This window comes from Corythoichthys intestinalis, chromosome 19, assembly GCF_030265065.1.
Source record: "Corythoichthys intestinalis isolate RoL2023-P3 chromosome 19, ASM3026506v1, whole genome shotgun sequence".
In the NCBI taxonomy this organism is placed as follows: domain Eukaryota; kingdom Metazoa; phylum Chordata; class Actinopteri; order Syngnathiformes; family Syngnathidae; genus Corythoichthys; species Corythoichthys intestinalis.
In genome coordinates this window covers 33901285-34037500 of record NC_080413.1, presented here as the reverse complement: position 1 = coordinate 34037500, position 136216 = coordinate 33901285, and the positions used below count along the sequence as shown (strand labels likewise).

Sequence of the window (136216 nt, the reverse complement as noted above, 5' to 3'; positions counted from 1 at the left end):
TTTATGTCTGAAATTTGGGGGGCTTGGAACAGATTAGCAGAGGTGGGTAGAGTAGCCAAAATTTTTATTCAAGTAAGAGTAGCGTTACTTTACAAATAATATTACTCAAGTAAGAGTAAAAGTAGTCACCCAAAAATGTACTCAAGTACAAGTAAAAAAGTATTTGGTGAAAAGTATACTCAGGTCATGAGTAACATTGTGAGTAACTCCTTACATTTTTTTTTCTTTTATAACAGCACAGTTATCTATGTGAACTGTTGTAATAATAATACTGTACAATTACCAATTACATAAAGAAATACAAATAAAAAAATTCTGCCTAGAGAAAAAAAATGACAGAAATGAAGAATTATTCATCCAAAGAGCATGAGCGGCCTCTAGTGGAGAAACTATTTCCTAGTTTGAATCATGAACAGTTACTATTATCAAAATTAAAAGGGTCATATTTCCCTCCAGTTTTCCGAGGTTTGAATCCACGCTTTCAAGACATGGTAAAGTCATGTGGAATAATTAATTAATATATGCTACTAATTAATTATTCATTCATTTAATATTTCATTAATATTTATTTTTTATTTATTACGGTGCTTTAAAGAAGCCACGTGATTGAACAGGCTGGCGTCAGTGGCGTGATCATAGAATGGCGAGCTTGCGCCTGATTGGTATAATGGAGTCGTGTGATTATTGTTGTGACGTCTCATTGGTGAAATTGGTAGAGCTAATGTAACGACTCTTGTGCAGCCCAAAGTAGCGGAATAAGAGTAGCGTTTTTTCTTCACAAATCTACTCAAGTAAAAGTAAAATCTACATTTTTCTCAAAAAGTTAGTGAAGTAAATGTAACAGAGTACATATAATTATCGTGTTAATACCCACCTCTGCGGATTAGGGCGTTTAAATGGTAAATGCGTCCCAACTTGCACAATTTTCTAGTTACAAAACCACTTCCATTACCAAGAAATTTTGTAAGTAAAGGTACCACTGTATTTAATTTTCAATCATGCTTCATTATGCTATGCTCATGTTTTTCAATTCATCACAGTAAAACTGTAAAGTACTGTACAGAGTATAAAAAAGAGCATATGGCTTCCCAATCAATAGAAATCCTGATTCCATGCACACAGCACGTTTTTTCAATTAAAAAATCATTTTAAATCTGTTTGTCCATCACCTGCATTGCTGGAAATTCCTACCTTGAAACAAAAATTGAAGACCTTATTCAGATAAATGATGTATGCTGCCAGAAGAAGAACAACGAATCTAACTGCCTTCAGTAATTTCATTTCCGCTGTGGAGAGAAATTGACACGCAATCTTAACACTGAAAACACTTTTTTTCCCCTTTTTTTTGTTTGTTTGCTGTTTTAGGTCTGACATTCATGTATGTTGTCAGCCTTGCCCCTTCAAATGGATTGCACGTTTAAATTTACAGAAAATTGACTGGACACCACACGATTGGATGTCTTGAATCCTCAGTGGCGCTTAAAAAGTTAAACTTCCAAAGTCAAAAAGAACAACAGCAGAAGGATAAAAGAGCCGCAGTTTACAGATCCGTGTGTTAGGGTCTTCAGTTAACATGCATGTTTTAAGGACCCTTATGCAAGTACTACTGGACTGTCTCAGGAAATTAGAATACACAATATTCTAATTTTTTGAGACAGTCCTGTGTACAGTATGTACGGTAAGTGCCAATTCAACACAAAAATACCTCATCAAAAGTTAGAATCCACAACCTCTTAACTCTGCTGTAAATGTGCATCATAAAAGAAGACAGCACCTCTAATGCTCTAAACATTTAATAATAACAAATAAAAAGTTTTCTATCTAATATAACACAATAGGTATTTCTAATATTCGACTGCATAATCACATCTACTGTACAGTATATCTTTCTTCCTTGTTTATTTTTTTTAAAGCACTCTTCTTTTCATACAAAAATTCTAAAACTAACAGGAAAGGTACTGTTTCTCCTAAAACATTCCAAGTAAAACAATTTGTAATTCAAAAAAGGAAGGGAAAATGTGTTTTACCTGTGGTCTCAATGAAGCACTTAATTTCGTGATTGTCTGACGATGTCTGAGTCAAATCGTCAAATATCAAGTTCATGTAGTAGTTTACACGGTGGTCAGACAGGTTTGGTTGCTTCTCAAAGATGGGTTTACAAAAGATAAAGCTAAGGAGTTGTTTGAATAGAATAGAATAGAATAGAATAGAATAGAATAGAATAGAATAGAATAGAATAGAATAGAATAGGGTTCCTGGCTGGATGTCGCCTGCTCCGGCGGGGGGGCACTGCCTTGCCCTGCCCTGGGCTTGGTGGGCCGTTGGGGGTCCCAGGGCGTGCCGTGCCGGTTGGGGGTCTGCGGCTGCGGCTCGTGGGCAGGCGGGGTTGGGCGTGGGTGGTGCATCCCATCTTCCCATCCCTGAAGGCAGGTTGATGTGGGCACGGGTGGCCCGGGGGACCACCCTGGATCCCTAAGGGCTGACGATGGCCCCTTTGCTGGGTTGCAGGAGAATGGATGGGCTGCGCAGACTCACATGTTAGATGAGACTCACGCATGACTAGGTGAAATTAGACACACTCAATTAGGAAACCTCGGTGTCAGGATTAGCGAAGAGACAGCATAGAATAGGATGCCAACATACTCACACTTGCAAGGGATTCACACAAATACTGGTACAGTTTGGTACACTTCACCCCTCCCAATCACTTATCTCTCAGACCCCCCCCCCCCCTTTCCTTGGTTATTAGGCCCCCCACATGGCTCAACCAGGAATACAACTAGCTTGCCATCCCTGAGGGCCGGTTGATTGGTGCGCCCTGGTTCCCGGGGGGGTGACAATGACTTCTTTGCTGAGCTGCGGGAGGAGGGATGGGCTGCGCGGAACAGCCCATAATCCCCCCCCCCGCGGGCTGGCTTGGTGGGAGCCGTGGCCCTGGGTTGGTGCCCGCGTGGCGTCTCTGCCCGTCTGCGTGGCTGTTGCGCGCCTGGTGGGGCTTGCGTGCGGCGGGATATGATAGGGCGCGCTCGGGTGGGGGGTCCCGGTGCCGGGATTGGCGATAGGGCAGGGTAGGGTCGGTCGCCAACGGGCTTACACTCACAAAGGATTCACACGATGACTGGGTTCTAGATCAAAGAACTGATTTGTGTACACTGTACCCCTTTCTATCACTTAGCTTATAGACGCCCCCACCCTAGTCCCCCTCTTTCACTGGTCAACAGGCCCCCACATGGTGTTAACCGGAATTACACCTAGCTGAAGATAGCACCAACACATTAGTAGCTAGTCTGGACGTTCAATGTATTTCTTGTTGTTGTGTTTCTTTTTTCTTCTCTAGTGTTTCTTTTCTTCTGTCCCCCCATAATCCCTTCCTGTTTGCTGCTTTGTCATAACAAACGAGGTATTTTGAATGATCACAATGGGAGTATGCAGAGGCGTAGCAAGGGTCCCCGGGGGCCCCAGGCAACATGGGGCCCTTCTGAGTCACGTGACACAGATACATACTCGCGCAGTATAATGAACACAAGGGTGGGGGGAGTGCGCGCTGTGTGGACGTACGGTCATCTTGGCCATAAAAGTGGCGAAAACTAAGCACTTTACACTGACTCATGTGGACATTCGTTCATGGACGCACACATTTTAACAGGTGGCCATCCTCTGCTTGAAATGCGGACCTTACGCCTATTCTCGCTCCCAGAATACGCAGCGCTTGTGACGTAGGATAATAACAGGACTGGTTGCTATGGGAACGTGCGCATACCCAAGGAACCTTGTTGAAAAGAATTATTAAAATTGCTAAATTAAATTATTTAGTATTATTTTAGATGCATATATGTTATACTTTTCTTATAGAGTATTCGACGAGGAATACGATAGACCCATTAATAGAGTTTTTTGGGAAAATTACCATTTCTTTAAGTAGTCACATGAATAATGAGGTGGCCTGTGAAAATAATCGTAAAACTTCTTGGCAAAGACTTTTCAGAGAATTTGGTGAGTCACACTTTACAAAATCATGTCTTATTAATAGCTGACTTGACTTTCTTAAACATCTATAATATACGTGACATGGTCAGTGCTGATTAGGATTGATAACAGAATTGTTAGATAATCTGCCAAATGATTCCATGGTATTGAAACACTCCCTACACTTGTCGCTGCGACAGTGCAGTAAAACTGCGAGTGCTAAATCTGTTGGCCCGCTCAGGGCCCCTGCTGGCTGGGGGCCCTACACTGAAAAAAGCGATTTTGGAGAGTGGTAAATATAATCTATCCAAACTGTATAAAATTTGCCTAATCTTCCATGTCACCCAAGGAATTATAAAATAATGGGTAAATTTTACACATACTACCTCTTCGTTAACAGTAACAACTATCACATGGAAAAATAGGGTAACATATACCCCAAACAACTATGGTCGATAGGTGTCAGGCGAAATGCAATGTCCAAAACCTTTTCAAATAGAAAAAAATAGCACAATTCCCAATTGTAACACCAGACGTATTTTTTTTTTAATGAAAACGATGTAAATCGTTTGTGCTACAATGGTTTTTTAGATAAAGTATTATGGTTTTTATTGAGATATTAGTTTCCTTAGCTTAGCTCTCGCGGCTAATGGAGCGTACCAACCCTCTCAATAACAGAGGCTGGTCTTAACAACTAGCACGATTAAAACACAAATTTGTGTCAGTTTTTTCAGTAAATTGGGGGCGTGGGGTTCAGATATTAATATCGAGTGATGACGTTCCTCTAAGCCCCTCATTTACTGCAAAATGGTTCTGAAGTGGTGCGTCCGTGCTAGTTTTTAGGACACCCCTCTGTTAATGAGAGGGTTGGTACGCTCCATTAGCCGTGAGAGCTAAGCTAAGGAAACTAATATCTCAATAAAAAACATAATACTGTATCTAAAAAACCGTTGTCGCACTAACGATGTACATTATTTTCATTTTTAAAAATGCGTCTGGAGTTGCAATTGCGATTCGTGCTTTTTTCTATTTGCCAAATGTTTGGACTTTGCATTTCGCCTGACACCTCTCAATCACTGTCCCAAAGCCATTTGTACTGTGCTCCAAACTGCGCATGCGTCAGACATTTGAGCGGGCGGGTGGAACAGGAAACTGCTGGACTGCGCATGCGTCAGACATTTGAGCGGGAGAAACGGGAAACTTCTGGTCTGCGTTTTCCTCTTGCTCCAGTTCGGAACATACAGAAAAGAATACTGGCAGAAGTGAAGGTAAGCTATTTTTACATATGGCGTTCAGTATTAAAACGTTCATTCTCATTTTTGGGTGCTATTTTTGTAACACAGACAAAATAGCTTGCCATTGTTGTTGACGTTGTAGGGCCGTTGTTCTGTCAAATTTTGCTCTCTTATAAAATTTTGCTCGCAAAGCTTTTGTGGCCGTTAAAACGTTGCCTGTCTCTGCCAGACTGTTCTCCCTGTATTTTTCAAACACTGAGAGTATAGTCTGGGAACCAGACCATTAACGGCCTCTCGAGCAGGTACAAAATAAATCGACATATCAGATTCGTTTATTTGCGTGACGTGTTCTTAACGAGCAACGTCACTCTTGCGCGTAGAAAGTCGTCTCCACAACAACAGAGATGGTGAACGGGAGATCTGAGAATATGTTCCAATCCACGGTAAAATCAGTTTTAAATTACCAAAAACACATTGACACGAGTCATTAACAACAGTCTGTCTCGCGCCAGCTATGTTGAATAAACTCCGCTCTCTTCGTATATTTACTTCCGCGCGCAAGTCCCTCGTCCTTCCGTGTTGCTCCGCCCTGGAAATAGTATCCGCGTGAATGGTGGCCAGACTCAATAGCTGGAACAGCGGTGAGTCTGGTGTACCAGGCAAGTTAAAACGCCCTCCTTTACATTCAGTTGGACTCTCAATGTTATCCAATGTTGTTTTTTTTTTTTTAATTTTTCACTTTTTTTAAATTCATTCATTCATTTTCCATGTCGCTTTTCCATAACAAGGGTAGACTGGATCTATTATGGTATACGTTCATTTGAGTTGTATTCACAAGACTCCTGATAATGGCTTCTAGCATCATAGTTTGTATATTGTGACTAAATATTGCGCTGAACGAGTTGTTAAAATGTTTAAATGTAGTTTGACCAAAGTCTTGAGTAAGTTTTATATGTATTTCGCACACCTATTTTGATTGGGAATGCAGGTTCTCTTTGCATTGTTGTGTTAACTGTAAGAATAGGGCTTCAGTAATACAGAATGAAGCACCTTTCTTCTTGGTGACATTTTTTTGAGAGGTATGGGTATTAGTTTTATAGTATTTTCACAATATGATACTTATGTTTGTTGTGAAAGAGTTGTCGAACGTTTGACAATAAACGGCGTGGTCCGCACTTCGAATCTGAATGCCTGTCTACTTTTTAAAAAAAATAATTTTGACAACAAGAAGCCACAACACAAACCAAAAAATAAAAGAAAATAAACACATATGCTAAGGGGGGGAGGGGTGTTCCAAATATTTCACATCAGGGAAAAAAAGAAAACAATAATACAATAAGCAAGTATTCACAAAAAAAGTTTTTTTTTTTCACAAACATGAATTATTCTTTCCGCTTTCAGATTCTTTGACTTCGCAGTGTGTCCATATGACGTCACCGCCTAGCGACGTCAACAACAATGGCAACCTACTTGTTAAAATTTTACAAATATTATTGAAACGAAAATATTAAGAGGGCTTTTAATATCAAATTATTATAAGTTGTGTTAACATTTATCTTTAAAGAACTACATGTCTTTCTATTCCTGGAGTCCTTTAAAAAAGGCAGCGACAGCAAACCTGGGTCAGATAGTACTTTAAGAGTTTTACAAAGTACCGTTACTCATGTCTTTTTTTCCTGTTTTTGTTTATTAGGTTGTTAACTGAATTATACATAATCCCTTATATATATTTCTTCCCACGTTCATGTCTGATCATTTCTCTTGTATAACAGTTGTTTGTCTTATTTCTGTTGCAGGCAGAGTCTGTGTATGTGGACCATCACTATTTGCCCTCTCTTCAGGTTTCCTTGTCTGTACTGCGTGACCACTCTCTTACCAGTTCTGGGGCAGACCCACCCACCCAACCAACTGCCCCACATGCCCCCTGGGTATCCTATTAATTGACAGCAGGTATATATGATATATATAAATTTTCTAAATAAAATAAATCACGTTGACCTTGCAGTTACCTTAAACAAAGTACCCAGTTACGGGAAAATAAACTGGAAATGCAAGTTGTGCAATTTCACAACATCAAGAAGATTAGACCTGATGAAACACAGCAGGCTAATACATGGGCATTTTGGTCGAGTCCACTCCATACCCTGCCTCTATCCAGATTGTCCTTGCACCTTCAAGTCATGGGGTGCATTAAGGACACATTTGTCAAGGCATCATTCTCACTCAACCCAGCCAGGCAACATCATCTCATTCACATGCATTGTCTGTAATTCATGCTCTTTTGACAACGAGAGAATTTTTTTTGAACATCTTGGTGGCCATCTAAAAAAGTTTGAAACTGTACCTTGTGTTTTTGAGGGTTGTGATTACAAGACCAACATATATACAACATTCCACAGCCACAAAAGTAGAAAACACAACCTAAATTTGTTGGAAAATTTCAAGACCACTGTTCTTCATCAACACAAAAACAATCAGGATGTAGAAAGTGTTTTCGTTGAGGATGTAGAAAACGACTGTGGCTCTGTCCTTGAGACAGATGAGGACTTGAACAAAATTATTACCAAGAGAGTGGGGTTGCTCCTCCTGAAAATGGAGAGCATTTTCAATGTATCCAATTCATGCATTGATGAGTTAGTAGAGGAACTTCATTTTCTTACAGCGTTTGCATCTGGCCCAGTCATTAAAGAGATAATTCTGAGGACTTTGAGAAAACATGGCTGTACGTTTGAAGACTCAGTAATATCAGAACTCGTCAAAGACCTTTGCAAAATAAGCCCTGTCTGTGCTGCTTTACGAGTGGACGGGCCCTTCAGCAGTCAGTTCAGAAGAGAGCAATTTAGGAAGGATCATCTTTCATCAACTGAACCAGTTGAATACGTACTTGACAGTACAGAGAACAAAACATTCCAGTATGTGCCGATCCTCCCTTTATTATCTCAACTTGTCGACAAGCGACACATTCAAAACACCATATGACAACACAAAAGGCCGTCTGAAGTCTCTTCAGTATACAGGTCATTTAATAATGGATCTTTACTAAGAGAGAACGCCTTTTTATATGAAGATGAACTTAAACTCCCACTCATCCTTAACATAGATGACTTTGAGGTGTGCAACCCTCTGGGAACATCCCGAAGAAACATAAAGTCACAGCAGTGTACTGGGTGTTTGCAGACATACCTGCCAAATTGAGATCTACACTGACTTCCATTTACTTAACCATTTTGTGCAAGGCAAATGATGTCAACCAGTTTGGCTACGCAAAGGTTTTGGACCCACTGCTCAAAGATTTGAAGTCCTTTGAAGATAATGGTATTTTTGTCCCAAGTCTGGGTAAAGTGGTCAAGGGCACTATACTTGCCGTAGTCGCTGACAATCTTGGTGCTCACTCAATAGGTGGGCTTGTTGAAAGCTTTTCAGCTTCACATTTCAGTCACTTTTGCATTGGAGAACGGTCACAGATCCAGGAGCATGAAGTAGGAGAAGGACTATCTCCTCTACGGACTAAGTCCAACTATGCCATGCATGTCAAAGCAGCACTGTCTGATCTTGCAGAAGCTCGTCAATGTGGAGTTAAAAGACAGTGTCCCATCTCAAACAGACTCAGTCACTTTCATGCTACATCTGGTTATCCCCCAGATGCTTTGCATGATTTGCTTGAAGGGATTGTACCTGTGGAAATATCACTCTGTCTTGATGTGTTAATCAGGAAGAAATACATCTTTCTTGAGGAGCTCAACCATTCCATCCGTAGCTTTCCTTACAAATGGAGTGACAAAACAAACTGTCCCCAACCCATTGCCTCAAATTTCACGTCACGAAAAACTGTAGGAGGTAACGCACATGAAAACTGGTGCTTGTTGAGAATCATACCACTCATGATTGGTGACAAAGTCCCAGAAGATGAGCCCGCGTGGGAGGTTTGGATGACCCTGAGAGATGTTGTTGAGCTTGTCATGGCTCCTCTCCACACAGATGAGACAATAGGATATATGCAAAGTAAGATCTCAGAACACCCTTATAGATATTTGAAAGTGTTCCCAGAGGAGAGAGTGAAACCAAAACATCACTTTCTTGAACATTATCCTTTGCTCGCAACTGTTTACGGGCCACTTGTACATTTCTGGACCATGAGATTTGAAGCCAAACATCGATTTTTTAAAAGAATTGTGAGACAGACTGGATGTTTCAGAAACATTCTCATGACAATGGCAAGAAAACACCAATCGATGATTGCGTATCATACCAACAATTGCAACAACCAAAGCCCAGTACTATCAGTGTCCCAGAAGACTCAAGTGGCAGTCGATGTTCTAAAATACAGCATTAAGAAGTCCTTTGCAAGGAAGTTCCCTGGGGAAGAGTTTGTGAACATGACAAATAAAGCAACCATTTTAGGCACAGACTATAATGTTGGAATGATGTTGCCATTTGGCTCAACAGGAGGCCTTCCTGACTTTGGAGAAATACAGCAAATAATCATTGTGCGGGACACGCCTGTCTTTGTTCTGAAGTTGCTTAGTGGCTGGTACTGTGAACACCTGAGAAGCTTCAAAGTAGAGCCGACAGGAGAGACAGAAATCGTTAAACATTGTGAATTGAAAGAAACATACCCCTTGACTGCGTACAATACAGCAGATGGCCGTATGGTGTGCCTTAAACACTTCATTTGCTCATCAGAGTAAGTGTAATCGGTTGATTATTTCTGTTATATCAAATGTATGTGCTCTTTTCAAGTACAGTTACTGGGAAAAAAACTATTCAGAGTTAAGTGCTGCCCATGCCAACTCTCAACTACTGTATGGCCAGGCATCATTAATTTATTTATTGTAATTTTTGTGATGATGCATACAACATTGCCACTGAAAATGTGATGCATACTTACTCTCCTCTGCTCGCCTCTTTCCTTCCTCATCTCCCTCTCAAAATAATAATGATTATTTATTCAAATTTCTATTGAACTAAATCTCCATTGCAGTTTTTCCATTGCAGAAAAACATTGAAGCAAACCTATGCAAGTAAGCTCATCCACTATCAAATTCTTGTCTTTCTGTCTCAACAGCTGTGAAAACACCCCAAACAAAGATGGCGGTCCAATTAAGAGTCATAATGGAAGACGACATTCAGAAGTTGACACTGCCAACAGGCATTCCTAATAGAGTGGAAGATCTTATTTCCATAGTGAGGGAAACTTTCCAATTGCCTGGGGAATTTAGACTGCATTACCTAGATAAAGACTTTGACAATCAGTTTTTTAGTGTCACCTCAACTGCAGTGTTGTACGACAAGGCCACTGTTAAGGTGATCCTAAAAGAGCCGATCATCACCCTTGACCTACAGCCAGTATGTGAATCCTCAACATTGAGCTCTTTGAGTTCAGTGAACAATTCAAGTCGTACTGAAACGGACATCTGCCCTACCGATGATGCATCCTCACAGGTGTCCGACTGTGCATCGTCAAGTTCCAAGGACACCATTATTCTCCCTGATTCATGTCGCCCTGCTGCATGGCCAGTGCCATTTCAAGTACCAGCATTTTCCCGAGACATAGAACTAATCCTCGCTGAGGCAAACAAATCATATCATGCCTCTGGAAGACACTTCATGGATGCCAGTGTTAAATCAGCAATAATGCAAGACCTTGCAAAAGTGATTTTTTTCCTACACTGCTTACCCATCCAGTCTGCAGATCTTATCAGTGGCTGAAGCCCTGGTTGCCAAGTTTCCATGTCTTAAGGAGCATGGCTCGTTTGCAGGGTTATATGGCTGGCAACAGCGTATAAAAAACAAGATGCACAATTACCGTGCCAAGCTAAAATCTCGAAAATATGCTTACCCAGAGATCGAAGTCAACACATTAAAGAGGAAGCATCCAGTTGACGCAGTCCCATCAAAAAATGTGAAAAAGCTGAAAAAAGCTGAGGTTAATTACCTCCCTCCTCACCCTATTGGTGAAAGCCAAGACACACTCGATAAAGAGCGGCTTGAATTACTCAACGAAGTAAAAAAGAAAAACAATGCAAAGATAATCACGGATAAAATGAGGAAAACCTTCTCAAGCCGAAGACTCGAAGTGGTGACCCTCAGCCCCTCTGTGAATGTGTTTAAAGAAAGGTGGCCAGCATTATTCAGTGAGGCTCAGGTGAGAATGTCTGATCATTCACCAAGAAACATTCATGTGATTACTTTGAGATCTGGTCTGTCATTTAAAATTTGCTTTTTTTGTCCTTTTACTTACTTGCTAGATCAAAGAAGAATTCAGACGTATCACTACAGTCTCCTTGGAGGAGACGTTCATGATGAAACTTGACCAGTACACACCAGGTCTTTTGAGTCTTATGCGTGCTAAGGGAGGAGCTGCTGGTTCCAAAATGCGCCCTCTGCTAGACACTGTAAATGACGTAAGTTATCTTACTTTTTCCCCCAAATATGTAATAATTGATTTGAGTGAATTAAAAGTGATAATATAATTTGTTAACAGTTGATTTGCTGTGCACAAAGTTGAGCTCCTTACTAGCTTAACAAACTACAATTTAACATCAATCTGAAATGTTAAAAAAAGAAAGTTTTAGATTTGAAGGAATTCGGTCTTATGTAAATCTCTGAGTTACACTAACTGTCTTTTCACTAAATTGTATCTCCCTACAGACACAGATCATCGAGAAGAAACGAGATGCAGTTGTCTGCTGCCTAATTGATTTCCTTGGTGAATAACGAGAGGATCTTTTCTATGACTGCCAGGTATGTCATATTGATAAGACATGATTGACTAACTCAAGGGATCCTCTCCTCTCGTCTCCTCAAAATAGGACACCTTTAAATTTTCACCACAACTTGAACAGTTATTTAATAATATACTGAAATAAATGTGTACGCTTTTTGTTTCTTCCTGTAACATTTAGGAATGTGAGGACTTCACAGATAAAACCATCCAGGTGATCGTGATAAACGGTAACATGGCTGAGGAGGATCCATCAGATGTGTCGATTGTGATTGAGGGGAACCCAGTGCTGGAAGGATGTGGAAGCAGAACAAAGGCATGTGTACTGCTGATATATGCCCTCAACCTGGAATATCCAAAAAGGCTGAAGAACACATTTGAAACTTTTCAAAAGCTTTTTTTGGAACTAGATGGAGATAACCTACTGAAGAAGGTACACAGTCTGGAAAAACAAGCTAATGCAATAGACAGACATACATTTCCAGTTCCAAGAGGATGACCTTCCTCAAGTTCAAGGTCTAGTTCAAGTTTATTGTCCTAAGGAGGGGAAAGTTATCTTCCTTTTCCCCTCTCCATTTGTTTTTTTTTTCTCATCCTATATCGGACAGTGAGAGCAAGCACAGACACTAAACAGTGTTGGTGTTCATCTATCTATTTCATTCATAGTTCATAGTTCATCTATCTATTTGTCAATTATTGAGAAACTGTATTTTAAGCAATAAGCTTATTGCGTTATCAAACGGGTTTATTTCTTTGAAATGTTGCGTTATTCTGTATTTTTTTGATCATTTGGTTGATCACTGCTGCATGTTAACAAGGTGGTTCAGTCATTTGTTGTATAAATGCACCTGGAGTGCATATTTTGTCAGTCACTTGTGTAAAGCTGAAGTGAGAGTTTAGCCTTATTGCGTTATCAAACGGGTTTATTTCTTTGAAATGTTGCGTTATTCTGTATTTTTTTGATCATTTGGTTGATCATTGCTGCATGTAAACAAGGTGGTTCAGACATTTGTTGTATAAATGCACCTGGACTGCATATTTTGTCAGTCACTTGTGTAAAGCTGAAGTGAGAGTTTAGCCTTATTGCGTTATCAAACGGGTTTATTTCTTTGAAATGTTGCGTTATTCTGTATTTTTTTTATCATTTGGTTGATCATTGCTGCATGTAAACAAGGTGGTTCAGACATTTGTTGTATAAATGCACCTGGACTGCATATTTTGTCAGTCACTTGTGTAAAGCTGAAGTGAGAGTTTAGCCTTATTGCGTTAAACGGGTTTATTTCTTTGAAATGTTGCGTTAATCTGTATTTTTTTTATCATTTGGTTGATCATTGCTGCATGTTAACATGGTGGTTCAGTCATTTGTTGTATAAATGCACCTGGACTGCATATTTTTATACAAGAAATCGCACTTTACTCTGATTTTATGATTAAATAATGTTGATGATAACCATCTGAAAGTCTTTTTTTTGGGGGGGGGGGGGGGGGTGATGTAAATCTTATGTGTATAATAAATGGTTATTAACGGATATTAATTTATATAGTAATGTTATAATTGTAAAATATTAACTATTAGTAATTATCAGGTATTACCTACTAGCAATGGAGATAAATTTTACCCAATTTCATTGAGTAAGTATCTGTTGAATATACACATAAATATTTGGTAATTTTACCCAATTTTATTGAGTAGGTATGTGTTGAATATATACATAAATGTTAGGTAAATTTTACCCAATTTCATTGAGTAAGTATCTGTTGAATATATACATACACATTAGGTAAATTTTACCCAATTTCTTTAAGTATTTCATAGCTTTTTATTTCAATTACTTTATACTCAGTATATGGAATTAAATCTACCCAAAAAAAGTAGATGCAAATTGTTACCTCAACTTTATTGGGTAAATTCTATAGGTTAATTTTTACAGTGTAGGGGATTGCCTGCTTTGCCTGTTGGGGCGCGATGCCTCTGGGAGTATGTCAGACTCTCAATGTGAAACATTAAAACTGTTCAGACTATCCGGGCACTTCTATTCTCTGTGTTAAACAGCTGAACAGGACAGATTAAAAAAAAAAAAAAAAAAAAACAACTAGCTAACGATAACGCCTACGTATTCATATTCCTGTCGCTGCTTTTTCCGAATGAACGAGGTACTTAAGAAAAAAAAAAAAAAAAGAATAGAATAGGGATGGCGTGGATCGTGAATGTGCCAAGCTTACAACACAGTGTTTGATGACACACGTCCCTGAGTGGATTCGAACCACCAACCTCTCGGTTAACAGCTTCAAAGACCAAGTCTTTCCTCTGGAGGCACTGCTGGGAGTCGAACCCAGGATCTCCTGTTTACTAGACAGGCGCTTTGACCAGCTAAGTCACAGCACCCTTTGTATCCTAGTCTTTTACCAATCTTCCTTTGACCTGGCTAAGATTAATGCTGGGTAACAATAACATCCTTATTTAATTGCTCAGTTGTAATCTCAATTTCAGCAAACCCATAGTGGGCCAATCAGCACTCGCCAGCTTCGTGTATGTGACACAACACAGACCAGAGATTGGTTAACTAGGTGGAACAGCTTTGTATGGCCAAGCTTAGAACACAGCATTTGAAGACACACGTCCCTAGGTGGATTTAGACCACCAGCCTCTCGGCTAACGATCGAGCACGCTGACCGATTGTGCCACAGAGACACCCAGGATCTAGACAGGCACTTTGACCAGTTAAGCCACAGCGCCCTTTGCATTCTAGTCTTAAACCAGTCTTCTTTCTTTTGACCTGGCTAAGATAAATACTGGGTAAAAATAACCTCCTCATTTAATTGCTCAGTTTTAATCTCAATTTCAGCAAACCCATAGTTGGCCGATGGGTGCTCGCCAGCTTCGTGTATGTGACTGAGGGACACAACACAGACCAGCGATTGGTTAACTAGGTGGAACAGCTTTGTATGACCAAGCTTAGAATACAGCATTTGAAGAAATACGTCCCTTGGTGGAATTTTTGATATAACACAACTTAAAATGACTATTAAAGTCTCAGATTTTACACTAGATGCACACAAATCACCAAATTCAGAGATACTCACCTATATTGTCAGGACCAATAGCAATATTTAACATATCATACAATTTTTTTACCAAAATAGCAACTTAATATTCTTTTATTTAATGCAAGTTTTCAACAGCTAATAAATCACTCAATTTAACATCAGAAACTTAATACTTGAGGAAAACGTGCAGAATCAATTATAAATAATATGTAAATCAATTAATAATAAATTCTATATACAATCACATCTTATTATAGAATAGAATTTCCCTTTATTATCATTATACACTATATACTGTTAGCGAATGAGGCTAGCGGCCACCTGACGTAAACAGAGCTTTTCTGGCAAAAGTTCTTCCGCAAATTCTTCATAGATATGGACTTAAAACAGTCGCGAGTCTTGATTAAAAGCAAAGAAACCATGCAGTTAGCGTTTATTTTACGAGTATATGTTGAAGTACAATGCTACTCTGTTAGTGAAAGAGGCTAGCGGCCGCCTGACTTAAACAAAGCTTTTCTAGCAAAAAATCTTGTGAATAAATGCTTAAATCCCTGAATTATTTATAGATATGGACGTAAAACAGTCTTGATTCTTGATTAAAAGCAATAAAAATGTGCAGATAGCATTTATTTCACGTATATTGCCAACTATGAGGCTACTCAGTTACGAAAATTAGCTGCCTCCATGTGTAAACGAAGAAGAAAATTCCTGCGAGTAAATGCTTCAATCACTGAGCTCTTTGTAGATGTGGACGTACAACTGTCTCGATTCTTTATTAAAAGATAAAAAAAACGGGGCAGTTATGTGTCTATTTTACGTATATATGTGGAAGAATGACACCAATGCCGTAGCGGTTTCCATTCTCCCATTGTTTTTTTTTTCACACTGTTTCAAAATGCATGCATGGTCCGAAAAAATTTAATATTTACCTTGAATCCTCGAACAAATCACTCCTGAGACAATCCTTCCTGCTTGTATGCGGTACAGCTTTCGTAGTTCTTAAAAAATCCAAGCTTCAATCCAACATAGACAAAAGCGTGTCCCGTCTTTGCCCGACTATACTAAATGAAGCTTGGCACCCTCTGATTAGGCGTGACGCAAAGATTGACAAAGTGTCACGTCAATAGGGAATGGAGTCTATGCCCAAATTTAATACTGAAAACGGTTTTGATACAAATCTGGCCCAGATTGGGTAACATGTGCCATATCTGGGCCATACATTAATGTAGCCTCTGCTACTTTGGACCAGTTCTGGCCCAAAACTTGCTGATGCAGCAAGTGACTCCATACTGAGTTTGGGCCATTGTTCAAAAAGACACTGTGGTGGATCCGTTTTACGAAGTTGGGCCAGAATTTGCAGTACATCTGGCCCATGTCAGTTCCAGTTATATTTTGCAATCTGGGTCTCTTTGTTTGAGTTTCTGATAGCTACGCGACTTCACACATAAGCACACTGGCTGAACGTTCTCAAAGGGGAATGAGCATAGCTGAACAACACATAGTCAAAGTGGGCTGAAAAGACTAAATTTTTCATTTCATTAAAAAAACAAATTTAGTGACATATTCAAAATTATGTTAGTCATCGTGAACCACCTCCGTAACAGTATATTTTTGGTAAACCACACGGTTCTAGTGTGTGTCGCCCCTAAGAGTGCCTTTAAAAATGTCTATGAATGTAATTTTTCTACATGTAATATTTTATATCACAAAACGTCTTTCTTTTAGATGTCAAAATGTGGTTACAATGATGAAGTAGGCCTGCAAGCAGGACTGAACGGGCCCTCGCACTTTGGCGCAACTCGGACGGCACGCAGGTCAGGGTGGTGGCAGATCGTCTCCCTCTCATCATCTCCTGGGAACCTAAGTTTCTCGGAAATTGCTCTTATTTTGGGATTGCAAATACATTCACACACCGAGGTGAAAAAGCCCCTATTGAAGACAGTCCTACAAAAAAGGAGGCGCTACTGAGCTGTGCAGCCACGCCCATATTCAAAACCAAAATGAATCTTCTAATTGGGCCAATTCGATCAAGTGTGCCAAATTTTGTGGGTCTATAAGCTGTCCCTGAAAAAATCTACTTCCTTTTAATGGTGAGCAAAGGGTCGTCACGGCAACAGACAGATACGTGTGGACATGGGCCTTAAATTGTAGTCTTACAAAAGGTCTTGAAACTACAGTGACCAACCTGGAAAGAACTGGACATGTATGAGTAAAATGAGTGACTTTCTTTTGCCACTAGTTGGCGCGGTAGGGTTGATATAAACGAACCCTACATGATTCTTTAGGGTACGAATCTCACCAAGCAGGGGAAGGTTGGCGCAGATATATTGTATGTCTGACTGTTCAGAATTTGTAGCGATACGAAATGGCAACGGTCATTTTCACTTTCCTATTGGACCCCTCTGCTTCACCGAAACCTCAACATTTTTCATCAGGCACTTCTTAAGGCTCCCCTGATGCAGGTTTGAAGTCAATTGATTTTTTTTCCCGAGAAGGAGGTGCCTTTCTCGTAACAAAAAAAAAAAAAAAAAGGATAATATTTCAATAAGGTCCTGTTCAGGCTGGGATACCTCACATGCCAGATATGAAAAAGATTGCACCTTGTATCAGGAAGTTATTAGTCATTTACTGAATTGGCGTGTTGTCAAAAGCCCGAATTCGGTACCCCGCCCAGGTCAGGCCTGGGAATGAAAACTCACCATTTTGATAAGCTAACATATCATATGTCTCATAAACAGTCTCACTAATTTTGAGGAGGATCCAATTTACTGCCTCGGCGCAATTGTCTCAAACATGCACCCTGGTTTTCGACTAAAATGGCACGTTTTTAAACATTCAATCCAAAATACCCGATTTGCTGTTGGGTTTGGAATATGGGTGCAAGAGATTTTTTGAAGCAGTTTTGGACAACGTATCGACTCCCCAAATTTCATCGCTCTACGTTGAAAAAACATCAAAGGAGAGGCCTTTTTTAAAAATGAAAGAGGGCACCACTGAGCCATTTTGTTACATTTTTTTTGCAATGTTGCTAAATTATTCAAATTTAGGCGAATCCGCATGTATGTCAAAATTTTGGTGCGTTTTAGGGCATGTTCAGGCCTTCAAATTGGCCATTTTCATGAAAAGAAGCCCATAAATAAATAAACAATTGCATTATAATTGGGCCTTCGCACGCTTAGTGCTCAGACCCTAATAATCAGTGTTGGGAGTAACGGCGTTATTTATAACGCGTTATTTTTTTCAGTAACGGGATAATTTAACCAATTACTTTTTCCGCCGTTACACCGGAGTTACTGTTACTGACGGTCAAAAGCGGTGCGTTACTTACTCTGAATAAATTGAAGAAACTACAAGCTGTCTCGAGTCGACTCTCTGCTCTGTTGATTTGTCACCCAAGACTTGGGGTGCGTTCAGGTTCGAGAATAGCGCACATACTTCTGACTCCAAGCTGTTTGTCCCTGCTCATTCAATTAGACAATGCTTTCCAAAGTTTGGTAATGTTTCTGTGTTTGCTACACCTGATGCTAGCCTGGTTCCCATCTCCCACTGTCAGCCAGCAATAATTCTGCTTCCATCTTGAGGACGGCAGACGCTTTGAAGGTGACGTGAATTGTCGGGAAACGAGACTACCTAAATGCAGCCCCCCGAGAGATGCGATGGAAGTGATTCTGATTGGCTAAGGGTTAGAGTCATGTGTTGTGGTAAGCCAATCAGAGCCGGTGATTTTACAAGCAAACCGGAACAGCGCGTGCGGCAAACACACACACGCAAAACAGATGCACAGAGTCGGGATGGCAGCGCATTCAGAAGAAAAATGGTCCTTTAGGAGGTGGCGATATAGCCACTATTTGAAGTTTGTCGAAATTAAAGGAAAGAACCTGCATGTAATGTGTAATTTTTGTCCCAGGGCAAAGCTTTTGTCAACATCTGTGGTAACAAGTTAACTACCTGTCTGTTCTTCTCTATTCCACTGACTCGAATACTGTTCAAAAAATTTCAAATTCTTTGACATACAACAAGTTCTTTTTAAAGTAGGGCTGTCAAACGATTAAAATTTTTAATCGAGTTAATTACAGCTTAAAAATTAATTAATCGCAATTAATCGCAATTCAAACCATCTATAAAATATGCCATATTTTTCTGTAAATTATTGTTGGAATGGAAAGATAAGATGGATATATACATTCAACATACGGTACATAAGGACTGTATTTGTTGATTATAACAATAAATCAACAAGATGGCATTAACATTATTAACATTCTGTTAAAGTGATCCATGGATAGAAAGACTTGTAGTTCTTAAAAGATGAATATTAGTACAAGTTATAGAAATGTTATATTAAAACGCCTCTTAATGTTTTCATTTCAATAAAATTTGTAAAATTTTCAATCAAAAAATAAACTAGTAGCCCTATTCTGTCCTCAATGTGTGTGAACACACATATTGACAGATAGCGAACATAAGTTCCAAAAAGAAATCAGACGGTGTGGCAAAGTTGCATGGGCTTTATTGAAGTCATCTCTTTTTGACAGGAGCACGTTTCTTGTATTTTTGTAAAACTGAAAATAACAAGGCAATGTGTCAATAACTTGCATAAATCACAAAATAACATAAAATGTACACACACGTGTCCATTTGAGCAGTAGCACTAGCCAATTAGCTCACAAGCATCTAACAATGTAACTGCATTTCACCATATATGTGAACAAATTCAAATACACATCATCAATAACTATCTAATGCTCATGAATATAAACAAAGGAGGAATATAACTCACAAGCGATGCATATATTAGACACAAACAGTGTGATGGGGCTATGAGAACTGCCACTGAATACTGGATGCGGACGTTAGCTGGTCTGAATAGCATTGTCTATTAGTGTGAGTTCGCGTCGTCATATAATCACGTCAGAAAAGCGCGCCGAAACCCAAATAATCAGCTGCACTGAATCGCCAGCAGAGGGCGACATTACGCCACATAACATATGCAAGTCACACCCAAGCGCCAGCAGAGGGCGGAAAAACTCCATAAAACACAATTAACAAGTTGGCCTTTCACTGTACTGACATTTAAATCTGTCTGAGCGGGCCTAGTGCGTGAATTGCGTCAAATATTTTAACGTGATTAATTAAAAAAATTAATTAACGCCCGTTAACGTGATAATTTTGACAGCCCTATTTTAAAGTAACGGAAATAGTTACTTTCCCTGGTAACTAGTTACTTTTACTACAGAGTAATTCAGTTACTAAGTTACTTTTTGGAAGAAGTAGTGAGTAATGTAACTAATTACTTTTTTAAAGTAACGTGCCCAACACTGCTAATAATAGAATGTTAAATGCTGATTTTGGAGAGGTTTTTGTTCTCGTTTTATTGGTGGTTTTCAGTTTGATAGTTGTTTGACAATCGGAAAGTGGAGGTTCCATTTTCTGCACGGCTTCAAAATTTAGACTAGTGCGGATTTGCGCAAAGTGAAGGGGCATTTCAGACCAAGTTATAGGAATTTCATGGATGAGCATGCATTCTGGAAAAATGACGGAACGAATAAACACCACCAGCTCTTTTTCATCAAGGAACTGTTTTATTTAAATTCCCTTTTAAACCGCCGTACATTTCTTGGCACACCCTTAGCTACTTGAAGGAGGAAGAAACTAATTTTCTCAGTGGAAGGTTGAGGCAGGTTTGTTAAGAGGAAGTACCAGCAGAGGATTTCATGAATTTGCCAAGTAGTAATGAAGAGTTGATCATGCACTTGGAGACCGCTTCCTACCCCTGTGACTGGTGACCATTTCAGGGTGTATTCCACATTTGGCTGGATGTCAAGTGGTTTAGGCTCCAGCACGCCCATGACACTCTCTTGAGGATATCATTTAACAAACCCCAACCCTATTATAACTGCACAAGCACAGCTACATGTGTGACAGAACTGGAAATCTTACATAAAAGAGCCCAACTGATTAATCGTCCAGACGATATAATCTAGTCAATAATCCCCACTCAAATTTAGGAATTTTACGCTATCATTTTATCATCAGATCATATCATGCACAAGACAAAAAAGATATGCTTAAAGTCACAATCCGATTGACTGCTTTTGTGATGTATCCTGAGTGGAAATTTAACTTTTCACATGCTGCAGTATCATAGAAATCCCTTTGATGTTGAATTCAGGAAGTTGTTTAACAAGCTTGTCTGGTATGTTGGCTAGGCTTGCCACCCGTCCCTTGAAATACGGAATCGTCCGTAATTGGGAATTATAAATTGCTTTCTGTATTGAACCAATACGGAACGCAGTTTATTCCGTATTTCACAATTGTCCCATGGGTCGACCCCGCGCGACCCGCAGATCCTGCGTGGCAAGCGGCGGTGCGCCCAGCCCATGCACGTCTGTCACACACAAACACACACCTGCGCTCATGAGTGACCACTGAGCCAACAATAATGAACAAAAAGGGCAGGAGATTTTAAAGACCGCAAGATAGTTATGTCTGTTACGAACGGCAAGCCGTTAATGTGGATCCAAAACACAGACCAGGAGATCAGAGAGCGAATTTAGTATTTAATGAGTACAACAAAGGGAGCACGCTAAGTAACGCGAGTAAGAAAATACAACTGAGAGAGCACGCTAAGTAACGCGGGTAAGAAAATACAACTGAGAGAGCACGCTAAAACGCGAGTAAGAAAATACAACTGAGAGAGCACGCTAAGTAACGCGGGTAAGAAAATACAACTGAGAGAGCACGCTAAAACGGCGTGAATACAACAGTACAAAATTACAATTACAAAATCCCAATAAAACACAAAAGTAAATGAGATCAAACCAGAACACGATCGAAGAATGTCGGGAAGCACCAAGGGTGACGATGAGCACACAGAAGTAAGCAAAGCCGTAACAAGCAAATGCAATAGTCCGACACTTGCAGACGGTGACAGGAGTCCTTAAATAATGAGCGCTCCTAATGCGCCACAGGTGTGCGGCCACGGCCCCGCCCATCCAGCTGAATCAGATGCTGGAAAGAGAAAACAACTGAGAAGGCATACAGATATGACAGAACCCTCCCCTCAACGGACGCCCCCTGGCGGACCACCTGGTTTCGAGGGATGAAGGGAGTGGAAATCCCGCAGAAGCGACGGATCGAGGATCCAGGAGCGGGGGACCCATTGGCGCTCCTCAGGGCCATAACCTTCCCAGTCGACCAGGTACTGCACCCCCCTACCCCTCCTCCTAGAATCAAGAATGGCACGCACCGTGTACACCGGCCCACCGTCGATCACGCGAGGAGCAGGAGGAGGCACTGATGGAGGGTTCAGGGGACAGGTGGAGACCGGCTTGAGCAGAGAGACGTGGAAAACTGGATGAACCTTCATCGAGCCGGGAAGCTTCAGCCTGACAGTCACAGGGTTCACCACCGCGTCAACCGCAAAAGGACCCACGAACCGAGGGCCCAGTTTTCTTGAAGTCCCAGCCAGGTGCAAATCCCGCGTCGAAAGCCAGACCATTTGGCCTGGGCGATAGACTGGAGCGGGCCGTCGGTGGCGATCAGCTATCCGCCGGTTGCGGGCCGCCGTTCGGACTAGTGCAGCCCTTGCGTCTCTCCAGACCCTATGCGCCCTCCGCAGGTGCACCTGTACAGACGGCACGACGACCTCGGCTTCTTTTCAAGGAAACAGTGGAGGCTGGAACCCGTATGCAGTCATGAATGGTGACCTCCCAGTGGCAGAGCAAACGAGGGTGTTATGTGCATACTCCACCCAAGGGAGGTGTGACGACCAGGAAGCCGAATGCAGTTCACAAACACAACGGAGGGCGGCCTCCAGCTCCTGGTTGGCCCGTTCCGTCTGTCCATTGGATTGTGGGTGGTAACCTGAAGACTTGCTTGACGTGGCCCCCAAAGCTTTGCAGAACACTCCCCAGACTCGTGAGACAAACTGGGGCCCTCTATCTGAGACAAGGTCACACGGGATGCCATGAGCACGAAATACATGGGTTACCAGCAGGTCGGCGGTTTCCAGGGCTGAAGGCAACTTGGGGAGTGCGATGAAATGTGCCATCTTGGAGAACCGGTCCACCACCGTCAAGATGACCGAATAACCCCTGGATCGTGGAAGACCAGTGACAAAATCGAGCGCCACATGTGACCAGGGGCGAGCTGGAACAGGCAATGGATGGAGTAAGCCCGCTGGAGCACGATGGACTGGCTTGCCCCGAGCGCAGATGGAACAAGCGGAGACATAGTCCATGACGTCCTTGCGCATGCCTGGCCACCAAAACCTCTGGGACACGAGGAAGAATGTGCGGGACACCCCCGGGTGGCAGGCAAACTTTGAGGAGTGGCCCCACTTCAGCACTCCTGCACGTTGAGCAACTGGGACGAATAACTTGCTGGCAGGGCAGCCCCCAGGCACCCTAACACCTCGTAGGGCTTCCTCCACAAGGCGTTCAACTTCCCATCGTAGGGCGCCAACGATCAGATTCCCAGGAACAACAGACTCCTCTGATGGCCCCTCCTCAACCAGCTCATGGATCCTTGACAGCGCATCGGGCTTCCCGTTCCTTGACCCTGGACGGTAAGTAATCAGGAAGTTGAAACGGGTCAGGAACAATGCCCAGCGGGCCTGGCGTGAGTTGAGGCGCTTGGCAGCACGAAGGTATTCCAAGTTCTTATGGTCTGTTAGTATCTGGAACGGTACCTCGGTGCCCTCCAACCAGTGCCTCCATTCCTGCAATGCCTGGACTATAGCGAGCAGCTCCCGGTTGCCGACATCATAATTTGCCTCGGCAGGGCTGAGGCGGCGGGAGTAGAAAGCACAGGGGTGCAGCCTCTGGTCGACTGTAGACCTCTGGGACAGGATGGCCCCCACTCCGGAACTCGACGCATCTACCTCGACAACAAAAGGAAGATCGGAGTCGGCATGAACAAGGACAGGTGAGCTCGTAAACGCTCGTTTAAGGCTTAAAAATGCGGCCTCTGCCGCCGAGGACCAAACAAATGGCCGCTTGTTAGAGGTTAACCTGGTGAGGGGCTCGGCCCTCATACTATAATTGCGGATAAAACGTCTGTAAAAGTTAGCAAACCCGAGGAAACGTTGTAAGTGCTTACGTGAAGTGGGGGTGGGCCACTCTGCCACCGCCTGAATTTTTGCCGGATCAGGCCTTAGCTGCCCTTTCTCCACGATAAAGCCAAGAAACTGCATTGACTCACAGTGAAACTCACATTTCTCGGCCTTAACGAACAACCGGTTTTCCAAAAGTCTTTGCAGAACTATGCGGACATGTTGGCGATGTTCCTGCAAGCTTCTGGAGAAAATTAAGATGTCGTCCAAATAAACAAAACAGAACACATTTAGCATGTCACGCAATACATCATTGATGAGGCTTTGGAACACTGCAGGTGCATTTGTTAGACCGAAAGGCATGACCAAGTATTCAAAATGCCCAAGCGGGGTTTTAAAAGCGGTTTTCCACTCGTCTCCTTCACGAATCCTGACCAAGTGGTAAGCGCTACGCAAGTCTAATTTGGTGAAAATGGTGGCTGATTTTAACGGCGCGAAAGCCGAATCCAACAACGGTAGCGGGTATTTATTTTTAACAGTAATATCGTTGAGACCCCGATAGTCGATGCACGGTCTAAGACCCCCATCCTTCTTGCCAATGAAGAAAAACCCCGCCCCCAAAGGAGAAGACGAAGGGCGAATGAGGCCTGAAGCCAAGGAAGAGGAGATGTATTCCCTCATAGCTTCCTGCTCCGGTTTAGAGACTTGGTATAAGCGCGAGCTGGGTAGTGGGGCATTGGGCAGCAATTCAATGGCACAGTCGTAAGGTCGGTGCGGTGGCAGGGTACTAGCATGCTCTTTACTAAATACACGCTGGAGGTCATGATACTCGACGGGAACATTCTTCAAATTAACTGGCTCGGTAGCCATTTTTGCTTCACCGGGAAGTAGACACGCCGAACGTAAACAATGTGCATAACAAAACGTACTCCAAGCAATTATTTGAGTCTTTGCCCAATCGATATTAGGATTATGCACTTTTAACCAAGAGATCCCCAGCACGACGGGAGCAGATTTGCACAGCATAACCAAAAAGCTACGGGCCTCAAAATGATTCCCGGACAACTTTATTTTGAGCGGGGGCGTAATAAATTTCACGTCCGCCAGGGGTCGCCCATCGAGATCTAAAACCCTTTTAGGTCTAGCAAGTCTTATTAATGGACATTTAAGAGCGTCAACAACACTCTGGTCCATAAAACAGTCATCTGCCCCCGAATCAATTAGAGCAGTAAACTTAACTTGAACCCCACCATGCGAAACTTCTCCCGGCAATTGCAGTCTCATTTCAGCTCGAGTTTGTTTTAGTTCATTCAACTCGCTGCGAGGCAATTCATTCGACTGATTGCCATTATGTACGAACCTGGTCCCCCCTCGGGCGAGGGGAACCCCAGGAGCCGAAGATCCAGGACGACGTGAAGGGATCGCGTCACAGGTTGCGACGTGGTGCCCCGGCAAGCCGCAGTAAAGACATAAGCCTGCCTTCATCCGTCTCCGTCGCTCCTCCGCAGAAAGACGACCGCCACAGAGTTGCATTGGCTCCTCCGCCGTCAGGACCGGGCTCCACGTCGGCGTAGAGGTAGATGGTGATCCGACGAAGCCATCCGCACGCAGCGCTGCTGGGCCGTTCCGCAACGACGACCCACGACGACCCCGCTGCTCCAAGGCTCGTTCCCGCTCGCGCTCCTTCAGTCGATTGTCCAATTTCACGGACAAAGAAATCAGTTCTTCCAAGCCCGAAGAATCCTCCCGGGCCGCCAGCTCGTCTTTCACCGCAGACGACAGCCCCCGTCGAAAAATTCCACACAGCGCAGCCTCGTCGTAACCGCACTCCGCGGCCAAAATTCGAAAACGAATGGAGTAGTCCGCCACGCTAAGATCGCCTTGAAAAAAATCCAGCAGGCGGCTGCCTGCCTCCTTGCCTCTAACCGGGTGATCAAAAACCCTCACAAACTCTGTTTTAAAAGTCTCGAATGACTGACGGATTGCGGGATTAGCGTTGCTTACCGCCATTGCCCAAGTTGCCGCTTTACCGGCGAGGAGACTCATAGTATACGCTACACGGGACCTGTCACTCGCGAATGTATACGGCTGTTGGTCAAATACAAGGGAACACTTGTGCAAAAATTGTTGGCAAGCGCCGGGTTCTCCCTCATAACGATCTGGGTGTGGCAACACCGGCTCCCGAAAAGAAGACGGTGGAACAACCGGAGGCGGGGCGGAGTGATCGGGCGCCGCGGCTGCGTTATCAACACCACCGGACTGAGCAGGTGGGACCATATTTTCGATTCTAGTGGTTAGCGCGGTGATCACGGTCAGTAATTCATTTAATGATTGTTCGTGCTTGCTGATCATATGGCCATGACCGGCAAGCGCATGGCGAATAGCCTCGGAGTCTGTGGGATCCATGGTCGGACTATTCTGTTACGAACGGCAAGCCGTTAATGTGGATCCAAAACACAGACCAGGAGATCAGAGAGCGAATTTAGTATTTAATGAGTACAACAAAGGGAGCACGCTAAGTAACGCGAGTAAGAAAATACAACTGAGAGAGCACGCTAAGTAACGCGGGTAAGAAAATACAACTGAGAGAGCACGCTAAGTAACGCGGGTAAGAAAATACAACTGAGAGAGCACGCTAAAACGCGAGTAAGAAAATACAACTGAGAGAGCACGCTAAGTAACGCGGGTAAGAAAATACAACTGAGAGAGCACGCTAAAACGGCGTGAATACAACAGTACAAAATTACAATTACAAAATCCCAATAAAACACAAAAGTAAATGAGATCAAACCAGAACACGATCGAAGAATTTCGGGAAGCACCAAGGGTGACGATGAGCACACAGAAGTAAGCAAAGCCGTAACAAGCAAATGCAATAGTCCGACACTCGCAGACGGTGACAGGAGTCCTTAAATAATGAGCGCTCCTAATGCGCCACAGGTGTGCGGCCACGGCCCCGCCCATCCAGCTGAATCAGATGCTGGAAAGAGAAAACAACTGAGAAGGCATACAGATATGACAATGTCTGCCCGCTGCTGTCTGCCCTGCACTGCGCTCCACTTCCGGGTTCGTTGCCTAGTTACCTCGCTCTCTCTGCTCAGTGCACCGCCCCGCGCGTTTTCAAAACTAACATGTCTCTTCAACATTAGAAGTTCAGGACACCCCACGTCATCCTCAAACTGGAGTGGAGTGGAGTGGCTCTGATAGAGTCACTGATGATGATTATAACGCGAACTGCAAGGCAGGCAGGAAAGTTTTTGCGGTGTCTCACGGAAGTGTAAAACAGCATGCTGCAGGGGACCTCCACAAACAGAATATAAGATCCCAGAAGAGCCTTCTTCACAATTCTTTGTACCTGAAACATCCCCTGCGCTTGATTTGGTATGCTATTATGCTCTTGTATATGTATAACAAATAAGCTATATTTATATTTACCTTCATACATCTTGCATTGATAGGAGCACAGCTAAGCTGTTTCAGTTGCTACTATGGTTGATCATTTTTAGGAATGTTGATTTTTTTTTTTTTTTTTTTTTTTTAAACATGCATTTATTATCAATCAATATGGAATGAATTTATGTACCCATAAAGAACATGTGATTTTGTTACGCTAACTAATGCTACTCATTTGGAATTATTCCTAATAGATTAACAGCAAATAAACACTGAATAAATAGTCATACTGCAAATATACGCTATGTATTGATTGATTAATAGTGAATTTGACATCATCCCACTCCTACCCTCTAAATTACTGCAGCTGAGGTGACACAGATATACCACACAGTAAAACGTAGCCAGCCAGAGCGACAATAATGCTGACTGTGGACACAGGCTCAATCAGAAGATTTTTATGTGATTCCAAAATGGTGAAGAAAATCACTTTGGGGAGAACAAGCAAGAGGCACTGTTGAAACAAGTCCTGGGTCCAAAGGCAGTGGGTGACGTGCTTAAGATCTTAACGTCACCCATCCCATTCTCCATACAGACCGATGCCTCGAATAAATTGAGCAGGAAGATGTTTCCCTTGTTGTCCAGTACTTCAGTTCAGAGTCTGGGCTCACCAACAAAATGCTGGACTTCATAGAGAATGCAGATGAGTCAGCTGCTGGAACTGTAGCTCTCTTGGAACATTCCCTTAAGAAATTTGGCTTGTCAATGCATCACGTGACCAGATTCAGTGCCGACATCACAAATGTTAATTACTATATTCACAACTTCGTTTTCCCTAACCTGCAGAAAAAAACAAAACAATCTGCTGCAAGGAAACTGCCATGCCCACAAAGTGCACAATACAGTTTTTTCATCTAAAAATACATAAATTTCTATGTATTTTAAGAGTTTTGGGGATGCCCCTTTTTTTCGCCCGTAGGCGTCCCTTATTTCTATTTCTGAAAGGTGGCAACCCTAATGTTGGCATGTTAGTCATCAATTTAACTTTCAGTTTCACTTTATTTTCAGTAGTCTTTATGCATGTGCACAAACTACCTTGTTACATTACATTATTAAATCATAATAATAATAATTATACACTATACTTGTAGAGCACTTTACAGATGCTCAAAGATGCTTCACAGTTAAAACAAAGAAACAAGTAAACATAAGCACAATAAAACAGTAGATTAGAAACAGAATTATGATTTAAAAGTCAGTTAAAGTAGTTTTTTTTTTTCAATGTATGTGTGAACCGGTGCTACTATTGACAAGAATTTAAACATTGCTATACTTTTTTGTATTTCATGTTCAGACTCATGAGCCTTTTTTTTGCAAACGTGTCATTCCCACGCCACAGCTAATTTGTATTTTTGATTGACCAGCTACTGTATATACAGTGGGGCAAATAAGTATTTAGTCAACCACTAATTGTGCAAGTTCTCCCACTTGAAAATATTAGAGGCCTGTAATTGTCAACATGGGTAAACCTCAACCATGAGAGACAGGATGTGGAAGAAAAAAAAAACAAAAAAGAAAATCATATTGTTTGATTTTTAAAGAATTTATTTGCAAATCATGGTGAAAAATAAGTATTTGGTCAATAACAAAAGTTCATCTCAATACTTTGTTATATACCCTTTGTTGGCAATAATGGAGGCCAAACGTTTTCTGTAACTCTTCACAAGCTTTTCACACACTGACCCAGCCACGTCTCATCTTCAATGCCCTCGCTGATGGAAGGACATTTTCACTCAAAATCTCCCGATACATGGCCCCATTCACTCTTTCCTTTACACAGATCAGTCGTCCTGGTCCCTTTGCAGAAAAACAGCCCCAAAGCATGATGTTTCCACCCCCATGCTTCACGGTGGGTATGGTGCAATTGAGTATTCTTTGTCCTCCAAACACGAGAACCTGTGTTTCCACCAAAAAGTTCTATTTTGGTTTCATCTGACCATAACACATTCTCCCAGTCCTCTTCTGGATTATCCAAATGCTCTCTAGCGAACCGCAGACTCCAGCAGGGGGGACACGTCTGGCTGTGCAGGATTTGAGGCCCTGGCGCCGCATTGTGTTACTGATAGTAGCCCTTGTTACTGTGGTCCCAGCTCTCTGTAGGTCATTCACTAGGTCCCCCCGTGTGGTTCTGGGATTTTGCTCACTGTTCTTGTTATCATTTTGACGCCACGGGGTGAGATCTTGCATGGAGCCCCAGATCGAGGGAGATTATCAGTGGTCTTGTATGTCTCCCATTTTCTCATAATTGCTCCCACAGTTGATTTATTTACACCAAGCGAAGAGTGAAGAGTTACAGAAAACGTGTGGCCTTCGTTATTGCCAACAAAGGTTGCCTGAGATCAGGCCCGGATCTAGGTTGACCCACCAGAGTGGGCACTAAGAAAACCTGAGGAGGCACCCACAATGCAGGCTTTTTTTTTTTTTTTTTACCCTCTGCATTTCTCTGGGTTTGGGACCGGCGCAAGTAGGACACTGGCTTGTGTCCCGTTGAGGCTGCATTTTTTTTTTTTTTTCTTCATCTATCTACTTATTTTCGCAGTCGGCATGATGTTATGATGATGTCATCTCGCATGGCAACGTGTCGCCATTTTGAGATGGAGGCACACACAGGTAAACAACCGTAGACAAACGCTGTCTAAAATTCATAATTTTCAGCTGTGTTTTGCGTCTTTTTTCATAAAAACGTCTTAAACATGACTTATTATTACCACGAGTCACTGCCGACAGACGCAAGGAGGCAATACTACTTAAAATTAGCGTGTATTGGCCTGCAAATCTGCCCATACAAAGTCGCAGCTGATAGCTGGATGAACAATCCAAAGGAATTGTCTACAGTGGAGTTCGGAAACATCTACAACTACCTCATAAAGAATTGTGGGATTGCCTGTGAAGACAGCTATGAGAGAGGATGTATCCGTTGGTCAGTGGAAATTAAACACGCCAAGTTTTGGCTAAAAGACAACTCATTCTCCGTCAATTCTTCCTATGAATGCAACGTTGAGCTGCAACCACCTCAACACAAAATATGCACAATATATGAAATCGCATATGTACTGCACTATCTGTAGCAAATTTTGCCGACCCTCTAACTCTGGGGTAATTAGCATATCACAAGTTTCATGTTAAGTGAATCTGTCTAACTTTTTTTGCACTGAAGTACACACAGTTCACATATTTACGTTTTTAAACACATTTAGACAATAAATACCGGCGATGCAACTTCAAATTCAAGGCAAAGTGGTCACAGAGACGGTGCGAACTGACTGCGGCCGTCGTCGTCTGATTCTCTACTGAACAACGTCCCTTCCGTGTTGCAGTTTCATTCAAATAAAGTGCGCATGAGATGCAGTAAATTAAAGCGTCCACTAGATGATGCTAATAGGATGTAAAAGAAACTCAGGTATTCAATCACAAAACCCATCAATCTTTTTATACATAACAGAACACCGTCATTTTGATTGGGTTGGCACGACTCACGTCTGGGTGGGCCGTGCCCACCCTGGCCCCCCCATACATCCGGCCCCGCCTGAGATGAACTTTTGGTATTGACCAAATACTTATTTTCCACCGTGATTTGCAAATAAATTCTTTAAAAATTAAACAATGTGATTTTCTGTTTTTTTCCCCCACATTCTGTCTCTCATACTTGAGGTTTACCCATGTTGAGAATTACAGGCCTCTCTAATCTTTTCAAGTCGGGGAACTTGCACAATGGCGTACCGCAAGCAACACGTCACTTCCGGTCATTAATATTCATGGCATTAGCTACTGTTGCTAGGCTGGGACAAAGCTAGGACAAGCCACCGTTTGTCCCTAATAGGAAATGAATGGAAATCGTGTACGAAGGAGATGTTTACAGCGCTAAATCTACCAATTCTCTCCGAAAATGATGTGCCTGGTGCCAAATTGACTGGCATAGATGTGGAAGAACATAAAAATGTTCAGTTAAAGAGATGGCTTTAGTGTCGAAGGCTGAAAAAGATGAAAAAAACGAGCCGACCTAAGCATAGCTTTAGCTTTTTTTTTATCGATGCGACTGACAATGACATTCTCCGGTTTCAACAAGCTATCCATTACCATCAGCCCTGTCTTTCTTATATATCCTCTGGTTGTCCTACGTCTCTTACCGTTCTTGGGGGTAATTTAGTTAGCTTTGTGTAGCTATCGCAAATGCTACTCAGTGATAGCCAACGAACACTTTTAATTTTTTCATTGATAACACATCTTAATCCTATAATTTACTTACACTTCCCCCTTACTAAAGTTGTTTTTATATATATATATAAAACAGAAACGGTAACAGTGGCAGTCAGATACCATTGTATTTTTTTCAGGTCATTCATTGTCAGACAGAAGCAGTACGGCACAACGTTACGCTAAAAAAAATAAAGTAAAAATATAAAAATGGCTTACCTCTTTGTCCTCTGAAAGACCATGCCAACCCAACATAATGTTTACTGCATATGAAACGTGAATGGATTCGCCGAGCTGGTGTTAAAGTCCGCGCAAGTTGATTCGGTTTTCACATTTTTACCTCCCGAGTTTTTGGTTTCCGGGAACGTATGAAGAAAACATCCTTCATGGTCGTAATGTCTAGAGTCGTTTCTACAAGTTCCAAAAAAGCAATGCGTGATCGGCATTTTCGTTTTTGAAAGATTACCGGCGAAAAGTAGCACTTTTTTACGTTGGGTCTATGCGAGGGCGGGTCTATAATGTCCCACTTCGGCTTTACTTCCGCTTTACGATGCGACGTCACGGTCTAAAAATAGCCTGCGTGCGGTACGCCATTGGTGGTCTACTAAATACTTATTTGCCCCACTGTATAGACCCTACTCACGTGACGTCACAGCCACGCCCCCGCGCTATGTTGTCCATATACTCGTCATGTTAATGCATTAGTGCTTCGTAAATTCCTACTATCATGGCGTGTTTTTCTGCTCGTTAACATTAATAATCAAAATGGTGAAGTCATGTGTGGCGGTCGGTTGCAAAAACAGAGAAGATAGACGGAGAGACTTGAAGTTTTACCGTATTCCGAGAGACCCGGAGAGGAGAGCGAGATTGACTGCTGCAATTCGACGAGAAAACTGGGCTCCAAACGACTACCACAGATTATGTAGTAGTCATTTTATATCTGGTAAGATGCATTTAATATATATTTAGAGGGTTTTGGGCTGACAACCACAATTAAGATCATTGCGAGGCTAATCGCCGACAACATACACTCAGACGTTGTGAATGAACTACCTGAAAATATATAATTATAAGGGGATAATAAGACAGTTGTCATACAATTAATTTACAATTTCACTATTGAGGTCAAAAGCCAAAAAATAAATTCAACTATCGCACTTCATATTTATTACATATTATATATGTATGTAGTGAGAGTGCTATCGCTAAACCATATAAACATTAAAAGCCCTAGCTCCATTGACAAATGACATGAAATACATTAGACTTGACAGTGGATGTTAGCAAGAACAAAAGATTTTGAATTGAAAATTTCGTAACTTACCTTCCCGAGCACAAGATAGATTCCTGCCGAATTTTCGTGTACGAGGACCTGTTTCACCCAACCAGCAACGTAGCATTTATAAGCCTCCAAGCTCTTAAAGTTTTTCAAACTTTTGTGAGAATAGGCTGATTTTGTGTGGACAAGATAGTTGTAAATATCAGGGTCAGGCAAAGACGGCGAAGACAGCGGGTCGAAAAACATCGATTTAGGCATCAAATATGGATCTGGCGAATGGATAAACTGAAGCTTTTCCACGTAACGCCTTTTACGCAACGCATCCAATGAGTTTACGGCATCAGATAACACCGGGGCTTCCATGAATTGCTGTATAACTTGCACGACTAATTGAAAACAATGAGAATAGGTCTAAAAAAATACGGACAATATGGCGGCCGGATACAGCAACACGTCATTTTGTGATGTAGGTGAGTAGGGGCTATAGTCCAATGCAGCAAGCAACGGTGTACCTCATCTAAGTTGCTGAAATCAAGCTCTAGATAAGCTTCAGAAGTCACATCGATTTATCTATTTGTTCACTAGTACCCCTTTCCCACTGGCCAAAAAACCCGTGTCAACCCACTAACAATCGGCTTTTGGTGGCAGTGGGAAAGATGCAGCGACCCGCCTCGCTCCGTGTCAATCAACCCGCCCAGCGACCCGCGTTAAAATCACCTCGGCTCTGATCGTCATGCAGTGTGAAAGCAAAATCCCGGGTCAACAGTCAACAACCTACGGTAATCTACGTGGTGACGTAGGCTAGTACGTGATGCATCATAACAAAAAACATGTGCTCTAGCCAGGATCCACATACGGTAGGGTGACCATATTTTGATTTCCAAAAAAGAGGACACTCAGCCCCGCCTCAAGATACTTTAATTTTACTCCAAGTTCACTCAAAGATGTCTATATCACTTTAATATATTTAAAGTGTGCCCCCTCACTCTGGATGGGAAAATGCAGTAAGAAAATAAAAAAAAAAAATAATAATGAGTAAAATTTATATATATATATATATATAATGCAGACCCATGGAAATGTAGTCCAGTCGATACACATACACACAGTAGGCTATGTGCCAACTAAACATTTTTATAAATTACTATAACAATTGTCCTTGACAAATTGTTATTCCCATTCAATTGATATTCTCATTCAATGCTCTAGATTGCACACAAACAATAACCGAAGTAAACTGACAAACTATTCAACCAGCATGTTTCCAAACGTAGCAGTTCAAAACTATGTTTGCCATAATGCCTAGCATGGTTTAGCTTACTGATAGCTAGCTGAGGCAAAAATCCAACTTTGGTAGAAAAGTTTACAATCATTGGCAGCGCAACGATGCGACACCAAAGCTCCGACAGAAGTCAACAGTTGCCATTATTTACGTATTTATCGTTGAAAACTCAACAACTGGGCAGGCGTTGTGGCCAAATTGTCAACCCAGTAGATGGCGGTATTGCCTCATGATAGGGGTAAACTGCCAACAAAAACAAGAAGAACTACTCCTTCCCTCCCTTCTAGTAGGAGCCATGTCAACTGCTGCCACCAAGCAGCCAGAGGGATTCTCTTCAAATTGGTCCCGTGAAAAATCATAAAAACCGGACATTTTTATGAATTTATAAAACCTGCCCGGACGACGAGGATACAATGTGAAAGTAGGACTTGTCCAGGCAAAAGAGGACGTTTGGTCACCCTAACATACGGCGAACAGTCGGTGTAGCAGCGTAGCAATAGCCATAACAGATGAAACAAAGTCTCTTCTCCTCCTTCTGTGACGTACACGACTCCTTTCAATTTCAAACCAAAATTCACGTCGCCTACGATGCCTCAGCACAAGCAGAGTGTTGATCCTTTGCTGCATTTCGACCATTTTGAGGGCAGTAAAAAGCATGAAAACAGAGAACACAATCGGAAAGGAGGCTTCCATAAAGCTCTGCATTGTTTACTTCCTTGAACTGAATGAATTCGGTCGCAGGCCATTCTCCCAGTCCTCTTCTGGATCATCCAAATGCTCTCTAGCGAACCGCAGACGGGCCTGGACGTGTACTTTCTTCAGAAGGGGGGTACGTCTGGCAGTGTAGGATTTGAGTCCCTGGCGGCGCATTGTGTTACTGATAGCAGCCTGTGTTACTGTGGTCCCAGCTCTCTGTAGGTCATTCACCTGGTCCCCCCGTGTGGTTCTGGTATTTTTGCCCACCATTCGTTATCATGTTGACGCCACGGGGTGAGGAGGGCGTGGAAAGTCTGTGTTGCCCAACAACAGCCCCAAAACATCACTGCTGTAGAGGAGATCTGAATGGAGAAATGGGCCAAAATACCAGCAACAGTGTGTGAAAAGCTTATGAAGAGTTACAGAAAGCGTTTGGCCTCCATTATTGCCAACAAAGGGTACATAACAAAGTATTCAGATGAACTTTTGGTATTGACCAAATACTTATTTTTTTCCACCATGATATACAAATAAGTTCTTTAAAAATCAAACAATGTGATTTTCTGTTTTTTTTTTTTTTTTTTTTTTTTTTTTTCAAATTCTGTCTCTCATGGTTGAGGTTTACCCATGTTGACAATTACTGGCCTCTCTAATATTTTCAAGTGGGAGAACTTGCTCAATTAGTGGTTGACCAAATACTTATTTGCCCCACTGTATGTACATGATTTTGGATGGTTGTTTTGAGATTTAGGGGTAATCAAAGGGTAAGTCCGTTTTACGCGGAAATTCGAGTTATGTTGCCAGCATAGGAACGGAACTCGTTTGCAACCCGGGGACTACCTGTATTCTATTTTCAGAGCACTGACGCTCCAATAGATAAACACATCATAGCAGAGGAGCAGGCATAGTGATGTCCAGAGGTGGGTAGTAACGTGTTACTTTTACTTGAGTAACTTGTTGAGTAAAATTTACTTCTTAGTATTGTTTTACCACGCAATACTTTTTACTTTTACTTGAGTAGATTTGTTAAAGAAACACTACTCCACTACTGTGGGCTAAAGCCGCTACATTTTTCCTCTGTATTCTACATATTGTCTTTATTTTTACCAGAGAGGCCAACACTGACTGTCTCAGTTTGACCAATGAGTCATATAACTACAATAACCACACGACTCCATCATACCAGTACAATGTCAGTTTGTTTGTTTGTTTGTTTTCTCCACTAGAGGACGCTCATGCGCTTTGGACAGGTGATTTTTCTAGTGTTGTTCTTTTCTGATTTTGGTTTGTGTCATCTTTTGGGCCTAATATGGTCTTGTAATAGGTTATAGTCAGGGGTGCACATATTTTTTTGCCCAGGTTCTCAGAGGACCTGGAGATGTCACTTGGTCCTCATTGAGCTTGAGAGCCGACCCGCCTTATGCGATGAAATTATGACAAGCTTTACTTAGAGCCAATTACCTATAATTAATTATATAAACAATTAACGCTTGATTAACATCAATTGGAACAACAAACTTGCCATTACTTTGAAGTGAACTGTAAAGAAATAAACATAAAAGCACTAATTCAAAAATAAAGGGCATTCGTATGCGGCTCCCACATTAACTCCAAGCCTTTGTAAAAGTGGGATGTCCTCCTCATATGAGCTCATTGAACGTGCATGTTTAGCTTTGTGAAATGCGAGCAAAAACACGTATGTCAGTGCATGGCGCTGTTCTTCAATAACTTTATTCTGCCACTTGTACATAGGGCGAGTGGGGTCCTGTCTGACATCGATAGTTTGCATAATTGCCACATGCTCTGTTTTTTTCGTGCTTTTCAAAGTTTGGATGGCTAAAATTCTTTGACCCTACATAAAATGCGCTGCTCTTATTAGCGACATTTGGATTCTCACGGCAAATGTTGCACCACATTTCCGTGCGAGCATCATTTGCTTCTAGCCATGGTACCTCCTGCAGCCACTTTTCAGCAAAAGTCCTTTTTTCCCGGTAGCTCCGGTGACGTCTCTGTCGTCTGTCTGTCGTTTGACGGGGTTGGGGGAACACGGAAATAATTACTTAGTGGGGCCTGCCTCTTTGACATTTTGAGAAGTGATTCTCTCGTGTCCGCCGCAAATACAGTGGTCAGCCATCGGTACGCAAAAGCGTATGGAACCCGTTGAGGGCCAGCGCGTTTGTCTACGTCCAGTACGCATGCGCGCATGTGGACCACTTATGTGCACCCCTGGTTATAGTACAGTATAATAATAACAGTTCATGTAGATGAAGTTGTGCTGAGGAAAAAAAAAAAAAAAAAAAAAACATAATTTTGTAAAAATCAGATATTGTAAGCAGTTACTCACAAAGTTACTCATTACATGACTATTCTTTTCAACGAATGCTTTTTTTACTTGTACTTGAGTACATTTTTGGAAGACTATTTTTACTTTTATTTGAGTAATATTATTTAGAAGTAACTCCACTCTTACTTGAGTAAATTTATGGCTACACAATTTATGGCTGATATGATGCTCTTTCAGCGGACATAGAAGTCATGGCCAAGGAAATCTTAATAAATGCTCTTTCTCGCTTTTTCTTTCTTGGACGCTCGAAAAGTGGCTCTCACACCTCTCCTTGCGGGATGAAAATGATATATGAATGCATATTCCTGTGGTATTGTAGTTCACAACAGCAAAAAAAAAAAATTTCACTCTCTCACCGAAATTACTCAACCTCTTTATATGCCTATCATAATCTACCCGACTGCTTAAATTTAGAAAAACTGCTGTTTTCTTGTGAAACAATGAAAACTAATGCTTTCATTTTTGGGACTATAGTAAATTGGCTTTCTTGAGTCCCAGCTCAACACTTCCTGGCTGTCGACGTCAGGCCTGCATGGGGTCCTTTCCTTTGCGTTTGTGTTGCGCTTTGTAATAATTAAGAAGCAGTGTTTTAAATATTCCCATGAAATTTGAATACATACATTTATATTTTGTGTCACCAGTAGATGCCGCAATGTAAACGGATTTCCATGCAGCCATAGCAACGACACACAAAGCATCCTAGGATACGACTACCGTATGTCCCAATATTAGCGGTGTATGCTCCAAATCGTCTCAAACTTGCCAACATGAAAGACATATAGAAGTGCATATTTAGAACATTTAATGACGGTAAATGGGTCAGGTTTGGAATAGTGTTGTGACATGAATTTGACTTACTGTACATACAGGGTTTGCAGGATACGGATCCCAATTTGGGAAATAGCAATGGAACCAAACAAGGGCCAAGGGAAAAACAACAAACCAAACCCACAGCTTAATAGTATTAGTACTCATGATCTCTGAGACCTTTACAGTTACTTGTATTCCATGTATTGCCATGAAAATTATCAATTTGAGAACAGGACAGACACACTGATAAGGAAGTATATTCTTTCTCTAGTACATGAGTGGAAGTGTGTCATACCTATTCAATTTTACAGGTGACAAAAACATAGAAACGTAGGAAGTTCCACTTATAAACACAGAAAAAAAACATTTGTAGATACTTAGATACTAGAAGCAGTTTTAGTTACTCCAAAGTTATGCTATGATTGCAGAAATATATACAATAAATTCAGCAAACTACATTTCTAAACAGCCTTAAAAAGTAGCAACAACATTTTTGTGTTTTTGTTTATTTTTAGCTGTAAATACTTTATGACTCTTAATCTTGGAATACTAAAACAGTATTCGGCAAAGCTTTGTTTCTTGGGAATTCTGAGCGGGGATGTAGGAGTGGTCATTAAGCGCTAGGAACACGAGATGAATCAGTGACGTTAGATGAGTGGTTGTTACTGCCTGGTAAGAAAAAGACACACCAACAAAACAGAATCGATGAACAAATTGGAACAAAGGGCATCCTATCTAAGCACTACTCCATATTATACAGGTATACGTTATATCTCAGCAAAATCCAATGTCTGCTGTGTTGTGCATTGTTTAGTCATTGGGGTAAGAGTGCCATTGGGGCTAGCGGTAATGGCTGGCGATAGCGGCGAGCTAGCGAAACTATCACAGTGACAGAAATGGCAGAGGTTCTTAAAAAGGAAAGACGCCAACCCAGAAATTGCCAAATTCATTACATGGCGGTAAAAAGGAAGCAAAGACAGTTTCTTCTCAGAGAGTCTCTGGTGTGACGCAATTCGCAAAAGCTATCTTTCATTGGGATTTAGCCTAGAGCCGCTAGACTGTATGGCAAGGGCGTAGCTTTGCATAGGGACGGTAGGGACATAATGCTAACAACTTTTTAGGATGCTCAAATTGTCCCCACCAACTTTTGAGCAAACTTATTTCTATTATGTAATGACTTAAGTTATATATAGGTAATTTAGATTGTCTTCCCATATTTTGTAAGGATAGAATTGACCCTACCCCTTTTCACCTGCTGAATGTGCCAGTCCACCCCCCAACCCCCCAAAATGCACGTTTGATTGGCGGATGACTTAAACAACATGTCGACAACATGCCGCCTCCTTCACCCCCTTAGAAGACGAGGGATATTAGAAGTTTAATTCGGCCAGCAGCAGCAGCTACTGAAAGTAATGTAAAAAGGTTTCAATGTTGTGGAGGTGGGGAACACAACACAAATTTTGCAACTGAAATTCCGACCTGCATCAGAGTTAGCATAACATTAAACTTTGTGAATTTGCTAACCTGCAAAACTCGAGTAGGAAGCCGCTTAGAGAGGCGTGTCCTCCTGTATGTTTTCTACTGTTAACGTTAAATAAACTGTAAGAAATGTAGTGAACCGAGGTTCACCCCCTTCTCCCCAATTTTCATTTTTATTTTATGTATGTGGTCTTGAAGCAGCCCAAAGGAGCTTTCGTTTTTTTGTCGAGTTTGGCTGTGCTTGTGGACGAAAGTAGTAGGGTTTTACATGATGGAAAGCTCCATTTTTATTTTTATTCCCTAAGGAGTTTTTTCAGTTATATTTTATTTGTTTAATTTAGACAGACAATGATGAGTGGTTTCAAGACAAATTTTAATATTTTGCATCCCTGGATAGTAGAGAGATTATGAACAAATTTGTATTTATTGTACAATTTATGTTAAAACAGTGCAATTTACATTTTTCGAAATATTTTAGAAGTTTCTGAAAACAGAGGTTTGAATCGAACGCTGTATCACTTGAAGCAAGACATATGAAAGTTGCATTGATCATTCAGTCTATCAATTAATGAAGTTCATATTTGTGAGAAATGTAGCCCTGACCCCCGTTCACACAATCTGTATGGTTTTCATAATGTCCCATTCCCACCAAAAAGTGGACATACAGGCAAGGGTGTAGGTTTGGTCTTAATGTTGGTAGGGACGATATAACAGAACAACCTGCATGTACACTTTTTGCTGCGGACGGGACATTAATAAGACCAAACAGACTGGGTGAAAGGCAGTCAGGGCTACATTTCTCACCAATAAGAACCCAATTAATTGACAGGCTGATTCAGTGGTCTCCAAACTATTCCACATAGGGCTGCAGTGGGCGCCGGATTTCATTCCAACAAAACAAGACGACACCTTTGCTTTGCACCAATCTGGTGTCTTACAAGTGTAATCAGTTGATTGCAGCCAAGTGCTGCTTGTTTTAGTAGAAACTTCAGTGGTTAAACTGTCGATACTCGATCGGTTGGAACAAAAACCTGGACCCACAGCGGTCCATGAGGACCGGTTTTGAGACCACTGGGCTAAATCATTAGTGCAAAAATAAATCTGTATTAATTTATACTAACTTTCACACTGCAAATTTACATTATAATGTCTTAATCTGATAATTTTTCTTAAGTCTAGTCGAATAATTTTCTTCATCTTGTTTTGGGTTTGAAAGGCTTGCTAACAGATTACTTAATGTGTCAGATTCTTCCAATTACTTTTAGTAAATGTTACCATTTGTTCTTATTAAGCCCAAAAATCTAAAGTTGGTCATTTTTCACCAAATCAAGAAAAAAATGCTTTCAAATAATGGTTTGAACAATATCTATTCTTGAATTAAGAGCATTTCTGACAAACAAGTTGTTTTAAGATTAAACAAAGATTTTTGCTTAAAATAAGTCTGTTTTATTTTCAGGTAGGTATTTTTCTTATTTCAAGAAATCTGAGGAAAATTTACTTGAAGCACTGGCAGATCATTTCAATTATTTCGAGTAGATTTACACTGAAAACAAGGGAATTTAAGATTTTCTTTTTTTTCAGTTTTAAGGAGATGGGTTTTTGCAGTGCATATGTATAGGTTCGGGTGATACACCGTTCGATTCATACCTGTTTTGAAAACTACAAAAGAAACATCTTGAAAACTTCCAGAATAAAAATTCTGGATTTTATTAGCAAATTTAAATTGCAATATTTGAACGCAAATGTGTGTATTAACATAGAATGAAAATCAAAATCGTTAATAATCTCTTCACTATCAAGGAATGCAAAAAACAAAAAACATTTGTCTTAATACCACTCAAAATTTTCTGTCTGAATAAATTAAATGTATCCAACCCCCCCCCCCCCCCCCCCAAAAAAAAAAGGCCTTAGTCAGGGAATAACAAAAATACATAAAAATGGAGTCTTCCTTCAGGAAAAACACTACTTTTGTCCACAAGCACAGCCAAACACAACAAAAAATAAAAGCTCCTTTAAGACCACATATGCAAAATAAAAATGAAAACTAGGGAGAAGGGTGTAAATCTTGGTTCAGTACATTTCTTACAGCTGAGCAGAGTTTACCATATTTCTCAGTTTAATTACCCATTAACATAGTAAAATACACATATAGGATGACACTTCTCCTGGAGCAGCTTCCTACTCAGGTTAGCAAGTTTAGTTTAATGTAATGGTAATGCAGGTCAGACTTTCAGAAGCAAAATTAGTGGTGCCCACCGTTTCCCACCTTCAAAACAATGACTGTTCACATTACTTACAGCGGCTGCTATCCGAAAAAAAAACAACTTCATCCTGAAAAGTTGGTAGCGTTTCGTCCCTACCGTCCCTATGCAAACCTACGCCCTTGCATACAGGTTATGCTGTTATATCGTCCCTACAAATGTTGAGACCAACCCTACGCCCTTGCTGTGCGGGATCAACTTTTAACAGGATACCAATGATCCATACACCAATACAACAAGCCCAGGTGTCACACTAAAAGTTAAAAAATATTTATAGGATTATAAAATGTGTTTTTCTTTGTGTTTGTTTGATCTCTGCTTTATGTTACTGAAGTTTACAGACATTAATTTTGACATATTATTTTATGGTGGCATGCCTTGGGATTTTTTTAATGACCGGCTCAAAAAAACAACAACAAAAAACACTGTGTTAAACAATCTGTGCTCGATCGGTAGGAACAAAAACCTTCGAGGACCAGTTTGGAGACATCTGCTGTAGATCCTTCTGTATTAGTAGAACAGTACTCTATAATATATGTTTTGTTATAAGATAGTTGTGTATATTGAGTAATATGAAGGATTCACGGCTCTTTAAAAACAAAACAGAACAACAGCTGTCTCAAATTTTACAATTTGCATATAACTAGTGAATGGTCCAAGAAGTAGACTGCTTAAAGCTAGCAGGAAAGGGATGGGACCTTGATTGTAGTTAATTTCAATTTTTTTTCTAAAGTTGTCAGTTTAGCTGATCTCCAGTGAATAAGGAATGAATCTGTTCATAAACGGATTCCATTAAATACCTTCATTTAAAAGGGGTTTGTTTGAACCAAGCTCACACTAACCTAAACAGAGTAAGCAGTATTGGAAATTCATTAAAACATAGTTGATTGCTTGTCAGTTAAGTTTTTTGTGTATTGATGCAAGAACTAGAGCATGTATCCATCTTTTTTCAGCGAACAATAGCAGTGAAGTTAAAATACCTTTTTTCTTCCAAAACTGCCAGCTACTTGAGTTTCCAGAACTGGTAGTCTAGAAGAATTGATACAACCACATGTTAGTACATGATTGGAGAAAGGATACATGAGCTGCTAACAAAATATGGATGGATTCTGTTCTTACTCTTGTCCCACTGACAGAGGTTTGAGGTATGACTTTAGAAATTTCTGACCGGACCTGAAAATAGTAATGCACACAAATTAGCACAGTCTCCCTGTAAATGCTAATACACAACTTAATCAAATATGATAAGTGAACCAAACTCAATTAAAATCAACCTGTTGTGAATACAAATTTTTAATACGTAAGTAGTAATTTGGGGCTGGAAAACACGCCTAACTTGAGGTATCTCAGTTTACTCACCTCAAATTTCAAAAAATATTTTTTTGCACCCAGTGTTCTTTGGGAGTTCTTTCAGACATGCGCAGATCTACCTTGTCTATTTCGCACTTTTCTAATACCATAACATTACCGCACACATCCACAGTGAACCGCGCTGTCAAACATAGCACTCTTATGCATCTTCACTTACTTAGTACTTCACATCGATTTGGTGACTAAATATTTTACTCTTTTATAAACTGAGAGTAAAATATTGTAGCGACTATAATTTATCTGTTCCGCCGCAATGGTTGATGGGGAGTTGCGGGTACCACGACAGAGTAATCACTACTCTTGCTGCTTTTGTTATGTAATGTGTGTTCTGTTCAATAAAGTGTGTTGTTTCTTGGGGTAGTGCAGTGTATGGGGCACAAGAACAGCAAGTGTTAAAAACAAAGCCAGTCTCTGCCATTTTTCGCCATGTCACTCGGCATAATTTTTATTTAGCAAATTGATGTGAAGGTGTTGAAGAGAGCTCTGGCTATACGATATAAGGTTTTAATACTGATTGATTGTTCATTTCAAAATAAGCATTGACAAAAAATCCATTGAAGGTTCTATCTTCCTTCATTTGGGGGTAACATTTGAAAACAGAAAATTAAGTTTTTCGGAAATGTATAAATGGAGAAAAATGTGAATAAAAGACAACATTTCTCGGAAATGGTTGCCTGAAATGGGTAGACATTTTATTTAAGCTTGCACTATTTTAACCAATCAAATGAAACTACCCCAGATTGCCCGCCCTTCCTTGTGACATCATTAATACTCATTATGACACGCATCTGTGCTCGTGTCAGCCTGGGCATAATTAATGTCACAAAATGGCTCCTGTAACATGTGTTATTCGTTTAAGTATTATTTTCTCTATGATAGGAGTTCAAAGGAATTTGAGATTTACATACTTAAATACTATGACCAACTGTCTTTCACATGAAGATTTCATTTTCCACTCGATGTTTTCTGTCCCTTTAAACTGCCAATGAGTAGCTTGATTTAAAGCAACTATACTTGGAATGGCGCGGAATGATACTTACACTAAATGGCTGCTTCTGTTACAACATTTAACTGGACATGATTACTGCACTCTTTTTGGCTGTATTTAATAAAAAAAACTTGTACAGTTTGGTTAGTTTTTTTCTTTTTGGCTGTATTTAATAAAAAAAACTTGTACAGTTTGGTTAGTTTTTTTCTTTTCACTGACCAGATACACTAAAAAAAATAGCAATTACAAATATTTTTTATGACGTTGACTGGAAGCTTACTTAGCCTCGACACTATATAGCGTACCGCCAGCCAACTTTACACAAACTTTACTTGAAGGTGGGTTCTAAAGAATTTAATAATTATAACATGACAACTACCATTGATATGAATGAATAAATAAAGTGCTACAGCGGTCCCCCAACTCATGAAAATCTTTACAAACGTAATTTTCATGTTATGAAACGTTTAAACGGGAAAATATTTCCCCTTGTTACCAGAGGGAAAAATACTACACAATACTGTAAAAAAAAAGTATGTACTTTCTGCTTTTAAATGTCGTGCCATAAGATCCTGCTTCCCTGTTGGTCATATTATTTCTCATCATGCCTCTGTAATGGGAATCTGCTCTCCTATTGGCCTATTGTTGATGACATTTCGATTTGGGTGTCACAGTATGACGACATGCACAGGCGTGACGGTGTTGTTGTTGATATAGCTGGTCAGCGTCTGAGCCAAATTCGCGCAAGGCCTCTCGTATGTTTGTCTCACGAAGAGTTTTTTTAAGCCAACAGATGCTTCATTACCACGTAGGGGATAGTGATTTTTCTCGCAGACACGGTATAACTGTTTGCATTATTCTAACACATTCATTAGAGTAAAGCATTTAACCATAGTCTAAGCAGACTTCACTCCATGCCCTTTGACACAGTAAAGTGGACCAGCTTATCAGCCCTTGCCTGATAAGCGAAGGAAAAGACGTCAGCATCTCTTCAGAGGGGTCAGGACACCCCCGCCCTACCAAGGCAAAAAGTTGATAGCTCGGCGCCTTAGACGTCAAGACATAACTTAGTTTCGTTGGCAACCACGGCCCAGCCACGACAGATGATACACAAACCTGACTGCTCAAACCTGCCACAAAAGGATGATCGCAAGACAACACCCAGGCACGCCTTCCGCCCTGCCCACTCTACCGCAGCTTTCAAAAGACTCAACATTTAGCTAAAAACTGTGGCTTCTCGGCAACGTTCCGATGTATCCGTTGTTTTGCGGACCCTGCATTGCCAGTCCGCCGTCTGTTTTGTCTTTCTTTTTTATCACTGTTGACGGATCAATTGTCAACATGTTTTCGGTGAGCCTTCGTTAAAGCATTCAAAATGAAGTCCGTACAAAGGGTTAACGCTGGAGTGGACGCACGGATTTTGGCTTTCCGACCGACTTGCTGTGGGCCGCGCCAGCTGGACTTCTTCTGGTTCAGCTTTCGCTGTTCCGGCGGCTTGGCTGGGAAGCCGAATTCCTTCAATTAGTAGCACATTAGAGCATAGGTCTCTTCACGTTTTTGAATCACGAAAAGTGAGATAGGTACCATTGATCTCGTGAAAGAGGGCACTGCCTCACTCAAATGGTAAGATATTTTTTTTTCCTTGCATTTTGTTCTATTATCTATTACAGTACAGGTACAAATGGTTAGGTATAGGGAATTATTTGAATGTGTTTGGCTGTTGTTTTATTCCCATTTCACCCCAAATATAAAATTTAATGGGCGTGTCAGTAGTGCTTGGAACAGGTCAGGGCATTTACATGTCAAAATTTTCCGGTTATGAGAATACTTTCAGAACCAATTAATTAGGGCAGTCCCAAATGACTAATTTTCTCCCGATTAGTCAGCCGACTATTTTTACGATTAGTCGACTAATCTTATAATTTTTAAGTTTTTTTTTTTTTTTTTTTTTTTTACTAATTTAGTAATGAAATTTTTTTTGACGCTTGTCAATTCACAAAAACATTTTGGAACACTTAAATTCTTGATTAAAGTACAAATAAACAGATAAATAACAATTATAAATCACAAATAAACAATGAGTTCAAATGCTGATAGAATTAACTTGTGCAAAAGAATGGAATGTAAACAGATTCAGAACACTGACTTCACCTTTCCAAAATGATCCAAAACAATTCTTAAATAAATACCTAGCATTAATATTATAGTATACTGTAGTACTATATATAATAGTATTGTAATAATTATTCATTGCCAATCAGAATTTTCATAAAGGGTGTCATTTTAAAGGTATTCTTAGTGTAGAATCTGAAGTATGTGGGATTAACGCCAGAAATCGTTATTTACTTATATGACGAACATTACATGCTTTTATTTTGAAATGTTCACCGGAAGTACGTTCGCTAAACCGCTAATTTAAGCTTTACACTCCGCAAAAAAACACTTTTTGTCATTGCTTGTGTTGTCAGTAATAGATTTTTTTTCCTTTTGCAAATGCTGTTAACCAGCGATTTTTCATGTTTGAAGTGTCACCTTTTAACCGCAAGTTTTGGAGAAGGCTGCCTGTTTTATAGCCGGCTAAAGTAGGTCGTCTTTTTTCCCCATTCACCTCAAAGTAGCAATGCTAACGTATATAGTGTTTAATATAGATGTGTTTTCTAATTTTGTATGTCTGAACTTTAATTCTACAGCGTGTTGATGAGAGAAAACCATCAGCACACACGCACGCACGCACAAATGTATGCACGCTCGCGCGCGCAGCGATAAAACGCAACCGTGAAAATGACCGCCCTCATTTTTATTTACCATGCGATAAATGGACTTATTGCATATCGCGACAGGCTTAGCAACTTCAATAAAACATGTCATTAATTAGTTAGACGGACTTACAATGTCCTGTCGTTATCATTCACGGCCGACGTGCAGCCAAGCTTGGCATTGAAGAGACAGGACACAACAGTGTACCTACCCTCCTTTGTTTCTTTAAAAATAAGTCAATGTTTTGGACTCTGGTGCGCTTTTTTGGCTTTGTGCCGCTTTCCCCGCTTGCATACCAAGCGTGCGACACTCTGAACTTTCCCGCATATATTTTTTTAACCCTTCATTAGCCGTCGACGGGATGTTGTGCTCGTCGACGGATTTACGTCATCGATGACGTCGACCATGTCGACTAGTCGGGACAGCGCTACAATTAATGTTGTAAGTAGAGGTACAACTGTACTTTTTTTCTTTTTTAAACTGTATTATTTCATTTTTGTATTAGAGGCACATACCTTACTGTCCAAGAGCGTTCCAAAAACCAATATGAAGAAACCCTATGTAAAGAGAGAGAGAATTAGAAAATCAAACTTTTTACGTGTATACAATATGTTGTCTGATTCGATATACAGTGAGGAAAATAAGTATTTGAACACCCTGCGATTTTACAAGCTCTCCCACTTAGAAATTATGTTGGGGTGTTTGAAATTTTGATGGTAGGTGCTTGTCTATTGTGAGACAATCTAACGACAAAAAAAAAAAAAAAAAAAAAAAATCCAGAAATCACAGTGTATGATTTTTGATCAATTTATTTGTATTACACTGCTGCAAATATGTATTCGAACACCTGTCTTTTAGGTAGAATTGTGAGTCTGTGAGAATAAGTAGAGTGCAGTTAAACTTTTTGAGTCCGACTTTTTGACCTGTGTGAGGCGGTTAGCTGCATATAAACACCTGTCGACCCCATAAAATCAGGCAGACTCCAATTACTAACATGGTCAAGACCAAAGAGCTGTCCAAAGACACCAGAGACAGAATTTTAGACTTCTACAAGACTGGAAAGGGTTACGGGGCAATTGCCAAGCAACTTGGTGATGTAAGATCCACCAATGGAGCAATTATTAGAAAATGGAAAAAACTGGAAGAAGCCAAACACAACTGTCAATCTCCCTCCGACTGGAGCTCCAAGTAATCTTTGTAAATCTCTCTGGAACACCACCAAACCAAAGTTCCAGCATCATCACCTTGTCAATAGTCAAGAATCTGCATTGGACAAGGTGTCGAGAGTCAAGAATCTGCATTGGACAAGGCGATGATGCTGTAACTTTGGTTTGGTGCTTTCCAGTGAGATTTAAAAAGATGATTGAAGAAAACATCAAAATTCCCTCAGTCCTTGATGATATGAGGCTGCATGTCAGGCAAAGACACTGGGGAGATGGCTGTGGTTAAATCTTCAATAAATGCACAAGTTTACATTGAAATTTTAGACAGCTTTCTTATCCCTTCAATTGAAAATATGTTTGTCATTTTCCAAGATGACGATGCATCATGCCACAGAGCTAAAACTGTTAAAGCATTCCTTGGAGAAAAATTCAGCCAGTCAATGTCATGGCCTGCAAATAGCCCAGATCTCAACCCTATTGACAACCTGTGGTGGAAATTGAAAAAAATGGTCCACAGCAAGGCTCTGACCTGCAATGATGTTCTGGCAATTGCAATCAAAAAGAGTTGATGAAGAATACTCATCAAGTCCATGTCTCAGGGACTGCAAGCTGTCATAAAAGCCAGAGGTGGTGCTACTAAATACTAGAGATGTGTTTTGATTGTTATTTCTTTGTTTGTTTCTCATGATTCCATATTTTTTTCCTGAGAATGGAGTGATTCCATATATATTTCCCTGCACTTACTCTATAAAAGTAATATTGACTGACCACCAAAATGTTTTTTATTCATTTCTTTTAGTTTTTCTGAATGCTAAAGAGTTGCTTTTTTGAACTAATTCATTATTTTTTCAAGCTTTTTATCGGATAAAATGTCTAAGTGAGTGCTCGTCCAAGACTGGTGATTCCATGCATTTTGCTAGGGGTTGTATAATTCAATATAGATTTAGTTTGCATTGATAATTTAGTCTAGCAATTAATTAGGTTCCTATTTGAGAGAAATGTAGACCTGCCCTGACCCCCGTTTAATACTGTAATCTGTTTGGTTTTATTAATGTCCTGTCCCCAGCAAAAAGTATACATGCAGGTTATGCTGTTATATTGTCCCTACCAATGTTGAGACCAAACCTATGCCCTTGAGCTCGCCAACTATTTCTACACAAAACTACAACACACACTCTATTGGAGGTAGTGTTTGCCTCCAAAGGATAAACGAAACAAATGTACTGTAGAGTAAATCTTACCTGTAGAGAATTAAAGAGGGCAAACGTAGCATGTAGTCCAAGATTGTCAGGGTCAAGTAGTGTTCCCACTCCAAGACTCCACGTTATTCCAAAAAATGGTGTTAGAAGGGCCACTGTCCGAGCAAGGTCCGCAATGACATTCTTCTCATCCCCTACCACAGTACTTGCCCTTCCTCGACTCCTCAGTAGTTTAGCTATAACTACAATTAGGATGATAACATTTATAAACACAATCAGCAATGCCGGAACCACAAATGCCAGCAGCGCTCTGGACCTATTCCAGTTGAGCCAGCATACTGCAGTTTCCTGAATATATTCGTTAACCGGTGCAGTTACGGCTATAGTAATCGTTGTGATAATCAGTGGGGCCCCATAGCCAACACAGAATCCAACAGCCAACAAAGTTATTTTCGAAAGGCTTCCAAAGACAAAGACTGTGTAATAAAACAGCAACAAGCCATAATTTAACATCCAAAAAAAGAGGGCTAAGTAAAAGAGATGGATAAAAAAGGTAACAGCAGTGCATGTCCTTGCATTGCTTCTATTTCCTGCAGAGACACCTGCACCGACAATGAACCAAATGTTTGCAATGAGGAGGGACAATGCAATGTTAACAATGCAAATATGCCGTAAGTGTGCTGTACTGCTCTTGATAACTTTTCTCCAGATAGCAGCCTCAATGCATAGGCATATAATTAAAGACAAAATGGAAATGCCGACCCCAATGTATGTTATGAAATCCAACACAATGCTTTGTATTGCATTAGGTGACATTAGTATTGAAAATGAGGTCAAATGGTCACACTGACACGTAACCGTATCATTCTCCCTTACAACCAGTTCACAACCTTCATCGTCCCATCCTCCAAGACCTTCGAACAGGGTAAAGTTCCAAAACACACACTGAGGTCTTGTCAGATTCTCATTTATGACGTCAAAGCTAAATGTAATGTTGTCTATGTTGGAGTCAGACTGAACAAGTACGACTCTCCCATTAATGACCCTGCCTGAAGCGTTGTTTTCATCTCTTGGAGGAAGTACATTATCCAAGGATTCAAAGGTTATTACGGTGAGGTTTGTTGCTCCATTAGCCTCCTGTATTTCTATCTCGACTGTAGAATTAAAATCCCCATTGAAACTGTCTATGAATGTAGTTTTGTTCAAGAGAATCAACGGTGTTTCGATGGTAAAAGAAGCGTTGGTCAGTGCACTTGTTATACCCTCAAGAGAAAATAGCAATAGTGAGCTAAGACTCTCATTTCTAGGAGAGAGGGTTCTTTCTCCCAAGATTTCGATGACAGCTTCACGGTTAAGAGCGTCCCATGCTTCTATTGCACTATCTTGGGTAAGGACACCTGTGGTTAAAAGGACATCCTGCATAAAAAAAGACAGGAAAGATGAACAGTCAGAACATTATTTCAAAATATTTGGGTGAGATGAACGAAGGACTTACCTCCATTGACTCCTGAGTTATCTCAATTTCTGATGTCGTTACAAAGGTTGCTACATTGTCAAGAATTCTAACGATGGTTTCAATGTTGTTTTGAGATTCAGTCACTTGCTCACTCAGTGTTGTTGTGGCATTACTCAGTGCTTCCAGAAACTCTGGCAAAAAGGTTTCATTCAAAAACTGGAGGAGGGGGAACAAATGTTACAAACAATACATGCTTTAAAGTTGTCTATAAAGACCACGGAAATTATCCAACTCAGGAAAATCCCATTTAATCTTTGCAAATTGTTACTCTCTACTACAGTTTTTCTCAATTGCTTTGGTGCGTTTCTTAGATCACACTTGCGATTCTCAAAACTACTGTAATTTTCGGACTATAAACCGCTACTTATTTCCCTCATTGTAATCCTGCGGTTTATAGTCCAGTGCGGTTTATTTGTTTATTTATTTGGGTTAATCTGTAACACTTTATTTGACAGCGGCATGATAAAACGGCATAAAACTGCCGTCATAATTATGTCATTACATTATCATGGGCATTAATTAATGCTTATGACAGATGTCATTAAGTGTAATCCGGCAAATTAGGTCGCTAACACCATTTATGTTCAGCTCGGATCTTTTACATCTCTTCAAAAGGGAGATACTTTGCCAGATGACACAAAATGGTATCCGTCATAAGCATTCATTAATGCTAATGGTAGTGTCATGTACTCAATATGATAGTCTTATGACAGTCTTATGGTGCCACTGTCAAATAAAGTATTACCAAATTCCATAACTAGCTGTAAATGAAAAAACTAGAACAGTAACTGAAGAAATAATTAGCACAGAACATGAATTTTGATTTGTTATTTATCTGTAGCGCTTCAATGCATGCTTGAAGGCATGTTGGACGACAACAGTGTGGATGACAGGTGGCAGCAGAGGTTCACTCTCTCCCCCAAGAGAAAAGTGATGGCCAAATTGAAGCTTCTTGAAGCAATGAACCATGATGGTGGCTTTGTGGTGGTTCATTTGGTCTTATGATGCCGCTGTCAAATAAAGTGTTACCGGATTATATCTTTTGGCGTAAATATCTGACAATACAGTGAGGACAGCTGCGGCTCATTGTCCAGTGCGGCTTATCTATGAGCAAATGACGTTTTAATGTCAAATTTGGCGTGTGGCAGCTTGTCGTCAAGTGCGCTTTCTAGTGTGAAAATTACGGTACTTGTTCATTATTAGTGCACATCAAAAAAGCAGTTTCTCATTCCTTTGAGCAAGTTGCAGATGTTATGTGCATCCATGCAAATGACTTCTCTGCCATTTCCTACATTATCAGCTGCATCTACCATGATGGTCAAAATGGATAATCATGGGTTTCTATTGAATAGTCTCACCACCCTCAACATCTAGTCATTACTTCATTGCATACATACATACATACATACATACCGTGGGGCAAATAAGTATTTAGTCAACCACCAATTGTGCAAGTTCTCCTACTTGAAAAGATTAGAGAGGCCTGTAATTGTCAACATGGGTAAACCTCAACCATGAGAGACAGACTGTGGAAAGAAAAAACTGAAAATCACATTGTTTGATTTTTAAAGAATTTATTTGCAAATCATGGTGGAAAATAAGTATTTGGTCAATACCATAAGTTCATCTGAATACTTTGTTATGTACCCTTTGTTGGCAATAACAGAGGCCAAACGTTTTCTGTAACTCTTCACTCTTCGCTTGGTGTAAAGAAATCAACTGTGGGAGCAATTATTAGAAAATGGAAAACATACAAGACCACAGATAATCTCCCTAGATCTGGGGCTCCATGCAAGATCTCACCCCGTGGCGTCAAAATGATTACAAGAATGGTGAGCAAAAATCCCAGAACCACATGGGGGGGACCTACAGAGAGTTGAGACCACCTCTCTAATATTTTCAAGAGGGAGAACTTGCACAATTAATGGTTGACTAAATACTTATTTGCCCCACAGTACATGCAAAAGGGATGAACATGTTGTCAGAATATGTCAACATGTGTGTGCTTATTTCTGAGCATTTTCATTACCGTAATTTTCGGACTATAAGCCGCTACTTTTTTCCTTCATTTTGATGCCTGTGGCTTATAGTCCAGTACGGCTTATTTGTTGATTTATTTGGGTCATAATTATGACATGACTCTCATGTGCATTACTGAATGCTTACGTCATAATGGCCTTATGCAAGTGTCATCCAGCAAATTATGTCACTAACTCCATGTATGTCCTGCTTGGATCTTTTATATCCGTTCAAAAGTGAGGTAAGTGAGTGCCAGATAACACTGAACGCCATCTGGTATAAGTATTCCTTAATGCTCAGGAGTCAGGACAGTGTCATGTCATAATTATGATCGTCTAAAGTATTATGGCGCCACTGTCAGATAATGTGTTACCAAAAAGCATAACTAGCAATTAATGAAACAACTGGAACAGTAACTGAAGAAATATTTAGCGCAGAACATGAGTTTTGATTGTTATTCACATCTGTAGCACTGCAATGTATGCTAGGAGGCATGTTGGACGACAACAGTGTTGACAGCAATTGCAGCAGAGGTTGACTGTCTCCCCCAAGGGATCGGTGATGGCCAAATGAAGCTTCTTGAAGCAATAAAGTTTTGCAGCCAAAAGGTTCAAAGCTTCATGGTGGTTCATTTGGTCTTTTGACAGTCGTATGATGCCGCTGTCAAATAAAGTGTTTCCTGTCAATATCTTTTGGTGTAAATATCGCATATCACAGTGAGGACAGCTGCGGTTTATAGTCCAGTGCGGCTTATCTATGAACAAATGCCGTTTTTGTGTCAAATTTGGTGGGTGGCGGCTTATAGTCAGGTGCGCCTTATAGTGCAAAAATTAGGGTACTTACTTTAGGTAACTTATTTTAACCTGCCAAAATTTGTGATAGTTTGGGACAATGTGAGAGTCCATTACGCCAACATAATCAGGGAATGGTTTGCAACCCACAACAGAATGGTCATGAAGTTCCGAACACTATACTCCCCATTCCTCAATCCCATAGAAGATTTTTCTCCACATGGAGATGACAACTGTATGATCGCCAGCCTCACAATCAGATGACTCTCCTGGATGCCATTAATGCAGCATGCAGTGACATCACAGCAGATGCCTGCAAAGGCCGGGTAATGCATTCAAGAAGATTTTCTCCATGCTGTATAGCAAGAGAGGACATCTATTGTGACGTGGATGAAAATTTGTGGCCATAGAGGAACATAAGATGTGGAGAAAGAATGGGTGAATAATCCTGACAGCATTTGAAGTTTAGATGTGCTGATTGTATTATGTTGAAATTTCTAATTTTTCTTTTATGTTATGTTTCTTTGTGATACTCAGTGCTGTCTTTTGCTTTCTGTATTCCAATGACATGGTCTGTAAAGGTTGTAAAAACAGTAAAAGTGTAAACTGAATCTTGTCCAGTGTCTTGCAATTAATCTTCCACACATAAAGGTGTAACTTGCAATTTTCATCAAAACTTACTTATACCATCTTCCGCATCACAGCCTTCCACCAGAGTAACTGTTCAATTGCATACCTGTCAAGTTGTACGGTTTCGGCGTAATTTGTACAAGTAAGCACCGATTTTTGAATGTGTGCGCCGTACATTCAGAATCTGTACGTTTTTCGTGCATTATGGTTTTTTTTCTCTGTTCAGATTTTGTCACCATTTCGGCAATGAGATAATGCGCATTATTATGTGTTACTACGTTGGATAGATGACGTGAAAAAAGTCAGACACTGAGAGAGAAGATCTGGAGTGGGAAAGAGGGAGTTGTGACGCCGTTGCAAACGCGATGCTAGGCTAGGTGGCTCCAATAATACCTGATTGGAGCCGACAGCCTACAAACTACACCCACATGATGCTACGCCAGATATAACATATATATGAACTAGATGCGAAATGATACACTTGCCGCCATTGGCAAACCGCCGCCATCTTAAAGCAGTAGACTTCTCAGAAAGGCCATGTTGTAGTCAGGGGTCGCGTTAACCGAATATTTTAAAACGGTGACGGAAAAAACTGAAGTCCATCCGTCATTTTGAAAGGTTGCAATTCACACCCCAGACCACAGGATAGCGAGTGAGCATATTGTAGCGTCGCCGGGGCTGTCATCAATGGGTTAATTTATGCACCAACGCGGGGCTGTCATTGGTGTGCTAGTGCACCAGCGTGACACTCCGATTGGTGGACTAGATTGCGTCAGTGTATATAGTTGTTGTTGTTTTTGCATTGGTGAGGTGGCGGGAAGTTAATAAAGGAAAAGAGGAAAAAGACTCGTGTGTTGTTTTCGCGGCCAAACTTCCGCTTAGCAAACGCTACAATATTAATAAGCTATTGTCTCTCTTGATGCATGACGTCGCTGGCCTTACTCGGAAAAACGTCCGGACTAGCATTCAGGTGTAGCAAACACGGAAACGTTAGGAAGCTTTGGATAGCATTGTCTAAGGCTACGTTCATTCTACAGGTCTTAATGCACGAATCCAATTTTTTCGTGTTTTTCCAACTCGAGTCAGGCATTAACTTGACAGTCTGAACGAGACAGGTCGCATAGAAGTGGACCATTTCAAATCCGATCTGGGTCATTTTTTTATGTGGTTCAAATCCGATCTGGGCCACATTTTTCCAGACTGTCGCGGCGGTCTGTACCGTCCAGTGTCCCAAATCCGATTTCAGTTGTGCGTTATTAGCGCCTAGCTTGCAGTGAACACGGCTTTTGGGGAAGGGCCGGGCTTGACAACAGTCATAAAAAGATAAAAATGGGTTGAGGATAAGCATGAGAATGATCGGTTTTCTCTCTGCTCTATGTGAGCTATATTTCAACATTTCCTACACGGCCGAGAGTCGGGAGAAGGGTCTGGCTGCAGCCCGTCTTGGAGAGTCAGGTATGTGTTTGTCTGCCCGTATGTGTGTGACATGCACGGACAGTGCGTGCATGCGATCGATCCATACAAACTGAATATAAGCCTAAACGGGGATTATTTATGTCTGTTATTTGTGTCCTCCTTTTGAAAAGCAAAATATGATAGCCCTGGAATGATGGATGACTTGTCATTTGTTTTGATGCTTCTGCGCACCGGCGCGTGTCGGACTGTGAATTAGAGCGCATGCGTAATACTTGAATGGTCTCAATGGACAAAGGCAGCCTGAACTGGCACGCCAAAAAAACGGATATGACAAAACAATCGGATTTGTGCATTAAGACCTGTAGTATGAACGTAGCCTAATTGAATGAGCAGGGACAAACGGCTTGGAGTCAGAAGTACGTGCACTATTCTAAAACCTGAACGCACCCCGAGTCTTGGATGACAAATCAACAGAGCAGAGAGTAGACACAACATGGCTGGTAGTTTCTTCAATTTATTCAGAGTTGAGTAAGTAACGCACCACTTTTGACCAACACTGCTATTGAATATGTCATTATTATCATTTTTAAAATTTAAGTGACGGGTAAAAATAGATTATGACCGGATTTTTATGACCCTGTCAGTCAAAATGACAGACAACCAAAAAGTCTAGCGCAACCTCTGTTTGTAGTGAACCTTCCTAGCGAACCTAAGTAACTTTTTATCTAAAATACTCCTAAATCGGCAAAATCTCGACTTGAATCTATCTTTAAATGATGAAACAGTTTTAAAACTTTCACATGTCGAAAGTAGACAGAATGCAAAAACGGGAGCAATTTTAACAACTTTAACGGTTGATTCACAACATCAAATGACTTAGCATACAATAGCAAACATGGCAAAGGTAACTATGTTTTTGTTTTGTTATTTTTTTTTAATGAAAAAAAAAAACATGAAAGGTAACACCAGTTACTTTGCCAAGTAACTAATTACTCTTACATTTAGGTAACTGAGTTACTAACTCAATTACTTTTTGGGAGAAGTCATTTGTAATTGTAATTAATTATGTTTTAAAAGTAAGATTAACAACACTGGTCATAAAGATGCAGTCTGCAGAATGAAAAGCTATGCTGTGACGAATTAGCAAAAGAAATGTTCCCTGACTCAAAGGGGCAGTTTACATGGTGACTTTGCGACATGAAGACGCAATGACTGAGTAGCGGAATTGCCTCGCGTGCATATGGTGTCGGCGAAGACGAAAGGCAAAGACGAAAAATTCTGAATCCTGCCTCCCAAGTGGAAGAAATCGATTACGGGGGTCGCAGCGCATTCATATGCACGGAAACCGCCTTCGCTTCGATGACGTAAGCACTCGCGCACGTCACATGGGCGTGCGCAGCGGCGCTATTAAACATTAAAAACAGCAAATGGCGGAACGTCGGCTTTAATTTACTGTTTTCATAATGTTTTTAACTTAAATATGTTGAATGTTTCCATTGTTGTGCCTTTTTGAACAAAAGAAAATGCCATTACTTGGAGAGGGCGGGCATGTTGTCTTCCGGGCTGAGGAGGTCAAAGTGCATCATTCGCTGTCGCCTTGTAAATCTGCACTGCCGTCTAGGGCCTGGCATGAATACTACATCGTTTTCATGCGGAATTGCGATATTGTTTGAATGGAAATGGAACCATATAAATGCAAACATGAAATTTTTCGTCTTCTTGGAGAGTCGCCATGTAAACTGCCCCAAAGATTGCACCGGTAAGTTAATTATATCAACTGACCTTTTTAATTTATATACAGTGCCTTGCAAAAGTATTCGGCCCCCTTGAATCTTGCAACCTTTCGCCACATTTCAGGCTTCAAACATAAAGATATGAAATTTAATTTTTTTGTCAAGAATCAACAACAAGTGGGACACAATCGTGAAGTGGAACAACATTTATTGGATAATTTAAACTTTTTTAACAAATAAAAAACTGAAAAGTGGGGCGTGCAATATTATTCGGCCCCTTTACTTTCAGTGCAGCAAACTCACTCCAGAAGTTCAGTGAGGATCTCTGAATGATCCAATGTTGTCCTAAATGACCGATGATGATAAATAGAATCCACCTGTGTGTAATCAAGTCTCCGTATAAATGCACCTGCTCTGTGATAGTCTCAGGGTTCTGTTTAAAGTGCAGAGAGCATTATGAAAACTGGCCTTTATGGAAGAGTGGCAAGAAGAAAGCCATTTCTCAAAGATATCCATAAAAAGTCTCGTTTAAAGTTTGCCACAAGCCACCTGGGAGACACACCAAACATGTGGAAGAAGGTGCTATGGTCAGATGAAACCAAAATTGAACTTTTTGGCCACAATGCAAAACGATATGTTTGGCGTAAAAGCAACACAGCTCATCACCCTGAACACACCATCCCCACTGTCAAACATGGTGGTGGCAGCATCATGGTTTGGGCCTGCTTTTCTTCAGCAGGGACAGGGAAGTTGGTTAAAATTGACGGGAAGATGGATGCAGCCAAATACAGGAACATTCTGGAAGAAAACCTGTTGGTATCTGCACAAGACCTGAGACTGGGACGGAGATTTATCTTCCAACAGGACAATGATGCAAAACATAAAGTCAAATCTACAATGGAATGGTTCAAAAATAAACGTATCCAGGTGTTAGAATGGCCAAGTCAAAGTCCAGACCTGAATCCAATCGAGAATCTGTGGAAAGAGCTGAAGACTGCTGTTCACAAACACTCTCCATCCAACCTCACTGAGCTCGAGCTGTTTTGCAAGGAAGAATGGGCAAGAATGTAAGAATGTCAGTCTCTCGATGTGCAAAACTGATAGAAACATACCCCAAGCGACTTGCAGCTGTAATTGGAGCAAAAGGTGGCGCTACAAAGTATTAACGCAAGGGGGCCGAATAATATTGCACGCCCCACTTTTCAGTTTTTTATTAGTTAAAAAAGTTTAAATTATCCAATAAATTTTGTTCCACTTCACGATTGTGTCCCACTTGTTGTTGATTCTTGACAAAAAATTAAAATTTTATATCTTTATGTTTAAAGCCTGAAACGTGGCGAAAGGTTGCAAGATTCAAGTGGGCCGAATACTTTTGCAAGGCACTGTAATTGGACACACTAACGAACTACCTTCAAGTCAAACTGAAGTGCGAGCTGAAGTGCAGCCATCAAAAGACATGATAGAAATTGCCAAAAGTGCTACATACAATTTTAACAAAAGTCACTGTCAAATTTTAGTAATCATGACAATATGTGACAATATTACCAATAAATTCATATTATTTTAAAAATTGAGTTTTATTTTTGTTTCATATTGCACGCTATATACAACGTTGTAAGATTAGTCACCATTTTGTAAGGGCATACGTCACTATTTGGAAGATTGCCAATGGCGTCGGGTTGACAGGTATGCAACTGAGAGGATGACTAAGCAATTTGACTGTCTTGTCTGTACACATTGAAACAAGGAGTTATCATTCTGACAGCAATGACATGTTCATTGACACAGAAATTTAATTTTGAGTAATGGATGAAGTATTTTGCACAGAAAACTGGCCTTTGCAGGTACTCCATGTTGTTTTGCCACTTGTGGATCATGTTGTGAGGAAGTAATTTTGAGACTTTCAATTCTGATCTCCGAAACATATCAAAGCAATTGAGAAAAACTGTAATCGCTGAGATTTTCACTGCTTTAATGGGAGCACAAACAGCCCCTTTTTTATAGGAAAATACAGTGGTACCTCAAGTTACGAAATTAATTAGTTCTGCCATGGCTTTCATATCATCGTCATTTTCTTTTTTTAAAAAAAAAAAAATATATATATATATCATGAATCAAAGTGTTTTACATGTAAATCGCCTGATTCATTCAAGCTCTACTGAAACATAACACAACATTTTCGGCATGTCCTCTGTTTGCCTGTCTTTGTTTCTAACGCTTTGTTGCCCACTAGGGGCACTTAAGTGGAGCTAGTTTGTTCGGTTCCAGCACATTATATGGACTTTATCACATGACTACAAGAGCTCATAGCGATCACAGAGTGCTAAAAGATGAGCTAATGTAATTAGCCATTACTTGCAAGCTATTTCATCCCACTGCCTGTGCATTGATAAAGCATCGCTTGTAAGTTCCTTATGTTTGTCATGTGCTTTGCCCTTCTCTACTAACTGTCAGCATATTCCATCACACTAATGCATCACAAAAACAGTGTGCTCCTTAATGCGTTACAAAGAGCAACTGATTACATAAAAATGACGGTTAACAGCGGTGCATTTAAGGCACGGCCTTATGGCATTCAGTGTCAGTTCCTCAGCGACTGAGCACACTCCTGCATGTTGACTGTCCATGTCCTTGACCCGCTCTGCCTATCCAGCTCTTCCCGACGACGCCAGTCTCCAACCTGATCAGCCTGCTCAGCCTGACCTACTGAACCCGACAACAGCCTTTCTCCAATTCCTGTTTTCTTTGCCTGCCAACATCAATAAAATCCTGTGTTCGCGATACGCAACTGTTTCATCCTTCTCGTACCAGACATTGTTCTCGTTTTCTAATTTTCTTTTTGTTGTGGTGTGTATATTTTGTTTTGTAGTCATTTTCTAAATCAGTGCTTTTCAAGCTTTTCTGAGTTACGGCACATTCTTACATTGGAAAAAATCGCATGGCACACCTCAGACCAAAAATGTCCCAAAATTACTTTCTGTACAGTATATTTATTTATGGAATAATTTCTCAATATTTATACTTAGTCAGTGTGAAACTTGAGCCTGTTTAGGTGAACACAAAGCTGATATCCTGGAAGGAATCTTTGTTAACAGCTGTCCGTCTCTCTCTGTTTTTATTTTTTTAACAGCAGTTAGGCTTTAAAAGCTCAGAATTGTCAGCCGGGGACTTTAGCAATGCCATTAACCGCATCAGAGCTGAGTATCTCGCTGACAATGGCTTTGCAGGCAGGTAGTATTAATTTCTCTGCCACAGTGTGGGACTTTTTGGATTTAGCAACAAGTTCAGCAACAAGGTAATTGGCTTTGAGGGCTTTTTGATTTACTTTTGTAGATTTTCCCAAAAAGTTGCCAATTTCTCTGAGTTTTCACGAAGGCGAACAAAACAGTCCATCGACTTGTTTTGAAGCGATGGGTGTTTTGCTTGGCGATGACGTAGCTGCTAGTGTTGCGTTCAAGTACTGCTCGGATTTCTAGCCATCAGCCACCTTGCTGTCCTCAACAATATGTTGGAATACAACACAGGGGGACGATTGACGGTGGTCACATATGGATAAAATGGAAAGAACACTTTCAAGTATATCGACACTTAACGAGTCTAATCAAATGATGTACAGTAGGCGTGCTGTGGTCCACATTGTCACGGACAGCAAGAAATTGCAACTTTGCTGTTCTGTACATGCGCGTAACGTTACAACTGGCCGTGATTGAAGCGATTCCAAAGTAAACACCAAAAACTTTCTATAAATAAAAGAATATGTGCGTACGTTTGGTCATGGACGCACAGGTAGGAAAGCTTTTTCTTACCGCGTTTTCCCCATGCCGCTATGCATTTATTTACACCGTATTCATGTTGCAGAAGTATGTTTATGATGTAACTTGCTTATTTAGCACCTTTGTATAATATTTAGAGTCCAACTGAATATAAAAGAATGGCCGCAATAAAAGCTTCAGGAGAAAAAGCTGCCATATTAGAGAGAGGGATAATCCAGTTATCTTCACTCAGGAATGTGGGTGTTGATTTATGATGATTTATGACCCTACCTTTGACCTTTGATTGACAGGTTGACCTTTTGACCTTTGATTGATGGGTTGACCTTTGACCCCCACCTGTCACCCCTCAATTAAGGGATTACCCGTTGTTGCCCTTTGACCTGTACCTGTAGGGAAACAAGGAGGGGTTATGGGAAAGTGTGGGTGGGAAGGGAACAGTGTCCAGGCATGTCCGGACGTCTGGTGAAAGCGATGTGCCCTTTGACCCGTACCTGATGGGGAACAAGGGGGGTTATGGGAAAGTGTGGGTGAGAAGGGGGAACGTGTCCAGGCATGTCTAGGCATGTCCAGGCATGTCTGAACAAAACCCCTAAGAACCATGGGATTTGGATGGGTGTGGTCTGCGTGTCGGCTAGTTTTGTAGCATTGTTAAGTGAGCATTTTGGTGGGGTCTGCGTGTAGGCTAGTTTTGTAGCAATGCTAAGTGAACATTTTTTCGATGAGTAGCAACGAGGTAAGATCAACCATGATCAACGAGACGTGTGTAAGCATTAGCAGCGGTTCATTTTCAAGCATTTGTGAAACTACAGTTGTTCTATTCAAGTAACTTCCTTCCGTTTACTCCAAAGTACAGCATATTTCGAGTCTGAAGCTTGCTTGAACATTTCACCACAGATACTGCAGACAGAGCATCGACTTCAGCCCTAGTCAGCTTTTTGCTGCAACTATAGGTTGGTACTCATATATACATTTAGGCAAATAATTATGTATTTCAACCGGGTTTAATTCATTCTATTTCACAAAGTTAGCATGCTCTTTATACTTAAAAGTATCCAAATGAGAGTTAGTGACATACCAGTTTTGTTGCTGAAGAGTCTTTTCTCCCCAACTTCTTCCTTGCGATCCCGCAGGCCGACTGATTCGAAACATGTCTCAATACTCGACGCGAAACTCCGCCCTCTTCGATAGCTCCCGCCTACGGCGCAATGAAGCATAGTGTTCTGGTTATTGTGCAGTAGACCTAACATACAGTTTCAGAGATTTGCGCTGGTGAATGGTCCCGAAGTTTAGGTTTGAGTTTTCTTAACAGACTGTAATATATTTGATATAAATAAATACCAAATGCTCCAAAATACTGTAAATAGTGTTCTTATTCTTCAATCAGTTAATATAAACATCTATGATGTGAAAGATGTTATAGAATGTATAAGGTAATAACGTGTAGAACATGAAAAGCATAACATAAAATGCTGAATATGAAAGAGTACTGCATCTGAAGTGTTAGGTAGATATTATGTCAATGTTAATAGTGGTAATTCTTGGGGTTTGGGGATTTACTTCCAACTACAAAACACATTGTCTCTAAACTCTGTATATTTAGACATTTATGGGAATGTAACTTTTTCGTTGTTAGTAAGTTTATAAAGAGATTAGTGAGCGAGATGACTAAAGTTATACACTACATGAGATACTAATTCATTTACTTTTGGGGAGAAGTCATTTGTAACTGTAACTCATTACTTTTTAAAAGTAAAATTAAAAACACTGGTTACAAGTTAACTTTTGTGTTTAAGAACGGCAACTGCCGTCTTACTATTAAAATGAGCAAACATTAGGACGATTTGCATCTCAGTTTCATGACAAACGTATTAGTTGGAGAGTGTTCCATTTAAAAGACCCCCAACTATGACAAAACAAATGGAAACTAACTTCCACTTAGAAACTAAAATTACATGACATAAAATGTTGAATATAAAAGAATGCTGCATCTGAAGCGCTGTATAAACAGCCTCTGTTAATACTTGTAATTCAGGGGGTTTGGATGACTTACTTTAAAACGCATTGTTTATAAACTGTATGCATATTTAAACATTTATGGTAATGTAATTATTTTATTGTTAGTATGTTTTTAAAGAGTTTAGTAAGTGAGATGAATAAGTTTATACACACCATGACTTACCAGCTCCTTTACTTTTTTGGCAGAAGTAATTTGTAACTGTAACTCATTACTTTTTTAAGTACGATGAACAACAGTGGTTACAAGTTAACGTTTGTGTTTAAAAACGACAACTACCGTCTTACTATTAAGATGAGCAAACATTAGGATGATGTACAACTCAGTTTCATAGCAAGCGTATTAGTTCAAGAGTGTTCCACTTAAAAGACCCCTACCATGACAAAAACAAATGGAAACTAATATTCACTTAGAAATTAAAATTACGTGACATAAAATGTGGAACATTCAGGGGGTTTGGAAGACTTACTTTAAAACACACTGTCTCTAAACTCTGTATATTTAGACATTTATGGGAATGTAACTTTTTCGTTGTTAGTAAGTTTATAAAGAGATTAGTGAGCGAGATGACTAAAGTTATACACTACATGAGATACTAATTCATTTACTTTTGGGGAGAAGTCATTTGTAACTGTAACTTATTACTTTTTAAAAGTAAAATTAAAAAACTGGTTACAAGTTAACTTTTGTGTTTAAGAACGGCAACTGCCGTCTTACTATTAAAATGAGCAAACATTAGGACGATTTGCATCTCAGTTTCGTTAAAATTGTATTAGTGGTAGAGTGTTCTATTTAAAACATCAACTATCACACCAAAAAACAAAATATCGTCTTCTATGTTCAGGGGAGAAAAAAAAAAAAAAAAAAAAGTAACTTTTAGATTTATAGGTCATTGAGATTACAACATCCGCATGTTACTAACATAGATTTCTTACAATATAAAAAAGTAGATGGATATAAGTTAAACAAACTTAATTTTGAATATTAATTGAGTACTTTAATATTATTATAAAAATAAATAACATTATTTCAACAATATATATTGTTCAAAAAACATTATTTGAAAGCACATTATGCTTGGTTGAGATGGAGTCTTTTTGGGCTTGTTAGGGGATAGAGAGGAGCCACAAACGTGTTGACTTTTATGATAGGGATTAGAGAGGGGGGCACACACAGCCCCCAGATGGTTTTCTCAAACAGCCCTGTTTCCAGTTGAAGGTAACGGTTCACAAAAACGTACATCAATAATAACAGATTAAGGATTTACTTCAAAACGCAATGTTTATAAACTTTATGCTTAATTAAACATTTATGGTAATGTAATTATTTTATTGTTAGTATGTTTTTAAAGAGTTTAGTAAGCAAGATGAATAAATTATACAGTACATGAGTTACTAACTCATTTACTTTTGGAGAGAAGTCATTTGCAACTGTAACTCATTATTTTTTTTAAAGTAAGATTAACAAAGCTGGTTACAAGTTAACTTTATGTGTTTAAGAACGACAACTGCCTTCTTACCATTAAAATGAGCAAACAATAGGTTGGTGTACAACTCAGTTTCATTACAAACATATTAGTTCAAGAGTGTCCAATTTAATAAACCGAGTACCATAACAAAAAACAAATAGGAACTAATGTTCACAAAATTACACAACATAGAATATTGAACATAAACAATGCTACATCTGAAGAGTTATATGTTAGTATATTTTTAAAGAATTTAGTAAGCGCAATGAATAAGTTTAAACAGTATCCAGACCAAATGGACAGCCAGCTGAGTTCTACTAGCCATCTCCACCCCACTGCTAGTACCTGCAAACACCTACAACGCGATAAAACATACATCTGAAAGTGTCAATTTCAACAAGGGGACAAGGAGAGGTTAAAGGTAGGGGCAAAAAAGCAGGCTTCAAAGCCCTAGACAGTTATGTATTTAAAAATATCTGCAATGATACGATTATCTCGTTATTTCAAAAGATTTCCTGAACATTACTTTAGTACAGTAAGCATTTGTTTTGTGCATATATTCATTCATTTCACATTACTTTAGTACAGTACGCATTTGTTTTGTGCATATATTCATTCCTTTCACATCCTGAAGAAATACAGAAATACTGATACAGTTGGTGTACCTTCTCTTACAAAACAAAATCATCTTGTAATTGCATAATAAGTGCTGTTTTGCAAACGTTTTCACTTAAAAAGTGCAACAAGCAACAACTACGGTACCTCAAAAAGCATACTGTACATATCTGAACAATGATGAGGGAATATGTTGGACCATTTTTAACCATCTGTCCTTTTGTATTCCAAAAGCTACCACTACGTACATACACTTATCTCATACCTGAGTCAATCCAAGTGAACTAAATAAATATTCAAAACAGTATATGTTGCGTTACCAAGTTTGATAAAAAAACATTCAAATAAGAGTTAGGTAGTTACATACCGGCGTTGTCAATGGCCATACGTGTACACAGTTTGAAGATGAGTCACCTTTCTCATTGGTACGATTTATTCAAAAATAATTCTAAAAACACTTTAGCCATAAAACTATTCATTTAACTTTCTGCTCATAATACAATTCAATGTAATTGAGGTGGCACTGTCATGACTGAATGTCTGACTGTCATGCATCATTGTGTAAGGTTTGCTTGTTCCTCCTCCTTCCTGTGTGGGGTTTACGACGGGTACTCAAGTTTCCTCCCACATTCCAAAAGCATGCATGTTAGGAGTATTTAACGCATCAAATTGGTCACATAATTTTTGGGGCTATCCGGAAATTAGTCTGGTAACCCTTCCATTTTGGAAGGATCTTTGTGTTTGAGGCATTCTCGTAAAGCCTCCTATTTTTACCCATTACATACTTTCCTGAAGACTTAAACATTGGCATTATTTTTTTTCTTCCTCAAAACCCCTGTTTTTTTTTTTTTTTTTTTTTAATAAGAGCAACTTTATGTATCTTTTAATAAATTATAATAAAATGTATCCACACCATTTAGCAGTCTAAATTCGTCTTTTGAAAACCTCAGCTGTACACTCGCTGATGTCAGGCTTGTACAGAGTATTGTTTTCTTACACGCACAATTTATAAACCTGAATTACTTTTTTGCATGACCACAATAAGTAGGTAAACTGTACAGTTAATTGAATGATACATACTTTAAAAATGACCTGAAGAACCTTTATCAACATGGATTTTTCTTTAGAAACTCGGTAGCTAGGTTCCTGAAGGCATAAAAGATGTACTTTTCTCCAACAAAAGCTTTTGTTTTTTTAGTTCGAGTAATTACAGATATTTTTAATATGTCATAAAAACACGAAATACGACAATAAATACAACCAAGTCACTTTCGTGTTATGTAAGAATTTCAGTCCCAGTACTTGTATTTATTTATTTTTTTGTATGGTGTACATTTAAAGAGAATCACCTGAAAATATGTCTATTATACGGTAGCAGCTTTCTGTGATAATGTCATACCTGAAGTCAAATTATAGCCCAAATATTTCACGCCTGATATATTACATTGTTTCTTTTTTTTTAATTTTTTTTTTTTATATTTAATTATTTCAATGATTAATTATTTTTAATTAGGTGGCTGAGTGGTTAGCACGTCTGCTTCACAGTTCTGAGATCAAGGGTACAATCTCAGAGCTCCGGCCATCCTGTGTGGAGTTTGCATGTTAGCCCCGTGCCTACGTGGGTTTTTCTCCGCGGACTCCGATTTCCCCCCACATTCCAAAAACACGCGTGGTAGGCTGATGGAACACTCTAAATTGTCCATAGGTATGAGTGTATACGTGAATGGTTGTACGGGTCATTGTGGCCTGCGATTGGCTGGCAACCGATTCAGGCTGTACGCCACCTACTGTCCGTAGTAAGCCAGGATAGGCTCCAGCATAACCGCGACCCTTGTGAGGATAAGCGGCATTGAAAAGGAATGAATGTATTTTTAATTATTTTCATGATTAATTATTTCATGAACTTATTTTAAATCATTAATTTTTATTTAAAAAATGTTTAATGACTCATTATTTTAATATTTTAAATGATCAATTAATTTGTATTTCTATTTATTTATTCTATGATTATTTCAATTATTTTAATGATTTGTTTTAATTATTTTAAAAATTATTTCTATTAAATTGTGATTTAAAATTTCATTTTCGGATTCCTTATTTCAGCAGGTGGAACGAGCTGTAAGGTCTGAGTTACGTCGACGTCTGTTTGCCAGAAGTGGGTAGGGTAGCCAAAAATTTTACTCAAGTAAAAGTAGCGGTACTTCAAAATATTATTACTCAAGTAAAAGTAGTCGTCCAAAAAAATAAATAAATAAAATATACTCAAGTACAAGTAAAAAAGAATTTTATTTACCGGGCAAATACTGTAAATAAATTGGTCTTTCCAACCATCTCAGATTGTGTTATGCGCACCTATATCTTAATACATATTCTAAATGACCACAAATCTGCTGCATTATATACATGGGTTAAATATTAATATGTCATTGGTTCTCTATTGAGGTATCATCCAGGCATCCTCCACTTTATCAGCTGTGAGATTTTGGTGGCATGCCCTGAGAGCCCTAACTAAGTCTTTAACGCAGACTTCGGATCCACGATTCTTGCGCCATTCCTTCAGCAGCTCTCTGGCAGTCTCGTCCAAATCGTTCGGATGTCTCGTTGAGACGGAATCCAGTTTAGTTTCGGTCAGACCCAGCTGTCGTCCTAATCTACGCCAGTTACGACCCAAGTTTTCAGCAATCACATTTGCGGCAATGTCCAGCTTGGCTAAAAGGGAATAGGAAGAGAAAAAGGGGAAAATACTTTATTCATTCAATTTGTGGTTTATAGTCCTGCGCGGCTTATTTCTGGATTTTTACAGGCCATTGAGCTGCAAGTGTTTTAGTGTAGTAGTATGTGGACACCACATTCCGAAAATTATGGTAATTTGTAGGTATTGAGATTGTCAATTCAACGTTTCTTTGGCATTTTTAATTCCATCAGTTACAAAATTGATCTAAACAGGCTTTTTATTTTTTCCCTAACGTATTCTTTTTTAACATAGTCAAACCTTTTTGGTTACTTTGCATTTTATCAATGTAATATTTAGTAATTTTTCATTTCATTTTGCATGTTCATTTCCAAAATTTTGCATTTATGTGTTAAAAATTTGTTTGTTTTACTTCTTTTTTTTTCTCATTTGAAATAAATCTTTTTCTATTTTGTGTTTAGTCTTTATCAAAAAAGGGGGAAAAAATCTGTACAATGCAAAACAAATTACAGGTAGTCCCCCGGATTACGAACGAGAATTACCGCAGAAATCGGAATTAACCCTTTAGGTGCCCCTAAATACCCCCTAAACCTCAAAATAACTATCCCAAAACATGTATTATACGTCGTAATAATAAAATTAAAGAAAAATAAAATAGGATACTGTACCTGCCATCATTGTTGGGGGATGGTATAAAAAGGTACACTGACGGCTTGTTCACAAGTGGGGACACAAGAGTTCTTGATTCGCTGATGTTTACGGTAGTTTTTTCTTTTCAACCACAGACACACCATAGAACACGTTGACCTGCTAGTGAAGAAACAGGTAAGTCGATGTGACTTATGAATCTTATTTAGAGCTTGGTCGAGCTGCTTATGCTACACCATTGCTTGCTGCATCGCACTCTACATCCTTAGTAGAATACAGAAAACAACCTGATTGGGTGTGCGCTCACTAGAATTACATTTATAAATTTCACCATTTTAATTCAACTTGTAAACAAATTATTATTAGCCATATAGTCCCAAGAAATGTACAACGACGACAGGAAAATCCAAACAACGCACGGAGAAAACAAAACTCACGCATCATGTTATTGAGAAAACAGCTCCACTTATTGGTGAAACAAATATTTGCAAGGAAACTTGGCGGGTGTTAGATTGAGAATAAATTTAGTAAAATACAGAGCTCAGACACACACTGTACACCGACGAGACGTGAGAAAAAAAATACATAAATGAAGCATTATACCCTCTAATGGAGAAAATACTTTCTTCATAATTACTATCTTTTTCTTGACAATTGGACTCAAGTAAAAGTAAAAAGTACAGACTATTAAAACTTTGATTCAAAGTACATTGTTCTCAAAATGTTAATCAAGTAAATTTAACGGTGTACATGTAACGCGTTACTACCCACCTTTGCTGTTTACCCCTAAAGATATTCGACCAATACCGATACAAAGACCAAGACCAATGTCAGTGCGTCCCAGTGAAACACATCCTATTACAATTTGGAACTCATTTCCTAACCCATCCGTACCTGTTCAGACCTTCCCACATTCAAAAAACTGTTAAAAACTTTTAACTTAAAACTTTTAAAGCTTTTAACTTATAATTATTTTCTTTATTGTTTTGTTCTGTTCACTTTGTTTGATGTTTTTGTTTTAACTGTAAAGCGTTTTTGAGCATTGGTAAAAGCGCTCTGCTAATAAAATGTATTATTATCATTATTATATTTGCAAGAGATCCTGGGAGACCAATGATTGCCACCATCGAAGAACACGAAGTACGTTTTCACATATATTAATATGTCTGATTCGAGGTTTGCTTTCTTTTCCTGAAATTCTGTCTGATTCAGAATCTGTTACGTTTGTGATTTTTTTTGTTTTTCTTTTCTTTTCTTTTCTTTCTAACCTGATATTCCGCCCGAATTACAAAACATTGTGGACCAAATAAACATTGAAATGGTATTGGAACAAGATGAGCATTTATCAATTGAACCTGATTATCCTTTTTAAGACTTTTAACAGAAGATTATGTAGATTTCTTTAATTCTTTAAATGATGCCTAAGAGAATTGAACCAGCCACACACCTAAAAGACATGAAACACCCCAAAAAAATGAGACACACATGGTTAATAAGGATGCAACAATACTCGGTTTTCTATTGAACCGTTCGATACGCCCGTCTTCGAATCGATACGCAAAATTATTCAATCCAAATGAAACGCTCCCAAAATGTAGTTTTCCGAATTTATATTTGTCGTCTCTCCCGCAAAAATGTTCGGCGCAGCTACACCTTGAAAAAACAAACTCTGCCGCCAGCAGCCTCCCTCTAACTGTCTGTAAGGTGGGAGCTGTGGCGCACGAGAATCATTGCATGTGAGGAAAGACAGAAACTTTAGGGTGAGCTGATATGTTATCCCCACTCGTTCATATTTAAAAAGACTTTTTTTTTTTAAGTCTAAAAGACTGACTGTAAGGATAATGACAACGAACCCCGCCAATATATTGTTGCCGACTTGGCTGCTACGAATAACCTCGCTTTGACAACAGACAGCTTAACATCCTAGGACACAGAGCTCTAACTCACGGTTACATGATGAACAATGAGTGGCAAATTAAAAGCACTGTACTTCAAATTTGTCCTGTTTATGAGAGTCGATTGTCAAATGATGTAGTGCAGTAATGAGCAGACCCGACTTCTGTGGCGTTTGTTAACTATTTTTCATGCCTAACAACACTCGCGCGCACACACTAGATATCAAATAGCAACCTAGATGTGCTTCGTTAGATCCCCCCAAGTCCCATGCCATTGGCTGTGTGACCCCAGAGTGATCATGGGACACATAGTCCATATATTACTGTGATGAATTAAAAAACAAAACAAAAAAAAACGCCATGACTGAATGGAATTAAGTAGGCCAAATCAATCCATACCGGTGACTATAGACAATGCTGCAAATATTGTTAATTCAGTACGTAACACAGATGGACTGGGACCACAAATAAGATGTTTTGCTCATGTGGTAAACATACCTGCTAAGAGAACAGTAGCAATCAACATTGTGCCCTGCCTCACTTTACAAAGAGTAAAGATTGTCCTCAGCACTTTTATACAAAATTTCTTCAGATCAGTAAGAAGTAAGTACATAAATATTATGCGCTATAATGCATGTTTATATGATGACATTGTTTATATGATGGTGTTGTTATTTTTGCTTGTTAGCAAAATAATTGAAAAGAAATAACACTTGTATTTTTTATGTTGTGTACCTTGTATCAAAATTCATACCGAACCGTGACTTAACTGTATCGTTGGATCCCCAATGGCTAATAATAATTTGTTTACAAGTTGAATTAAAATGGTGAAATTTATAAATGTAATTCTAGTGAGCGCACACCCAATCAGGTTGTTTTCTGTATTCTACTAAGGATGTAGAGTGCGATGCAGCAAGCAATGGTGTAGCATAAGCAGCTCGACCAAGCTCTAAATAAGATTCATAAGTCACATCGACTTACCTGTTTCTTCACTAGCAGGTCAACGTGTTCTATGGTGTGTCTGTGGTTGAAAAGAAAAAACTACCGTAAACATCAGCGAATCAAGAACTCTTGTGTCCCCACTTGTGAACAAGCCGTCAGTGTACCTTTTTATACCATCCCCCAACAATGATGGCAGGTACAGTATCCTATTTTATTTTTCTTTAATTTTATTATTACGACGTATAATACATGTTTTGGGATAGTTATTTTGAGGTTTAGGGGGTATTTAGGGGCACCTAAAGGGTTAATTCCGATTTCTGCGGTAATTCTCGTTCGTAATCCGGGGGACTACCTGTAATTTGTTTTGCATTGTACAGATTTTTTCCCCCTTTTTTGATAAAGACTAAACACAAAATAGAAAAAGATTTATTTCAAATGAGAAAAAAAAAGAAGTAAAACAAACAAATTTTTAACACATAAATGCAAAATTTTGGAAATGAACATGCAAAATGAAATGAAAAATTACTAAATATTACATTGATAAAATGCAAAGTAACCAAAAAGGTTTGACTATGTTAAAAAAGAATACGTTAGGGAAAAAATAAAAAGCCTGTTTAGATCAATTTTGTAACTGATGGAATTAAAAATGCCAAAGAAACGTTGAATTGACAATCTCAATACCTACAAATTACCATAATTTTCGGAATGTGGTGTCCACATACTACTACACTAAAACACTTGCAGCTCAATGGCCTGTAAAAATCCAGAAATAAGCCGCGCAGGACTATAAACCACAAATTGAATGAATAAAGTATTTTCCCCTTTTTCTCTTCCTATTCCCTTTTAGCCAAGCTGGACATTGCCGCAAATGTGATTGCTGAAAACTTGGGTCGTAACTGGCGTAGATTAGGACGACAGCTGGGTCTGACCGAAACTAAACTGGATTCCGTCTCAACGAGACATCCGAACGATTTGGACGAGACTGCCAGAGAGCTGCTGAAGGAATGGCGCAAGAATCGTGGATCCGAAGTCTGCGTTAAAGACTTAGTTAGGGCTCTCAGGGCATGCCACCAAAATCTCACAGCTGATAAAGTGGAGGATGCCTGGATGATACCTCAATAGAGAACCAATGACATATTAATATTTAACCCATGTATATAATGCAGCAGATTTGTGGTCATTTAGAATATGTATTAAGATATAGGTGCGCATAACACAATCTGAGATGGTTGGAAAGACCAATTTATTTACAGTATTTGCCCGGTAAATAAAATTCTTTTTTACTTGTACTTGAGTATATTTTATTTATTTATTTTTTTGGACGACTACTTTTACTTGAGTAATAATATTTTGAAGTACCGCTACTTTTACTTGAGTAAAATTTTTGGCTACCCTACCCACTTCTGGCAAACAGACGTCGACGTAACTCAGACCTTACAGCTCGTTCCACCTGCTGAAATAAGGAATCCGAAAATGAAATTTTAAATCACAATTTAATAGAAATAATTTTTAAAATAATTAAAACAAATCATTAAAATAATTGAAATAATCATAGAATAAATAAATAGAAATACAAATTAATTGATCATTTAAAATATTAAAATAATGAGTCATTAAACATTTTTTAAATAAAAATTAATGATTTAAAATAAGTTCATGAAATAATTAATCATGAAAATAATTAAAAATACATTCATTCCTTTTCAATGCCGCTTATCCTCACAAGGGTCGCGGTTATGCTGGAGCCTATCCTGGCTTACTACGGACAGTAGGTGGCGTACAGCCTGAATCGGTTGCCAGCCAATCGCAGGCCACAATGACCCGTACAACCATTCACGTATACACTCATACCTATGGACAATTTAGAGTGTTCCATCAGCCTACCACGCGTGTTTTTGGAATGTGGGGGGAAATCGGAGTCCGCGGAGAAAAACCCACGTAGGCACGGGGCTAACATGCAAACTCCACACAGGATGGCCGGAGCTCTGAGATTGTACCCTTGATCTCAGAACTGTGAAGCAGACGTGCTAACCACTCAGCCACCTAATTAAAAATAATTAATCATTGAAATAATTAAATATAAAAAAAAAAAATTAAAAAAAAAGAAACAATGTAATATATCAGGCGTGAAATATTTGGGCTATAATTTGACTTCAGGTATGACATTATCACAGAAAGCTGCTACCGTATAATAGACATATTTTCAGGTGATTCTCTTTAAATGTACACCATACAAAAAAATAAATAAATACAAGTACTGGGACTGAAATTCTTACATAACACGAAAGTGACTTGGTTGTATTTATTGTCGTATTTCGTGTTTTTATGACATATTAAAAATATCTGTAATTACTCGAACTAAAAAAACAAAAGCTTTTGTTGGAGAAAAGTACATCTTTTATGCCTTCAGGAACCTAGCTACCGAGTTTCTAAAGAAAAATCCATGTTGATAAAGGTTCTTCAGGTCATTTTTAAAGTATGTATCATTCAATTAACTGTACAGTTTACCTACTTATTGTGGTCATGCAAAAAAGTAATTCAGGTTTATAAATTGTGCGTGTAAGAAAACAATACTCTGTACAAGCCTGACATCAGCGAGTGTACAGCTGAGGTTTTCAAAAGACGAATTTAGACTGCTAAATGGTGTGGATACATTTTATTATAATTTATTAAAAGATACATAAAGTTGCTCTTATTAAAAAAAAAAAAAAAAAAAAACAGGGGTTTTGAGGAAGAAAAAAAATAATGCCAATGTTTAAGTCTTCAGGAAAGTATGTAATGGGTAAAAATAGGAGGCTTTACGAGAATGCCTCAAACACAAAGATCCTTCCAAAATGGAAGGGTTACCAGACTAATTTCCGGATAGCCCCAAAAATTATGTGACCAATTTGATGCGTTAAATACTCCTAACATGCATGCTTTTGGAATGTGGGAGGAAACTTGAGTACCCGTCGTAAACCCCACACAGGAAGGAGGAGGAACAAGCAAACCTTACACAATGATGCATGACAGTCAGACATTCAGTCATGACAGTGCCACCTCAATTACATTGAATTGTATTATGAGCAGAAAGTTAAATGAATAGTTTTATGGCTAAAGTGTTTTTAGAATTATTTTTGAATAAATCGTACCAATGAGAAAGGTGACTCATCTTCAAACTGTGTACACGTATGGCCATTGACAACGCCGGTATGTAACTACCTAACTCTTATTTGAATGTTTTTTTATCAAACTTGGTAACGCAACATATACTGTTTTGAATATTTATTTAGTTCACTTGGATTGACTCAGGTATGAGATAAGTGTATGTACGTAGTGGTAGCTTTTGGAATACAAAAGGACAGATGGTTAAAAATGGTCCAACATATTCCCTCATCATTGTTCAGATATGTACAGTATGCTTTTTGAGGTACCGTAGTTGTTGCTTGTTGCACTTTTTAAGTGAAAACGTTTGCAAAACAGCACTTATTATGCAATTACAAGATGATTTTGTTTTGTAAGAGAAGGTACACCAACTGTATCAGTATTTCTGTATTTCTTCAGGATGTGAAAGGAATGAATATATGCACAAAACAAATGCGTACTGTACTAAAGTAATGTGAAATGAATGAATATATGCACAAAACAAATGCTTACTGTACTAAAGTAATGTTCAGGAAATCTTTTGAAATAACGAGATAATCGTATCATTGCAGATATTTTTAAATACATAACTGTCTAGGGCTTTGAAGCCTGCTTTTTTGCCCCTACCTTTAACCTCTCCTTGTCCCCTTGTTGAAATTGACACTTTCAGATGTATGTTTTATCGCGTTGTAGGTGTTTGCAGGTACTAGCAGTGGGGTGGAGATGGCTAGTAGAACTCAGCTGGCTGTCCATTTGGTCTGGATACTGTTTAAACTTATTCATTGCGCTTACTAAATTCTTTAAAAATATACTAACATATAACTCTTCAGATGTAGCATTGTTTATGTTCAATATTCTATGTTGTGTAATTTTGTGAACATTAGTTCCTATTTGTTTTTTGTTATGGTACTCGGTTTATTAAATTGGACACTCTTGAACTAATATGTTTGTAATGAAACTGAGTTGTACACCAACCTATTGTTTGCTCATTTTAATGGTAAGAAGGCAGTTGTCGTTCTTAAACACATAAAGTTAACTTGTAACCAGCTTTGTTAATCTTACTTTAAAAAAAATAATGAGTTACAGTTGCAAATGACTTCTCTCCAAAAGTAAATGAGTTAGTAACTCATGTACTGTATAATTTATTCATCTTGCTTACTAAACTCTTTAAAAACATACTAACAATAAAATAATTACATTACCATAAATGTTTAATTAAGCATAAAGTTTATAAACATTGCGTTTTGAAGTAAATCCTTAATCTGTTATTATTGATGTACGTTTTTGTGAACCGTTACCTTCAACTGGAAACAGGGCTGTTTGAGAAAACCATCTGGGGGCTGTGTGTGCCCCCCTCTCTAATCCCTATCATAAAAGTCAACACGTTTGTGGCTCCTCTCTATCCCCTAACAAGCCCAAAAAGACTCCATCTCAACCAAGCATAATGTGCTTTCAAATAATGTTTTTTGAACAATATATATTGTTGAAATAATGTTATTTATTTTTATAATAATATTAAAGTACTCAATTAATATTCAAAATTAAGTTTGTTTAACTTATATCCATCTACTTTTTTATATTGTAAGAAATCTATGTTAGTAACATGCGGATGTTGTAATCTCAATGACCTATAAATCTAAAAGTTACTTTTTTTTTTTTTTTTTTTTCTCCCCTGAACATAGAAGACGATATTTTGTTTTTTGGTGTGATAGTTGATGTTTTAAATAGAACACTCTACCACTAATACAATTTTAACGAAACTGAGATGCAAATCGTCCTAATGTTTGCTCATTTTAATAGTAAGACGGCAGTTGCCGTTCTTAAACACAAAAGTTAACTTGTAACCAGTTTTTTAATTTTACTTTTAAAAAGTAATAAGTTACAGTTACAAATGACTTCTCCCCAAAAGTAAATGAATTAGTATCTCATGTAGTGTATAACTTTAGTCATCTCGCTCACTAATCTCTTTATAAACTTACTAACAACGAAAAAGTTACATTCCCATAAATGTCTAAATATACAGAGTTTAGAGACAGTGTGTTTTAAAGTAAGTCTTCCAAACCCCCTGAATGTTCCACATTTTATGTCACGTAATTTTAATTTCTAAGTGAATATTAGTTTCCATTTGTTTTTGTCATGGTAGGGGTCTTTTAAGTGGAACACTCTTGAACTAATACGCTTGCTATGAAACTGAGTTGTACATCATCCTAATGTTTGCTCATCTTAATAGTAAGACGGTAGTTGTCGTTTTTAAACACAAACGTTAACTTGTAACCACTGTTGTTCATCGTACTTAAAAAAGTAATGAGTTACAGTTACAAATTACTTCTGCCAAAAAAGTAAAGGAGCTGGTAAGTCATGGTGTGTATAAACTTATTCATCTCACTTACTAAACTCTTTAAAAACATACTAACAATAAAATAATTACATTACCATAAATGTTTAAATATGCATACAGTTTATAAACAATGCGTTTTAAAGTAAGTCATCCAAACCCCCTGAATTACAAGTATTAACAGAGGCTGTTTATACAGCGCTTCAGATGCAGCATTCTTTTATATTCAACATTTTATGTCATGTAATTTTAGTTTCTAAGTGGAAGTTAGTTTCCATTTGTTTTGTCATAGTTGGGGGTCTTTTAAATGGAACACTCTCCAACTAATACGTTTGTCATGAAACTGAGATGCAAATCGTCCTAATGTTTGCTCATTTTAATAGTAAGACGGCAGTTGCCGTTCTTAAACACAAAAGTTAACTTGTAACCAGTGTTTTTAATTTTACTTTTAAAAAGTAATGAGTTACAGTTACAAATGACTTCTCCCCAAAAGTAAATGAATTAGTATCTCATGTAGTGTATAACTTTAGTCATCTCGCTCACTAATCTCTTTATAAACTTACTAACAACGAAAAAGTTACATTCCCATAAATGTCTAAATATACAGAGTTTAGAGACAATGTGTTTTGTAGTTGGAAGTAAATCCCCAAACCCCAAGAATTACCACTATTAACATTGACATAATATCTACCTAACACTTCAGATGCAGTACTCTTTCATATTCAGCATTTTATGTTATGCTTTTCATGTTCTACACGTTATTACCTTATACATTCTATAACATCTTTCACATCATAGATGTTTATATTAACTGATTGAAGAATAAGAACACTATTTACAGTATTTTGGAGCATTTGGTATTTATTTATATCAAATATATTACAGTCTGTTAAGAAAACTCAAACCTAAACTTCGGGACCATTCACCAGCGCAAATCTCTGAAACTGTATGTTAGGTCTACTGCACAATAACCAGAACACTATGCTTCATTGCGCCGTAGGCGGGAGCTATCGAAGAGGGCGGAGTTTCGCGTCGAGTATTGAGACATGTTTCGAATCAGTCGGCCTGCGGGATCGCAAGGAAGAAGTTGGGGAGAAAAGACTCTTCAGCAACAAAACTGGTATGTCACTAACTCTCATTTGGATACTTTTAAGTATAAAGAGCATGCTAACTTTGTGAAATAGAATGAATTAAACCCGGTTGAAATACATAATTATTTGCCTAAATGTATATATGAGTACCAACCTATAGTTGCAGCAAAAAGCTGACTAGGGCTGAAGTCGATGCTCTGTCTGCAGTATCTGTGGTGAAATGTTCAAGCAAGCTTCAGACTCGAAATATGCTGTACTTTGGAGTAAACGGAAGGAAGTTACTTGAATAGAACAACTGTAGTTTCACAAATGCTTGAAAATGAACCGCTGCTAATGCTTACACACGTCTCGTTGATCATGGTTGATCTTACCTCGTTGCTACTCATCGAAAAAATGTTCACTTAGCATTGCTACAAAACTAGCCTACACGCAGACCCCACCAAAATGCTCACTTAACAATGCTACAAAACTAGCCGACACGCAGACCACACCCATCCAAATCCCATGGTTCTTAGGGGTTTTGTTCAGACATGCCTGGACATGCCTAGACATGCCTGGACACGTTCCCCCTTCTCACCCACACTTTCCCATAACCCCCCTTGTTCCCCATCAGGTACGGGTCAAAGGGCACATCGCTTTCACCAGACGTCCGGACATGCCTGGACACTGTTCCCTTCCCACCCACACTTTCCCATAACCCCTCCTTGTTTCCCTACAGGTACAGGTCAAAGGGCAACAACGGGTAATCCCTTAATTGAGGGGTGACAGGTGGGGGTCAAAGGTCAACCCATCAATCAAAGGTCAAAAGGTCAACCTGTCAATCAAAGGTCAAAGGTAGGGTCATAAATCATCATAAATCAACACCCACATTCCTGAGTGAAGATAACTGGATTATCCCTCTCTCTCATATTTGCCAAAACAACAAATATGACAACCTCAAGTGGCTTGAGTTGTCAGGTTGGATAATTTTCTGCTATTAAGGTTTGTTTTTTACGGTGCTTTTATCACATGGCTTTATCTGCAGTTTTGTCAAACAGGCTTTAATTCTGAACTCATGAATGTAGTATACGGACAACATGTCCCATCATCACCCTGGGTTCACATAGCCAATGGTGTGCCAGCTTTCGATTACCAGGTAGTATTAGGGTATAAAATTTCAGACACACCTTCTGATGATGATCCAGTTGTGGTTTATTGCGATTCAGGCGTTTCGAAGCTTGTTCACAATCCAAATAATGGTGAGGGATTTCTTATGGCAAGTTTTGTAAATGGTCAGTGGTCATGAGTCGTGGTCGTATGTCGTGTAAGTTTATTAAAAATGTTCAGATGGTTTAGGTGGTCAAAAACAGTGTGGCTACCCCGTCTGTATCCAAAACAAAACTGGCTTCTCACTTCCATTTAAATGCACCTGATACGTGTCAGTTGATTAGTGCAGTGTTTTTCAACCTTTTTTGACTCAAGGCACGTTTTTACATTGGAAAAAATCTCGCGGCACACACCAATCTAAAAATGTTCCAGAATTATTTTCTGCACAGCATATTTTAATCTCGCAGACAATAACTTTGCAGGCAGGTAATATTAATTCATGTCTGTCACGGTGTGGGATTTTTTGGATTTAGCAACAAGGTAAGTGGCTTTGAGGGCTTTCTCATTTGCTTTCGTAGTTTTGTCAAAAAAGTTGCCCGTTTCTCTGTGTTTTCATGAAGGCGAACAAAATAGTCCATTGAGTTGTTTTGAAGCGACGGGTGTTTCGTTTGGAGATGACGTTTAAGCTTGCTTGGCACCATGCCGCTGTTGGAATGGATCAATGCTCGTATCGCGTTCAAGAACTGCTCGGATTTTTAGCATTAGCCCCCCTTGCTGTTCTCAACAATGTGTTGGAATAAAACACAGGGGGATGGTCATCACATTTGGATAAAATAGAAAGGACACTTTCGAGTGTATCGACACATGACGAGTCTAACCAAATGATATGCAGTAGACGTGCTGGGGTCCACATTGTCGCGGACAGCAAGGTCGTTGATGGCTAAAAATCCGAGCAGTTTTTGAACGCGACACAGACAACACTTCGCTCATCTACACACGACCAAGAACTTTCACCTATTCCTTCCTACCGTCCTACTGCAACTCCGCCCGACGACGTTAAAAAAAATATATTATAAGCCCGAATGGGGAAATGGAAAGAAGAGGAGATGGTGATGAATTTCCCACTTTATTGTGGCAACAAAGGAAAATAATAAACAAAATAGCAGTGGCATCCGCAACATGCGACCACTAACTTCTCTCACACGCCGTTCTCCCTCCCTCTTTGCTTGTTTCCTGCTACGTCACCACTCTGCAGTCTGATGGCCCCTTCAAGGGCCCACACACAGTTACGGACATTACAGTTACACCGGTTGAAAAACACTGGATAAGTGCACCATTTGCAGCTACCGTACCATCAACTACAAAAAAGGGGCACCATCTTTCCAAAAAACAAACCAATTTCTTTCCAAAATACAACAAACCAATACAATGAGTGACCAACACCGGAACAACCCAACTTTGCCAATGACTAATATGGCTCCAACAAATGGAATGAGACTTGGGAGATCTAATGGGGGAAATCACCGTTCTGTTATATGTTGTGAGCTCTGCGTGAGATTTACGGTGCATTGCTGCACAACACCAGTACCTGACCTTGAACGAGGTTATGAACGCCGCTCACAAGCACTAGAATAATCACATTTACAGTAACGTTCATGAGACAAAAATATAATGTGTTCAGTTCACGTTCGCTCAAAATATGAACATGTTCATTGAATGTGTTCATGCGCAACATCGCTTGGTTACATTGTTCCATTGCTGCGAGCGAGAATGATCTATTACAGTGCATATTATCTTTTGTATGATGAATAATTTTTCGTAATATGAAGTTGAAAAAACTTTGAAAAACTCTTCGTGAAATTTTTGGCAAACTGAAGCTTTTGCGTCTCGAGGTACCACTGTACCGCTCCCAATTGTTCTCCTAGAATTCAAATCAAGGGGGTCAATGATCTCACCTGAGATTGAAAAAGTAGTTCCACAAAGATCTGAAGAGTGCAGCTGTCATCCCGATCTTCCCATTCTCCACTTTCTCGGCAAATAGCATTTTTTTCTCCCACCTCATTTGGTCCACAAGAAGCTCTACCCACTTCATTTAAAAATCCATTTCCAAAATCAGGATCATCAAAGCATGTGAAATTAGCTGAAAGACAATATATGTTTACCTATTAGCAAAATGGTGTCTGAGCATGTGACTAGTGGTGGTGGGGGTGGGGGGGGGGGGGGGCACACCGTATTTGGTGTTGTCATTTGAGTCTCAGTACTTACGAGCTGTGAACAACAAAAATGTTGTATTTCTTCTGAATTGAGGGAAATCATTCACTTCACAAGTTATATTTAATCCTTGGTTATCACAGTCTGTCTGTGTTATTGTCTTCTCTCCTTGGATTGTTTGATTATCCACAGCTTGTTCAAACATGCGGAAACAGAACCCAATACTGTGAAAGTGTCATCATTTGAAAAAAAAAATAACATGGTGAATTCAGTGATTTGGAGAAACCCATAAAATCTCAAGAGTTGTGACTGGATTCCAGAACTTCTAAACTCCCCAAATAACATGTCCATACTTTTACAATAGCTCAATCCTCTAAATCAGGGGTGCCCAAGTCTGGTCTTATCCAGCTTGTTTTCCGCCTCTCCCACCTTAACACACCTGAATATGTTCATCAGTTCAGCATCAAGCTCTGCAGAAGCCTAATAACGATCCTGATAATTTGATTCAGGTGTGTTGGAGGAAATAAGGCTGGATAGGTGATCTCAAGGAACGGACTTGGGCACCGCTGCTCCAAATGTTATGTTAGTTACTAAAAGCAGACAGTCTAAAATCCCACTATTCGCCTCTTTTTACAATGTCCGTGCACATTGTTGGGTAAATGCTACCCATCTATCCATCATCTACTGCTAAATCTGGGGTCGGGTCGCGGGGGCAGCAGCTTTAGCAGGGAAGCCCATATACTTCCCTCTCCCCAGCCACTTCAACAAGCTCCTCCGGCGCGATCCCAAGGCATTGTTGGGCCAGCCAAGAGACATAGTCTCTCTAGCGGAGCGTGTCCAGTGTCGTGCCCAGGGCTTCCCGCCGGTGGGACATGTCCGGAACACCTCTCCAGAACCGCGTCCAAGAAGCATCCGGACAGGATATCCAAGCCATCTCAGCTGGCTTCTCTAAACGCAGAGGAGTAGAGGCTCGACCCTGAGTCTGTCCCGGATAACCGAATTTCTCACCCTATCTCTAACGCTACGTTCATACTCAGGTCTTAATGCATGAATCCGATTTTTTTTGTGCTTTTCCGATTCGAGTGAGACATTAACTTGACGGTCTGAACGTGACAAGTCGCATAAAACTGGACCATTTCAAATCCGATCTGGGTCACTTTCGTATGTGGTTCAAATCCGATCTGTGCCACATTTTTCCAGAATGTCACGGCGGTCTTTATTGTCAAGTCTCCCAAATCAGAATTCATGCAGCAATTACTGTACGTCATTAAAAAGTGAGAGAGACGCTATGGTAGCGGTGCAGCCGTGCGTTATTAGCGCCTAGCTTTCATTGAACACGGCTTTTGGGGAAGGGCCGGGCTTGACAACAGTCACAAAAAAAATGGGTTGAGGATAAGCCTGAGAATGATCGGTTTTCTCTCTGCGCTATATACGCAATATTTTAAGATTGCTTACACAGCCCTACAGTGGGGCAAATAAGTATTTAGTCAACCACTAATTGTGCAAGTTCTCCCACTTGAAAATATTAGAGAGGCCTGTAATTGTCAACATGGATAAACCTTAACCATAAGAGACAGCATGTTGGGAAAAAAAAACAGAAAATCACATTGTTTGATTTTTAAAGAATTTATTTGCAAATCATGGTGGAAAATAAGTATTTGGTCAATACCAAAAGTTCATCTCAATACTTTGTTATGTACCCTTTGTTGGCAATAACAGAGGCCAAACGTTTTCTGTAACTCTTCACAAGCTTTTCACACACTGTTGCTGATATTTTGGCCCACTCCTCCATGCAGCTTTCCTCTAGAGCAGTGATGTTTTGGGGCTGCCGTTGGGCAACACGGACTTTCAACTCCCTCCTCACCCCGTGGTGTCAAAATGATAACAAGAACGGTGAGCAAAAATCCCAGAAGCACACGTGGGGACCTAGTGAATGACCTACAGAGAGGTGGGACAACAGTAACAAAGGCTACTATCAGTAACACAATGCTGCCACGGACTCAAATCCTGCACTGCCAGACGTGTCCCCCTGCTGAAGAAAGTACACGTCCAGGCCCGTCTGCGGTTCGCTAAAGAGCATTTGGATGATCCAGAAGAGGACTGGGAGAATGTGTTATGGTCAGATAAAACCAAAATAGAACTTTTTGGTAGAAACACAGGTTCTCGTATTTGAAGGAAAAAGAATACTGAATTGCACCATCCCCACTGTGAAGCATGGGGGTGGAAATATCATGCTCTGGGGCTGTTTTTCTGCAAAGGGACCAGGACAACTGATCTGTGTAAAGGAAAGAATGAATGGGGCCATGTATCGGGAGATTTTGAGTGAAGATCTCCTTTCATCAGCAAGGGCATTGAAGATGAGACGTGACCAGGTCTTTCAGCATGACAATAATCCCAAACACACAGCAACAAAGGAGTGGCTTCTTAAGAAGCATTTCAAGGTCCTGGAGTGGCCTAGCCAGTCTCCAGATCTCAACTCCATAGAAAATCTGTGGAGGGAGTTGAAAGTCCGTGTTGCCCAAAGACAGCCCTAAAACATCACTGCTCTAGAGGAGATCTGCATGGAGGAATGGGTCAAAATACCAGCAACAGGGTGTGAAAAGCTTATGAAGTTCCAGAAAACATTTGGCCTCCATTATTGCCAACAAAGGGTACATAATAAAGTATTGAGATGAACTTTTGGTATTGCCCAAATACTTATTTTCCACGATGATTTGCAAATAAATGATTTAAAAATCAAACAATGTGATTTTCATTTTTTTTTTTCTTCCACATTCTGTCTCTCATGGTTGAGGTTTACCCATGTTGACAATTACAGGCCTCTCTAATATTTTCAAGTGGGAGAACTCGCACAATTAGTGGTTGACTAAATACTTTTTGCCCCACTGTATGTGTGTGTGACATGCACGGACAGTGCGTGCATGCTATCGATCCATATAAACTTTGAATATAAGCCTAAACGGGGATTATTTAAGTCTGTTATTTGTGTCCTCTTTTTGAAAAGCAAAATATGATATCCCTGGAATGACGGATGACAGCCAGCATGTGTGGTCATTTGTTTTGATGCTTCTGCACATGCGGGTCTTCTTGACGTCAACAATGGCGAGCTATTAGTTAATTCTTTGATTGAAAATTTGACAAATTTTGTTAAAACGAAAACAATAAGAGGGGTTTTAATATAAAATTACTATAACTTGTACTCAAGTGTATCTTTTAAGAACTACAAGTCTTTCTATCCGTGGGTCCCTTTAACAGAAAGAATGTTAATAATGTTAATGCCGTTCTGTGGATTTATTGTTATAATAAACAAATACAGTACTTATGTACAGTATGTTGAATGTTTTTGTCCATCTTGTGTCTTATCTTTCCATTTCAACAATAATTTACAGAAAAATATGGCATATTTTAGAGATGGTTTGAATTGCGATTAATTACGATTACGAATAATTAATTTTTAAGCTGTGATTAACTCGATTAAAAATTTTAATTGTTTGACAGCCCTAGTTTCTGTTTATGTTTAAAATGAGAACAGACTCAACTGAATTCCTACCTCTCCAGTGTGGTAGGATTGTGAACTGCTTCTGCAGTGGATTGGAAAAAAAAACTGAACAGTGCACTTTTATTTTCATATACTGTAAATTGGGATCACTGTTCACTTATTTTGAAGGGACACTTTAATTTATTATTTTTCTTGGACCAATTTGAGTTGTGTTGTACACCAGAGAGCCGGCTAAACCAGGTAGTGATTGTAAATTTTTGTACATAGTTTTCTATTTCCATTATAATTTTGAATTTTAACACTTTCGTGGCTCCAGTTATTTATTGTGTGGTAAATTATTTGCAGGTACACAAAAATTTTCCTTCAAGAGACGAACCTAAGCGCACGTGCCCAATTAGAAAAAATCTTGGCCATACAGGGGTAACAGGTAGCATTTAACGAACATTGTGCATGGACATTGTAAAAAGAGGCAGATAGGGGGTTTTAGACTGTCAGCTTTTAGAAAGTAACATACAATTTAGAGCAGCGGTGCCCAAGTCTGGATGGATGGATGGATGGAAATTTTTTGTGTGTGTGGTCCACAACAACTACTGTGTGATGGATTGGTCAGTTTTTTTTCTTTCCTCATTTTGTGGGAGTCATTTTCAGCTATAAGATTGGCTACCCCTTCAACAGTTACAAAATCACTTGAACTCAAAATGTGGCTCAGTTAACAATGATTGCGTCAATTTCAGATTTGCACATTTTGACAAATACAAAATATCAAGTTCATGCTTTCCTGTTTTATTTTTACCTTCTCCTGGGAGTCCTCCAAACATCACCTGGTAGGGAGCTTGGACAGAGCACCGGACCGATACTTGCTGCCCAACCTCACACATGAGATTTCTCTGGAGGGGAACTACATTGATTCTGGGTGTTTCCTGAATTAAGAAACGTTCAACAGAGCTACTCTGGTAAACGGATTCTCCATCAAAGAGCCTACATTCGTAGAGTCCTGAAATGAAATAGTTATTGAATCACAAAACTCGAACTCCAAGTACATTTAAGGCAAAGTTGTTAATAAATTTCAATGTATGCTAGCAGAGATTTCAAATGTGTTCTAAACTCGTGTTAACTTTTGTGTGAATTTTTAAGATGTTCCTTACCATCATCAGTGAAAAAGTAATTTCTGATGGTAAGTCTTTCGACTCCATTTTCTCGTGAAAAGCTGTGTTGATTATCTTCATTTATTACGACACCATCAAGTCTCCACTCTGATGAAGTGATACGAAAGTCTAGCTCATTTGGTAGTGGGCCACACGTCACAGTCAAAGTCTCTCCAAAAAATATAAGGCTTGGTTCAAACGTTAAGCCTGTGCGGCCTTTGATGGAAGACAATAGAAAGTGTCAGTCATGGTGATATGACATTAAAAGGTTCTTTTTTTTTTTTTTTTTTTTTAATAATAACGTAGCTACTTACTCTCGAACACCACAGGGTAAATGTTTTTCAGGTCATTAAACATTCCCGCGAGGAATGCTTCAATGGCTGCGTCTTGAATTGGAGTGTTTGCAACAATTAGGATATCACCAATTATGCTACCAGCCCTTTGTAAAGACATTTAACAGCAGGTGAAACATCATGTGGGACCTTGATCATAGCAACACGATAAGAAGTTTAATGCTGCTTCACTTTTGATTTGTATTTTTAAAGATTTGGTCACTCCTGTCATTGTGCATATTTAAATCTGTCAAATCTGTTGGCATTTTTCATCCGTAATGAAGCAAAGGCTTTAAAGTGCCTGTGACAGCATAAAAAAAAATCTTAAATAGCATTATTATGTGAATTAGAATCATATTTTGAGACGGTTCGACTACATACAACAATTTGGCAAAGCGCAGATGGCAAGAAATTAGTCTTTTAATCAGTTGCTTAGCCCCGCCTGTCATTATAGCGCTCTAGTGCCCCCAGCTGGATAATAACGTCGGCAGGGTCATGATTTCATCTGATTTAGAATTCAGCCCATTGAAGGCGAAGATTCAGAACCAGGAAAATACGAGAGGAAGCAGCAAAATGACTGTTTCAATCTCTCTACTCCAATATTTTTACAGGACATTCTTTTTACTTAAGTATTTTTCCCCAATTGCTAAATAAATGGTATGGGCATGACATATAACAATCTTGTGCTGAATGGAATATGACATTTTAGAAATGTATTTATTACAACAGGGCAAAATTACTGCATAATGGTCAAAACTGGCGACTTCTTCCTCTCCGGAACAGTATTTTATGCCACCGGAGTTAGTCCGGCCTTTGTCATTTCCCTGCCCCGGCTTCGGAGACGGAGGAAAGAGCGTAAACAAAACACGAGGCATGACAGCTAACCGACATGCTAACCAAAACCGAGCAGCTTTTCCGAGGTCTTATCCTCGCATCTTGAAAACAAAAAAATCACACAAAACTACCCTGACTCATGTCACACACGGCGGCAGGGTTGATTGTCTTCACCAATCGGCCAGCCCCTGGCGGCAAGCGAGTTTCGGCTGGTCTTTCATCTGCGGCCACGTTTGACTAGCAGTGCTCGTCGCCGGGAATAAACGCCTAAAATAGCAGTTTCTCGGTGGACAAACTGGCCGATGTCAGCGCGGGGGGCTGCTCGTGGCCAAGCCGAGGAAAGCGCCTTCTCGGCGGGCATGCAGAGAGGACCGAGCGGGCTGGATCGGCCAGCCCCCGGCGACAGCAAGTTACAGCTCGTCGTTCTGCTGTGGCCACGGCGGGCTGGCAATGCTTGTCGCCAGGAATGAACGCCCAAAGTAGCCCATTCTCGATGGACAAACCGGCTGACGTCGGAATGGGGAGCTGCTCGTGGCCAACCCGAGGATAGTGGTCTATTGGTGGCCACACAAAGCGGACCGAGGGGGTGGCAGAGACCATGGTGTGTGACAAGTCGCCGGTTGTAGGCCGAGTGGCCTTCTCGGTGGACAAGCACCATTGTCATCCGTAAAATGTAAGCCAGCTCCTTATAAAAATGTGTGCCATGATCCCAGTATTTGACGAAATACAAAACATGTAGTTTACTCACTTCCTCGTCGGTCCAATAGTCCCACAGTTGTCGAAGTTCTTTTGGCCATTCTCTGTGATGAACAGGGACATTTTAAAACCCAAAAAGGCTCGCACACCTCTCCCTGGTGCAGCAACAAAAGCCTTCAGCACATTGGGCTGGCGTGATGCGAAAAACGAATTAATCCGCAATCCATTCCGTAGTCCATTTGCATGCTATATAGCAATGGCATTGTGAGATGTTGACCCGGCTGATGTCACATTCGATTTCTTCCTCAATCCAGGAAGTCACTAGTTTTCATGGCACGGGATTAAAAAAATTGAATAAATACAGTGCTGCTCGAAAGTTTGTGAACCCCACAGCGATGGTCAGATTTTTTGTAAAAAAAACTAAAATAACCTTATTAAATGTTAAGTTATACCCAAATCCACAATACTGACATTCCAAATAATGGACTGAAACAAAAGAAATAGTTATATTGTCATTCTTTATTTAACAAAAGTGGTTGATTTAAGAAAAACTCAGATATCATGTGTGCAAAAGTATGTGAACCCCTTCAGTTAATAGGATATTGCGCCTCCTTTTGCAGAGATTACCTCAACCAAACGGTTTCTGTAGTGACTAATCAGCCTCTCACATCTACTTTGGGGGATTTTTGCCCATTCTTCCTTGCAGAACGCAGTCAGTTGAGAGAGGTTTGATGGGCGTCTGGCATGAACTGCTCGCTTCAGGTCCCGCCACAGCATTTCAATGGGATTTAGGTCAGGACTTTGACTGGGCCAGTCCAGAACACGAATCTTCTTCTTTTTCAGCCATTCCTTGGTTGTATTGCTGGAATGCTTTGGATCATTATCATGTTGCATGATCCACCTTCTGCCAAGCTTTAACTTCAAAACAGATGGCGTCAGGTTATGTTCTAGGATTTGACAATATTCCTCAGAATTCATGATTCCCTGGACTATGTGGAGTTGTCCAGGTCCTGAGGATGAAAAGCAAGCCCAGATCTTGACATTCCCACCTCCATGCTTCACTGTTGGGAGAAGGTTCTTTTGGTGGTATGCAGTGTTGACTTTTCGCCAGACATGGCGGTTTTGGTTGTGACCAAACAGTTCAATTTTGCACCTACATCAGTTGATGAAAACTCTTTTTAATTTAGTCTCGACAACACAACTGTTAAAAAAAAAAAAAAAAAAACTACTGAATTGATTGATTAGGAAATCAGGTTGAAATAATAGAAAATTCCAAAATGTTGAGGGGGTTCACAAACTTTTGAGCAGCACTGTAAATCGATCACTTCCACACACATCCTAGCGGTCCATTTCATTCGGGAACACAAAATACCACGGGAAATACGAAATAAACATCCTTTTTGCTGTCATAGGCACTCGAGACACATATTAAATCATTATGGAAAGTGTGAAAATTTTAAATGAAAGAATTAAATATACCTGAAGCCTAAAAGCGATACTGAGACTAGACTTGGAATGTGGATCTCAGCTTGTGTTTCCATCTGTTTTGAGAGGGTAAGCGCACCCAAAATAGGGGTTTTAAAGATTAATCAATATCAGCAATCACGAGCACTCTTTGAAGCAATCATTACAAATTATAACTTACGGAATTTGAAAAGTCCCTGTTAAGTTCACTTTCTTCATTGTTGAATGAGTCATCAAAATCAATATCCAATGTAAGTGACGTCTCTAAAATGAAAAGGCAGCTTGTCAGTATAAGTTCATATAAGAAGTAGTAGAGTTGTCCGATAATGACCTTTTAACCGATAACTGATATCCCGATAGTGTCCAACTCCAAAATTCCGATACTGATACGAAAACCATACTCATATTCATAACATATTCGGTCGTAACCTTCATGACACATTGATAGTACTGATAGTACTTTAATAATGATAACTGTAACAACTTCAAGGTTTTCCAAATAAACATTCTTCAACTGCAGTTATGGAAAAAGTGCCTATATTGCACCACAATATTTATTGTTGAAATCACATTTAGAGACGTCTAATGGTCAATAAGCATAACTGCTGTGCTAAGTTGTGACCAAACCTTGTGCAAAGGCTTCTGCATACATTTTGAAGGCAACATGCATATTGGCCCAAAACCAAAAATGAAAAACCGATATCATTTCAAAATTCTTTTATCGGCAGATATCGGGTATTGGAAAACTCTACAAAGCAGTTATTTCATTGAAATATATAACTAATTACGTATGTATATATTTTGTAAATGATTCACCTCTCATATCCTGGGTTTCTGGAGGATCATTTTCACCTGATGTAGGCGGAGTTGTAGGCGGAGTTGTAGGCGGAGTTGTGGGCAGGGTTGTAGGCGGAGTTGAGGGCGGGGTTGTAGGCGGAGTTGCCGACGGGGTTGTAGGCGGAGTTGCGGACGGGGTTGTAGGCGGAGTTGCGGGCAGGGTTGTAGGCGGAGTTGCGGGAGGGGTTGTAGGCGGAGTTGCGGGCGGGGTTGTAGGCGGAGTTGCGGGCAGGGTTGTAGGCGGGGTTGTAGGCGGAGTTGCGGACGGGGTTGCAGGCGGAGTTGCGGGCAGGGTTGTAGGCGGAGTTGCGGGAGGGGTTGTAGGCGGAGTTGCGGGCGGGGTTGTAGGCGGAGTTGCGGGCGGGGTTGTGGGCGGAGTTGTAGGCCGACCTGAAGAATTAAGTGTAGATGAATCAAACATTTTTTCCCACAACTCTTAGGTTCACAAAATGACTTTCAAATTGAAAGTGAAAGTCCACTATTTAAAAAAGAACAATGTGGTCAAATCCTTTATTTCTGCTCTGAAGTGTCCAAAAAGTCAGCTCTTTGAGGGAAATTCTTAGGGACCGCAGCTTGGTGAATAAGAGATAAGCAGAATATGCTACCGAAAAGTAAACACTAGAGAAGGGAGATAGCCCACTGTCACTCGTCACTCAAAAATTTGCAACCAGCTTTGAAGGGTTTGACAAATAAATTTAATTGACTTGCTACATAGGAAAAGAGCAATTAGCTTTCAAAACACCACGTTTTTAACCTTTACAAGGTATTTGTTCAGTTGCTGAGGGTCAAACATCTAGCGGCAGCAATGCCCATATTTGGAACTGCTGATATAGCAAGCAGCATTTCGGGAAGTAAACGACAAGGTTTTTCCTAGATGAGAAGTGGACCGCACTGCAGGCAGGTGTATTTTTTCAATGTGGCGAATCTGCATTAGCCAAGGTGATGATGCTGGAACTTTTGTTTGGTGCCCCTCCAGTGAGAGTTATGTAGGAAACTGCTTCAAACGAAATTCAACAGTCATTGATGATATGTGGCTTAATGTCAGGCAAAGCCACTAGGGAAATGGCTGTCATCACATTTTCAATAAATGCATAAATTTACATTTATATTTTGGAAACTTGCCTTAGGTCAAAATATTAGAATGGCATTTGGGGATTATGAAATCATTTTTCATGATGACAGTCCATTTTGCCATTAAAGGGTACGACAACACCTGGGGAAATGCTAATATTCCATCATTTTTCGATAAACGCATGCCTTTTGGATTCATATCATGACACCGTGTAATTACACACATCACAACACCAAGAAAATGATAGAAATTTGGATCGATTGTCAAGCTAAAATGACCGGTGCCCGAGATCCCTGAAATCTAGCATATTGTGTGCGTGATGCCACAACAAGGAAACAACCGGCTCAGTGCTTAGTACTGAACGGCGGCGATGATGGCGGACAATTTTGTTTCTATCTGCAGCGACGAGTCCGACCGAACGAACGTTCTTTTAATGGTGACGAGGTGAGTTATGAACCTTTTTTTGTTTGGTGTTTTGGGTTATCAATTTGAGCCAAAACGAAAGCCAATGCAGCCTAATAAAAGGATCATTGAGGGGAGCAATCACACTGATGAAACACCGAATGGTTTGTTTTGCATTTCTTTCTGTGAAGTTGATACACCGTGACCGCAAAATAAAGTAATGTATAGGATAATTATCATTTATTGTGCTATCATAGGTTTTCGCTCTGCTAACCGACACAAATATATGAATGGGATTAGAGCAGGGGTGTCCAAACTTTTTGCATAGGGGGCCAGATTTGGTGTGGTAAGAATGTGGCGGGGCCGACCTTGGCTGACGTCCTTTATGTAGAACAATATGTTGAAGCAAATTTATGCAAGCCATTCTTTGTGTCACATTTGCTTCATTATTATTATTATTTTTATTTAATAATTTCAAGAATCTCGCAACTAGCCTTTGTGGCGTTCGACTCTCGGGATATTGCTGCTGTGAAATTAAACTAGCTTCAAGTTGCTTCAGTTTCTCGCTGCGTATCTTCCCTGTAATCTTGTCGTGCATGTCAGCGTGTCTTGTTTGGTAATATTGCCTCACATTGAACTCTTTAAAAACAGCAACTGTCTCTTTGCAAATGAGGCAGACACCGTTGTTGTGCATTTTAGTGAAGAAATTGTCCAATTTCCACCTATCCGTGAAGCATCAACCGTCGCAGTCTACTTTTTGAAATTGGAAAGTCAAGTGTCACACGGGGTAACGTTGCTTAGAGTGCTGCTGCCTTTTAGTGGGTAAATAAGGAGCAAATGTGTAAGCTACTTCATATGCTGGTAGCAATACTTCTGAACAATTTATTAAGTCTCTGTGCGGGCCAGATGTTATTGATCTTATGACAGAGGCTGGGGGCCGGATGAAATTTGACCACGGGCCACATTTGGCCCCCGGGCCGCACTTTGGACATGTCTGGATTAGAGGATTTGTTGTATATATTTTACGAGCGATAATTTATACATGTGTCCAGTCCTATTTCCAATGCGTGATATGTTTTTTATTATAAAAGAGTACTCACTCTGGCCATTTCCCTCCTTTGCTTTGCCTGGGGTGGTGGGGTGGAATCATCAGAGCCAGCCATCGTCCTCTTTCTTGATATCTCGGGACATTTAGGTGGCTGCGCGTGTGTGTGGGCACCGCATCTGCTTTCAGCAGCAATTTCTTAGCAAAACCTGATTTCATTTGTCCATAATTCGAATAGCTTTCAGGTGTAAAACGCACACCACACAAAACCGCACTGACGAACTTTACTCATTGTCTGCGTAGTCCAGCTCTTTTTCTCGCGTTCGGGAACTCATGGGTACTATATTGCTACAAATGGCTATTTGTACACCACATAGCATGACAGGTTTGAACCATTTTAGCGATTTTTTTGATAATCACGGACACAACTCTCTCGTCGATAAACAACGATGGCACCTGCCTCGACCTTTTTTTTCCTTGTTGTGATGTCTCCGCCCCATACGGCTGTTTCCGGAATACTTTCGGAAATGTTCATAATTTTCGATCTATTTTCGATAATTTCTCATGAATGTGATTTATTTTTTTGTTAACTTTATTAATATCTGTTATCTTGCCACATAATGGTTCTATTGATATCTCACAGCCCCTGAGTGTTTTATTACCCTATAAAGCAAAAACTGTGAAAGCATTTCTTGTAGAAAGACACATAAGTTCAATGTTATGGCCTGCAAATAGCCCAGATCTCAATCCAATTGAAAATCTGTGGTGGAAGTAAAAAAAAAAAAGGGTCCATGAAAATGCACTACCCAGCAAAGCTCATTTGGTAAAAGCAATCAGAAAAAGTTGGAGCCAGATTAATGAAGGGTACTGTTTGTCACTCATTCATTCACTCAGTCCATGCCTGTGAGACTGTGAACTGTAATAAAAGCCAGAGGTGGTGCTACAAAGCACTAGTGGTGTGTTATCTTTTGTTGTAGTTGTTTTTTTCGTTTATTTTTCTTTAGAATTTAGAGATTCCATAATTTTTTTCCTTCGGCTTGGTCTAAAAACTTAACTGTTACCGACTACCACATCTTTTTTTTCTTTTTCTTTTTTTTTAGTGTTTCTTAACGCCAGAATGTTGCCTTGTAAAATAACTTTAGTTTTGGGTCATGTCTGTAAACAATTGCATGAACATCCTCCAAGACTCGTGATTCTATACTTTTTGCCACGGGTAGTACAGTAGCTTGGAAAATGACTTTACTATTTCAGTGAAAACATCAAGAGTTAAATTTTTTTTTTCTCTACTACAGTTCTGCCCAAACCGCCTGGAGATAGATTTGGAATACCCCCTGTTGTGGTCACTGCAGGTCAGTTCCGATTTCTCTGCTCATATACAACATTTAGTGTGAATGGACCAAATCCAATTTTTTGAATCCGTCCTGGTCTCATTCATATGTGATGTACTAAGCGTACAGTGCAAGGGCTTTACCGGGGGGGGCAGTGCCTACCCACGGACACGCTCTGCCCACCCAAAGAAAACTGGATGCAATACTAACGGCAGTCTGGGCACCTCGTATGGTATCTGTATAAAATGCTACAAAATTATGTGATTGGTTGCTTAACTTGTTCATATTGTTCGTTTAGTGCCTTCAGCATCACTTGATTCCCACGTTTAGCTAACGTAAATATGTGAAAAGTTCGATTGCGCATGCACCGTACCAGAATGCGGAAGTCAAACGTAAGAAAGTCACGGGTGGATGCACGACGCGAGCGTACGTCTAATTGTGTGTTTGTTCAGTGCTGTGCGTAAATGCAAAGTGAGTATCACAAGCAGCATTCCTATTTATGTAGACAAATTGTTAAGATTACCTTTTGTTGTTGTTGTTGTGATATATCTTTTGCATGATCGTCCCTTAGCCTGTTGCAGTCCTAAACCAGCGTCAAGTTGCGGCATAGCGTGGCGGAAGTAGACTGAATCCGCCTTCCGAATAACTGTGCAAAACCGGAGGTGCCGTGCTGGAGGGTAGAAAATGGTTCATGCTTAACAGTGAATATTCCATCTACATGTTTAAATGTAATGGTTTGAATTTAAGCAATGTATATTTATTGTCTCTTTTAATGTCTTTTGTCCAGATAAACCACACAAATATAACCACAAACACCTACTCAAGCACACAACAAGTTCCACATCTATATGGACATTTGGGATGAAAGAAGGACTGTTTAAAAGTGATTGAAGAGGAATTGTATCAAAGGAAAAGGAGAAATCCAACAGCCTGTCCCAGTGCCATTATTGCCTCTGCTTTGAGCCGGCCTTAAGTGGTGTTTGGCCAACACACTGACATGAACATAGCTAAAATCAACCTGAATCAGAGAGAACCCAGTTTCTCCATTACAGTATCCCGTTCGTAGAATACTGACTACTGATGTGTTCTAAGTTTTAGCCTTTACGTTGTTACCTCCTCTTTCACCTCAAAAAAATGAAATGTTGGTTTTGTTCCTAGGGGGCGCAACACACATTTACGCATATTTTGATTTAATTATTTATTTATTCTTTTTACATTTTATCAAAGTTTTCACCAGTGTTCACCTGGCTGTTGAGTTTGGTGAGTTTTGAAACATTCTAAGGGGGTCAAAGTAGGGCTCAAAGCGTCGGCGGGACAAAGAATGACTGCTAGGGGGCGCTAAATAGTGTAGTTTGAATTTGTCTCTACACAGTATCAAAGATTGCACCTGTCTTGACCTGCCTGCCGATTTTGGTGCATATTGAAGCATTCTAAGGGGGTCAAATTGAGCTCAAAGGGGCTGCGGAACAAACGATAACTATTAATAATAATATTAAAACCGAGGCACCAAAATAGGTTACCTAAAAAAACATTGTCCCCTGCATGTCCATACTTTTCAGTTATGGATGTGTTCTAAGTCAAAATCAAATAAACTTTTATTTGTTTAGACCAAATCTCATCAACAGTTATCTAACAGAGAAAACAAAACATGTTTTAAGGTGCAGTAGCCCTACGCTGGATTTCGACCTACTTGAGCATTGTACCTTTTTTTAATTTTTTTATGTGCCCCCCCAGGTAAGACTAATGCCCACCCACACCTGGCATCCTGGTAACCCCACTGGTACAGTGTATCACAAAAGTGAGTACACCCCTCGCATTTCTGCAGATATTTATATCTTTTCATTGGACAACACTGACAAAATGACACTTTGACACAATGAAAAGTAGTCTGTGTGCAGCTTATACAATAGAGTTTAGTCTAGAATTTATTTTCCCCTCAAATTAACTCATAATATAGCCATTAATATGTAAACCCCAGGCAACAAAAGTGACTACACCCCTTAAAAACTACGTACATCCCTCAATGCCCAATTTATACCATATTACCCATTAATACCCATTTTCCTTCCAAAATGTCATGTGACTCGACTTGTCCCATGAAAAGATATACTTAAATATCTGCAGAAATGCGAGGGGTGTACTCACTTTTATGATACACTGTATGTTCATACACCAATGGTGTGTGAATGTTGCATATGCACTTTTTGACCCCTGTCTGTGAAAGGTGCGATACAAGTTGAGCTTGTTTGGATATCTATCCAATGCCTCTGCAACATGAACACAGATCTGCATGCTTAGACCCTATCCATCAACAACACAACCCCACTTGCCAAGCTTAAATTATCTCTCAATGAGCTATTACTGGAAATGAAGGATTTTGATCAGGCATCTGTGTGGGCAACTGTAGCAGCAGCTGACTGACGGTAGGACCCCAGTAGGACCCTGAAGGTAGGCTTCTACAGAAGCATCAGGCTTGCCTGTTTTGTAAATATTGTAAGATTTTTTTTATCTTGCATGAAAAAATATGCAATGTTGTTTTAGCCTTTTAATATGTTTACCGACTAATCCTTACATTCTCAATGTAAATCGTAGCATTAGCGTAGCATTTGCATTAGCTTTAGCATTTTGCGCATCCTCTTAAATTCTGACTGGTTTACATGTTGTTGTGATGTCCCGGTGGGTTTAATTATTTTAAAATAATGTACTTTTAATTGCGTATAATAATTAAAAGAAATGCTGCGTTCATTGGATTCGTAGCTCTGGACCAAATTATTTATTGAAGTCTCAGGTCATCATTGTTAATTTGAAGCCGTTTTGTGAAGAAAAAAAAAAAAAATTGCCTTTCTACATGCCGTTAGACAACATTCCACGTGCAAGAGACATGACAAAATTTGACATTGTCATTCCCTCTGCCAAAAAACACCATCTACAATAGGCAATTTGTATGCAGAACACAGAATTTAATAGAGATCGAATGGAAATTGTCACAAAGAATATTTCATGAAGAGACGATGAACAGGAAAGTTGCGTGGAAACAACGGGTTGCCAACAAAGCTAAAACTTTCACTCTGGGGACACAAGCATTAACCTAATAAAGACTTTACACTTGGACTTCAGTGATTGCGGTTTCTATTGACTCTGAATAATGACTTGAAAGAGTAGTCACACATCTCAAACATGGTACAATACCTCTGGTTGTTGTTGGTGGTTCTGTCCGACATGGAGAAATAGCTGGAGAAAAAAATGGGGAAATAAATTATGAGTTGATACATAGCAGAACCAGTGTCATCAAGTTCTCAAACTAATCTTGAATATATGAACTACAGCAAGAGGAAATCTCAGCAACAAAAAAAAAGTGTCTCAATATTTCTAAGATTTTGATATTTTCTATGAATGTCCTGATCGCATATTTTTGCACCCGAGTCTGAGTCACCTGATTTTGAGAATCCGGCTATGTCTAGTCCCAATAGGGTACCGAAAAAAATGTATATGGCGGAAAACACAGACAAGACTGAAAAAGCAGTTTCTGCTCTTGCACCCCTCTTTAAAATAAACTGCTGTATTTTAAGCCAAAATAACTTTTGTGTTTAACACCCAAAAAAATTAATCAGGCAGGTTGTAAAGTTTACTAAAAGACAGAGTGCATTTTCAGCAAGAAACCATCACATTTCCAAGGTAGGCATGATTGAATCATGCAGTCTCTACATAAACATGAACAGTGAATGAGGAGCTTTATTAGATATTGTTGATGCAACATAATGTTAATGTGTCTTTCCAACTAATTGCAATAGTCTCATGATTTCTCGCTAGATTTCTCGCGAGCTGTTCCAGCAGCTTCTAATTCTTGGCAGATCTGCTTTTTGGTGATTCTCGGTTGCTAAGTAAATGATAATGTAGTGACAAAACTGTTCTGCCCAAATGCATGATGGAAAGTGGGTAACCATGACTGTGTGTGGCGGCTGCAAATAATATATCTTCTCTGTGTTGTGTACAATGCAGGGTGTTAAGAAAAAGATCAACTCCTGTCATTCTTCCCCACGTTGCTCGCCTCAATAGTTATAATTGTCGTGGAAGAGATGTCAAAGCTTCACGCAATTAAAGGCACGGTCCAAATGAATGCCTGTATCCACTCCACTCACCTGTCACTGCCTCTTAGCTCTGTATATACGTAGAACATCGCCATTGTAGTCTGTTTGCGACAATGCGTAAGTGGGTCGTTCCGTGCACGCGTTAAATATTTTAACGTGATTAATTTAAAAAATTAATTACCGCCCGTTAACGCGATACATTTGACAGCCCTAGTTGTGCCTTATGTTGGCTCAACATGTGTGCTTTATGTTAAAAGAACACAATTGCTAAATACTGAAGGAAAGCAATTTAATCAGGTGCAAATTATGTATTTCTTTTATGTCGATTCAACATGTATTTTGGGATGAACATGAGTGCCTTATGTTGGCTCAACAAGAGTGCTTTATGTTCGTGCAACATGAGTGCCTAATATTAGCTAGACATGTGTGCTTTATGTTAAAAGGACACAATTGATAAATGCTGAAGGAAAGAAATATTATCAGGTGCAAATTCTTTCCATAATTTTTTTATGTCAGTTCAACACCCCATTTTTTGCCATAGCAGATTCATAGCACACTAAGCCTCCGAACAATTTTAAATTTGTCCATTTTACCCTGAAAACACCCTTTTACAGTCGTCGCACAACCGCTTTAGTTTCAACCTAGCCATAAAAAGAAGGTAAGCAATTATATTTATTATTCAAAATGTCTGTCATTGTCAGCCTAGAATCATTAATTGATGTCTAAATTTTAGTTTAAAAAAAAAAAAGACTTAGAAAAATTATTCACTTGCATATTGTAGACTTTTAAACGAATTACGTCACAGTGAAAAAAATTGCCGTCTGTAAAAAAGTCACGGATATCTACCTCATAACTATCGCTTAATTGTATTTTTTTTTTGTTACTGTCACATTTTTCCCGATATGTTAGATGATAAATAATCGATCCAAACAAAAAACAAATTGAAAAATAACGTTTAAAATGGTAAAAATATGAAAAAAAAAAACATCTCAACCACTCCTTGTTCTTTGCAATTTCTGCATCACGACCCTTGTTATATCACCATGTTTAATCCCATAAAATATTTAAAAAATCCGGCTGTGGCCATTCACAGCTGTGTCTTGACACTGTGATACATGCTACATGGAGTTTTTGGATTGAAACAAGGTAAGTACGCGATAATATCGCATTAAAATTGTGGCGTCTTTAATTATGCTCTCGCGTGCTCTCGCCTCCAATTAGGGTTTTGCTGTTTAATTTTTTTTTTTTTTTTAAATGCCTTCCTGAAAGCTTTCCAATGATGCACACATGCATTTCGGACAATTTTGAAATTGGGTCAAATTGAGGGTCTCAGAGCGGAATTTCAAGTCAACTGAGTGTTTTCCACCATATATAAGTTAGGCCTGAATGATATTGGGAAAAATAACATTGCGATATACAGTGTATTGCCAAGGTTCCACACTTTTTGCATTGGTTGCGCCTAACTTTTTTTTTTTCAGGCGTACCAACACAAAATGTAGGAGCACAGAACTATGAGGTGGACGTGCTCACCACGTGCAAAAACAATGTGTTACCTTTCGTAGAATACAGTTATTTAAAAAGTTATATATCCAATCAACTTACTTGAAATTGGTTCACAAAACTGCCCAAGTGAAGGAATTCCACCTATGCAATTACACTGTGAAGTGGCATTGCTGCATGCACCATAAGTGTCACAGAAGTCGCATGGCCATCCAAATGAATCCTCACACTCACATTGAAGTCCTTCAGTAGAGTTTTGATAGCAGGCTAAAAACATATTGGTGACACAATGTTAATTAACTAAGCTAAAAACAGAGTGACAGAAATCCTCACCTGTGGTCAAATTCCAATCTGTCATCAATATTGTATCCGATAACTCCAACGGTAAGGAGACAGTTCCCACATTTGATACCTCCACTTGGAAAGAATCAGTTGGCACATCTAATACCTTCAATGGTAAGGAGACAGTTCCCACAGCAAGTCTCATTAGATTAAGCGTTTCTAACGACTGAGTGTTATTTGCAGTTTCCACCACAATGACAACTTCCACTGAAACAGAAGAGGAGCAGAGAAGACATGACAGCAGGAATTAGCTTAAGCTGGGACTAGTCATTTTGATTCAAAATTGACAGTATCATTGTTGTTTTCGTCAACAATGACGATAACAAAAATATTTCATCGACGAACAAATTTTTCATGACGATGACGAGATGATAACAAACTAAAAACGTGTGTTGGAAGACTAAAATGTAACGAGACGAATGCCTTGTTTCGTCTGACGAGACGAAAACAGGACGAGAATGCGCTATAGTTTCCGTCATATGCACAAAATGTTTGACATTTTCTTATTGTTAGAGTAGTTCGCCTGCATTGTAACAATGTTAGTTGTGTCACTCATGTGACAACCGACGCTCCTGCCATTCCCCCACCCCTTTCCAGACTTGCTTGTTTTGAAACAAATGGCAAAAATTTTTTTCTTATCTTGCCAAGAAAGAATATGCCATGTTACTTTAGGCTTTAAAGGTCTGTGCTGAGTAATCATTACACACTAAATGTAATCGTAGCGTTACGCATTCGCGTTAGCATTTAGCGTTGCGAGCGTCATCAGACACACCGGATACCTTTTTTTTTGTACATACAGTTCGCGGCGTCCGAGTGGGTATCATTAATGAAAATAATGTACTTTTTTTTCTGCAGTGTGTATTATCATCACCAAGTTGGCGTTCTCTTTGTAGATGCTGCAATATGTGCTTGTTTGTCAATGTTCTTGAAATTGTAAGAACTTTATTTTTGCACTAGTTAGAAAACATTTTGAGTAATTGTCAACTAAAGCAAGACGAAATTTGTCTGAGTTATCGACAACGAAAAATAGACGACCACGAACACATTTTGAAATGACTATGATCGGACTAAGACTAATAAGTACAGTATTTTCATCCAAAAGACTAAGACGGAAATTAAAAGGGCTGCCAAAAACAATAGTAGACAGTATAAAATCATCAATTATGTCGGACGATAGAATTTATTTTGCAGTATTTGAGTTATTCATTTTCTTATTAATAATTGGCTTTTTTTTTTTTTTTTATTAATCGGAATTAATCTAAACAGTAACTAAGGGGGGTCCCTGGGTCCTTCTTGTGTATTTCATGAAGGATTCTATAACAAGACAACACATTAAGAATCATGAAATAAAATGCACACTCTATTGAAAATATATAATTTTGACAATGAACTCACTTTTAGTCAGTTTAAACTGTCTGGTTAGTTGGTTAATGAAAACCCTAATGGACCTATCGCACAACCACGCCTCCAAATCTCGGACATCTAGCCGTAGACTTGCAAAGGAATACTATATAGTCGTGACTTATAACATCTTTTTTTCTAACTTTAAAATAGCAAAATCCCGATGGTTTAATGCTGTGCGTGGGGTACCTGTTATACTGACACCAGGCTCGCCAAATGCACGCTATGGATAAGGTTCTTTCGTCGACCACATAACTGAATGTCAAGACAGTCATCCAAGGATACTTATGCTTGCTCAAAGGTAAGTTAATGATCAATTTGTAAAAATTATACAATATATATATTATTTGATAGTGTGTAGTAAAAATGTAGACTCAAACTATTAACGTTAGTTAATAGTTAACATATGACTGCCAACTTGTTTACTAGCCTGTCACTACACAAATCGAATACAATATACCTAATCTAAGTTGTCAAGACCCCAGCACTGAAAGTCCAAAGTAACACCACATAATTATCAGAAAACTTATATTTGGTCACGGACACACACGAAGGAAAGTTCTCCTCACATACACAACTCGCTACTTCTAGCCACTTTCACCCTTGTTTACAACTGTAGTATCAAGTTTTTTTTTTTTATTCATTCATCTTCTTTGCTGGTTATCCTTACGAGGGCTGCCGGGGTGATGGGGCCTTTGTCAGTTCACCATTAACAGTAAGAAAGGTATACCCTGAACTTGTTACCAGCCGATTGCAGGGCACTATTAAACAAACATACGTACAATTTGGAGTGTTCAATTTGCCTAACATGTTTGTTTTTAGGATCGTGCAAGGAAACCGTAGAAGCCATAAAAAACAACACACACACGGATAACATAGAAAGTATGCAAATTGTAGTGTCCTCGCTTTTCAAAAGGGACTTTAGATCAGCGGTCACCAAACTAATTCCACAAAGGACCGCAGTGGGTGGAGGATTTCACTCCTACTGGACAAGGAGACACCTTTTCACCAATCCGGTGTTTTGGAAGTGTCATACAGCAAGGCCGGAGCCATGACTTGAACCAACCCTTGTTCTCAGAACTATGAGGCAGATATGATTTTGAAATGATACATCAGAATTTTATCAGAGTACTTTAGTTCGAGTATTGGGGTAGTCTAGTATACCTCAGAAGTGGAACCGTTCCGGGATATCAGCCAGATTTTTTTTAATCAATTTTTGAAATCTGGCGAAATGACAGCAAAAATGGGCAATTTTCAAAGTACTTTTATTTTGAAATAATACATCAGAATTTTATCAGAGTACTTTAGTTCGAGTCTTGGGGTACTCTAGTATACCTCAGAAGTGGAACCGTTCCGGGATATCAGCCAGATTTTTTTTAATCAATTTTTTAAATTAGGCGAAATGACAGCAAAAATGGGCAATTTTCAAAGTACTTTTATTTTGAAATGATACATCAGAATTTTATCAGAGTACTTTAGTTCGAGTATTGGGGTAGTCTAGTATACCTCAGAAGTGGAACCGTCCCGGGATATCAGCCAGATTTTTTTTAATCAATTTTTGAAATCTGGCGAAATGACAGCAAAAATGGGCAATTTTCAAAGTACTTTTATTTTGAAATGATACATCAGAATTTTATCAGAGTACTTTAGTTCGAGTCTTGGGGTACTCTAGTATACCTCAGAAGTGGAACCGTTCCCGGGATATCAGCCAGATTTTTTTTAATCAATTTTTGAAATCTGGCGAAATGACAGCAAAAATGGGCAATTTTCAAAGTACTTTTATTTTGAAATGATACATCAGAATTTTATCAGAGTACTTTAGTTCGAGTCTTGGGGTACTCTAGTATACCTCAGAAGTGGAACCGTTCCAGGATATCAGCCAGATTTTTTTAAATCAATTTTTTAAATTACCGGTAGGCGAAATGACAGCAAAAATGGGCAATTTTCAAAGTACTTTTGTTTTGAAATGATACATCAGAATTTTATCAGAGTACTTTAGTTCGAGTATTGGGGTAGTCTAGTATACCTCAGAAGTGGAACCGTCCCGGGATATCAGCCAGATTTTTTTTAATCAATTTTTGAAATCAGGCGAAATGACAGCGGAAATGGGCAGCCACCGCGTTCCATTATGAATCCAGCAAGTTGCACCATTAGGAAGCCAGCGCGTTGCATTACCGTAATGCACACAATGCAAACAATGATCCAAATGAGGGGCAGCTAGCTTGACTTCGTTTTAACGAGTGGAGGGTGGCTTGACCGCAGTCTCAAATGCACGCCGCTCTCTCAACGTTGAGCATTTATATACAGTACATCGTAATCATGTTGCACATGCATGTTTATGATATAAGTTAAAGCCGACTTACTTGCTTACACCACATCACTCTACACCACTAGATAATATTGAGAATCAGACGGAATGTAAAAGACTGCTTATTCATTGCCACAAAAGCTTCGGGAGAACAATCTGACAGAACTCATAATGTTACTAAGTAGCTAACGTTATAGCTAGATAGCTATTCGGCCTGTGGGGTTTCTCGTTTTTAAGTTGCAAGTGGTGGCATTTCACCTCTACTATGATAATGGTCTCCTCTCGGTAACTGCAACCCTCTCTATCTGCTTCTAGGTGAAATCAATTGAAAACAAACAAGCAAAAATATTTCATTAAAAAAAAACAGTTGTATTGCCAGCTTTGGTAGTGCAAATTCAAAAATTTGAACTCCAGCCATCATTAATAAATCTTTATTTCACTCAATCAATTTGACAAAGCCTTGTGTTGACCGAGTTTTACAAGGGTGTAGGGCTTTACGATAGGTCCATTAGGAAGGTAAATACAATGTTCTGTTGTCGTAGGATGCATTTGTACTGCTCTCCATTAGCAATGAATGTGCAACAGCTTTAAATAACACTTTACCTCTTCAATACTGTTCCAAGAGTAAAATATTTATGGATATGTCAGACTTAAATGTCTCTTACTTGTTAGGTTTGTGATTTTAGCTAAGTGATGCAAAAGTGCTATTCAGAGGAGTAATCATTATTTGAAAAAAAAAAAAAAAAACAGTACCTGCCATTAGCTGCGGTGTAGGGACATCTGTAAAACACATACAAATATCAAATGTAAGTACAGTAAATACAAACAGAGGGGCACGGTGCTGAATGTGGTTAGCTTGTCTGTTATCGTCTTTCTTCTTAAGGCCGTTTTTTGCACATAACTGGAGCTTTTTAAATATTAATCTGGTATCGATTATTCCATCAATTAATTGACGAATGACGACAAGTATATTTTTATACAGTTCATAGTTCAGTCCATAACATGTCCGAAAATGGTGATCCAAAGTACATGTCTGTCTACTGATTCCATTTGAATAGAATTCAATGTCAATTTAAACAACCTTAGATTTGCCATTGCATAAATCCACTTTTCTTACTAATAACATTTAATAAAAACAACAACAACAACAACAGGATACACCGTTGCTCAAAGAAAGAAAAATAAAAACAGCCGTGTGATGCTGTTATAATCCATTAAGTCAGTGGTCCCCAACCAACGGGCCGTGTACCGGTACCGGTCTGTGGCGCATTTGCTACCGGGCTGCAGAGAAATAAAAAATTTATTAACGACTGAAATCTTTCCTGTGGCTCTTGACACATCAATATCCCTGTCTACTCTATAGACCAGGGGTCAGGAAGCTATGGCACTCAAGCCAGATATGGCTCTTTTGACGGCTGCATCTGGCTCGCAGACAAATCTTCAATTAAAAAAAAAAAAAAAGTTTCGTTATGTAATGAGAAGGCGCTAGAACCTCGGGGAAAACGGGCGGGCGTAAGGACCACAGGGGAAGCGTTAAAATTAGAAACCAGTAAGGAGCGCTCACATTTTTTCCTTTGGCAAGCCAGTGATCAGGCGACATTCGGGACAGGTGCGCCAGTGGAGAACGCAAAAGTCTGATGATGCGTCTGGCAGTTGGTTTAAATAATAGCTATGCATCCGTAGCACGGTGCAGACAGAGATGAAATGCTTCAGTCTGTTGCTACACATTTAATTTTGTTTTATTTCCATTTTTCCTGTACAGCTGAAACAAGATAAAAACAACGTCCGTCTCGCATTGCTGCACACAGACGGCTAATTTCTTATTCGCTCTAAAATGCTAATTCTTATATAATTATATTAATAAACACATTTTTTTTGTCATTTAACTTCTGCATTTTAGACACTACATGCATTCACTCGTCGTCCGCGCGCCATTACGAACACATCTGCAGTCATACATAAACATACTTAAAGGTCAACATATTTCTGAACTATAGTAACACACAATACATATCACATTCATCCTAAAATAAAGCAATCCGCTAATATACATTTTGGTTTTAAGCACTTTTTCCTAATTAAATATATTAATGTATTAGCGCAAGCCAAGTGCTACAAGCGGATCCAACTGTTTTCACACGGACGCCTTAAGTGTTGCACGCTAAGGGCTTCGTTCTAATTTGATGAATTCGTTCCACAGTTAAATCCTTAATAAATAACAAATAGCAATTACACATAGCAAAAACATAAATTGTAAATACAAATCGGAACAATTATAATATAATAAACAATAACAATGTAACGAATCGGGTTCTAATATGGCGTTTGTGTTTTGCATGCTGTTCCTGAACGCGCCATATGACTGACGACAGTGAGAGAGGTGCGGTAGAGTTTTTACTCTCGTTTAATGTTGTTGTTGGCTTCGGATACAGCGGACAGTGGCCGTCTTTTGTTTTACAAGTTCTGAAATAAATGAATAAAAACATGAAGAAGCTGGCGATTTCTTTGCCAATGTTACAAGATTGATCGTTGTAAACTTAATTTTTTAAAGACTGGCAAACGGAGGTAGGAAGAGGACCGTCGAGATCGTAGACATATTCCGACAGCATTGTCGAGCCAGTTCACTGACGCACACACTGCTCTCATATTTTTCTATCATTCCCATCTTAATTTCAATGGTAAGCCTCACTGTTTTCGTTTTTTCACCACTTGTATTCACCTTCTTGGGACCCATGTTGATTTCTCTCTCAAGAAAATCGGCAGTACGTTTGTCTTGCGGGAAAACAACGAAATTGTGACACTGACATAAATCGTCATATTTCGAGCATGTCGTCATATGTCGGGACAAATGACAAGTAAAATAATACGTCGGATATCGAAAGGATCGAATACCGAGGTACTACTGTATTTCCATTATTTTCAGGTTCTTGCTGCTAACGATTCAAAGCTTACAGTTTTGCTTGTTTATTCATAGTTTTAACATTTTATAGCTCTTACAATTGTTTTATTGATGTTATAATTAGGAACTCAGTGTCACTTATTTGAAATATCACCCAAAAGGGTCACTCTTATTTATTTATACAGGTTCTATAGTTCACATTTTTAAAATAAAAGCATGTTAAGTATTTTTTCCTGCCCTTTTTGTACTGAAAATGAACCGTACTGAGCACTTCGTTAAGTATTTTTTCCTGCCTTTTTTGTACTGAAAATGAACCGTACTGAGCACTTTAAAGAAAAAGAAAAGATTATATTTTACTGTACTGTTACACCCCTACCAAAAGGTTAAAAAAAAAAAAAAAACACCTTTTCCCCTTCAAAATACATGGACCTTCAGCTAATGGGGACCAACTGCACCCTGCAAAGATTCACTTTTTTTCTGTCTACAGTAAATAATGATGTAAAAAGAAGCATGAAACAGAATTTTGGCTATGATTTTGTCACCAGGCCATGGTTTGTTAGCAATCTCTTCAAGAGTTTCTGCATATGTTTTATGAAACGATCTCATACACTTACTTAGTTCACAGTACTGCCCTTCCGGAAAAGCATTTATGCAGTCACAATTTGGTGTTTGTGTGTTTTCACATCGACCAAATGTGTCACATATGTCTTTTGACCACATGAATGGTTCGTCACAAAAACACTGATGTCCTCCATTAGAGTTTGGATAGCAAGCTGAAAAGAAATGGACATGATGGCATGAAATAATTATTTAACTTAAACCTTGACGTGAACTCTTTGACTGCTACTGATACACTGTTGGCCAAAAAAGTATTAGCACCCATGCAATTCTCTCAGATAATGCTTAATTTCTCCCACAAAATGATTGCAATTACAAATGCTTTGGTAGTAATATCTTCATTTATTTTGCTTGCAATGAAAAAAAAACACCGAAGAGAATAGGAAAAAAATCAAATCATTGTCATTTTACGCAAAACTCCAAAAATGGGCCGGACAAAAGTATTGGCACCCTTTGAAAAATCATGTGATGCTTCACTAATTTGTGCAATTAACAGCACCTGTTACTTACCTGTGACACATAACAGATGGTGGCAATATTTAAATCCCACTTACAGCCAGTTAAAATGGATTAAAGTTGACTCATGGAGGAGAAAAGAAAGAAGACCAGAGAACTGTCTGAAGACTTGAGAAGCAAAATTGTGAGGAAGCATGGACAATCTCAAGGCTACAAGTCGATCTCCAAAGACCTGAATGTTCCTGTGTTTACCGTGCGCAGTGTCATTAATAAGTGTAAAGCCCATGGTACTGTGGCTAACCTCCCTAGATGTGGACGGAAAAGAAAAATTGACACAAAGTTTCAGCAAAAGATGTGGATGGTGGATAAAGAATCTCGACTAACATCCAAACAAGTTTAGGTTGTCCTGCAGTCCAAGGGTACAACAGTGTTGACTCGTACAATCCGTCAGTGTCTAAATGAAAAGGGACTCTATGGTAGGATACCCGGGAAGACCCCACTTCTGACCCAGAGACATAAAAGCCAGGCTGGAGTTTTTCAAAACTTACCTGAGAAAGCCAAAAACTTTTTGAAAAAATTCTCTATGGTCAGATGAGACAAAAGTAGAGCTTTTTGGGAAAAGGCATCAACATAGAGTTTACAGTGAAACGAGGCCTTCAAAGAAAAGAACACAGTCCCTACAGTCAAACATGGCGGAGGTTCCCTGATGTTTTGGGGTTGCTTTGCTTCGTCTGGCACTGGGCTGCTTGACCATGTGCATGGCATTATGAAATCTGAAGACTACCAACAAATTCTGCAGTATAATGTAGGGCCCAGTGTGAGAAAGCTGGGTCTCTTTAAGAGGTCATGGATCTTCCAGCAGGACAATGACCCAAAACACACTTCAAAAAGCCCTCGAAATACTTCTAAAGAGGCCAGCAATAAGTCCAGACCTGAATCCCATAGAACACCTGTGGAGAGATCTGAAAATGACAGTTTGGAGAAGGCACCCTTCAAATCTTGGAGACCTGGAGCAGTTGGCCAAAGAAGGTCTAAAATTCCGGCAGAGTATTGTAAGAAACTCAATGATGGATACCGGAAGCGGATGTTCGCAGTTATTTTGTCTAAAGATTAGTGCTACCAAGTATTAGGCTGAGGGTGCCAATGTTTTGTCAGGCCCATTTTTTTTTTAAATAGTTTTTTTTTCATTGCAAGCAAAATAAATGAAGATATTACTACCAAATTTAACCGCTGGTTGTCTAGATGGTGCCCAGAAAAACGATATAGTCTTTATTGATAACTGGCACGCGTTTTGGGGCAAGTCCGGGCTCATGCGCCGAGACGGCATTTATCCGACTTGGGACGGTGCTGCTCTCTTAACTCGAAATTTGGCCGCCAAACTAAGTCTCTCAAAGTGCCACTTCAGAGTGGGGGCCCGGGCGCAGTGTTGTAGTGTAAAACACAACTCTGTTAGTAGTGACCACTCGCCTCTTTCCTACCTGTCACAAATCCAACATTCAGGACAGAAGATAGAGACTGTGTCGTGCCTCGTATAGTGAACAGGGGAAAACAGAGTACTATAGGAACGAGACCAAAGAATTTAATACATATAGCCCCTGATAGCAGTGAAAATAAAATAGCTCCTAATAAATATATAAAATGCGGATTATTAAACATCAGGTCAATCTCGCCCAAATCTCTGTTAGTTAATGACTTAATTGGGGATTATAATATTCATATTTTGGCCCTGACTGAAACTTGGCTTCAGCAGGATGACTTTATTAGACTTAATGAATCCACACCCCCAAGTCACGTGAATTTTCACACAGCTAGAAGCACGGGCCGTGGAGGGGGGGTGGCAGTAATATCACACTCTTGTTTAGGTATGAGCCCAAAAAGTAAAGCTAATTACATTTATAACTCCTTTGAAAGTCTAGCACTATCAATTATAGATGCTAACTGGAAGAACCAAAAACCAGTTCTTTTCATAGTGGTTTACCGTCCCCCTGGTCCCTACTCACAGTTTTTGTTGTGATTTCTCTGACTTTTAATCTAGTATTTTGCTAAACTGGGATAGAATTATAATTGTAGGGGATTTTAATATACATGTTGATGATGAAGGTGACTCCCTTGGTAAGGCCTTTAATGACCTACTAGATGGGACTGGCTTCATTCAAAATGTAAATAAACCAACTCATAGTCACAAGCACACCCTGAACTTGATTTTAACCTACGGTACGGAGATTAGTGATTTTAGTGTCCAGCCCCACAACCCCGTACTGTCTGATCATTTTCTAATTACCTTTCAGTTTGTGCTTCAAGATAATCCGCCACTAGTGACTAGAACTCAGATGAAAAGGACATTAGGTGATCGCTCTGTTTCAGAGTATAAACAGATAATTCAGCCTATATTTGCCTCCATGTCATCTAATTATGAAGGAATAATGTCCGGCCTTGCTGTTAATGACGAGTTTGTTGATCGTGTTATGTTTACGCTTCGTACTACCCTCGATGTCGTCGCTCCCCCCAAATTAAAGTTTGTCAAGCCGAGACGAGCCTCTCCCTAGTATAATGCTGAAACACGCTCTCTTAAACAATCGAACCGTAAATTAGAAAGACTTTGGCGCCGTTCCAACACAGAGCACACCCTCTCTGCCTGGAAACACAGCTTAGTGACATATAAGCAGGCCTTGCGTACGGCTAAAACCAGATATTACTCATCCTTAATAGATGAAAACAAAAACAATCCTAGGTTTCTGTTCAGCACTGTAGCAGGTTGACAAACAGTCACAGCTCAATAGAACCTTATATCCCAACCACCCTTAGCTGTGATGACTTTCTAAAATTTTTTAACAATAAAATCGCAACTATTAGAAATAAAATAAATGAATCACTTCCAGTTATTAGGTCTGATAAAGTGCAGACAAAGAATTCAGAATCTCCTATAAACCCCTCTAAAATATTAAATAACTTTACCACTGTAGACCAAATCGATGTAATTTCAATTATAATGTCCTCCAAACCATCAACGTGCCTCCTCGACCCAATCCCAACCACACTTTTTAAAGAGACCCTGCCTCTAACTATTGACACTATCTTAAATATAATAAATACCTCATTAGTTACTGGCTACGTGCCGCAGTCCTTTAAATATGCAGTTATTAAACCGCTCTTGAAAAAACCTACTCTTGATCCTGATATTTTGGCCAATTATAGACCTATTTCTAACTTACCATTTCTCTCCAAAGTCCTTGAAAGAGTGGTAATTAAACAGCTCTGTCAGCACCTACAGGACAATAGTTTATTTGAACATTTCCAGTCTGGCTTTCGAGCTCATCATATCACTGAAACTGCATTAGTTAAAGTAACTAATGACTTGTTACTTGCCGCTGACGTTGGATTAGTCTCGATCCTGGTTCTGTTGGACCTGAGTGCAGCCTTTGACACAATCGACCATAACATCTTATTGCAGAGACTAGAATGTGACATAGGCATTAGAGGAGCAGCCCTCTGCTGGTTTAAATCATATTTATCTAATAGGTACCAGTTTGTCAATGTAAACCAGCAATCATCATCGTACTCTAGAGTTAGTTATGGTGTGCCGCAAGGATCGGTCCTTGGGCCCATCTTGTTTACGCTGTATATGCTTCCTCTAGGTAATATCATCAGAAAACATAGCATTAACTTTCATTGTTACGCTGACGACACACAACTGTATTTATCAATTAAACCTGAGCAGGTCAGGCAAGTGGAAAAACTAAGCGCCTGCGTCTGAGATATAAATATCTGGATGAGCACTAACTGTCTTCTACTTAACCCTGAAAAGACAGAAGTCCTTATAATAGGCCCGAAAAGTGTGAGGGACTCTTTAGCTGCCCAGATAGTCACTCTGGACAATGTAAGTGTAGCCTCCAGTACCACAGTTAAAAACCTAGGAGTTTTATTTGACCCTGACTTATCGTTTAAAGCACACATTAAACAAACCTGTAGAACGGCTTTCTTTCACCTGCGCAACATCGCCAAAATTAGAAATATTTTATCTAAAAGCGATGCAGAAAAATTAATTCACGCGTTCGTTACATCGAGATTGGATTACTGTAACTCCCTACTTGCAGCTTGTCCTAAAAGTTCTCTAAAAGGTCTTCAGCTAGTCCAAAACGCAGCAGCAAGACTTTTAACAGGAACCAATAGAAGAGAGCACATCACCCCTGTGCTCCAGGCACTTCACTGGCTTCCAGTCGAGTTTAGAATTAAATTTAAAATACTCCTTCTTACATTTAAGACCATTAATGGGTTGGGGCCATCTTATCTCACCGATGCTCTGGTTCCATACCGCCCCAACAGAACACTCCGATCTCAGAATGCAGGTCTACTGGTAGTTCCCATTGTTTCTAAAAGTACTGTCGGAGCTAGAGCCTTTAGCCACCAAGCCCCTGTTTTATGGAATCAGCTTCCAGCTAGTATTAAAGAAGCCGAGACAGTCTGCACATTTAAGATTAGATTAAAAACGTTCCTATTCGACAAAGCTTATGGTTAGGCTAGTTGAAGTCGGAGTAGACTGACAGTTTAGTCTAAGCTGCACTAGAAGCTATAATGCTGGGGGAAGTACAGCCGCTGAGTTCTATCTCCTTTTCTTACTCTACCTACCACTCGTCTTACTTTATTTCTATTTTCCAATGTTAATATCTAGTTGTCTAGTCTCTTCATCACTAGTCACCCGGTGTCCCCTTTCCCCCCTCCCCTCAGGGGAGGGGCTATTTTTCAGCTGCAGCCTCCTGACTGTCCTGACCCCTGGCTGGATAGACGTCCTCGCTGCTACCCCCGTCTCATCTGACTAGAGGGACCTCTTCTTGCTCCTTTACTCCACTGTATTCTTACGGACTGTAACTTCGCTTGCTAATTCCCATTAGCAGTTCTGGGGTTCCTGTCTATCCGTCCTGGGAGTGGATCTCTCCTGACTGTGGTACTCCCCGAGGTTTCTCATTTTCTCCCAATTGACTCTGGAGTTTTTGGAGTTTTTCCTTGCCGGCATGGAGGGTCTTAAGGATAGGGGATACCTAGGACTTGAACTGTATCTATTCATCTTTGTTGCTTCATTTCTAATTATGTATCATATTGCCTCTGTAAAGCCCTTTGAGACTTCTGTTGTGATTGAGGGCTATACAAATAAAATTGAGTTGAATTGAATTGAATTCAAAGCATTTAAAATTGCAATCATTTTCTGAGCGAAATTGAGCATTATCTGACAGAATTGCAGTGGTGCCAATACTTTTGGCCAGCAGTGTAATTGATTGATTGATAGTTAACATTAATCATTCACTCCCAGTCCGTCTCGGTTATAAATGAGTTGTCACTGAGTGATCAAAGCCCTCCCAGGTAAAGTAAACGCTTACCCGTGGTCAAATTTGCGTCCGTCGTCAGAAAATTTATATTTCCTACAGGGGTTTCCAGAACACTCCTCAATACACTAATTGGCAGAAATGGATCATCTGGGTAAGCTATTATCAGCACAATGTCTATTGTGGTTGTGGAGCAATTTTGCGCAGAACAATTTTCCAAGACTGTGAAGAAAAATCAAGAACAGACACATTGCGATTATCATTCGTTTCATTCACTAAACCATTTAAAAAAAACAGTTTGTTTTTGTTTGAGCACACTGATGACTAATGCTGCATTCAAGGCGTGACCCATAAAACATGCTTTACCATTCATTCTGTGGTGACTGTTGGTTAGTTGCCTCTCTGCTAGTTCCTGGAATGTATAAAAGCATGCTTGATTCACACAGAAACATAATTAATAGTTGTTTTGAGGTTGAAATATTGGTAATTTTTACTTTATTTAGATCTTTTTTTAAATATTTTTTTATACTTTTTTTATATGGTGCCAAAGTGCAATTATAAGCTACAAAGATTTCAAGAACAGTTCGAAAGCAAAAAAAAAAAAAAAACTATCTGTGCAAAGCTTAACAGAGTACAGTGGTACCTCTACTTACGAACGTCTCTACATACAGAATTTTCAGGTTAAGACACGCCTCGATGGGAAAAAAATTGCCTCTTGTTACACAATAAATTTCAGGATACGAAAGGCAAAAACATAGTATTGCTATTACTCGCAGTTCCCAGAGTTTACTGGCCGTAACATACTTAGAGCTGATCTGCTATTGGCTATTGCATCTTCCTGGCATCTAATAGGCAAAGAAGGACTTCTATGTGTGTGTGTGTATCAGGGGTGAAAGTGGTTAGAATTCCTTGCCGGAACACCCCGACGTGAAGGTTGCCACGGAGCCAGAAATTGTATTTACAGTGGGTCAAATAAGTATTTAGTCAACCACTAATTTTGCACGATCTCCCACTTGAAAATATTAGAGGGGCCTGTAATTGTCAACATGGGTAAACCTCAACCATGAGAGACAGAATGTGGAGAAAAAAACAGAAAATCACATTGTTTGATTTTTAAAGAATTTATTTGCAAATCATGCTGGAAAATAAGTATTTGGTCAATACCAAAAGTTCATCTCAATACTTTGTTATGTACCCTTTGTTGGCAATAACGGAGGCCAAACGTTTTCTGTAACTCTTCACAAGCTTTTCACACACTGTTGCTGCTTTGGCCTATTCCTCCATGCAGATCTCCTCTAGCTAGAGCAGTGATAATTTGGGGCTGTCGTTAGGCAGCACGGACTTTCAACTCCCTCCACAGATTTTCTATGGGGTTGAGATCTGAAGACTGGCTAGGCCACTCCAGGACCTTGAAATGCTTCTTACGAAGCCACTCTTTTGTTGCCCTGGCTGTGTGTTTGGGATCATTGTCATGCTGAAAGACCCAGTCACGTCTCATCTTCAATGCCCTTGATGATGGAAAGAGATTTTCACTCAAAATCTCTCGATACATGGCCCCATTCATTCTTTCCTTTACACAGATCAGTCCCTTTTTTCAGGACACCTTGAACTTCATGTCCAAACTGTTGTTTTCTTCACTGACCAATTATAATCCACATTTCCGACCCAAAAAGACAAAAAAATCCTAAATTTTTTTTTCAAAATTTGTAATGTTGGTGTCCCATTGACAACCAAACATGCTCAACCAACCGTTTTGAAGCTTGATAATATTTATTCAACTTGTTATGATAAACATTTAATAGAAAAAAATAAAATTGAATAGTTTTATGTTTGACTATTCAACACAAACAGCGAGTATGGTCATAGGCGTTTTTGGCCTTTACACATACTATGGTCAAAACAGGTTATATACAGTGCAAAATAGTGAGAAAAAAAATTATATATATCATCTAACACAAAAAGGGTTTGGAGGATATCTAAAGTATACGCACGTGCAATCAAGCTTTTCGAACACACATTTATATAAAATTGAAAAGATTAATAGTGAAGAAAAAATATATATAACATTGGAAAAAAAGTATTTTCAAAAATATTGACAAGTAGTTCAGTTCAATTCAATTTTTTCAGGCATGCGACTCGATAAAGTTTATTATTATTTATTTATTTATTTTTTGCGCACTCAGTAGTTTGTTTTTGAACAGGTCACTGAGCTGCGTCACATAGAACGTCACACAGCCTACTCTTCTGCCGTTTGAGCGCTGCTGTCACTTCTACTCGCCGAGACGCCGACTAATCCGAGGAAAACAACAAATACAGCTCATCCTATTCCTTGAGTTGATGAAAAAATGCATTAGCTTGCGCTAAATTTAGTTTTCGATTCATTCTGCACGTTCAAAGTCGCTCGCGCAATCCAACCGGTGTTCATGCCTCCTTTTCCTTAGTTGGCGCCTAGCTCGGCAATTTATTAAAAATGGTCACATTCGGTTCGTCCTTCTTGACATCACAACGGATCTTGGGATATGTAGTCTTTTGTGCTGCTTTCGGTTTTGAAAAAGGACAAGAAATGATGGAAATAAGGAGATAGATACATGGTACATGCAGCGTTTTAATGCATATTTATGAGTGCAATAAAACTATAAAACTCAAATGACATTATCTCCCGTTTTTCTTGGTCGATTGACTTCAAATAAAAACTGGTGTGGACATCAACTTCCGCACTTTCAAATGAGACCAACCAGGGGCACGTGGGTGACGTAATTACAGCGTGACGAAGCTTCAAAGACGACATGCGTAAACGCGTCGCTCCCGACACGTTCGGTGTTAAAGGGTTAAAAACGTAAATATGTGTACTTCAGTGCAAAAAAAGTGAGACAGATTCACTTAGCATGAAACTTGTGATATGCTAATTACCCATGAGTTAGAGGGTGGGCAAATTTTGCTACAGATAGGTGCAGTACATATGCGATTTCATATATTGTGCATATTTTGTGTTGAGGTGGTTGCAGCTCAACGTTGCATTCGTAGGAAGAATTGACGGAGAATAAGTTGTCTTTTAGCCAAAACTTAGCGTGTTTAATTTCCACTGACATGTGGATACATCCTCTCTCATAGCTCTCTTCACAGGCAATCCCACAATTCTTTATGAGGTAGTTGTAGATGTTTCCGAACTCCACTGCAGACAATTCCTTTGGATTGTTTATCCAGTTATCAGCTGCGACTTTGTATGGGCAGATTTGCAGGCCAATACACGGTAATTTTAAGTAGTATTGCCTCCTCGCGTCTGTCGGCAGTGACTCGTGGTAATTTTAAGTCATGTTTAAGACATTTTTATGAAAAAAGACGCAAAACACAGCTGAAAATTATGAATTTTAGACAGCGCTTGTCTACGGCTGTTTACCTGTGCGTGCCCCCATCACAAAATGACGACACGTTGCCATGCGAGATGACGTCATCATAACATCATGCCGACTGCGAAAATAAGTAAATAGATGAAGAAAAGAAAAAAAAAAATGCAGCCTCAACGGGATACAAGCCAGTGTCCTACTTGCGCCGGTCCCAAACCCAGAGAAATGCAGAGGGTAAAAAAAAAAAAAGCCTGCATTGTGGGTGCCTCCTCAAGTTTTCTTAGTGCCCACTCTGGTGGGTCAACCTAGATCCGGGCCTGGTCTTGGCCATAGTGGAGTTTGGCGTGTGACTGACTGAGGTTGTGAACAGGTGTCTTTTATACCGATAATGAGTTAAAACAGGTGCCATTAATACAGGTAACAAGTGGAGCCTCGTTAGACCTCGTTAGAAGATGTTAGACCTCTTTGACAGCCAGAAATCTTGCTTGTTTGTAGGTGACCAAATACTTATTTTCCACTCTAATTTGGAAATAAATTCTTTAAAAATCAAACAATGTGATTTTCTGGGGTTTTTTTTCACATTCTGTCTCTCATGGTTGAGGTTTACCCATGTTGACATTTACAGGCCTCTCTAATCTTTTCAAGTAGGAGAACTTGCACAATTGGTGGTTGACTAAATACTTATTTGCCCCACTGTATTTATTTATTTATTTTTTGAGTGGGGGGTGGGTGGTCAAAATAACTGAAATGCAAAGAAAACTGATTTGATCAATTATTTCTACAACACATACAAAAACTGATTTATATTCAAAATTGTATTTTTTCAATGATTTGCAAAATAAAAGTTACCAAAAACAGCTATAACCCCAACCTCCATCTCCTAATTTTTATTTTCCCTCATTTCCTCACATAGTAAATGCCGAATCTCAATTTTAACTACTTAAGAACATAGGATGTACAGTATATTAAAATTGAAGATAATGTAAACATTTACTTTTTGTTGTGTTTTTTAATAATAAAGATATAAGCATAGGCGGAGTTTGACATTTGGGCCAGGGGGGGAACAACATGTTGATGACCCCAAAACGCAGTGTCAGCAATAAAATTAACAAGAATATGTATAATAATAATTTGAAAATTAGCGTTTTTTGTTTCCCATCATTCATGAGGGGAATTCTAAATCAGGCTGCTTAGGACAGCTGTACTTTTCGCCAAGATCGTCATGCATTGAATATGGTACACACGCTGGTGTCATGCCAATGTAGTTAACCCAGTCAAAAATTGTATCCCCTGGGTGAAGCCATATGGAGGTAGATTTGTGTCTTTATTCGATCAAAAAAAAAAAAAAAACTGTTTGAATGCAAAAATTTTTTTCAAAACTCAAAAAACGTTTGAAACCTATTTTTCTTTGAATTGTTGTTTTGCTCGAAGTGTATTTTATTTTATTTTATTTATTTTTTTGATTGTAGCAACTTTTTTGATTGAAGTAATGTTGTTTTGCGTTTGGGCCACATTTTGGCTAGGACATTTGTGTCTTTATTATTCAATCTAAATAAGTTGCTTCAAACAAAAAATATATATTTTCAAACGAAAACTAACTTCAATAAAAAAAAAGAAACATTTCAATGATAGAAAACAGTTTTTGAATGCGAAAAAATATTTGAGACCCAAATATTTGCATTTGAACACTTCATTTTTAATTTTAAAAGTTTTCTTTGATTTTAGCAATCCTTTTTATTTTGGGCCATATTATGGGTAGGACATTCGTGTCTAAATCATTCAATCCCCCAAAAAAGTTTCTTCAATCCCCAAAAAGTATTTTCAAACAAAGAAAAAAAAAAACCTTTGAAAGATAAAATTGCCCTCCCCTATTTTATTTTTTTTTAAATAATATTCAAAGCAAATGACCATCTAAGGTGCTAGTCACATGATCTGTTCGAAAAATAATTTTTACCCATTATAATAATCTTTTTTTTTTTGTCCATTTCATTCATTTTTGTTGTTTGCTTTAATGCTTTACAACTTGTGTGTGTATATATATATATATATATATATATATATATATATATTAGGGCTTTCAAACGATTAAAATTTTTAATCGAGTTAATTACAGCTTAAAGATTAATTAATCGTAATTAATTGCAATTAATCGCAATTCAAACTATCTATAAAATATGCCTTATTTTTCTGTAAATTATATATATATTCTGTAAAATAATTTGTTGGAATGGAAAGATAAGACACAAGATGGATATATACATTCAACCAGGGGTCGCGTTAACCGAATATTTTCCGTCGTTGACCGATTTTTTAAAACGGTGACGGAAAAAACTGAAATCCATCCGTCATTTTGACCGGTTGCAATTCACACCCCAGACCACAGGGTGGCGAGTGAGCTTATTAATTAGCTATTGTCTCTCTTGATGCATGACGTCGTTGGCCTCACTCTGAAAAATGTCAAGGCAACTGAGTGTCCGAAGTTTCTTCAAAAAGCCCCAAAACGACGATGGTGTTGATAAAAGAGGTGAAAAAACAGGGACTGCACAAGCGGGCACGCAATTCAAGTCCATGCGCACCAGGAGGAAAGTGTGAGACTACGTTCAGGCCACAGCAGGTGAACTGTTAATTTCTTTGTTCCATATGCTACATATGGTAGGCTACCTAACTACTGGGGCCACAGTTAGCTGTTTTTGTCACTGCGGAGAAAAAGTTACATATTCATATGCTTGATGTGTGATGGCACGGTGTGGATTCTCTGTTAAGCTTGTTCGGACAGAATATTAATTTAAAATGAATGAAAACTAAATACTATTGAATATGTTGAAGCGGTATGCAATGTTAAGAGTCTTGTTAGCTGTAGGCGCACTATCCTAGACCCCTCACTATCCACTCGCGGGGGCCTGCACTTGTCAGTGACGTTCCTTATTCTCGCTATATGATTATACAACTTTAACATTTGTTAATAATACGCTCTGTGTGTAGTATCATCCATCGCTTTTCCTTTTTAAATGGGCACTTATAAGCGAACGCAAGAAGTAACAACGGGAACATTTTTAAACGGGCATTTCACGGGAGAGCATTTCGACTCTTCGGCCAATCATATAGCGAGAATAGCGAGAGCGAGTGGATAGTGAGGGGACCGCGCGCGGCTCCTAAGTGTCTCTGTCACGTGACTGTCGTAGCCGGTAACGCGCTCGGCCAAATGGACACACAAGTACGGAAGGTGAATTATGCCAAACAAAGGGTCACCACAATGTCATTATCATCATTTTAAAAATTTAATTGACGGGTAAAAATAGATTATGACCGGATTTTTATGACCCTGTCAGTCAAAATGACAGACAACGAAAAAGTCTAGCGCAACCTCTGCATTCAACATACGGTAGGTACATAAGGACTGTAGTGGACATTTCACTCTACTGTCATTTAAATCTGTCTATGCTGTCCTCACTCCGAAGCGTCTACTTTTTCCAAAGCTAGACAGCTAGTGAACGACGCCTTAATAATCAGACTTCTTCCTTTTTCATCTGATTTATTAATAAAATGGCCTCAAACCATTGTCCTCTTTAGACCGTAGTGAAACTACAAAAAAAAAAGTACACAAGCATTGCATTAGCCACAACGTTAGCTTAGCACGCTATACAGGTTCACTAAACATAAACAAAAAGCATCTCATACAAAAAATATAACATTTCGCTTACTAACATAATATGTACATTCTTTACAACAACCATACTTACAAACAAATCTTGTCCAAGGATCATATAAGCACAACATTACAATGTAGGCGTCAGCCCGAGACGTCGTGCAGCCATATTGAACTGGCATGAAAGCAATAAACCATGTCGCAACGCGACCACAAGAGTTCGCAGTTAGACAGCACAAAAAACCTTGCTGTAAAACTTACCAAAAGGCAGAATACTGAGCGGGACATGTGCGTTAATTGCGTCAAATATTTTAACTAATTACCGCGTGTTAACGCGATAATTTTGACAGCCCTAATATATATGTGTGTATAATATATATAAATATGTATAGGAAAGTCAATTACATGCAATGACACTTTTTGGCCACCGCCCCCCCCCCCCCCCCCCCCAAACTCCGCTAATGGATATAAGTAACATACATTCAGGAAAAATAAGTACAAATGACTTATATTACGCAGAGTGAAATGGAATATATTTTGAACATTGACTTTTTCAATCATAAGGAAATGAATAAGTAGCCTAACAAAAATGAACAAATATAAGTTTTTGCTGTTTCAAAAAACATGCACATTTGAACCAATCAGAGCTGACTATCTCTGGTGATCACATGTCAGTATGTCAGCCAATGGAACAGATAAATGAGTCCAGGCGTTTTGCTTTGCTGCGTGCATTCGCACATTGACGTGACTCGTCATCGTCAGACTCAGATAACTGCAGCAGCGGGGGAAACCTCCATGCCGTCCGTGGAATAAAATAAATGATAAATATTGGTGGAAACGGATTACCCTTTACTTTATCAGTGTTGTCAGTAACGCGTAAACACGTAATCACGTAATCAGATTACAGTAACGCGTTACTGTAATCTGATTACTTTCGTTCAGTAACGAGCAGGGGTGAAAGTGGGCCAGAACGGTCAGGATCGCAGTTCCGGTATAAGATTCAGGGCAGGAACGCAGTTCCGGTATAAGATTCAGGGCCAGAATGCTTTTCTGGTACACGGTGCCTTGATTCCGAAAATATGACGGCAACTGTCAAAACGCTATGTAAAAAAAAAAAAAAAGATGCCACACATGCATTTCATCCCCCAGAAGAAAACAATCTACCAACATCAGATTTACATACAAAAGTATTAACAAGAATAATATAATAAAGTTCTTGTCTTGTGTAATCCGTTTCCACGGATAGTGATTTTATTCCACGGACAGCATGGAGGTTTCCCCAGCTGCTGCAGTTATCTGAGTGTGACGATGAAGAGTCACGTCAATGTGCAAATGCACGCAGCACAGCAAAACGCCTGGACTCATTTATCCGTTCATTTGGCTGACATACTGACGTGTGATCAGCAGAGATAGTTAGCTCTGATTGGTTCAAATGTGCATGTTTTCTGGAACAGGAAAAAAAAAAAGTTTGTTGAATTGATGCGACAAAAAAAGGGACAATGCAACAGAAAATGGATCAAACCTTTAAGAGCAGGGAAAGAGTTGAGGAGGCTTATTTATCATATTTAGTTTTATTTGCTCTGATGGGGAGGTTCAGAACATCTTAGCTGTCAATGTGCACTTTCGACTTATATTTCTTTATTTATGTTAGGCTACTTATTCATTTCCTTATGATTTAAAAAAGTCAATGTTTGCGCGATCTTCAAAATATATTCCATTTCACTCTGCATAACAGAAGTCATTTGTACTTATTTTTCTGAATGTATGTTACTTATATCTTTATTGTAAAAAAGAAAAAAAAAATAGAAAGTAAATGTTAATGTGTACAATAAACTCAATTTTAATCCTATGTTCTTAAATTGTTGAAATTGAGATTTGGCATTTAATATGTGACGAAATGAGGGAAAATATAAATTAGGAGATGGAGGTTGGGGTTATTGCTGTTTTTGCTAACTTTCATTTTGCAAATCATTGAAAAAATACTATTTTGAATGAAAATCAGTTTTTGTATGCGTTATAGAAATAACTGTGCCAAAACAGTTTTCTTTGCATTTCAGTAGTTTTAGGAGGTTTGAAAAAAAATGAAAATAAATAAATAAACAAAATTTCTGGCTCTGCGGCGACCTTCACGTCGGGGAGTTCCGGCATGAAATTCTAGCCACTTTCACCCCTGGTAACGAGTAATCTGACGCGTTCATTTTTCGAAGCCAGTAATCTGATTAAAGTTTGTTTCCTTAGTGGCTGTACGTTACTATTTTGTTTTTGCCTCATGATGTATGTAGAATAAAGAATACTGTAGTCATGTACAAAGAGAATCTGAATACAACATATTGCTCTTGAGTTTGGCAGTGACATCGGATGTTACGTTTTCTCATCCGGGGGAAAAAAACAGGTCACGTATTACCATGCTATGAGCGCTGTTGGCAGCCAACAAACAACATAGCCTGGCTACCTCTCAGGATGCTAACAGTGGAAGACGTAGGAGAAGAACCACAAACGGCTGCATTTGCTTATTGGACATACAGCCATGACTTCACATTTCTCTCCAATAAAGATGACAAAAAATTAGGGCTGTCAAACGATTAAAATTTTTAATCGAGTTAATTACAGCTTAAAAATTAATTAATCGTAAATAATCGCAATTAATCGCAATTCAAACCATCTCTAAAATATGCCATATTTATATGTAAATTATTGTTGGAATGGAAAGATAAAACACACGACGGATATATACATACAACATACTGTACATCAGTACTGTATTTGTTTATTGTAACAATAAATCCACAAATGCCATTATTAACATTCTTTCTGTTAAAGTGATCCACGGATAGAAAGACTTGTAGTTCTTAAACGATAAATGTTATAGTTACAAGTTAAAGTAATTTTATACCAAAACCCCTTTTCATGTTTTCCTTTTAATTAAATTTGTAAAATTTTCAATCAAATGTAGAGTTAATATAATAAGAAGAATAAGAATAACAATAATAAAAATAGAGTGAAGTGAAGTTTTACGTGTATTTTGGATAGCTATTTTGATATGGAATGCCCGTTCATTTTGCATTGTGGTTTAACTGTGTGTCAGAATAGGGCCTCATTACTATAGACTGAAGTGCTTTTCTTTTTGTGAACTTTTTTTTTTTTTTGAGAGATAGGAATATTATTTTTGTTGTGCTTTCACTAAACGATACTTATGTTTGTTGTGAAGCTTATGCCAATAAACGGCGCGGTCCAAAGAACGCCTGTGTCCACTCTCTTTTACTATATAACATATACAGTGGGGAGAACAAGTATTTGATACACTGCAAATTGGCAGTGTATCAAATACTTGTTCTCCCCACTGTATCTGTACATATCTCACCCAAAATACAACAAGAGACACATAATTGCCACTAAAAGAAAGAAAACTTACCGAAATATGTGTGAAGCACAAATAGCAATTTGCATTGCATTGTGAATACAGCATAAACGTCTCAAAACTACTAATTCTCCCACGTTTAGAAGAAATAACATGAGTATGGAACGGCGCTGCCCCCAAGCGGCCGGTGGCATTCTCTTCACTCTTAATGTCCATAAACGGCCTCATTGTAATCTGTTTGAGGCAATATGCCAGAATATTTTAAATATTTTAACGTGATTAATTTAAAAAATTAATTAACGCCCGTTAACGCGATAATTTTGACAGCCCTACAAAAAATATCTCCGTGCGTCGCAAACTTTGCGCTGGCTCAAAAAGGTAGTCGACTGCTAATAACTTGGAATTACAGCACGATGCGACAAAAAACGAAACAAAGCCAACAAGTAATGAGACAGCCAGCACTTTTACAGTTTGTAACCAGGCTTTATACTTACATTTTATAGTTATAGTTTGTAACCATAGGCAGAGTGTGACTTTGTGTGTGTGTGTGGGGGGGACGAGTCAAAAGTTTGGACACGCCTCATCATTTGTGTGTTTTATATATTTTCACTACTGTTGTAAATTCTCACTGTAAATACCAAAACTATGAAAGAATATGAGGAATTATGTACTTGAAAACAGGTTTTATACTCCACATTCTTCATAGTATCCACCCTTGAGGTGTCTACAAACTTTTGGCCTATAATGCATGCATTATGAAATACTTTGTAGGATTCTTGTTCATTTCATTTGTTTTTGTTGTTTGTTGTATTGCTTTACAACTTTTATAGACAACATTTTAACGGCTAGGTCTTTATTTTAAAGGGGAAGTTCAGAATTTTTGACATTAGGCTTAATCTTCGAGTTAGCGGGGGTTTAATTAGTCGCTGGAGCTGTTTTGAACAAATACTGTGCAGTTTGTCAGTTATTTGTTAGTTTCAGGGCTCCGGAGTGGCTGAGCTCGCGCAAGTCAATGGTGGTTTAAATCAACTTCATCGACTAATTAAACCCCTGCTAACTCGAAGATAAAGCCCTATCTGAAAAATTCAATTACATGCGATGAAATTTTTCTGTTGAGGCAGCAAAGGGAGAAAAATTGGAAAAAGTAACTGACAAATCACTTTTAAAGTAACCTAGTTACTTTGATAAAGTAATCAGTCAAGATTACTTTTTTCAGGAGTAATCAGTAATTAAATTACTTTTTCAAGTAATCTGTGACAACACTGCACTTTATTATGCTTGTTGATAACACTTGTGTATGTAAATCTGATGTTGGTAGATTGTTTGCTTCATGGAGATGAAATGCAGCTTTGTATTTTTTTTTTATACATAGCGTTTTGGCAGTTGCCGTCATATTTTCGGAATCAAAGCACCGTAGCTGTTCCGGCCCTGAATCTTATACCGGAACTGCATTCCTGACCGTTCCTGTTCACTTTCACCCCTGCTGTGTATCCCAGCCTCCTCTTCATTCACCCCTGGTGTTCCGACAGCTTTACATGACTTTGTTAACTTGTATTTTTTACGCTATTCTTTTTTTTTTAAACATTATTCACAACTCTGATTTTATGTTTATTGTGCAATAATCTAATTGCAACATGTATTTGTTATGGTGCATTTTTATGCATTATGAAAGATTTATGTCTGAAATTTAGGGGGCTTGGAACGGATTAGCAGAGGTGGGTAGAGTAGCCAAAAGTTTTATTCAAGTAAGAGTAGCTTTACTTCAAAAATAATATTATTCAAGTAAGAGTAAAAGTAGTCACCCAAAAATGTACTCAAGTACAAGTAAAAAAGTATTTGGTGAAAAGAATACTCAGGTCATGAGTAACATTGTGAGTAACTCCTTACATTTTTTTTTCTTTTATAACAGCACAGTTATCTATGTGAACCACTGTTATAATAATACTGTACAATTACCAATTACATAAAGAAATACAAATAAAAAAATTCTGCCAAGAGAAAAAAATTGACAGAAATGAAGAATTATTCATCCAAAGAGCATGAGCGGCCTCTAGTGGAGAAACTAGTTCCTAGTTTGAATCATGAATAGTTACTATTATCAAAATTAAAAGGGTCATATTTCCCTCTGGTTTTCCGAGGTTTAAATCCACGCTTTCGAGACATGCTAAAGTCATGTCGAATAATTAATTAATATCTACTAGTAATTAATTATTCATTTATTTAATATTTAATTAATATTTCTAATTTTTTTTTTTTTATTACGGTGCTTTAAAGACGCCACGTGATTGAACAGGCTGGCGTCAGTGGCGTGATCATAGAATGGCGAGCTTGCGCCTGATTGGTATAATGGAGTCGTGTGATTATTGTCGCGATTGGGTAGAGCTAATGTAACAACTCTTGTGCAGTCCAAAGTAGCGGAATAAGAGTAGCGTTTTTTTCTTCACAAATCTACACAAGTAAAAGTAAAATCTACATTTTTCTCAAAAAGTTACTGAAGTAAATGTAACGGAGTACATATAATTATCGCGTTAATACCCACCTCTGCGGATTAGGGCATTTAAATGGAAAAGGCGTCTCGACTTGCACAATTTTCTAGTTCCAAAACTACTTCCATTACCAATTAATTTCGCAAGTAAAGGTACCACTGTATTTCATTTTCAATCATGCTTCATTATGTTATGCTTATGGTTTTCAATTCATCACAGTAAAACTGTAAAGTACTGTACAGAGTATAAAAAAGAGCATATGGCTTCCCAATCAATAGAAATCCTGATTCCATACACACAGCACCTTTTTTCAATTGAAATAATCATTTTAAATATGTTTGTCCATCACCTGCATTGCTGGAAATTCCTAATTTGAAACAAAAATTGAAGCCTGTGTTACCTTATACTGATAAATGATGTATGCTGCCAGAAGAAGAACAACGAATCTAACTGCCTTCAGTAATTTCATTTCCGCTGTGGAGAGAAATTGACACGCAATCTTAACACTGAAAACACTTTTTTTCCCCTTTTTTTTGTTTTGTTTGCTGTTTTAGGTCTGACATTCATGTTTGTTGTCAGCCTTGCCCCTTCAAATGGATTGCACGTTTAAATTCACAGAAAATTGATTGGACACCACACGAATGGATGTCTTCAATCCTCAGTGGCGGTTAAAAAGTTAAACTTCCAAAGTCAAAAAGAACCACATCCGAAGGATAAAAGAGCCGCAATTTACAGATCGGTGTGTTAGGGTCTTCAGTAGGCATGTGCCGGTATGAGATTTTGACGGTACGATAACCGTGAGCAAAAATACCGCGGTTTCACGGTATCACGGTATTGCAATTATAGCTCTAAAATTTTGAGATGTATGGTTTTTTTTTTTTGGTTTTTTTTCAATTGAACAGGATTTTTTTTCAAAACATATTTGCAAATTAGAACATGAATATAATGTGAAAATAAATAAATAAACAAAAAATAACAAATATTTTATATAAAATTAAAATAAATAGAACCTAGACTATACCCACAGCCACAGCTCAAGTTGCTCAATATTAGAGTAAGAACAAAATAATTGCTATAAAAAAGTAAAAACACTTCTAAATAAAATTAAAAATATATACTGTATGACTTTTTTTGAGGGGGGGAAGCTCAAGTGAAGTTTTGCCATTTTCAGCCACTGTGTCAACTCTAGTCTACATGTGTTAAACAGAACAAAGAATTCATAAGTTAATAAGTTAGTTAAAAATGTATAAGTTAGTTTTATGAATTAGTTAAAATGTAAATATTGTTGAGGAAAGGTTTCATCTAAAAAAAAAAAAAAAAAAAAAAAAAAGTGAGGAGTGAGACCTCCTTTCTCAATTAGCGATCTTTGACGCGATGATTTTTCTTCCCCCCTTCTTCCACTCAAGCTTGTTTCTCACTCAGCGGCTGTGAGACATAAAATCTCGACGAAGCTGCTCTCCCAGTTTAGCCTAGGCTAACATTCGTCTTTGGAAATTTTAGTTAGTTTGTACATTGAATTTGAAAGGAAAATGTGTGTTTTGTTTTTGGCGAACTTTTTAATGGTGCTACTGCTATCCTGTTGAACCTAATCACAAGTAAATGGTGTTATACTTATATAGCGCTTTTCCACCTTTCAAGGCGCTCAAAGCGCTTTACACTATCTCGCCATTCACCTACTGGTGACACAGCACCAGGAGCAACGTGGGGTTCAGTATCTTGCTCAAGGATACCTAGGCGAGTTCATCAGGGTGAAGAATCGAACCCACAACCTCTGGGTTGGGGGACAACTACTCTACCACTGAGCCACGCCACCCCATGAGTGGAAAAATACAATTGTACAACGTTTTAAATGTATTCATTTGTATATTTAAGCACAATTTGAGAGCTCAATAAATTGAAGAAAAGTACGCCTTCTGTTTGGAGGGTTTGTTTTTGGGGTTTACTGGCTGTTTAGCAGAATAGCGTCACTGACACTCACGGCAACAAACGGGAAGGGTGAGCGCTGCCGCACCAAGCCACTTCGGCTGCATTTTGGCACATGAAAAATAGCGAATACCGTACTAAGGTATGACGGAAAATTTTAGTGTTTTTGAAACTGCGATGTTTTCACACCACGGTAAACCGTGAAACCGGTAACCGGCACATGTCTAGTCTTCAGTCAACATGCATGTCTTAAGGACCCCTATGCAAGTACTACGTAAGTACCAATTCAACACAAAAATACCTCAGCAAAAGTTAGAATCCACAAACTCTTAACTCTGCTGTAAATGTGCATGATAAAAGGAGAAGACAGCACCTCTAATGCTCTAAACATTGAAAACTTTTTGTTATTATTAAATCTAATATAACACAATAGGTAAGTCTAATATTTGACTGCATAATCACATCTACTGTACAGTACATCTTTCTTCCTTGTTTTTTTATTTTTATTTTTTTTAAGCACTCTTCTTTTTATACAAAAATTCTAAAACTAACAGGAAAGGTATTGTTTCTCCTAAAACTTTCCAAGTAAAACAATATGTAATATAAAAAAGGAGGGGAAAATGTGTTTTACCTGTGGTCTCAATGAAGCACTTAATTTCGTGATTGTCTGACGATGTCTGAGTCAAATTGTCAAATATCAGGTTCATGTAGTAGTTTACACGGTAGTCAGACAGGTTTGGTTGCTTCACGAAGATGCATTAATTATAATTATTTATGCATGTTTATGCCGCAGCTCTATGGTGGCGCATGCTAGTGTCAATTGACATTTTGAGGAAAAAAAAAAACACACACACACACACCTGCCCCTTTGCGTGTTGTGTGTAATAAGCTGACAAGCATCGTGACTTTGAAGGCACAAGTCATAGCAGACAAACATATACTAGAGTATGTTAGAGATTTGTTTTGGAGCAATCCTAATAAAACATCCTCCAGATTGAGGCAGATGGGTTTATAAAAGAAAAAACTAAGGAGTTGTTTGAATAGAATAGAATAGAATAGAATAGAATAGAATAGAATAGAATAGAATAGAATAGAATAGAATAGAATAGAATAGGGTTCCTGGCTGGATGTCGCCTGCTCCGGCGGGGGGGGGCACTGCCTTGCCCTGCCCTGGGCTTGGTGGGCCGTTGGGGGTCCCACGGCGTGCCGTGCCGGTTGGGGGTCTGCGGCTGTGGCTCGTGGGCAGGCGGGGGTGGGCGTGGGTGGTGCATCCCGTCTTCCCATCCCTGAAAGCAGGTTGATGTGGGCGCGGGTGGCCCGGGGGACCACCCTGGATACCTAAGGGCTGACGATGGCCCCTTTGCTGGGTTGCAGGAGAAGGGATGGGCTGCTCCGGCTCACATTTTAGATGAGACTCACGCATGACTAGGTGAAATTAGACACACTCAATTTGGATTAGCGAAGAGACAGCATAGAATAGGATGCCAACATGCTCACACTTGCAAGGGATTCACACAAATACTGGGCTGAGTTAGGTACACTTCACCCCTCCCAATCACTTATCTCTCAGACCCCCCCCCCCCCCCCTTGGTTATTAGGCCCCCCACATGGCTCAACCGGAAATACAACAAGCTTGCCATCCCTGAGGGCCTGTTGATGGGTGCGCGGGTGGCACGGGGGACCACCCTGGATCCCGGGGGGGGGGGGGGGTGACAATGGCTTCTTTGCTGGGCTGCGGGAGGAGGGATGGGCTGCGCGGAACACCCCTGCCCGCCCTCCCTCCGCGGGCTGGGGCTGGGTGGGAGCCGGGGCTCTGGGTTGGTGCCCGCGTGGCGTCTCTGCCCGTCTGCGTGGCTGTTGGCCTGGTGGGGCTCGCGTGCGGCGGGATGTGATAGGGCGCGCTCGGGTGGGGGGTGCCGGGATTGGCGATAGGGCGGGGTAGGGTTGGTTGCCAAAGGGCTTACACTCACAAAGGATTCACACGTTGACTGGGTTCTAGATCACAGAACTGATTCGTGTACACTCTACCCCTTTCAATCACTTAGCTTATAGACAGCCCCACCTCGTCCCCCTCTTTCACTGGTCAACAGGCCCCCACATGGTGTTAACCGGAAATACATCTAGCTTAAGATAGCACCAACATATTAGTAGCTAGTTTAGACGTTCAATGTATTTCTTGTTGTTGTTTGTGTTTATTTTCTTTCTTTTCTTGTGTTACTTTTCTTCTGTCCCCCCATAATCCCTTCCTGTTCGCTGCTTTGTCAGAACAAACGAGGTATTTTGAATGATCACAATGGGAGTATGCAGAGGCGTAGCAAGGGTCCCCGGGGACCCCATGCAGCAAGCAACATGGGGCCCTTCTGAGTCACGTGACACACATACATACTCAATTAATAATAAATTCTATATACAATCACAACTTATTGTAGAATAGAATAGCCCTTTATTATCATTATAAGCTATATACTGTTAGCGAATGAGGCTAGCGGCCACCTGACGTAAACAGAGCTTTTCTGGCGAAAATTCTTCCCCAAATTCTTCATCGATATGGACTTAAAACAGTCTCGATTCTTGGTTAAAAGCAAAGAAACCATGCAGTTAGCGTTTATTTTACGAATATATGTTGAAGTACAATGCTACTCTGTTAGTGAAAGAGGCTAGCGGCCCCCTGACTTAAACAAAGCTTTTATGGCAAAAATTCTTGTGAATAAATGCTTAAATCCCTGAATTATTTATAGATATGGACGTAAAACAGTCTCGATTCTAGATTAAAAGCAATAAAAATGTGCAGATAGCATTTATTTCATGTATATTGCCAACTATGAGGCTACTCAGTTACGAAAATTAGCTGCCTCCATGTGTAAATAAAGAAGAAAATTCCTGCGAGTAAATGCTTCAATCACTGAATTCTTAGTAGATGTGGACGTACAACTGTCTCGATTCTTTGTTAAAAGAGCAAAAAACGGGGCAGTTATGTGTCTATTTTACGTATATATGTGGAAGAATGACACCAATGCCGTAGTGGTTTCCATTCTCGCGTTATTTTTTTTTCACAACGTTTCAAAATGGTACGAAAAATATAATATTTACCTTGAATCCTCGAACAAATCACTCCTGAGACAATCCTTCCTGTTTGTATGCGGTACAGCTTCCGTAGTTCTTCAAAAATCCAAGCTTCAATCCAGCTTAGAGAAAAGCGTGTGCCGTCTTCGCCCGACTATACTAAATAAAGCTCGGCCCCTCTGATAAGGCGTGACGCAAAGAATGACGAGGTGTTACGTCAATAGGTAATGAAGTCTATGCCCAAATTCAATACTGAAAACGGTTTTGATACAAATCTGGCCCAGATTGGGTAACATGTAACAATTTTTTTCATTTCATTCAAAAAAACGAATTTAGTGACATATTCAAAATTACGTCAGTCATCGTGAACCACCTCCGTAACAATATATTTTTGGTAAACCGCACAGTTCTAGTGTGTGTCGCCCCTAAGAGTGCCTTTGAAAATGTCTATGAATGTAATTTTTCCACATTTAATATTTTATATCACAAAACATCTTTCTTTTAGGTGTCAAAATGTGGTTACAATGATAAACTAGGCCTGCAAGCAGGACTGAATGGGCCCTCGCACTTTGGCGCAACTCGGACGGCACGCAGGTCAGTAAGGTGGCAGATCGTCTCCCTCTCATCATCTCCTGGGAACCTAAGTTTCTCGGAACTCGCTCTTTTTTTGGGATTGCAAATACATTCACACACCTAGGTGAAAAAGCCCCTATTGAAGACAGTCCTACAAAAAAGGAGGCGCTACTGAGCTGTGCAGCCACGCCCATATTCAAAACCAAAATGAATCTTCAATTGGGCCAATTCGACCAAGTGTGCCAAATTTTGTGGATCTATAAGCTGTCCCTGAAAGAATCTACTTCCATTTAATGGTGAGCAAAGGGTCGTCACGGCATCAGACAGATACGTGTGGACATGGGCCTTAAATTGTAGTCTTACAAAAGGTCTTGAAACCGCAGTGACCAACCTGGAAAGGACTGGGACATGTATAAGTAAAATGAGTTACTTTCTTTTGCCACTAGTTGGTGCTGTAGGGTTGATACAAACAAACACTACATGACTCTTCAGGGTACAACTCTCACCAAGCAGGTGAAGGTTGGCGCAGATATATTGTATGTCTGACTGTTCAGAATTTGTAGCAATACGAAATGGCGACGGTCATTTTCACTTTCCTATTGGACCCCTCTGCTTCACCGAAACCTCAACATTTTTCATCAGGCACCTGAACTTCTTAAGGCTCTCCTGATGCAGGTTTGAGGTCAATTGATTTTTTCTTTCTCGTTAAAAAAAAAAAAAAAAAGGCGTTTCCTGTTCCCACTAAGGGGCGCGAAGCGTAATGGGTAATATTTCAATAAGGTCCTGTTCAGACTGGGATACCTCACATGCCAGATATGAAAAAGACTGCACCTTGTATCAGGAAGTTATTAGTCATTTACTGAATTGCCGTGTTGTCAAAAAAATCCCAAATTCGATACACCGCCAAGGTCAGGCCTGTGAATGAAAACTCACCATTTTGATAAGCTAACATATCATACGTCTCATAAACAGTCTCACCAATTTTGAGGAGGATCCAACTTACTGCCTCGGCACAATTGTCTTAAACGTGCACGGTGGGTTTCGACTCAAATGGCACGTTTTTCAACATTCAATCCAAAATACCCGATTTGCTGTTGGGTTTGCAATATGGGTGCAAGAGACTTTATGAAGCAGTTTTGGACAACGTATCGACTCCCCAAATTTCATCGCTCTACGTTGAAAATACATCAAAGGAGAGGCCTTTTTCAAAAATGAAAGAGGGCGCCACTGAGACATTTTGTTATATTTTTTCACAATGTTGCTAAATTATTCAAATTTAGGCGAATCCGCATTTATGTCAAAATTTTGGTGAGTTTTAGAGTATGTTCAGGTCTTCAAATTGGCCATTTTCATGAAAAAAATAAATAAATAAATAAATAAACATTTGCATTACAATAGGGCCTTCGCATGCTTAGTGTTCAGGCCCTAATAATAGAATGTTAAATGCTGATTGAGGATAGGTTTTAGTTCTCGTTTTATTGGTTTTCAGTTTGGTAGTTGTTTGACAATTGGAAAGTGGAGGTTCCTTTTTCTGCACGGCGTCAAAAATTTAGACTAGTGCGGGTTTGCGCAAAGTAAAGGGGCATTTCAGACCAAGTTATGGGAATTTCATGGATGAGCATGCATTCTGGAAAAATGACGGAATAAATAAACACCACCAGCTCTTTTTCATCAAGGAACAGTTTTTTTTACATTCCCTTTTAAACTGCAGTACATTTCTTGGCACACCCTTAGCTAAATATATACTTGAAGGAGGAAGAAACAAATTTTCTCAGTGGAAGGTTGAGGCAGGTTTGTTATGAGGAAGTACCAGCAGATGATTTAATGAATTTGCCAAGTAGTAATGAAGAGTTGATCACGCACTTGGAGACTGCTTTCCACCCCTATGACCTGGTGACCATTTCAGGGTGTATTCACCATTTGGCTTGATGTCATTTAACAAACCCCAACCCTATTATTACTGCACAGGCTCAGCTACATGTGTGACAGAACTGGAAATCTTACATAAAAGAAGAGCCTAACTGATTAATCGTCCAGACGATATAATCTAGTCAATAATCCCCACTCAAATTTAGGAATTTTACGCTATCATTTTTATCATCAGATCATATCATGCACAAGACAAAAAAGCACAATAAAACCATAGATTAGAAACAGAATTATGATTTAAAAGTAAGTTAAAGTAGTTTTTTTTTTCAATGTATGTGTGAACAGGCGCTACTATTCACGAGAATTTAGTATTGCTATACTTTTTTTGTATTTCATGTTCAGACTCATGAGCCCTTTTTTCGCAAACTTGTTATTCCCACGCCACACCTAATTTGTATTTTTGATTGACCAGCATGCATCAATTAATGAATACCAGTGCAGGGATGTAAATCTTGAGACATGTCCAGTGAAAGTGATGGTTGTCAAAATAGAATAGAATAGAATAGAATAGAATAGAATAGAATAGAATAGAATATACTGTATATACAGTGGGGCAAATAGGTATTTAGTCAACCACTCATTGTGCAAGTTCTCCCACTTGAAAATATTAGAGAGGCCTGTAATTGTCAACATGGGTAAACCTCAACCATGAGAGACAGAATGTGGGAAAAAAAACAAAATCACATTGTTTGATTTTTAAAGAATTTATTTGCAAATCATGGTGGAAAATAAGTATTTGGTCAATACCAAAAGTTCATCTCAATACTTTGTTATGTACCCTTTGTTGGCAATAATGGAGGCCGAACGTTTTCTGCAACTCTTCACAAGCTGTTCACACACTGTTGCTGGTATTTTGGCCCATTCCTTGATGCAGATCTCCTCTAGAGCAGTGATGTTTTGGGGCTGTCGTTGGGCAACACAGTCTTTCAACTCCCTCCTCACCCCGTGGCGTCAAAATGATAACAAGAACGGTGAGAAAAAAATCCCAGAACCACACGGGGGGACCTAGTGAATGACCTACAGAGAGCTAGGACCACAGTAACAAAGGCTACTATCAGTAACACATTGCGCCGCCAGGGACTCAAATCCTGCACTGCCAGACGTGTCCCCCTGCTGAAAAAAGTACACGTCCAGGCCATAACACATTCTCCCAGTCCTCTTCTGGATCATCCAAATGCTCTCTAGCGAACCGCAGACGGGCCTGGACGTGTACTTTCTTCAGCAGGGGGGCACGTCTGGCAGTGCAGGATTTGAGTCCCTGGCGGCACATTGTGTTACTGATAGCAGCCTTTGTTACTGTGGTCCCAGCTCTCTGTAGGTCATTCACTAGGTCCCCCCTGTGGTTCTGATATTTTTGCTCACCATTCTTGTTATCATTTTGACGCCACGGGGTGAGGAGAGAGTTGAAAGTCCGTGTTGCCCAACGACAGCCCCAAAACATCACTGCTCTAGAGGAGATCTGCATGGAGAAATGGGCCAAAATACCAGCAACAGTGTGTGAAAAGCTTATGAAGAGTTACAGAAAACGTTTGGCCTCCATTATTGCCAACAAAGGGTACATAACAAAGTATTCTGATGAACTTTTGGTATTGACCAAATACTTATTTTCCACCATGATTTACAAATAAATTCTTTTAAAATCATACGATGAGATTTTTTTTTTTTTTTTCCACATTCTGTCTCTCATGGTTGAGGTTTACCCATGTTGACAATTACTGGCCTCTTTAATATTTTCAATTGGGAGAACTTGCACAATTAGTGGTTGACTAAATACTTATTTGCCCCACTGTATCTACATGATTTTGGATAGTTATTTTGAGATTTAGGGGTAATGAAAGTGTAAGTCCGATTTACGCGGAAATTCGAGTTATGTTGCCAGCATAGGAACGGAACTCATTTGCAACCCGGGGACTACCTGTATTCTATTATCAGAGCACTGAAGCTCCTATAGGTGAAACACATCATAGCAGAGGAGCAGGCATAGTGATATCCAGAGGTGGGTAGTAACGCGTTTCATTTACTTGAATAACTTGTTGAGTAAAATTTACTTCTTAGTGTTGTTTTACCACACAATACTTTTTACTTTTACTTGAGCAGATTTTTTAAAGAAAAACTACTCCACTACTGTGGGCTATAGCCGCTACATTTTTCTTCTGTATTCTACATATTGACTTTATTTTTACCAGAGGCCAACACTGACTGTCTCAGTTTGACCAATGAGTAATATAACTATAATAACCACATGACTCCATCATACCATTCAGAGGTAACAATGTCTGTTTGTTTGTTTGTTGGTTTGTTTTCTCCACTAGAGGACGCTCATGAGCTTAGGACAGGTGATTTTTCAAGTGTTGTTCATTTCTGATTTTGGTTTGTGTCATCTCTTGGGCCTAATATGGTCATGTAATAGGTTATAGTACAGTATAATAATAACAGTTCATGTAGATGAAGTTGTGCTGGGGTAAAAAAAAATACCATTATTAAAATTTTGTAAAAATCAGATATTGTAAGCAGTTACTCACAAAGTTACTCATTACATGAGTATTCTTTTCAACGAATGCTTTTTTTTACTTGTACTTGAGTAAATTTTTGGAAGACTACTTTTACTTTTATCTGAGTAATATTATTTAGAAGTAACACTACTCTTACTTGAGTAAATTTATGGCTGCACAATTTATGGCTGATATGATGCTCTTTCAGCGGACATACAGTGGGGAGAACAAGTATTTGATACACTGCCAATGGGAAAACCCATTGGCCAAGAAAATCTTAATAAATGCTCTTTCTCGCTTTCTCTTCCTTTCTTGGACGCTCGAAAAGTGGCTCTCACACCTCTCCTTGCGGAATGAAAATGATATATGAATGCATATTCGTGTGGTATTGTAGTTCATAACAGCAAAAAAAAAAAAAAAAAAAAAAAAGATTCACACTCTCGCCGAAATTACTCAACCTTTTTATACGCCTATCATAATCTACCCTACCACTTAAAATTAGAAAAATTGTCGTTT

General features: G+C 39.3%; 3 protein-coding genes across 3 annotated transcripts; 1 reads left to right on the top strand and 2 right to left on the bottom strand.

Annotated features, from left to right (window-relative positions):
* Window positions 1-38699: 38699 nt before the first annotated feature.
* Window positions 38700-97177, bottom strand: LOC130907375 (adhesion G protein-coupled receptor F5-like). Its single transcript, XM_057822374.1, is given in 16 exon segments — window positions 38700-38755; window positions 42807-42855; window positions 42946-42999; window positions 47458-47499; window positions 49347-50720; window positions 50800-50976; window positions 81047-81231; window positions 81357-81467; window positions 85316-85339; window positions 85595-85795; window positions 85947-86162; window positions 86261-86385; window positions 89288-89349; window positions 89454-89553; window positions 90125-90499; window positions 97146-97177. Coding segments are annotated over 16 exon segments (3183 nt in total).
* On the bottom strand, window positions 67272-68770 carry LOC130907993 (FAS-associated death domain protein-like). The gene is made up of 2 exons (XM_057823572.1): window positions 68640-68770; window positions 67272-67988 (listed from the first exon to the last, which is right to left on the bottom strand). Exons 1-2 carry the CDS (start codon window positions 68647-68649, stop codon window positions 67714-67716), a joined length of 285 nt encoding a protein of 94 aa, XP_057679555.1. The 5' UTR covers window positions 68650-68770; the 3' UTR covers window positions 67272-67713.
* Window positions 71522-73020, top strand: LOC130907992 (FAS-associated death domain protein-like). The gene is made up of 2 exons (XM_057823571.1): window positions 71522-71652; window positions 72304-73020. Exons 1-2 carry the CDS (start codon window positions 71643-71645, stop codon window positions 72576-72578), a joined length of 285 nt encoding a protein of 94 aa, XP_057679554.1. The 5' UTR covers window positions 71522-71642; the 3' UTR covers window positions 72579-73020.
* Window positions 97178-136216: the final 39039 nt, after the last annotated feature.